Consider the following 144,179-nt stretch of genomic DNA (forward strand, 5'->3'; position numbering starts at 1 on the left):
CAGTTTTGGATTTGAGTATATAAATAAGTCAAATTAGGTTACAGTTCCTGTCCATAACTGTCTGTAGGATTAAGAAAATGACTTTTTCATATAACAGGTATTTCACATTGTTTGTTATTACAGAAACACAAAATCTCAATCATAATATTTAGGCATCAATTAAGTGTTAGGATCTTTTTCACAATATAGTCTAAAAAGAAGTTCTATCAATTTCACTGGCTTCTGTGTGGTCAGGTAGTTCCCGACTTACGACCAGAACTGAGGTCAAAATTTCTGTTGCAAAGCAAGATAGTTCAGTCTTGTCCAATTTTATGATCTTTGCCATAGTTGTTAAGTGAATCGCTGAAGTTGCTAAATTAGTAACACAGTTGTTAAGTGAATCTTGCTTCCCTATTGACTTTGCTTGACATTAGATCGCAAAATGTGATCAAATGACTCCAAGACACTGCAACCGTCATAAATGCATATCTGTTGCCACGCGTCCAAATTTTTATCATGTGACTGTGCAAATGCTGCAACAGTCATGTGAAAAATGGTCATAAATTATTTTTTTAGTGCCACTGTAACTTTGAACAGTCAGTAAACATATAGTTGTAAGTTGAGGACTACCTGTATTGTAGTTTCAGACCTGAAATGTTTTGTTGAACATTTTTTTAAAAAAAATTGATTTATATGCTGCCCTTCTCTGGAGACTCAGGGCGGCTTACAAAGCATTAAGCAATAGCCTTCATACTTTTGTATATTTATACAAAGTCAGCTTATTGCCCCCACAAACTGGGTCCTCATTTAACCTACCTTAGAAAGGATGGAAGGCTGAGTCAACCTTGAGCCTGGTGAGATTCGAACTTACAGTAATTGCAGACAGCTGGTGTTAATCACAATGCTTTTAGTCTGCTGAACCACAAGGCCCTTTCTACCCAAGATTGACTTTTATAGCATTATTTTTTCAAGTATTAAATTCTCCTTTGATAGTTACTTCAGAGAGTTGTGCTTTTGTATAGATTTAAAAATTCCTTTGCTGTATGAATTGGCTGACCAAGGTATTACTCCCTTTTCCGTTGCAATGGCACCAACATTTTGGCTGCCCAAGAGGTAAATAAGGTTATTAGAACTTAGTAATTCTAAAATGCTTTTTCAAACTGAATGAGGGCGGTGGTGTGGTTTTCTTCCTATTTCTGGATAAAAAGAGGATCAGTGTAAAGGAATTTAAGAATGGTAAGATAAAGAAAGAACAATGGTCATGAAAGAGACAGTTGGTTGGTTGGTTGAATGTCTGAAATGAAGCAGTTGAATAAAACGTGAAGGGCAGAAGATTGTTTTAATAAAATAGTGCTACTTGTGCAATGTCTAAGGAAAACTATCTGGAAGAAAATGACGATGCTGCTTTCAACATAGATGACTCTATAGCAAGTTCTTGACTGAAATCTGAAGTGATCCTCTTACAGACTGCTGGAATTGAAAGACAGCAAACCTAGCTAAGACGGTCTGGGAATTGCACTACATATGTATTGCACATAGCAAAGATATAATTGTATGAGGATTGCAAGAATATATAATAAACTGTCCTTTAGGAAGCAACCTTTTTAAGCAAATAAGCAAGAATTTGTATATTTTTTGAATGTTATAACAAATGAAATGTATTTTTCAGTAAATGATATTATAAACAACCTCTCAGTATTCTGCCTGGATTATTTAAAAATATTGAATTAGAAATTTATTAATTTGTAATGCAGGGAAAAAATTATAACAAAGATTGTTATGTAAAATAAAGAACAGACTCATATACAAATCAATTAAGATTCACCATCTCTTTGCCAAGGGGAACTAAAAAGACACTAACATTATTCCCCATTTCTTAAAATATTGACTTTGTTAACCCAATGCCATCCTCTAGGTTTTATACTGCCACACCCTTAATGAACGCAGAATGGATAAAGAAAGCACAAAAGTGAGAAATGAGTGCCAAGGAATGATTATGAATTGTGTAATTATGAACTGTAATTTACTCTGTTTTCTGAAAAGAACACATAGTTGTTGCTTGTGCTATCTTTCCAAAGGGCAGTTGCACTAGCCTGGTGAGGTTCTCTTGAATCTCCAAAGGTCTTAAGATCTTTTACAGGTCATTGAAAGGTATATGTTGCAATAATACAGGTGGCCACGTAGCTTATGGATAAACAAAGATTTGCAGGTGAACAGAAAACTAGCTGCAAAAATTGAATACTTGCCTCAAATTTAGAACAGGCTCCTTTTGAGCATCTTGGAAATACTTTGAGCTCAAAAAAGATGATCAAATGTAACTCTTCCACACACTTAAAAATGCCCCACAGCTATTTTGCATTTACAAGAAATATTTTTCATATTAAACGGGCATTTCACACTCAAAACTGGAGTTGTCAAATTCAGTTTCTGTATCGCTAAGCAATGTATTAGCCACAAAGTTTTCTTTCTTTCTTTTTAAGTGCTAGATAGTTAGGGCAGCTCTTGCCTCTGATTTCCAGATTGTCCTTTCCTAGTATACTTACTGAAAAATAAACACAACATAAAAAAAAACCTGCACAAAATAATGAGAAACAGAAGGGTAACATTTTTCCTATTTATTTCATAGGTCCCAAATGAATAGAATACCTTGAAACAGATATCAAAAAGCATAAAATCATCAGCCTGTTGAACTGACCTTTAGGCATGGTTAATGCCAATGCCCAAATTTAACAGCTCCATGCAGGCCTGTGTTACCAGTAGCATTAAGCCATCCATTGAGTGGTTTCATTTATTTCATTGCTTTATATTCAAGGAAATGCAGTAAAGCACAACATGAAATGAAGACCAACATTATTTTGATGCCTCTAAAATCACAGTAATATTTAGATGATCAATCAAGAGATAATGTGTTGCTCATGTAACCAATAAAAAGTTTATACATAATACTATTGCTCTAACTTCTATGGTCCTTATCATCATAAGAACTCTGTAATGTTATTGTATATTACTTAGTGAACTTCGTCACTATGTGGAGATTAAACCCATCTCACTGATCAAGTCCAGTACTTTTATTTTTAAATAATCTGAAATCTTGTGGCCAACATATATAGCAAATATAAATAATGTAAATTAAATCACACTTACTAAATAAAAGCTTCAGTATTTTGGATGGATCAGATATATATTTATTATTATTACACAGTAGCAATAAAAACATTTAGTCACTTCTGAATAATTTGGCCAGTGGAGTGTTTGATAATTATCTGGGAAGAAAATATCTAAGTTTGCTAAGAACAAATTATAAGCTTTGCTAATGCCTAGGTAGGAACTTTCAAAACCCTTATGTGAGAAATTTGTTTTCAAGAAGGTAAGATATAAGATGCAATCCTACAACCTTAACTAAATCCACCAAATGCATATGTAAACAGAGTGTAGATCTGCTTCTATTATTTCAATATTCTTTATTTACTATTTACCAAATAGGTAAACACAGCACCTGCAGAGAAGAGGCTATATACTGTATCGTTAACAAATATTTTTTCTAGAATCTTTCCAATAACTACAACACTGATCATATGGTTTTAATGGCTAAAATGGAACAGACCTAATTGGAAGAAATGGCCAGATATTTTGGTAAGGTATGCCAACTAAAAGGTAAAATGTCCCTTCGCACATATGTGCTAGTCACATATGTGCGACTCTAGGGAGTGGTGCTCATCTCCATTTCAAAGCCCAAAAGCCAGCGCTGTCCGAAGACGTCTCCATGGTCATGTGGCTGGCATGACTAAACGCCAAACGCACACGGAATGATGTTACCTTCCCACCAAAGGTGGTCCCTATTTTTCTACTTGCATTTTTATGTGCTTTCAAGCTGCTAGGTTGGCAGAAGTTGAGACAAGTAACAGGAGCTCACGGCCCTAGGGATTTGAACCGCTGAACTGCCAATCTTTTATCAACAAGCTCAGTGTCTTAGCTACTGAACCACCACATCCCTCTTTAGGTATGCCAACTACAGGCATGCAAAAATACTCAGTAGAACAGAAATGCTTAATAGTGGCTATGACTGTGTCTTACTGTCTATGCCACTACATATGTGGAAGGCCATTTCCCATGCCCTTTCCCAGCATCGACTTAAACTGACCTTCATAGCAGTACAGGGTTTTAAAACATGGTAGGATGAAGCAATGTATGGTCTACAACCTGTTCATAACACTAAACCATTCTTTTCTGAGCACCTAAACTCTTTGAGATGAAAATTTGGCAGTTTCCAACTGAAACTAGCATAATTCTGTGTATAGGTATGAAACAGACTAAAATTACTGCTTACAGTTTGAGACTTTTATTATGTGGTAAAGTCTACAATAGTAAAAATTCTATCCTTTCTCCCCTCTTAAAAATCTACCAGTAGCCTTAATGCTTTACATGATGTTCTCTGCTCATTGTAGTCCTATCTATCAAAATCTCTCCTTTGCTACCCATGAAAGTTTGATTGCACCTGTTATAATGGGCAGTTTATAGGCTGGATTCGCTCAGCATGCTAATTTAGACTAAAAAGGGGTGATAGTTCGTAGGTCTACATGTTATAAGAAACTCATCAGCGACTTAACATTTGTATGAGCTGGACCATCATATTAAGCCATAATATGATTTAATTTGGAGAGGCATTATATAAACTGTTCTTTTGTTAATCTAGATCTAGAACATAGCTTGTTGTATGAACTCAGTTACAAAGCTTCGAAACCATTCAAGACTTTGGCAGAAAAACAGTAACAGCACTGATTCACATATTTTTTTTAGTTATAAACAAACCAAAATAGTAAAACAGAAAATCTGTACTAAGACAATATATACACTGTATGGTCTCAGATGAGAGCATTGTTAGTGGGACCTAGTCATCCCTGAATGTCTAAGCAGTCCTCAATTCAGAGGCTCTCTTTTTTTTACTCATTATGCTATCAGTTTTGAAATGAGTATTTGAGGGCAATTCCACATAAGGTACTTTTATTAGAAAATGGGTGGGGGAAGGAAGCCACAACAATTTTTCCATTACATAGATGGATTAATTTAAAGCTAATTAAATTTTGTACTTCTCAAACGAGGGAGGGAATATTTTCCAGTCAAGTCAAAAAATTACAAGTCCTTACATCATACAGTGGTATAGGCATCAATTTCCAACCTAGCATATGGAAAAGATTACTATAAAGCCATAATAAACTGAGAAAGAGGGAAAAGAAACATTCTGTTTTTGATCTCTGATTTTCTCCTGGCTTCTGTTCCAGTTTTGTGATGAATGACCATCACATTGTTACTTGCAGCATATAAGATATTGACAAAGCACCATCTTGGACTACGTTTGTTTACACTAAAATCAGGTTTTGTCTTCCGATCTTCTTTTCAAATAGAACTAACATATGCATATAAAAGTTAAAATAAAGATAAATTATGAACACGAGTTGTTAACTTAAAACTTAGCTGCAATCTTAAAATGCATTTACTAATGAGCAAGATTAGATGAATACTTCTGAAAAATTATACACGATAATTATTCTTTAACAGGTAATAGTATCTAAAACATATTCTAGTTAAAAAAATATCTGGTGAAACCATTAAGATGAAACATATCTACACACTGTATTAAGAACACATCTTCATTGGATTGTGCTAATGATTCTTCAAGCAATTTTAGCAAAGATGATTTTTATATAGATTTTTTTATCAGCAGCCACATTTTAATGGTTCCATTAAAGTTATGATTTCTCAACACTGAATGTGAAATAGCTGAGAAGGGCAACCTTAATATATGTTTAAATAGTGTTTGTTTTATTGAGTAATTTTCAAGAACTCTCATAATGAACATAGATTTTGTGTGGTTTAAGAAACAATACATGTTTGCTGTGTTTTGACTTGTAACACCAAATGATATTAATCCTTAAAGAAAATAAATACGAGAAAAGGAAACGTCTGACTGGATTTATTGCAGCTTTTTTCTTTTGTTGTTTAAATATTTCAAATTTCAGTTTCCTTCTCATTATAAAAATTTGATAGCATTTTTTTCAGTTTCTGTTGTTATCAAAGTTGATAGTTATTTTTAAAATTTTACACTAAAATTTTCATTTTAATTCGTATGTATTTACAATGAAATGTAGTGCACATTTCCCTGGACATAATTTCCCTAGCATGGAAAATTAGAAAAATTTGCAGTCAAGAATTATATAAGCTCCGCAGTGAACCCTGTGACCCTAAGAGAAAATATACTAGCAGCTCTAAAATTACTGCTGTTAAGTCACTGAAATGGCTGTTGAAATCACAGAGAGGTAAAACAAGACATACAGTATTAGGGGTTTTTTTCTGTCCAAGGCTAACAATTTTGAATGGGGTGTAAGGAGTGATTTTAAATTACAGAAGACAGTGAGGAACTGATTAAAACTTCAGTTCCATCAAGTATCTCACCAGCAGGTTATTTTTCCTCTTAAACAACAGAAAATGTTCTTAAGAGATTCAAGCAGAATTATGTCCTATCACCTCTAATGGTCTTCAATGAACATCTGGATTTGAAATAACTTGTATTCCTAACATGTTACAAACAAAACCCAAAATAAATCTTTTAAATATATGTAAATATGTAAACACAGTGCACAAGACTCAATCCTGGGCCTCTTAAAGTTCGATACAACAAAGTTCTCACAGACTTGTAAATTACAGGTTTAGGCCCTAAACGAAGGTAGCAGAACTGTGAAGCCAGAATCAGCTAGGTTTTTGGTGAAATGCAAGATCAGGTGCCTATTTCAAAACCAAGTTTCAGAAAAATCGTCTTGGTTATTGAAGACTTCCCTGCACATGTGGGAATTTTCTTGGTGAAGGGGATATTCAGAACCTGCCACCAAGCTCACTTTTTTTTTCCGAGAGATGTACGGCTTTCCAGAAGGAAGACTTTCATATTTTGTTAGATATTGCCTACAAAAAAAAAAATAGTAGTGATATGATTATATTGTATTACTTGAGCAACAGCATGTTATAATCCTAGGAATAATTCTTAATGACATACACAATTGAAAGGGTTTTAAGTTTTCCTTATCCATAATTTTCCAGAGCAAAGTTGAATAAAAATGAAACACTTCTTAAGGCTTTGAGACTCAATAATCTGGGCCCTGGTCTAATGTATAGATATACACATTTGAGGTCAATGGTACTTTTCCTTGAACACAATGTCAGATGCTGTTGCAAGCCAATCTTTGGGAAAACTTGATTACTGATAACTTCAGGAGGATGTCAGGAGGAATAGAAACAGTATTACTGGTGAAGGTGAGATTTTTAAAAATAACCCATGCTTGCATTCAAGCGATTGTATATCTATAGTGGTATTTTCCATATGAATGCATGAGGGCTGGAGAGTGATGTGTACATTTTGACTACTAGCTCAGAAGAATGCACCCTTTAACTAAAAAATAAATCCTCAAAAACTTTCCTCACAACAGAGAGTGGCAATATGGTTCCTACAGAAGGCAGGTATTATTTAATCTTATAAGATTATGCAAACTATGTGCAAACTATGAAATCTCTTCTGTGAAGAAAACTCTCTTCTATAAAATATCAGATGCCTCTCAAAATAAGTCTATAAACACGTGAGTTCATGAGATTTAGTGTCCTTTTGGAAGCAGTCTTTAAGGATACTTAGACCATTACAATGGTATCTGAATAATTTGCTGATCCGTGCTCTACAGATATAGATACTTCTCATTTAATGGTCACTTGTTCAGCAATAGTTCAAACTTGCAATGATGTTGAATGAGTGGTTCTTATGACAATGGGGAAGCCATTCAATTCTCCTGAAATTAATTCCTTAAGTGGAATTTACTACTATTTCCTTTTTTCCTTCCTTACAAGTTAAAGTTTACCATTAGCTTCTGCCAGAAAATGGATGGTTCTAGTATAAACTGCATTATTCATCTTCTTGATATGTATTTGTCACATATCTTTGAAGTTCAATTGATCTTTAGCATCATACAGTACAGTGATAGCATTTAAATAGATATACTGTACAGTATGCTATATCCGTTTATATAAAGTTCCAGTTGTTTATTTATTTATTTATTTATTTATCATATTTAAGAACTCCCCATCTCCCTTAGAGAGGGACTCTGGGTGGTATACAATGAAATATCACTGAAGTATTCTGTGGAAATACTTCCACAGAAAAAGTAGCTCAAATGATTTGGATCTATAGGAAGGAGTTAATGTGTTGTAGGAATTATAATTATAAATTAAAAAGGAATTACAAAAAAGAAAACATTTGATTCAGTCAACTAATTCCAGGGTAGTCAGATTTAGTCTTAAACAGATTCCATTTTGCATAGAGTTAAACCAATTTCCTCAATCAATCTGTCTTTTCATGAAACTGATGACTTTGATTAACTAATCTATGCCTCTCGGAGATCAAAAATCCCTCTAGAGCAGGGGTGTCAAACTCGATTTTATTGAGGACCACATCAGTGTTGTGTTTGATCTCAGGGGGCTGAAGTGGGTGTGGCCAGGGTGGTTGTGGCCAGCTCAACGTCACTTGTGTCGGGGGGGGCTGTCATGGCCCGAGCACTCTGCCAGCAAAAATGGGCTCCTGAGCTCCGTTTTCAGCTGCCAAGGCCTCCTGCAACCCTCTGTCAGTGAAAATGGAGTTGAGGGGGCTGTGCCTTTCCAGGGCAGCCCAGCAGACCAGATCTAAGTACCCTGTGGGCCAGATAGGGCCCCTGGGCCTTGCGTTTGACACCCCTGCTCTAGACTATACCTCTAGGGATTCCCAGAAGTCACACCAAGGGTGGTGGTGAACTTTGGTGGAAGATTGAGATCTTTCTCTAAACTTGCCTCTCGCGTCACCAATCTTGATCATACCGTATTTGCTTTTTCCCTCACTTTGACTTGGAGAAAAAAAATTGCAATCTCCTTTGCAATGCTGAAGGGGTTGTAAAAATTGCCACTGTGATATAGAGTAGCTATCCTGATCATACACTGCTAGAATACAGTGATAGGTCTATTACACAGAAAGTTGGAACCTGGATTGGTAATGAAATTAGGACAATCAACAACTATTGATTAGGGACTAATTTAAGGGCCATCCAACCTCCTATACAAATTGCACTCTAATATCTTATTTACTTAACACATAATGATCTTCTCCAGAATCAGAAAGTAGAAAGCTGCATTAAAATGCTAGGCAGATCCATAAACATTTCTAGTTGCTTCCTACCTAAATGGACTTTCGGTTTTATCCATCTGCATGCAGACCAAAAATGGGTATTGTGAAAATTTCACTGTGGTAACAAAATCCAACATTGCTTCGATTTCAGAAGTCGTTTCCAGGCCAGCCTTTACAAACATAGCATCCACAATGAAGTTACCAATCATAGCCCCAGCTCCCCTGAAATAAAACAGGAGTGAAAAAAACCAAGTTGTCAAAAATTGAATATTATATTGAAATAATATCTCCTCCAACTGATAACTTTTAGACAAACTGTTCTGTATAAAAATCTCATTTCACATTGGCTTTCCCGTCTCCACCTGTACATTACTGACTCTTCCTAGTAGTCAAACATTGATGTGGCTAAGGATAGGAGGAGAAAAAGAAAAGTGGCTATACAATTCAAACATTAATTCCTGATGTTTCAGGAATTCAAACCTTGGACAGGACAGGAATGATAAATCTGATTCCCTACATTTTGCTGAATGACAAATTGCAACATTCCTCACCCTAGCCTTCTGGTTGTGATCACTGAACACAGTAATCTGACAACTGGAAAAATATGGGCTCACCCCAAAAGTTCTCAAGTATTGTTCCACTAATTATTTTACTCAAAGCTGATAAGGGCAATACCCAAGTTTTATTCAACACCCGATAAAGGCAATACACAAGCTTTGAGCTACCAAAGATATAAGTAACAGTTTTTACTATTTTGTGGTTCAACTGATCCATGGAGAGCAAATGATGAAATATTGCCATACAAACCATATAAACATCAGTTGCGAGTTGACAATTGTATAGAGGACATGTTCACTTCACTTTCACATGACTATCAGCTTGCAACTGATGTTGGGATGCAAGTATGCAATGCAGGATTTGTATCGTGTTTTTGCAATAGACACTTCATGTTTTCACTATCAGTTTGTACCAGATGTTTCGACTGTGGTTTTCAGAATCAGGTAGAAAAAGACTCTTCTGCAGAAATAGTAAAGTTATATTTTCTCTATTTTCCACATGTTTTCATATAACTATTCTTTCAACTAAGTAAGTTTTAAAAATGTTTTAAAATTGTATACACTAACTAAATTTAAAATCCCTCATGTTGATGATGAAATTTAATATCTCCATCAAGAACTAACTGAGATGTCTCACCGATTTTTAACTTTTGTTTTGGATTCTCTGTACCAAAGGCTGAACTCCATTCCTCCGGATGCATCGATAGTCATACCTCCCTTGAATTCGGCATTGCAAATCAGCCCAGATTGCAGCTGGATAACCTAAATAAATAAATAAAAAAGAACACATATAATATTTCTTGCTTATCTAGTATATGTTCAGATTAGTAATGTTTTAGGAGGACAGAAATACTTCCTGTCTCTACTTCTCAGTCTCCCTTTTTGAGTTTTCCATTTGGTGCAAAGAAAAATCTCTCCACTCCATGCAACTGGGCTACATAACCAGCTGAGAACAGAAGATCCATGGGTGAAGCTTACAGTATAGGGCAGCTACACAGAGAGACACTTCAAAGTATATTTTTTAATAACAAAAATTGTTCTTGAGTTGTTTCATGTTGAACAGAAACAAAACATCTATCCCTCAGCACTATTCTTTTTGATAGTTTTGGTCTAGACCAGTGGTTCTCAAAGTGTCTTCAGGAGGTCCACTAAGTCAAATAAATATTTCCAATAATAAATATTTTAAATTTTTACAGACTTATGTTGTAATGCAGTAAATATCAGTATAGATCATCCACATAAACCAAAGCTCTTTAGGATTCTCAATCATTTTTAAGATTGTTAAAAGGTCCTGTGACCAAAATGTTTGAGAAGTCCTGGTCTAGACAATACCTATGAAAAAAACAACATAATATTTAAAATTAGGATAACTAAGCTCATTTCATATGTGATCTCCAAACGACTAAACTGGCTAGTAATAAAAAGCCTTAAAGGTAAAGGTTCCCCTCGCACATATGTGCTAGTTGTTCCCAACTCTAGGGGGCGGTGCTCATCTCCGTTTCAAAGCCGAAGAGCCAGCGCTGTCCGAAGACGTCTCTGTGGTCATGTGGCTGGTATAACTAAATGCTAAAGGCGCATGGAACGCTGTTACCTTCCCACCAAAGGTGGTCCCTATTTTTTCTACTTGCATTTTTTACGGGCTTTCGAACTGCTAGGTTGGCAGAAGCTGGGACAAGTAACGGGAGCTCACCCCGTTACACGGCACTAGGGATTCAAACCGCTGAACTGCCGACCTTTCGATCGACAAGCTCAGCGTCTTAGCCACTGAGCTAAGACTTACATTACTATAAAAAAAGACTTAGATTAGATTAGATTAGATTAGATTAGATTAGATTAGATTAGATTAGATTAGATTAGATTACATAGCAATTGTATAATAAAGCTGTTGAACAAAGGGGCAAATGGTTTTCCATATAATTCAGCGAGAGACATAGCTGTTTGGATAAAGTAGCTTTCTGCCAAGGCTGGCCCTCTCAGCTGTCAAAAACTTATAGCTGGATTGGGACTCCATTGCATAGAGTTCATTTGGGAACAGTCAAAACAGAAAGCAATTCAGAGTCACAGCAAGTCATTTCAGTTGCATGCTGACCGACAGTCAACATTTTAAGGTTCACATGGCTTGGAACATATTAAATATGTTTATACTCTTCCTACAGTGTATAAAACAAAGTATGATGCAGCTTCTGGTAGGTGCATATTTATTCAGAAGTCTGTCCTGCTGAACTCAAAATAGTTTACTCTCCAGAAATTGTGCGGAGGGATTCAGCTGGTACATAGTTATTAATAATCCCCCCCCTATTTTCAATCCACTTAAGCAATATATGAAAGTCCATTGTTTTTTTCTGGCTATGCCCAAGAAAAACATAGAAAAAATGGGGAAATTGGAAACAACAAACCTGCAACATTCTTTTTTGAAAGAAATATCCATAGGCACTATCTGCCATTATAACTCAGCCTGGCTTCCTATGTCAAAATAGCTAGGTTCTACTGAGATCAAGAACTCTGAAGAACCTGACAACAGGTGTTGTTTCACAAAAATTAAGTCCTTGCTATAATCTTCTGAAAATTGTGATGATTATATATGACCATGCATTTTATGGCTAGAAACAAACATGACATATGGATATCCTACCAAACTGTGTTGGTCAACATTCAAATGTACTTGGAAGAAAGTAAGAATTTAACTTAAGTATGAGGTGGGCTGTGATAATTATTTAACAACCCTATTCCTGTCTTGTCACTTACACTTGGTAGGTGCCATTTAAAAAAATAATAATCTTGTAATAGGCTATTTAGTTCAAAGACTCAGATTTATTCTTCTTGCTCGGATATTATTTATGTTATTATGATTTTGTCTTGACTTCATCCAAAGGACTCACTTTGTGGCAAATAGGATCCACCTTTGATCTGATTTTCACAGGGTTTTGTAAAAAAGGTTAATCTGGGGAAAAGCTAATAGATTTGACTCAACACTACTGAATAACCTTCAAGGCTGAAAGGAGGTGTGAGTATCTGTAATGCTGCAATATTTATCTGACAATAGGCAAACCTTCAGATTTTGGATTATGATGCCAATAATCTTTTGCCACTGGCCATCCTGTTTTGGAGTTATACGAGATGAAGCCCAAAACATTGAAGGGCAACAGACTGCAGTTCCTCACAACACAAATTTATGAGTTGTGTTCCAATTTTTACATAATAACATAAATAACCTAAATATTATTTTAAAAAATATAATAAGTTTGTTTCCTGGTCCATCTAATTGTAAATAGGTTATTTGTGGACAAGTTGTCAACACTGAAAAAAACAAAGATTAGAAGATCGTTTGCCATGCATTCAGTTGGTATGCTACAGCAGGCATCCACCATATAGCTCCCTCCAAATATGTTGGGACTATAAAATCTGGAATTCCCAGCCAGTAGAGCTTTGTGTTGCTGAAACTGTCTACAACCGGAGTCTCCAACCTTGGCAACTTTAAGCCTGGTGGACTTCAACTCAAAGCAAAGCTGGCTGGGGAATTCTGGGAGTTGAAGTCCGCCAGGCTTAAAGTTGCCAAGGTTGGAGACCCTAGTCTACAACATCCCTTAACTAAGAGAGCAATTGGCCAAAAGTCATCTAGAAATTTCACAGCTAATGAACAGGAACCTCTCAATTCAAGTTTCCTCTTTGGTCAATCTATTCCATTAGTATGCAACTCTTTTTCAAATTCCACCCATAAACTTGGGAAAGGTATTGAGGGACAAAAGTGAAAATGGACACAATAAAAGTAAAAAATTGAGTTTCCAAAGAGGGGGAAAAGCATTTTCAAAAAATTAAAAATCCATTAAACACTTCACCCAGTCAATATGTTAATGTTATTTTTTTACCATTCATTTATTTGTATAATTTATGAGTTCCATGCATAATACTTACAGTACATAAAATATATAATTGCATGTGTGAATAAATACTATGCAACCATCCAGCTAATCATCTATTTATTACTGAACTATAGCTTCTTCTTACAATAAGGTTATGCAAACTGGCATTATCAGCCTCCATGCTTCAAAAACATTATTACTAAAAGCATAAATTTGGAGTAAAAATGTCACATACAACTAGAATATTAGGTTTCCAGTACATACATTTCACAGTACATACCTGTGAGAAATCCAACAGAAGGATGAGCCCTTTTACTACATTAATGGGGTCTCCAGTGGCTGAGAACATTTTAGACATTAAATCACTATATCCTTGGAAAAAGGTAACTGGCCGGAGTTGAACATCAAGCATGATTGCTGACAAACCAGCAAAAGAGTCAAGATTTTCTTCTCCTTCATCTGCAGATGCAGCTATAATAGATTCCAGACCTTGAGCTTCAATTACCACCTAAAAGAATGCAACAACACATAGCACACGGGAAAATGAATGTGTGCATGCAAGGACATTTTGTTCTAAATTCAACAAGATTGTTATATTATTCAACTCTTATCCACACCTTCTTACAAATGAGAAGCAGCATAAGGCTCTTCTAGATAACTATTACATTGAAAAGGAAAAGAGACATGACAACTACCATCAAAGGGCAGAACTGGGGATGTGGAGTGGGGAGAATAGGTGAAAGCTCCAGAAGGGCAGATTTTGATCAATGTAGAGAAATTTTATGGAAGCTCTTGTTTGACAAGGAAGTAGACTTTCTTAGATGTCCTATAAATCCATTGGAAGGATTTATGCACATTATTTTAGTCATGCATCAAGTACTACAGAGTCTTTAATGACAAGGGTTGAGAGTAAATGATCTCCAGAATCCAGATCCTTTCTCATTCTAGGATTCTATCAAAGTTTGATAGACTTAGTCGGGCATTTCAGGTAGTAAAAACTGCAGCTACTCAACTTCTCATAATTATGAAAGATGCGGAAACATTTTTTTTTTCATCTGGCCAATTAACGGTATTTTAAATTTTAAAAGTAGGGAATAGAAAATGATGGAGTTGCTGTTACAATAAACTCTAAGCCATGCCATCAAAGGAAATTTAGAGCACACAGATTCAGGTTCAATCTGAAACATCACCACTCAAACATCTGGATGATGAGCAGGACCTTTATCACGTAATGAATTAAGAGGACAACAGTAAGCTGTTCATCTTCCAAACTGCTTTCATGACAATTATGCTTGTGCGTGCATAAGGTTTAAAGCAATTCTGAACCATATGCACAAAAAGCATGGTCCTAAACAATAGTTTGATCTGATTTAACTTGATTCCATGATCAAGTTGTAATGACTCAAGCTGCATGCTAGGCTCTTTTCTGATGTTTTTATTTTAATAGTGCATGACACATACCTGGCTGGCATGAAGTTGAGCAAATTTACTGAAAAGAAAGATATTCATGTTGCTTCTTCTTAAGATACCGGAACCAGAATACAGTATATCAAGGCTATATGTAGATGATAGAACTTGGCCACCTTAATTAAACAGAGTTATGTGTTGTAGTTACAATTTTGGCAAAACAATTAAGAAATGCAAATATAATCTGATATTAATTTTGATCATCACGTACGTGTTAGGTAACCAGAGAAGGCCGAAGAAGAACCCATTTTTGAAAATCGGTCATAATTATGAATCAATATATCCTTCAGGACTTTACGGATCATTTTGCTGAAAAACAAACATTTTATTTCTATTGGAGAAGAAAACATTTTCCCTCTACAATAAAATACCAAAAAGATCGATTGTAGTAATAGCATTTCATACATTATGATCTGACCTGAAATCCATACTAAGAACCTTCCTTGGAGATAAAGATACTAATTTATTTAAGAAAATCTGATTAAAGGGGTATGGTTATTTGCTGAAAGGTACAGTAAAATAATCTCATTCTTACAAACTCCTACTTTTCTATGTACATCACTATGTCACCAATTGCTGGTTCAAATTCTATAGTTCAGCCTATACGAGAATTGTATTTACATTTTATTTATTTGTTTGTTTGTTTGTTTGTTTGTTTGTTTGTTTGTTTGTTCAGCTTGTATGCCACCTTCCTCTGAAGACTCAAGGCGGCTTACAATGCATTTAAAAATCATATATAAAAACATTAAAAATTAAAACATTAAAAACAATCAAAACCCATTCACACCATTCATGGCCGGATCTCGCTAGATCGCAACAGCGAGATCAACGGCCCCAGGCCTGCCAGAAAAGCCAGGTCTTCTCTGCTTTTCAGAAGGCCAATAGGGTGGGGATGGTCCAGATCTCAGGAGGTAACTGGTTCCAGAGAACTGGAGCAGCCACAGAGAAGGCCCTCCCCCGCGGGCCCGCCAGCCGGCATTGTTTAGCTGACGGGACCCGGAGGAGACCAACTCTGTGGGATCTTACCGGTCGCTGGGAGCTATGCGGTAGAAGGCGGTCACGAAGATAATCTGGCCCTGAATAATTCAGGGTTATATTGAGTAATTCTTCTGTTGCGTAAATCTGTTTTCTCTGTTACCACAAATGTATACAGCCTGTGTTCACAATGAAACACAAACTTGCCAAACACATTTAGACGAATGTATTGTCAAATGTATCCTATTTTGTTACTATCATGTAAAACACTGGAAATTTTCAAGATGTTGGATAACTATTTGTCTGAAGTGGTGTAGGGTTTCCTGCCTAAGCATGGGGTTGGACTAGAAGACCTCCAAGGTCCCTTCCAACTCTTTTATTCTATTCTATTCTAACCCCCCCCCCCAAATTGGTTAATTTTTAAAACCCATCATAGTAAGCATACGGTGCTAACACAATCATTCTATCAGAGAACTGAGTTAGCATTCTGCTGGCCTTAACGTGGATGTCCTGATTTTAAAAAAATTCTGATGAGTAAAGCTATCTTAACTTTTGTATACCGTAGTTATATTCCTCCCACTACTACTACTACTACTACTACTACTACTACTACTACTACTACTACTACGGTACTACTACTACTATATCAAAACAATTTTTAAAGTGTTAAATCATTCCAAAATAAGATAAAAATCTCCTGCTTGAGCAGGGAACTGCTAGCGAGTGCAGTTTTAAGCTCTCACTGTGATCTTTAAAAAAAAACTATGCTTTTTATCCCAATATAAATGTAGTGAAGGTGGTGTGAATCCCATTGTACAAGAGTAATATTTGTGGAGCAGTTCTATCGCAGCATGGTTACACAAATAACAATGATACTTGATATACCTGGCAGGCATTTCAAAACGTAGTATGTCCTGGACTAGTGAAAGCATGTACTTATTCATTTCCAGTGGCAGCTCTCCAATAGAGAGGAGGAGGTTTTTAACTTCCATGAAGGAAGGGTTGCTGTTGAAGATAATAGCAGCAGCTGTGGTTCGTACAGTCTTCTCATGAACTTTATAATTCTGGTGGTAAATCCTGTTCATGGTTTTTTTCACCTGGTGGAAATATAATCTGATTCAATTCCACTGAACAGTTGATAGAAGAAGAGAAGAAAAGTAAGAAAGTCTATCACCAATAAATGAGACCAGATAGATTTCTTTTAACTGCAGGCTATACCTTGTGTACTGAGATGGTATCAAAATTCAAATGATTGTGTCAGGATTAATAACTACCAAGGAATTTGACCTATTTGTCCCAGTTCTCTCAAATTGGAGAATAAATAGTGAATTTTGGTTAACATGTAACTTACTAGGTGGTGGTAGAAAATATCAAGATATTAGGTCATGCATCAAACTTAAAAATTATAAGATTAATTGCCATACAACATAGCAAAATGAATCCCAAATCTCATTTCTTTTTCACCTTTCTACATATTGAATTTCACCTTGGATCATACAATATGTTCATATTTGTTGTGAGATACATGGAAAGACCAAAACATGATTCTTATCCCAAAATATTAAATATATTTCTGCCCATATCCAGAGCAATCTATGAGACACTCTTTTCTAATCTTAAAGCAGTGATGAAATCCAAGTTTTTTTACTACCAGTTCTGTGGGTGTGGCTTGGTGGGCGTGGTGTGGCTTGGTGGGCGTGGCTTGGTGGGCGTGGCAGGGGAAGGATACTGCAAAATCCCCATTCCCTCCCCACTCCTGGGGGAAGGATATCGCAAAATCTCCATTCCCACCCCACTCTAGGGCCAACCAGAAGTGGTATTTGCAGGTTCTCCAAACTACTCAAAATTTCCGCTACCGGTTCTCCAAAACATGTCAGAGCCTACTGGATTTCACCCCTGCCTTAAAGATATATTGGACAACAACTCCCACTATGTTCTAGCTAATGGAATTTGTAGCTCAACACATCTAGAATGTAAATGAGAGTTACTTCCCACCCTGATAAAAGTGATTTCAGTTATAAAAACAGTGAATATATAGAAACTACTCCTTTGTCCCAAAAGAGGAAGGCATCCATACCTTTTCAGAGAAAATGCGGAAATGGACAAGAATTGAATAATTTAAATTTGCCTATATATAGATTTAAAATCTATATATAGATTTTTCATAATCATTACTGGAATTCTATTTTTCTCCTTCTGATAAATGCTTCTTTTACCTTCTGTTTAATAAATGTTTACCTTCCTTCTAATAGGGAGAATTATCAGAGATTTTTGATTTTTAGTCTTTGGATAAAATGTTTCCATCAAGATGAAAATCTGAAAGTAAGGAGGCTGTCCAAGGATTACCTTGCCTGCAGCTTTTCCAAATTTAGATTTAGAAAATTTTAAAACAAGAGTTGGCAATATGGGACTTGCAATAAACCAGACAGCATATGTAAATTGCTCAAGTTCCATTAAAATTACATTTTTAATTGTAAGAATTTTTAACTCTCACATGAGATCACCAAAATTCCATAAGGTTTCATAGCTCAAGAATTTAACATTTTTAAGATTTGATGATCTAGCCAAATTTTCTGGAAGGGCAGAATGACAGCTGGTGCTTAAAATGGTTGCTGATGTAAAAAAAAACCATCAAGGTATACTCATCAGTCTCTTGATTTTTGCATGAGAACTCAATAATCTTTGTGGCTTCTTCGGTAAAATACATATATGCATTTACAACTTCTCTCTCTAAATGAAGGACCATCATTATCCAACACTCCCATCTTATCGTTCCTATCACCCATCTCCTCCCACTTATGACTGCATGACGGTAACCTTGTTGCTTGTATCTTTATGATTTATATTGATTGTTTCCTAGTATGATTTGATTACTTATTTGTACCCTATGACTATCATTAAGTGTTGTACCTTATGATTCTTGACGAATGTATCTTGTCTTTTTATGTACACTGAGAACATATGCACCAAAGACAAATTCCTTGTGTTTCCAATCACACTTGGCCAATAAAGAATTCTATTCTATTCTATTCTATTCTATTCTATTCTATTCTATTCTATTCTATCCTATCCTATCCTATCCTATCCTATCCTATCCTAACCTAACCTAACCTAACCTAACCTAACCTAACCTAACCTAACCTACTGTGTGTACTTTTTATTTACCTCAGCAGTTATGGATGAATGATCATATCGCTGTAGAGCAGTAACAGCAATGTTGCTGATAGGTCCTTCTCCTGACTCAGCGAATTTCAGCAGCACAGGAACAGCTTCTGGCAAAAGGGCATTTTTCAGTGCCAAAAGGAACATCTTCACATCATCAGCTTTATCTGCTCTGTTCAAGCCTTGGAATATCAGTTTCTTGGCTTCTACAACAGCCTGGAAAGAATCCACCCCACTATATTAATAGTGCACCAAAGAGAATTTAGGGGACCCTACTGTAGTAAAATGAAGAGAAATTTTTAAAGAAAACTATGAATCAAGAACAATATACAGGTAGTCCTTGACTTATGATCACAATTGAGCCCAAAATTTCTGTTGCTAAGCAAGACCCTTGTTAAGTGACTTTTAAGGCTTTTCTTGCCACAATTGTTAAGTGAATTGGGCTTCCCCATTGACTTTGCTTGTCAGAAGGTCGCAAAGGGGGATCGTGTGACCGTGGGGACACTGCAACAGCTGCAAGTGTGAAAAACAGTTACGTCACTTTTTTCAGTGTCAGTTTCATTTTGAATGGTCACTGAAGGAACGGTCGTAAGTCAAGGACTACCTATATTACACTTTATTACAAGTCATCCATTGGGCTTTCTTCTTGGATTTGATGAATCTAATACAGCAGAGGTGTTAAACTCGCATCAGGGTTGTGCTTGACCTTGGGGGCCCAGGGTGTGCGTGACATGGCTGGGCGTGTCCATGGTGGGCGTGTCCAGCTTGATGTCACTCTGCCAGATGAGGCCTCCCCAGGCTCTGTTTTTGCTGGCAGAGGGTTGCAGAAGGCCTGGGCTGGCCATATGCGGACTCCCTGAGCTATGTATGTATGTATGTATGTATGTATGTATGTATGTATGTATGTATGTATGTATTTATTTATTTATTTATTTATTTATTTATTTATTTATTTATTTATTTATTTATTTATTTATTTATTAAATTTTTATACCGCCCCCTCTCCCGAAGGACTCGGGGCGTGAAAAGCCAAAATTAAAAACACACAATACAAATATTAAAATACATTAAAACGAAATTAAATTATCTTTGGCTTCTCCAATTTAAAACCCCTTGCCCATAAAATTCCCCAATTAAAAGATTTTTAACCCAGCCCGGCTTGCTGAAATACAAAAGTCTTCAGGGCCCGGCGGAAGGTCCGGAGGTCCGGGATCAGTCGTATCCCTGGGGGTAGCTCATTCCAGAGGGCGGGTGCTGGCAGAGGCACCGTGGGCCAGTCCTTTGCTGTTTCCAGGGCGGCCCCACGGGCCAGATCTAAGCACCCCGCAGGTCAGATTTGGCCCGTGGGCCTTGAGTTTGACATTCCTGTAATAAAGTATTCAATCAAAATATTATGTATATGAAATTAATTATGATTTAAGCCTTTGGGCAGGAGTTCACTGAAAAGTATCGTATTGGTCTATTCTTCAGGGCTTTATGGGCAAATCTGTTCATGTTAAGGACTGTATTTCCTCAGGAGTCTTTGGTAAGGACCTACATAATGGGGAGAGAGGTGTAATAATATGTGGAAATGCCATTAGGAGAAAGGGGAAGAGCTTCATCTCTTATTCTCTTTCTAACAATCCCTTCTCTTTCCCAAGTAGCAACCAATGGGAAAAGGGCAAAAATCTCTTTTTTTGAAGTGATTTTGTGCAGTGGGTTTTGGAAATTAGTACAAGAGCCACATGTGGCTTGCAGATTGTCTAGATCTAATTTGGGATGGGAGTAGGGGAGGTGAAGCAAGCATCTGTGAGCTATTTTAAGAGCAAAATACTATTGTGGCTGCTACTATGGGCCTTTTATATATAGCCTAGATAGTATACCATTGTACTCTGCAGTATATGGAAGTGACACACTCCCTCACCCCCCAGTGACCATGCTATCCTTTCCTGGCTGGATAACATTACAGCAGTAGCCAAGCAAAGAAAACAGAAAGCAGAAAGAGGCTGATACAAGTAGAAGAGAATAAGGATGAGAGATAATAAAGGAGTGGGGAAAACAACGTAAGAATTATTTGGAAGGTAGTCCTTAAGGGGCAGAAATTGAATAAAGGAAAGGGAAATTGTCAGAGGCACAGAGAAGGGAAGGTTTTTTTTCAAGCAAATGGGAACTTAATAATTGGAGTCAGTAATAGTCAGAGAAACTTAAATGAAGTTTCATATTTGCATTAAGTGCATACAGGTAGTCTTCAACTTACACCCATAATGGAACCTGCTCATTCTCAGTTATAAGTCGTGACAGTCATAAAATTTTATTATCTTTTTTGTGGCAGTCTTTAAACAAACCAATGGTCTGCTATGAGCATATTTCTGCCAAAAACTGGAAGTAAATGCTGGTTTTTAGCAAAACCGTTGTAAAATAGTTGTGATCGCAGGATGCCTAAACCAGCCATAAAGGAGGTTGTCCATCAGAACTTTGAACCTGGATTGTAAGCAGCCTCCAGGAAGGTCCATTGTAACCTCTAACAGTTGCTAAGTATTGCATTATTTTGTCCCGAATTCTTGTAGGAAACTAGAAAACACTTACAGGCAGTTTGCAGCCTCCCACGTTGCACAGTTTTCTGATGAGTGCGCCGGCAATAATAATAACCATTTCTCTGATTTCATTATTACCAATTGGACTCCTGTATTTATTCTGTTGTATTAAAAAAAAAAGTCAACAATGTCAGCCTTGGCCCCTTAAATCTAACATTTAAAAATATCTACTATGATCCCTTTGGGTGATTTGGCACAAACATTTTTCTGAAATTTGGCTTACACAAAGCTAGCATGACCTAACCCTACTGGTTTTCTCTAAAGCTTTAAAGATTTGATTGTGCCAAATCTGCCAAACTTGGGACCTGAGTATGTGGTTGAACCCATATCAAGGCTGATTACGCTGTTTGCTTGGTTTTATCTAAGTTGCTATATTATTTCTTATTTGTTATCTTTTGATTTTGTTTTGATTTTTTAAAAAAAAAAATGATTTATATGCCGCCCTTCTCCGGAGACTCAGGGCGGCTTACAATGCGTTAAGCAATAGCCTTCATACTTTTGTATATTTGTACAAAGTCAGCTTATTGCCCCCACAAACTGGGTCCTCAATTTACCCACCCTAGAAAGGATGGAAGGCTGAGTCGACCTTGAGCCTGATGAGAATTGAACTCCAGTAATTGCAGGCAGCTGGATGTTAAATGCTGCCTTAAGAGGCATTAGCCTCCTACGCCACTCAGGCTCTTCCAGATTTCCTGGAAGCCACCAAGAGACATATCTGGGATGGGTGTTCATATAAATTGAATAAATTAATAAAATAAATAAATGACCCCAATCCTCTCAAGGAACTGTTCTGTTTTATGACTGGAGGGAATAATGCTCCTTATTCAAGAAGGACCAGCCTACCTACCAACGTGCTGTGCAACAGACAATATTTTATAAAATATAAAATAGCCAGTGATTTGGAAAAAAAATATTCTCATGAAGAATTGGAGCAGTTCTGCTGAATGGGAAAGGATCAACGACGGACTGATATTCATCTCATCACGAGGAAACTACAGATCTGCTGCTCTATAGAGCAGCTTCTGGCTATCAGTTTTAAAATGAGGTTTTTAATTAAGAATCAGGAGAGAAAAAAACAATCCGTATTGCAGTATGAAAGGTGGGGAAATTTAAACTTACCCTTCCCATTCATAACTTCGAATAAGCATCTCTTTTCTCTCCACATTAAAATTAGCAGGGGAGAGGAGAAAAGTCCCATTAAGTAGCACCCCCAAATATTTTTCTTAGCGATAATTGCATGCCAGGAAGAAGAGGAATTTTAACCACATTTTTATGTGCATTTTCCTTAATAGTACTGATTTTTTTGAATTCCAAGCACTTATTTAGCTTTAGTCATAAGGCCTTTGTTTTTACTTTATTATTTTTACCATGTTGCTAATGGCACTACTGTAAGTGCAACCCAAACCAAAGGCTGTATCAAAAGCTAATCTCATTTGATTCAAAGAAGCTCATTTCCAGGTGACTTTCAAAAGCTCATGTTCAACTCTCCAGAAAAGGGTGTTTCTCAAGGAAAAAAAAAATATGTTCTTAAATTCTGTGCTATAGTCACATTTCCTTGACTGCCACGGGTTAACTTACAATTAAAGATCTGAGTAATAACTCATTGGGATGAGAAGTGAAACCCGAAGCATAGAGGAACCGTTCCTGAAGGAGAGATCCACTCTTGTTCTTGAAATCCAGAAAATCCAACATCGCTTCCAGAGAGGCTGAAGTATGTGTGGACGCCACCACATCAACTAGTTGGGGACTGTTTGGAGGCCAAGCAGAGAAAATAAAAAGTTGATAATTATTTATTTTAAAACACATTACTGTTGCTGTGTCTTCCTGCATTTTTAATAAATGTATTGGATTACAGGTAGTCCTTGCTTACTGACTATAGTTACAACAGCATTAAATAAGGAGATTGGTCCTTGTGGTTGTGCCTGTTGCAGCCCCTTCCCCATCCCTACACACCATTATGGGATCCCAGTTTAGCTGCTCGGCAACTATCTGGTAATTACAATGGTTGCTGTGTTCTACTGTCACAATTGTCATTTTCCACCTTCCTGCCGGTTTCTGTCAAACAAATTCAATGGGAAAACTGGCAGGAGTTGCAAACGTTGATTGTGTGGCATCCACATGATGGACTGATAGAGTTGCCAGTCCCAATTGCCCTTTTTATGCCAGGACTACCTGCAGAATGTTTTATGTTACTACTGTTCAGTTTGAACAGCTACACAACAGGTTTGGGCAACGCTAGCTTCCATAACAAAAATTCCAGACAACGATGGCTGGCAGCAAAAGGTTATTGTTGTTCTATGTCTCTTTTCTGCCATCTACTGATTTTGGATAATTTTTGCAATTCAAAACTACTTGAGGCTAAAGTTAGATCTGAAAGCAGGATAATAAGGCCTGAGTAACAAGGAAATTGTTTGATGATGATGATGATAATAATAATAATAATAATAATAATAATAATAATAATAATAATAATAATAATAATAATAATATTAGCTGACTTGCTAGTGATTGGCTTATGGCTTACACAGGAAAAAACATAGGGACCTCTGATCTAGTTCATAGTGGCTTGAAAACAGTGCATATTGAGCTAACAAGCAAGAACCACAACACTGCTTTGGTATTAAATTCATATTGACCCTAATAATCTTATATAAGATATATAAGATAGGAGCCTTGATGGAGCAGCGGACTAAAGTGCTGTTAAATAGCATTTAGCTGCCAGCTGCCTGCAATTACTGCGAGTTCAAATCTCACCAGGCTCGAGTTTGACTCAGCCTTCCATCCTTCCAAGGTAGGTAAAATGAGGACCCGGATTATGGAGGCAATAAGATGACTTTGTATAAAAAAGAACACCGCTTAGGGGGGGCCGAAAGCCCTACTAAGCAGGTATATACAAAAGTATGAAGGCTATTGCTTAACGCATTGTAAGCCGCCCTGGGTCTCCGGAGAAGGGCAGCATATAAATCGAACCAATAAATAAATAAATAAATAAATAAATAAATAAATAAATAAATAAATAAATAAATAATCTAATCTTATATAATTTTACAAAATACAATAAATCTTTCTCCAACGCTTACTGAAATTTAAAATGGGGATGTTACTCCAGAAAGCGTAAAACCCATTCCCAGTAACTCACAGTATTTCTGTATTATTTTCATTTCTCAGTAGCTGTAAGATTTCTTCTTTTGTTGCTTTCTTCAGGCTCTCGATAAATGACAAAAATCCTTTTGCGGCATCGGCTTTTGAAAGATTATCTGGTTCAAGCTGTTTTCGGATGACCATCCACTGCTGAAACAGCTGCCAGAAAAATACACAGTTTGAACCTTTGCACCTTAAAAAGTTTGTCCTCTGTGTGTTGCTTGTAACTGGTCTGGTGTATTACCTACTCTCTTCTGATAAGAGCTGAAAGGCCAAAGCTTCTCCAGCTTTAGCCTGGTTTTCTAAAGAGGGCCTGAGCTTTTGATCCCATCAGGCTTTTTCATTTTTTTCAGAGAAATCAGAAAGAGGGAATGAGAAAGTAAACCTGAGGTGATCAGAAAAACATTTGTGAGGAAGAGGAAATACAGTATGTTGACCAACAGATTTTATAAAATAGCTAACCTAGTTCATACCTTTACAGAATTTTAAATGTAATAATTAATACTTGATATGTCATCCAAAAAGAAACTGAGACCCAGTGCCATTAAAAACCACAGAATTGGCTCTGCAAATGCCAAGGTTGTTAACCAAATTAACAGCCAATTAAGTTCAGGAAGACCAGGTAAGAAGCTTAACGTTGACTTGCCTTGACTTTCTTTGGTTTAGGAACAAATGAAAGGGAAATACAGTGTTTGAAGACTGAGTTATTATAGCCGATATAAACAAAGTAGAGTTTTAATATTTCGTATGAAGTCTGAATTGGTTTTCCTCAAGGGCTGACAATAATGTTAGTAGCAGAGGCGTCATTGATTCTGGATTCTGAATTCTAGGTTGTATATTAGCCAAAGCTAGTAAAAGACCTGGCTGTTTACCGTAGGGTAATCAATCACGTAAGATCCAGAATCACTCCCAAACTTTCAAGTATGGCACTCTTCTGCCCACTCCACAAATACACCTGAATCATCTGGATTCAGCTTTAATTTACTGTACTTCATTCAACCCAATATTGACTTAAGGAAAGCAACACCTTCACATATAAGAATTCCAGTAGCGTACTGCTCAAAATCCTCTAATGAACTGCCCCATCTATTTCATATGGGTACTGAATGCATATATCCAGTGGTGGGATTCAGCCAGTTTGCACCACTTCGGGAGAACCGGTTGTTAACTTTCTGGGCAGTTTGGCAAACTGGTTGTTGAAAGAAATCATTAGGGCAGAGAACCAGTTGTTAAATTACTTAAATTCCACCACTGCATATATCCATACTGAAGATAGAATGGAACCGTAAAATAACTCTTGATTTGAGGAACTATTTTTCCACTTGACACCATTTGATTATCAAGCATATTACATATTCACACTCTTCTGGATAAAAAAACAAATGCTATACTCTTCACTAAGAATAAATCCCATAACATTCCATAAAATCTTATTTTGAATAGATATACATAAACCCACAATATTGGTGCCAGACCGGTATTATTTTAAATCTTCAGATGCCTCATTTCAAAAGTCTGATTTTTATGTTGAAATGTCTTGTGAAGTTTTGTCATGTGAAAAAAAATATGTTTGAATGTTCAAACAACTTCCAGTACAGAGCTGAGTGAATATTTTGACCACTGCTACCATATACAGTCACTTCTGTTATCCAGTATTATCTCTGGCATTCTTTAGAGCAAGCTCAGCTGTTTCTTCCAGCAATGTTTATTACATTGCTCCTAACTAGGAAATTAGGAGCTCAGTTCAGCCTTTGCTAAAATACCTTATCTCTTATTGGGCCAGAGTTATTAAGCAATAGTAGCAGATGCTAATTCCAAATAGCACTACTATAATTTCAGCAGTACAAGTTCACCTTACCTGAATTGTAATTAAACATACAGAAGCAATGATGAGTGAGATAGAAGCTATTTCTGGAGCCTTAATGAATGGGAAGGGAGTACTAATAGCTCAGACACAGCTGGAGATTATAAACTTCAACTGAGCATCCCTATATATCCTATGCTAAATATTGCTTTATAGCCAAGAATGTATGACCCAAGGCCTTGGGATTGTATGTGGCCCACATTTTCAAAATCTTGTGGGTGATGCTTACAGTTCCTCTGAAAGTTGTGTTGAATGAAATATTTGGCAAGGAAAAATATTGTAAATATATGAGGCGTGATTGGGACATGGTGGCTCAGTGGCTAAGACGCTGAGCTTGTTGATCGAAAGGCAGTTCAGCAGTTCGAATCCCGAGCGCTGCGTAACAGGGTGAGCTCCTGTTACTTGTCCCAGCTTCTGCCAACCTAGCAGTTCGAAAACACATAAAAAATGCAAGTAGAAAAATAGGGACCACCTTTGGTGGGAAGGTAACAGTGTTCTGTGTGCCTTTGGCATTTAGTCATGCCAGCCACATGACCACGGAGATGTCTTCAGACAGTGCTGGTTCTTCGGCTTTGAAATGGAGATGAGCACCGCCCCCTAGTGTCGAGAACGACTAGCACATATGTGCGAGGGGAACTTTTACCGTTACCTTATGAGGTGTGAGTATGTTAATTATTAAATATATTTTCATTTTAAAATTTAAAAGTAAAGTTAAAATGTTTGTGTTAAACCCCCAATTTTTGGAGTCTGTCCCCAATATGCCATTTAAAAGTAAAGTGTAACTTTAACCCCAAAAGTTGCCTCCTCCTCCTCATTTATGGACATTTAGTCTCTACAATTATACTGAGGAAGGATGGATGAATAATAAATAAACTTTCTATCGGTGAGGTTTCCCTGAGATGGTCCAAGCAATGTTGCATGATAGAATTCTCAGTTGTACAATTACTGGAGAAGAATAGGGCACTATGGGATAAGGCCTTCAAAACTATTCACATACAGTTCAAAATCTTGGAATTAGGCTCAGAAGCATAACTACAGTAGCAGTGAATATATTTCCCAGATAAAATAATCTCAAATTCTTTAATTCCTTCCAGTACCTCTTCAGCTATGGCCATTTCAATAGTACATAACTGTTATATTTCTTTTCATGTATTTCTTTATGACTTACTGATGGACAACTTTTGCATTCATCAGAGACAGGATCTGCCATCAAAGAAATTGCCACATAATTTGAATCCAGAGCCTTTATAATGCTGGCAACTTGCTTCCCAGCCTTCATTCTTGGACCAGCTTCAGTTGACTTCAGTTCCAGTTTCTGCCTGTATGTATACATAAGCAAGCAGTTCAACAAGCCTGCCTCCTCTAACACAAACAGTTTAAAATGGCTACATGTGTTGGCAAAGACCACAAGACATATATATTCTGAGATATATATAGCTGAGTAATGGTTATAAGCAAAGGTATATCTATTTGTTGCAAAATTCATGCAAATGAGGAATCAGATATTGTGTAGAGCTGCAGCATTTTTAAAAAAGAAAAGATTTGTTTAGATTTGACAGATCATCTGTAGACTGGTATTCCTGAGAACAACAGGAAAAAGTCAGGCTCTGTGAAGCATTTGGATGAAGAGCCTCTCTTCGGATTATTAAAGCAGTTGTATCATTTGCAGAATTTGTTTGGCTGTTTTGAAAGCCATCCTTGGCTGTTTAGATGAGTGGTTGGGGCTAAAGAATATATCTATATGCATTCACCCCAATTAGGGAGAAATTTCCAGGTAGCTATTCAAGATTTTTAATGATGCATCTGTTTTAATGTGTTGAGGAGATATGCTTTGCTTATATGTTTGCAAAGCACTTCTTCCAAGCCTAATTAATGCAAAACAACGATAGTAATAATAAACACGTTAAGCTTCTTGAATTATATATACAAAAATATTGTTTTCAAAATGTTTTCTCATTGCTTTTAAATTATAGTATTTGGGATATCAATAAAGGTAAAGGTTAAAAGCTTTATTAATTGGATTTGACCATTGAAAATTTTCTGAAAAATAGACAAAGAAACCACCTTACTTTGAACTAACTTTTGCATCAATAAGTTGCAGAGATTTCAAATTAAAAATATGATTTTCTTCAGCCCGCACAGATTTAATGAAGCTGTCCTCCAGTACATAAATTACAGCGGAAGTGGATTTTTTCTTCACCTCGAAGAGCTGAAAAATGATTTTATATAAATAAAAATACATAAATAAATAAAATTAGAAACTAATTCTCCAAATTACATCAACCTTTTTTTCTAATACTGTTTGCCAGATATAAACTTACTTGAATTTATCTTGTTCTAAATTATAATATGGAATCATCAATTAATAGTGGTAAACAAAAGAAAGCAAATCAAGTAGAATCAATTGCCACAATTTAGGATGATATATCCCGATTTTTAAAAAATCAATAAAAGATTAAGAAATTTGAAAAAAGTACTTATTGAACCATACTAGCTTTCATTGTCCCCAAACCATGTTTTCTTTACTCAGTATTATTCGAACCTTTGGGGATTTTTTGTCTGATGCAAAAAAAAAGTAATTTTAATTGTCATAGTTCTGAAAGTATCTAAGTGACTAAAGTTTTACTGAAGAAAGTAATTCAGGATGGGGACCACAAGATTAAAAGCCAAGAATTAGCCAAGTTGTAGAAAAGTTGTGTACCCTACTGTACCTGATTGCGGTTGGTTACACTTGGCTGTTCTAACTGGCAAGAGTTCAGGGCTTTCACTTTAGTGATCTGATTCTGCCGAGCTTGATAAGTCACATTGCATTTTCCACAGATATCGATCTAGAGAACAGATGAAATAAACATGTTGGTGTATCAAAGACTTGCTGACCAACTTTTTTTTTTTTTTTACAAAATAGTCTTTGCTTTTCATTATAAATATTGTCAAAGTACTAGCACAACTAATAAAATCATGTAACTGCAGCAATAAAGCAACTCGGTTTCTACCCAAGGCAAATTTTACCTCAGTAAAAGAATTTTCTTTTTTTTCTTTTTTTTCAAGTTTTTTTATTAATAATTCAAATTTAAAAAACAATGGACATGGTTTGACATCTTCGGTTTCTAACATTTCCGTATAATTCAGATTAATAAATAATATATTCCTTTATCTATACACAAATTTATATATATCTTACTTCATTACATGCCAAGCATACTACATAGTTCCTCCTAAACAACTATATCCATATCCAATCAACTTATATTACACACACAAGTTCAGTATACATTGACATATATATTTCTAGATGTTCACTACACCTTCTTCTTGGCATTCTTTCTCTTGTCTAACCATTCATAAAATTTAGTCCAGATTTCATAATATGTTTTATTTTTATTAACATTCATAATATGTTCACTTTTATTTTTGAGTTCCAATGTGAGTCTGTCCATTTTTGCACAATTGAAGATTTTACATAACACTTCTTCTAATGAAGGAACTTTCTTTAAGACTATAGCTGGTGAAGGAAAGATTTGTAGCCCCAATAGTTCTAACTCCCACTAGAGCAGTGTTTCTCAACCTTGGCCGCTGGACGATGTGTGGGCTTCAACTCCCAGAATTCCCCAGCCAGCTCTGCTAGGCTCCACACATCGTCCAGCGGCCAAGGTTGAAAAACACTGCACTAGAGTGATAATTTTTAAAATCCATAGGATAATTACAAAGAAGTGTTTAATATTAATTAAAACCTAGTTCATGTATTACATTAAGGCATTATTTGCTTAACTACGTTCTGTTGATTAAGCCACAACTTGATGTGTGTTCATATACTACACTATGCCACGAAGCATGGCTCAGAAACCAGACAGAGTGGATCCACTTGTTCACAAGAAACAAAACTGACTAATTTGTGTCAACATTCTTCACGCTAACATTACAACTCTAAATATTTGCTCAGGATTTGACTATTCATTTTTCTTTCTGACATCAAAGAGGAGACAAGAAGAGGTCCAAATTTTCTCTATAAGTCTTTTATTGTTATACTGTCTTAATCTAACCTTTACTCTGGATTTCCAAATAAATTGATGTCTGCACAAAGAGGAGAGGCAGGGCAAATGATGTCACATGTACCATAATGGCATTGGACACAATGACATCAGAACACATAAGTTGACATTGGAGCCTTAGAGGTAATTGGCCATCAAGAGGCCTTATTCAAACACTCAAGTGAATCAGATAGTTCTGTTTAATTTACAACTGATATTTGTGTAGAAACTCTACAAACCAAGCACCAAATATTAGATGTATTTGTATCCCAACGAGTCATGGTTTGTCAACTATGGTTTCATCAAATAAATTATAGTTGAGTAGAACCAAACAAAACTATATTCCTATCTTAGATTCCCCAGTTTTCTTCAGGTGAATTTACAATAGGCTGAGATGAGAAATGGTGGCAAACATGTTGAAACAAAGGGCTTAGCGAAAGGGAATGAGCACTTCACAGATTCACTGAATGGTTTTCAACATAGGATACATGTGCAGCAAATACATTCATTTTTTGTAACAATCATTTTTATTTATCTATTAAATTTATTTTCTGCCAATCTTGCTGTGGGGCTACTCTGGGCAGCTTACAATAATAAAAAGGAAGAAAATGAAAGAAGTATAAATAGAAGTAAAATATTAGAACAATAGAATAAACAATGAAAAAGAACACAATGAGAATGCATCACTGTAACAAAAAAGACGAATGGGTGGAGAGCACAGCGTAAGGTGGGAGGTGGAGTCTGCCATCAATCTAGCTGCTACCTACAGCATCAAAGTCCACCATTTGGTTCCCAAGCCAACTTTCAAAACCAGGTCTTTAGGCTCTTATATTTATACATATATATATAGATAGATAGATGTAATGTAATAGAATGTAACGTAATATATTTACATTTATACTGTTAATATAGCACTTCATGGTTGTGACTTCATTTGGTCTTGCTCTTAACCCTTACTTTGAGGGCAATAATACTTCAGCAGATTTATCAATGTCATTACTGGTGGTGTTTTAATTAAATTACAAGCTTCTTATATAACATGCATAAGACATACTCATTTATGTTTTGCTCTTTAAAACTTTGTCCTCAACGTTGTAAGAGGGTGGCACTCACTGCAGTAATTTCTGCCCAAATGTGAACATATACCTAAAAAAGGCTTGTATAATTTTTACAAAAATCTATATCCCCTTTTCTCTTCTTTTTTAATGATGTATCTCGTCTTCAAGAGTAATATCCTATCTGTTCCTGTTCTTTATTCTTTATTCTCTTTATTCCTTTGTTTTTATAATTTTATTGTATCTTTCTATGCTGTTTGGTTATAGTATACACCATCCAGAGTCAATTTGGAAGTGCATGGTGCTAAATTAAATAAATTTAATATGTTAAGTATTCTCCTATTAAAATCACAAAGAAACACATTTAGCATGCATGACAGAATAGAGTACCTCGCTTGTAGTTCCAGAGTTTAGCTGTATTTGAAACAAGCTAGCCAGGCCTCTCTTAAGATTTTTGATAATAGAAGGTTCATCTTCATAACCGTAGAAATTTTTAACCTAGAAAGTGTGGTGGAGAGAGAAAGAGAGAATTTGTAATAAGAATACATTTTAATTTAAAAACTATCCTCCAAAATTCCAGTCATTATTTATTATTAATTTATTTTCAGTTATTAATATTAGAAGATGAGTCAGTATTCTATTCTACACACATATGTCCCAAAGCAGATCCAGGCTGTCATCTTTCCAGCTGACAAGCTCAGCATCTTTAATCACTGAGCTATTGCACCCTTTTTCCAGGTCTGATATAGAACACTGATTTTTAATGAGAAAATTAGAAGGTTTTATCCAGCTTTTCACAATCTGGCAACCTCCAAATTATTGTAAATCAATTTCCAGAATTTCTCATGTCTACATATCCTAAAGTGAGTTCCTGGCATCTTCAATTTTAAAAAAGATCAGAAGGTGAAACCCTAGCTACTCAAAACCCTGGAGAACCACTACCAGACTAGATTACTGGTAGCTAAAAGTTACATTCTATCCCATTTTTTAAAAAAATAGCTGTAGTCCATCCCTTACTGAAATTGGGCAACAATACAGTAAAATATTGGGAGAGATGGAGAGATGTCTATGGTGATTCTCAAGCATCCAGATCATGGCTATTCCAAAAGTGCTTTTTCCAAAAGGCAACTGGACTATGATGCTTTTTTTTCCTTGAAAACATTTTGCTTCTCACCAAGAACTGAAAAAGCCTTTTGGAAAAGCACCTTTGGGAGAGATGGAGAAGATATTAAATTTTGAGACACATCAGAAATCTTCTAGATGACATGAATGCCTCCAGAGGGTGCATGTTGTATTTTTCTGGGAACTCATAATCTAAACAATATATGGTTTTTTTTCATATTCCTCAAAGCATAAATATTTTTGCACTCATCCTACAGAGCACAGACAATGGCTAAAATGATGATGATTATGACAACGACGACGTTCTCATGATGTTTTCTTTATCATCCCCAGCCCATAACAGTATTAAAATTGTATTTACTGTTTCTCTTATGGAGATTCTCAGTTATCCAGGTCATGGTTGTCCCAAAGGTGCTTTTTCAAGAGACAACTGGACTTTCTTGCTTTTTTTTTTGAAGACATTTCACTTCTCATCCAAGAAGCTTCTCCAGTTCTTAATACGATTTCTCTTAATACAATTTTTACCATAGAGATTGCACAAGATGCTTGTGTTGGTATCATGGCCTGGGACCAATCTTCATACCACCATGTATTCTCAGAAACTGAGCAAAAGTGTCCCAAAATGATTGCCTCCCCTAATTAAGTGAAAATAAATGAATCTCTCTCTCTCTCTAGGATGGCAGGAGGAAACTACTAATGTTAGTTCTATTTGACAATAGTCATGTACACCGATTTAACGTCAAGATATGATAAGAAATTTACTTAATACGCTCACCTTTCATAGTAACCCCTTTTTTGCCACCCCAGCAGAAATTTTGAGATAACATATATCTTGGCCCTTATTCGAAGCTATGTAATCAGTCAAAAATGAACTATAGCGAAATTAATAATACAAGGACGTGTCAGACGCAGAGTGATCTTTGCACTGGCTGCTGCATCTGAATTTAAACCACAAGACTTTGTCCTTTCAGCTAGCACTCGAGCAGTTATAACTTGCTGAGCTCCTGCCCATTCTGCATACATTTATAAGAGTTACATAATAAATATGTTATCTCTTAATGGCACTCCATTGATACATTTCGGCATTCCTTTGAGAGCAGTATTCTATTTCCATGATAAAGGCAAAACATTTTCAAGCCACGTAGGTGAATCTTATTTGAAGTCCTTCTCATTCACCCTCGAAATGCCATTTTTCCATCTTCAGATCATAAAGCTTTCACCAGTGGGATCATAGCATGGGATCAGATATAGAGTGGGCTCGCCAGCCTTTTTATCCTGTGCTCTTTGTTAAATGCAAAAAAGGCCCAGGAGGTTTAGTGTAGCCCACACAATTCAAATTGCTTTTCTATGATGCATTCTGACTCTCCCTGGCATTAAACTGGAATGGAGAATCCAAGACATGAATGGATGTGTGGGGATGGATTACCCACAAGTTAACCCACTCATGAATCCCTTTCATCATGTGATCTAACACAGCTTCTCCACCCAAAAACACTGTCCACCCTCAACATTTTATTTTGATTGCTTTGGAAGAGAGTGAAGGCAAAAAGCCAATCTGTCCACTCCACAACTAGCACAATATGCTCAAAGCAGTCATGATGATGTAGGTGTGTGTGTGTTTTTTTTTTAATGCTGGGATTTAGTACATTGGCCATGTAGATTCTATCAGGACTGTGCTGAGATCTGGATTTCAAGTGATTCAGAGAACATGTGGGTGTGCATGTAATACTTGTTGGGATCACCTTAAAGCAGCTGCAGCTGACACACAATCCTGGAAAAGACACATTGGTTGTATAGTGTTCCTCACAGTTGCTACATGCGTGCCTCCAAGGGCAACCACTGGTGGGGAAGGGCTCAAAAAGTAAGGATGGCAGCCATTAATGCCCAAGTGAAGCCCCACCCATTTCTACGTGTGTCGTGGCATGCAGAAAGAAAGAACTGAACTTTTGATTGTGCAAATTTTTGTGCTCTTTGCCCTCCCCTGACACTCAATGCCATTGCAAGTTCTTAATCGCAGTGTATGCTTTGAATGTGGATCTTTGCCCAGCCATATTAGCTATCAGAGATTTACTAAATCTTCTCCTGCTATTGATTTCATGGAACTGACAAGACAGCTTCTGAGGATGTGCTGGCCATATAATACATGGTGACTGGGTTACATATCATTTAGCCACAGATAGATAGATAGATAGATAGATAGATAGATAGATAGATAGATAGATAGGTAGATAGGTAGAAATCTCAGATGAGTAAAACCTTTAAAATGAACCTTTCTGCTTATTCTCTTACCTTTCCACGAATCCAGTGCAGAAATACAGGCCTTTTTAAAGCAGCAAGATGCTCTTCTTCATATAGTTTATTGGTGTTTTTCTGCTGAAAAATGTCTTTTGCTACAGGACGCTCATTCACATTTTCAAGTGATACATCTGTAATCTAGAAAGGCAAAAAACCCCAATAAAATAAAATGGGACAAAATCAACTAATTTTCAGTGGGAGTTTATTTCCTCAGAATTAATTTCCCCTTTCTTCAATTGTTTTTTAAAATGTATTTTGTATTTTATCTGTATACTGGTTGTATACTTCGAAGTGGCTTTTCAAAAACCAATGTGTAACCTGCGATTTCTATTGTGATTATTGCAAAGCAATCAGTCTTATACAGATTGGCCAAAGACAATAAATTCACATAGCACACTAACGCATAATGTGATTTGTTTTTGATTTACTATAATGTGATTTTACAAATCTGGCCTTTGTTCTATTAAATGAGAGTTTACATAAGCATCCTGAAATGATTAAACTCTATATAATTGATAGGTCTTCCCCAATGAGCCTTAAATATTGGAAAATTCTAAGTAGAATCTCTATATTTCTCATTTGGCTTCAATTCACTAACTTGCTAACTTTGAGCCTGATAGCTCCTTATGTTGAAACCTGCATCTCACCATTTAACATTGAACATCGTGGGCTATACTTTCTAAGTAAACAGTGCAATATTAAATGCCTTCAATTTCAAAATACATTCTATATTTTCTATAAATAGAATTTAATCACATTTTACATCTTGATTTACATTAACTAAACTTGCATTACCCAAATTATCAGAAAATGTTTTTATAACATCATGTTACAATAATTGCCTACCACAATTTTGATCAACTGGTCATCGTCATTGTTGGGATTTCTCCATATTAAGTTGACATCCACTCCAGAGGAAATTCGATAGCCCACACTCTCATGGGGTAAACCTCTCACTCTGTCGATAAGAACTTGGGTGGAATAGGCAAATTTATATAATTTGTCATTGTTTATTCGAGGACCAGTATTGTGGCCTATATGAAGAAAAAAATAATTGCAGAAAGTGTTGCATCAGCGATAAGCTAAAGTACAAAGACCACCATATTATATTCCTATCTCTAAAGCATATGACAGATTCAAGACAACTCTTAAACTTACCTCTGATCAGATTCACCACCAAGGTTCCTCATATTGAACCTTAAGAGTCTTTCTAGAATGATGCTTTTTAATAAACTTTTGTGAATCATATTTGCACTAAAACTCTATTTAAAACTAGTAACTTTTAATGAAAGAATAATGGAGTAGCATAACCAAAGCATCATTCTAGGATTAAAAACAGGAACAGTCTTGTATAGGAAAGCCCTTAGCAAATATAGAAAAATATATAAATAAAAATAAATGTATATCTATATATCTATATATATGTTTGTGTGTGTGTGTGTGTATGTATGTATATATGTATGTATATATACACTATGTGTGTGTATATGTGTGTGTGTGTGTGTGTGTGTGTGTGTGTGTGTGTATACACACACATACACAAAATCTTTCCTACTAGTAGCATTCTATAATAACCTACTGTGCTGTAAATAATTTTTCAATGCTATTATTTCAACAAAATTTTCAACAGGTGACTGGCAGGGTCAGGGTTTATAAGGAAAGTAATGGGTCCCTGTATCATATCCATCCATTTCAAGACCATCCCTACTATTAGATGTAGTAAGGCTGTTGGCTGAGGTTGCAGCTATTGGGATGAATGGTAGCAGCAAAGTACTGAACTGCACTCCCGAACTGGGTATATCATTTAATTTGACCTTCAACTTTTCACTCATTTATTAGAAACTTTGCATTAAGATGTCTTCTTGTAATTGCTTCCCAGCCTTTGGCTAAGATCAAATGTATTTCATTTGTTAAAAATATATGCATATATCTATTTTCTTCTCTGCTTCCCATGCTTTTTTATTTTCATATGCATGTATTAAATTATATGTCAGTATTCTACATTTGAAACTATCTTGGGTATTTTTGCAGAAGCAGCGCATAAAGACCACAGAAATAATAAATAAAACACAGACTTTAAAAAATTCTTAATACATCCTGGGTTAGAAAAAAATTAATATGTTTAGCCTGTTAATTTATTTTTAAATTTGATTTATCTTTTTTAGAATTTCCTGTTTGCTATGTCTGATCTATTGGCTTAGAGTACCTTACAATAATTTGATATATTTTACCTGATGATAAACTGTGACAAATAATAGTTTTAAATGCTAATGCACAATTAAACGTGATTGTTTAATTAATAAGTATCTATTTGCATCTGTAGCACTTTAATGTACATTTTAATGTACATTGCTTTCCATTGAATATTATTCTCCTTCTGATACATTTGCAGAGTTTATTCATGTAAATGTAGATTTCCCTAAATAGTACTAGATATACGTTTTAATGCAGTATGTTGAGATTCTCACGTAAGGCAGGAGGGCCTCTGTTATCTACACATGTTGCAGAGAGAAACGAGTACATGCAACTTGAATAACTATTTTAGTGGCTGTCATTACAACTTTCTATAATTAACTCCTGGTGCTGTATAATAGAGAAAGCTATGCTGCCTGAGCTGAGACAGCTGTCAGGGACAGTACCTTTTATTAGTACTCCTGGCATAGACAACACATGCAGTTTTAACCATTAGCTGGCTCTAAGTTTACACTTGCTGTGTCTTACAGCATTAGTTCACTATTTATACCCAAAAACAGCAAGCAGTTTGGAGAAAATATTAAGCTATAGCATTACACATGTATTTTCTGCTGTAATCTGACTGAATCCCTCTGAAAAGTATTATATATTTATATAGAAATATACTTTTAATATAGAAATATTTTACATATATAAACAATCAAAATATGATAATTAAAGTCTATTTTATTACAAAAGCATCTGTGTTGTTTCAATTGTGATTCTAGGCAGTTGCAACAAAATATCAATACTATCAAAATAAATTTAACACAACTCCAATGTTGTCACAGAAAGCATCCCATCTTATAACACCAAGTGGTCATGATAAATTTGGGTTTACTTTTGCCCAATTATCTGATCATTCTAATGCACAAACATATTCTTTTATAATAAATTACTAAAATGGAGTGAAGGCAATATTACCAGTAGATATCTATATACTCAGGCTAATTTAATGTTCTACATTTATCGTTATCGGATCACAGAGCCTTTAAAAAAATCTTCCATGAAGACAGACTTTAAGTCCTGCTATAGTCCAAAGGTCGCAATTGTACAATGGATTTTATAATTGCAGAGATAACACAAATATAATTAAGGGAATACCGTTCAATGCAGATTAATAGAAAAAAAATGGAGACTTTTCCATGCTTCCATATAATTGCATATTGCTGAATTAAACATTATGTTTATGACATTTTTGAAAATGCTTAACGCTGTTACTGTTCTTTAAAAAGAAAAGCGGCTGTTTAGAACCCCAATCTGCTGCTGTAATCCAGATTTGGATCAGAGCCCACATCAGTTTGCCACTCAAAATCCACTTTCCCACCTGCTATTTGCCCTTTAGCTTTTCTGCACTTCCCCTTGGCTAATGTACAAATTATCCTAAATAGCAAGGATAGGATATTAGTAATTTCTGTGATATATATATATATACACCAAATTTATATTTCGCTGATATAATTTGGTATAAAATTTGGTATAAAATGGTTTGTCATGAATGCGACTGTTTGAGGGCTTCTGGATTGGAGTTCAAAGGCGAAAGGGATGCAGTATGCTCCCTCCCACATGCTGAGGTAGACCAGGTGCCTCGATAGATATATATTAATGTATATGTATATGCATATGCATATGCGTATGCGTATGCGTATGCGTATGCGTATGCATATGTATATGTATATGTATATATGCATATGCATATGCATATACATATACATATACATATACATATACATATACATATACATATACACACACATGCACACATACAGGACATTATAGACATGTACAGAAAAGTATGTCAGAAATACATGTGTGCGTATATCTCACATATTTTTCTATCCACTTTTGGTCAAAAACTAAGGAAAGTAGATGTAATAAAATATTAAAAATAAGAAATGGTGTACGGTCTCTTGCTTGGGTGGGGGGTTGGACTAGATGACCTACAAGGTCCCTTCCAACTCTGTTATGCTGTTATTTCAATGGAACAGAAAACACTTTATTTTGCTTAAAAGCAGAAAAGCGCCCACCCCCAATTAAAAACCTCGTATCTCAACTAATTCTACTCAGTGAACACATTATTTTTCCCAAAGTTGTCCATCCTAGATATACAGCACAATAGTAGCTTTTCGTCACTATGGGCTTCTCTCTGTGACTAGACGATCTGTTCTCCAGACACTGGCTTCTATTCTAGCATCACTGCTTGTCCTGTATTTGTTTAAATTGGGCTGCCTCCAACTGAAGAAAAACACACTGACAAGAGAAGTACTTCTTGGAAAAGCAAAAGGCCACCCTACACTTCTCATCTGGGTCAGGAAATTAAGGAATACGTTGCTTAGAATGTGATAGCTTATGTTTTTCCTCTCACTATAAGCAACGAATGGCTCCAACAGAAACTCAAAAAAAAAAAAAATGTGGGAGTGTTTTCAGTGTATTATTCATAATTCTTTTTTTTTTTTTACTAGCATGAATGAAATGCAACACATTTTCAAAACTGCCTTCAATAGGAATTTAGTTTATGGTATATGTGTGTGTGTGTGTGTGTGTGTGTGTGTGTGTGTGTGTGTGTGTGTGAACAGGCTAAACAGAATTCATTTCCAGGGGGACATGGCCATTATGAGGGCACGAATAAATCCCTAACCTTTTTAATGTGCAAAAAATAGCTCAGAGCTTCAGCCATGGACACATTTTTTTTTTATTTGCCACCCCCCAAGTAGCCACTATCCATTCATTACTTTAGTTATATAAATTGCATTTCCTTCCTAATTTTTTAAATTATTCAGATTTCTAACTACCCGCTAAAATACGTTCGCCCAGAAATATGTAGGCTAGAATAAAAAAAAAAAAAAAACCCACGGATTTCAATGAAAGGACATTAAAATGCAACTACACCTAACAATATATATATAACCATATGTCAAAATAAAAATTACAGAAGACAAATAAAGAGAGAAGCAACCACATTTAAAAACAGAGACAACTAGGCATGCCGTTGAAGCAAGGTCCAAGATAAATTGGCTTTAGGAAAATTTTTTTTAAAAACGATTAGGATGTTTTTGGAGAGGACGTCCACAGCGAGGAGCCCCTCACCTTGCTGTCACTCAGCAGGGACACTCAGAAAAGGTCAATGGAAGATTATGCCAGCATTTGAGTAGGCACATGTATCTAGAAGCAATTCTTCAGTAAATCCTCACACTATGAAAGGTTTTGAAAGGACTGAACTTTAAGACTTAGGAAGAAAGCTCAGTTGTCACTCAGCTGAGTGAAAAGGATGGATACCACACACAGGCAGGGTTTGTTGATCACATCTTAAAGCAAGTAAGCTAAGCATATTGTAATTTAAAGGTGGGGCACTGAACTTCCCAAATATATTGCCCATGTTTCCATTTGTTCCCTGAAATCATACTATGCAACAGTGATGAAATCCAATTTTTTTTTTACTACTGATTCTGTGGGCATGGCTTGGTGGGCGTAGTGTGGTATGGTGTAGCTTGGTGGGCATGGCTTGGTGGGTGTGGCAGGGAAAGGATATTGCAAAAACTCCATTCCCTCCCCACTCCTGGGGGAAGGATATTGCAAAATCCCCATTCCCACCCCACTCTGGGGCCAGCCAGAGGTGGTATTTGCTGGTTCTCCGAACTACTCAAAATTTCCACTACCGGTTCTCCAGAATCTGTCAGAACCTGCTGGATTTCACCCCTGCTATGCAAGCAATTGGATCTAAAAGTTGCTTAAAAGACAATGAGGGTGTCAAGGTACTCTCTCATATCTCTCTCCTTGCAGGTTTCCCTGCAAGCAGGTGCCAAACTCCATTCAAAAATGATCTAGAAAATGCATTTCACCTGAGAGTACCCGCACTTGGTTAGCAGCCAAGTTACCTGACCGCCTTGCTCAGAACATAGTTCAATATGCCTTCCTTATCACCTCTTTTAATGAACTGATAAATCTTTATCAATGAGGACCAGACCATCTGCAAGACTCCACCTATCATTCCTTGCTGGGTGTAGTAAGTAAGGAGCCATTGTGCTTAATGACACATCTTCTTGTTCACATCCACCCTTACTCCTAAAATTTGATCAGTTACATGACAATGTGATTAAATAAAATATAAAAATAAAAAATATAGATATTAAAAAACATATAGATTTTTAAAATTGACTAATCTACTTTCATTATAATACCCAGTCATTATGAGAAGCCTTGTGCTTAAAACCTTTTGCAAATGTGGCTCAGTGTGCTGCAAGATATTCCACTATATTTTTGTTAAGCAACTTTGGAAAAAACCATGGAAAAACTCTGCCAAATGAAACTGTAAGTATATAGTCCCTTACTACAATCCCTGCACAGGGTAAGCTAGATAATTCCTTGCTTGTGGTTTCTTCTGTATTTGCATCTCAATGGAATATAACCATCACATCTTGTCACAGATTGTAATAAAGTAATTGGAATGAAACATTCAATCATTTCTTCTATTCTGCTATTTAAATTATCAGCCAAGGTCATTTTCGATCTGATCACTGAACAGAGGCAGGCAGTTCTATAAATTGGCTTTCCATACTAGCATATATTTTTAAATCTCTTGGAAATGTTGTAGTTAATGTCTGCTAAATATCCTAGTTCCAAAGTCAAAGGAACATAGTTCTGTTTATAAAGACATACATCTTGAAACCTAGAAATTCTATCTTGATCTCTTGCATTATGCAGCTGTTTCTCTTATACTCATGTAGACTGATGGGCTTGACTACCCCTTCCTTCCAAATACAGCTAGCTACCTTTCTTTCTCATTGATAGACCCAGTATTTAAATAGTTTATGGTTTACCATTAAGATTTTACAAGCAGGTTATCTGTCATTGTTTTAACAGGACATTCCAAGATATTTAAGAGCATGGAGAGTTAAAGAAGATAGTGCACTGCACTTTGCTAAACAACTATGTTGCTATAAATACTTGTCATACCTTAGATCAAACAGATCGCTATTGAAAAGCTGCCCTGGTATTATATTCTAAATCTGAATCATTTCAGTCCAATATGAAAAAATATAAGAAGACGATTGAAAAAAATTGCTGGATAGCAGGTGAAGTCTTTGATGAAATATATTATATTTACTGGTACATTGTTTAAATGTACACATGCAAATGTACATATAGTTAATTCACACAAAACCTATCCTAGCGGGAAGAAAGTTCTCTTCTTTATTCAGATAACGGCACCCTCAACCAATTTTTGCAAAACCAACAAATATTTGATGCCCTGAAAAACAAATATGTGTCAACTATTGGTCATGACTACACGAGACCTTAATAAATGGCAGCGAAAACTGTTCAGAAATCATTCCCATTGGTTTAAAAGATCTGGTCTATATTAGAACAACTATTTTCTTAAACCTTTTTAAAGTAGATTTCTGTGAATAGTTTCAGTGTTAAAGCAGAAATCCAGATTCCATAAGAAGAAAGACCAAACTTGCTCCAAACTATTGATGGCTCACAAAGCAATCCATTTAACACAATCTCCCCCACCTCAACCCCTACCTCCCAATTAATTCAAAGTGATCTAGATTTAAGAGATCCACATAAGTAAAATCTACAATATACCTTCACCTCTCTCGTTAAAAGGCAGATACACATCTATTAATGCAAGTCAAAAGATTAAAGCAACTTACCTTTGACTGATGCTGAATATGTGGAAATGATGCATGGGAAAAGCACAGTAAGAAGAACCATGGCTGGCTCACAAATTATCATATTGGGAATAATGTATGGAAATTGTAAAGTGAACTGCTCTGATTGAAATGAAATCTACAAAGAAGTCTTCTATCTGCCACAATGGTGTTTATCTAGATGTAGTAAGAGTCAGATTCCAAATTCCACACTTGGGTTCTAAGTTCATTAAAGGGCTTTCTAGTTAATTATTGAAAACTGAGGTAATTTGTGTTTAAGTATTTTATTCTTTTCTTAAGCTTTCATTACTACATGCTAAAAGATGTATAAAATGTTAGCCAGTGTATTATATGTATGTTTGCCCAATTTCCTTTAAACTTTGTAAATGCAATGGGAATTACTGCAGAAGACATATAATGGATAAATCTCATGAAAAATTAGTCTTTTAAATATTTGCACTGTGTGGTATTATCTATTTAAGAACTTTAAAACATACTTTGTCCTTCCTATGTTTTTGCCCTAAATGCTTTTATCATGCCACTGTCTTACTCCTAATTTTTAACAGAAAACAGACATTGAAAAACTGTTTTCACATGCTTGCAGCATTCATGGAACAAATTATAGTCAGAGTGCACTCTATTTAATTCTAACAACTGCACAGAGTTGCTATGAGTCAGGAAGCATAAACATTTTATCATTATGGTCAGCCAGATGTTTAGGCCAGATTTGGCATTTTTATCCATCTGTTAAGTCTTTCCCAAGGACCTGGGATTGGCACACATTATTGATTGGTGGCATTAAAGGTATTGCAGCAGGATGTAAGCTGTTCCAAGTAAAACTGCCTTATTATTATTTGTTCACAACAATGTGAAGTTGCAGCTGCCATTTTTTTAGTTGGTGTTGGCACTGAGTTCTTCCCAAGAATTTAGAATTACAGGTAGTCCTTGATTTAAGATCACAATTGAACCATATTTTTTTATTGCTAAGCAAGACAGTTGTTAAGTGGGTTTTGCCCCATTTTAAACAGTTCTTGCCACAGTTGTTAAGTGAATCACTGCAGTTGTTAAGTTAGTATTGCAGATGTAAAGCGAAACTGGTGTCCCCCATGACTTTGCTTGTCAGAAGGTCGCAAAAGGTGATCATGTGACCCCAGGACACTGCAACCATCATAAATATAAGTTGTCAATCATCCTAATTTTAATCACACAATCATAGGGATGCTACAATGATCGTAAGTATGAAAAACATTCATAAGTCACATTTGTAACTTTGTTGTTACTACGATCACTAAACAAATAGTTGCAAGTCGAGGACTATCTGTATTATGGTTCATCATCGCACAGTCAGCCGGATATTCAGACTGGATCTGACATTTTTATCCATCTATCGAGTCCTTCCCAAGGACCTGGGATAGGCATATGTTCATGTATTATTGTGTTGGGTGTATTGTCACAAAATGTGTTAAGTTGGGTGAATGAGGACGCAGCAAGCCAGGCAGTGAGTGACAACAGCTCTTTATTGTAGGGCGAGAACCCAGCGACTGACCAGGGAGAACAGCTCCCTTTATATACCTTGCAGCTGTGGTGGTCAGCCAATCAGCTGACGGTCAGTTAATTCAAACTGCCCGCCCAAAATCTACATACATAACGGAATGTAATTTCTTCCAAGTAAAGCTGCCTACTGAAGTAGAAAAGCCTCTGGTTTGGTCCAGCATTACTCAAGCCAAACCCCTTTCTAGTCCACAATCAGGTTTTTCACATTGATCAATAGCTAGAAGAAAATTCAAAATATGATATTGGGGGGGAGGGGTTGGGAGAACCGTTTTCCCATCCGATTGTTTATAACAACTCATATCCGGAGGCATAATAAATGCCATTTTTAGATTTTCCAGGACATTTCTAATTTAGTTCTGAGTTGGAAGATATTGTAGCTTCTATTAATTCAAAGGTAAATTAGAATGCATTATTCCAGGGAACATCAAAGTGCCTTTTGAGAACAAACAGATTCCTATTTCCAGGATTGCTATTCATACAAATGGTACTGTTCTCTTTGACCTAAACAAGCATTTCCTTTCAATACATTTTATTTTAGTCTTGCTGTCCACCGTTCCAGGGTTAAAGTCCCATCGCCGTCATAAATTTCCAGAGTCCAGGCCATAAAACTTCTTCCATTATCATGTAATGAAGATAATTACGATTTCTTTGACCAAACTGTTTTTTTTTTAAAAAAACCCAAGTCTTATTCTGCTCTTTTCACAAGCCCCATTTGAATGCTTAGTGGGGGAAATGTCATTTATAAACTTGTCCTGTAAAAAGTACCATCAATACAAAACAGTTTGGCAATTACTTTCCAGCCAAACAAGAAAAAAGCTAGTGCCGAAAATTACTATGCATTACAGTAATAAAAGTGTGGGTAATATTTCTTGCCAGGAACATATCACTATGGACATGCCAACAGGCATGGACCTTTTCAAACATACACTCACACATTTCTCTTCTTTGCCCTTTTGCTTCTGTCCCAATGACCCTGTGCCAATCATTGCTGTCCATTGGCAGAAACCACGTTGTTTAATTTCCTGCTATAAATAGCATTAGCATTCTCATCAGTCACCCACTAAAAGTCAGAGCTCACATGTTTTGTGACAGAGGCCTCTGCATGGCCACAGGCCATTGATTAATTCAATTTAAGATGTAATCTTTTTGATTGCAACTATCAGTAAACTGTCATGACCATTTATAGTAATCCGGCAATTGCAATGTATTTTTTTACAATATATCCATTAGTCCCCAAAGATCCGATGATTAAAAATGTGATGTGTCATGCTGAGTTCTATAAGAAACCTATCCAAATATCAGCTCGCTATGTAGCAATATTTTCTATGAAGGTGTATTTTATATTATTAATTTTCATCTTCAATCTGCTTCTGTAGCCTGTGAAATAAGCTAAATCCTCTTCGTTGAGAATATTTGAATGGGACAGATATCTTGTGGCTTTCTAGTCAGACATTAATGCTGCAGATTCAAAAGCCAGAGGGCATTTTTGAAATCCGCTGAAGTTGAACTATCTATTGTCCATTTAGTGTCTTATCAACTATGTACGTCAAAAGCACGTGCACTAAATCACATCTGGATTATTGAACCAGATGTGAAATACTTCTTCAGCTCCCGCGGACAAACGTTTGTAGGTCAATAATTTAAAAGGCACTATGGTCTTTTTTTAAAATAAAAATAAAAATGATTTAACACCCTCCCAAAAGACAAATCACAGTATTAAAAAACGCAAAAGCGAGTCAGGGAGGAGTTTTTCCACCACAACCCCGCCTATTAAGTCACGAGAGTGAGACATTGCGTCATTAGTCCGCGTCGAAAGGTGCCACTGCGGTCTTGGGCGTCAGCAGCGCATGCGGAGGGAAGGGCTAGTCCGGCTTCCTGATCCCTTCGGCGGTGGCCGTTGCTCCTGGTTCGTGCACTGGGCTGCGAGGTAAGATAGATAGAGAGAAACCCTTCCTCCTAGCTCGGTCGGTGGGGAAGTCACGTTTCTCCCCAGCCTTCCTCTCCCAACGGTTTTAACAGTCGAGCCCGATTTTGCCCAGCTTAGCGGTACCTGGCAGCCATGTTGGCTGGGGCACGACGGGAGTTGTAGTCCCGCCCTGCTTCCAAAGACTCCGTGCAGGACCAGGTTGACTCTTTTAGCACAGTGACAGGGGTCCTCAAACTCGGCAGCTTTAAGACTTATGGACTTCAACTCCCAGAATTCTCCAGCTATGCTATGGTGGCTGGCTGGCTGGCTGGAGCTATGCTGGCTGGAGCATTCTGGGAGTTGAAGTCCACAAGTCTTAAAGCTGCCAAGTTTGGGGACCTCTATCTTAGCATCTTCTCCTCCTCAAGGCCCATCCGCTTCGGAGCAAGTCTGTTAGAAATGCATTAAGCCTGTTACGAAGGTCCGAAAAGAAGGAAAAAGCCGCTCAAGTTAATTGAGGCGCCTTCTGGCACCTCAGGCATGGGCCTTTCTGTCGTGTGAGGAGGCTCTCTGGGCAAAATGTGCGCCCTCAGATCTGTAAAACCTTGAACTGAAAGGAGTGAAAGGAGCCTATACTCTCCCAGCAAACTGCGGGGCCCGGAAATCCGAATTAAGAGCATTGAGAAAGTGGTGGAAAGCAAAAAAAATAGCTCGCAAAAGAAATGACGTGGCTGAAAAGTCCTTTTTTTCCAAGTCGGTGCCTTCCAAATTTGTTGGACCGACACTTCTGACTGAAAATTCTGGATCTTTTATTCCAACAAATGCATCTCTAAATTATTCGGTTCTCTCCTCATCCATGCAATTCTCCCTCTTTATGCCAGTGTGATTTATACCACTTTATGAATTATTACTGTGATTTGTTTTTCAGAATAATATTCAGGATGTAATAACATGAAAGCACATTTTGAAACCAATATTTAAAATAATAGAACCAGGGCATCTTGTTTCATTTCTGTCTCTCTGATTATTTTAGTCTTTTGAGGATTCCATCCCTTTCTTCGGGTCTAATTCAATAATAACCCACATAGCTGAGCCTGGCATGTCTTTTGGCATTCACAACTCAGATTAATTTCTATGGATCTTTCGAGGCATAAAACATCCTGCCTTTAACCATTAAAAACTTTTGAAACTTTCAGAGTTCAATGGGTAACGCTCATCATTTGAAATGGAAACAAAGGGACTTAAAGCATCTCTCCTTCCAACTTCATCTCTTAAATATATGTTAGAATTAGAAGACCCAGGATTCCTAAGTAAAAAAAGGATAAAATTGTGAGCATCCTTAGGCTGCTGTTGCTTTTGTTAAAATGACATAGTATTTTACCACATTTTACCATTCTTTCCCTTTCCCTGCCCCCCTCTCCCAATGTAGAAGGGTGGGGCTTGATGCTTCTGTTAGACCTACAAGATTGACTCCCAGACACTGCAGGGGGAAAATTGAAAGTCATGGTTTCTTGCAATTTAAATTATTTCAAGAAAATATATTCCCTTAAGGCAATGGAATAAACTATGGATTTATATCCTATTATTGCCAGTTTGACGCAAAGCATTTGAAAGAGGTTCTTACATTTGCACACCATCTTTGAAAGCTACCCCGGTTGACTGCATGCTTGTGTAGCCATCCAGGAGAGGTAATTCTTTTGCATTTTTCAATATTGCCAAGTACCTTTTTCTAAGGCTTTCAACAGATTTTTTAAAAAAAAAAAATTTGGGGATTTTTCCATTTCATTGAGTTTATTATAAAATGTCAAGGCTATATTTTGCAACCGTATAGCTCTTCACTATTATTTTCTTTACTGATATTTAATCAAATGGTTTGTGATTTTTCTAGTAAATGTAATAAAATGGAGACATAATCCAGATAATTTTTAAACTGAAAATGAAATAATGACTATTATATTGTTGCAAAATAGAATGTATGATATATCAGAGTAACTAACATCTGTGACTTTCTTGTTTTATTACATCCCTCAAAATACTGTATCAGCCTTGGGCCATATGCTTATTTCAATCACAAATGTCTTGAATTTGTACTAGTTCTTGTTTATTGGCATTTTATATGTTTATGTATGCATTTTAAATTATGAAATAAGGATTTTTTTCCTTCATAATTTGTATCTTAGGCAGAGAATCATTATATTCAACTGCTTTAGACAAGAGTTTTAAAAATACATTTTAGGCACAATTTTTAAATAATATTCTATTTGACTTGAGGTTTCTAATAATCAAATTGGTGTTTTTTTTCTTTGAAGCTCATGTCTTCAAGAATGCCACCAGAAAACATTAAAACAACCAATGTTACTGATACAGAGGAAAAGGTGAAGTGCAACATTGATAAGGTAGAAATTAAAGACTTGCCACTGGAAAAGATGGAGAATATTGAAACGATGTCAAAAAGACAAAGAAAGAAACTAATAAAGCAGAAACAATGGGAAGAACAAAGAGTCTTGCGCAAGTATGCTTTGTTTCTTATAAAAAGAATGGATTTTGTGATTAGGCACTTCTGGGCTTATTGCTCCCCAGTTTCTTCCATGAAAAAGTTCAGAACTAAGCCTGAGGATTATATGAGCTCATCCTGTACTTTTCTCTGCTTCCTTTATACTGGAGAGGAGTGAACAAATGTGTAATCTCTCTCATCCTGTGTGATGAAAGACTTCTAGGAAACTCTTATGACCTATCTGATTTCACACTGTATAAGTGGTCTCTTATTGGACAAATGAAATAATAGGTTATATATAAATACCTACAAATCTTTTTGTTTTCTTCTGGCCTTCCTTTCCACATTTCAAACATGCTTTTTCTCTTCATGACTCATTCGTCATTATCCTTGAAGCTTGTTTTCTGCTTGAGAATCATACGCCAGCATCCAACATTTAAAACAACAATATGGAAGAATATAATAATCAGCAGATAATAGTTTATGATATACCACTGAGTAATATAGTAATGTTTTATTTCCATTTCAGGCAAAAACGTAAAGAAAAACGCTTGAAAAGAAAAATGGAGCGCCAGTCTCAGCTGGAATCAAACAGTGAAGGAAGTGTCAGGAAACGTATGCGTAGGGATATTGTTCCTAGTGCACTTCGGCTTATAATAGACTGCAGTTTTGACAATTTAATGGAATTAAAGGTAAATGGAAATGTTATTTAAGAAGCAATTCCAAAATTGATGGGTGGATTGATTGATTGATTGATTGATTGATTGATTGATTGAAAGATTATATCAAGTTGTTGCAATCATTTACATTTTGTAGTTATTCTCCAAAATTCCCAAGATGTAGATAATCTGCAGTTAATGACTGCAGACTGTGACTGTTTGAAATTACAGTGATGTTTTAAGCTGGCAGGGAAGCTTGTAAATTATTCCCACCAATTTTTTCCCCTGAGGAATTCTGCTACAGAGCTCATGCTCTGTTAGAGTGAGGTCAGGCCTCACCCCTTCTCCCACCCAACCATACATGCACCTTGCAGCAGCACCCTTTCTCCACCCCCAGGCACTTGGACCTTGCACCAGCATCTCCTCCTCTCTCCAGCTCACAGGCATTTGTGCTTTGCATCACCAATCTCTCTTCAGCTCCCCCACATTCGCACCTTCCAACAGCACACTCTTCCCAACCTGCATGCAATCACAGCAGCTCTCCTCCCCACCCAACATGCACCCACATCTACAGACCCTATCCCAAGCCTATGCACACTCATGCCTAACAGCAGCACCCCATCCCCAGCTGGCTTGCACTTCACAGCATCATCTCATCCCCATCCCATAAGCACTTATTGCAGTACCCTTCCATCTTGCCTCACTCTGTATTACTCGCCCTCCTTCCTCCTGGGGACTTGAGACTTCCTGCCGGCTGCTACACTGACTTTGGGGGAAGCTCGTTGCAGCCATGAGAATGTGAGAATGAGAATGAGATGTTCTCATTTAATGACCCATGACCCTCGCTTAACAAAGGTAATAAGGACTGCTAGGATTGCTGTCGCTAAGAGATGCAGACATGTGACATTGCACTTTGGGACCACGTTAGCGATGGAAATTAACATCTAAACTGAATTCGTTCAAAAGAATTTTTGGAAAATGTTAACAACTTGAGAAATTAATGTAGAATTAATGAATGAATAGGACCAAAGAAGTAAAAGTTTAACCTAGTACAAAATGTATGGTAGCATTGAGTCAGCATTAACTCTTCACAACTGCCTGGACTAGTCCCTGCAGTTGCCTTAACAAGATTTTTGGAAATGTCTTGCCCAACCGTGGTCTTCTGTTTTCTAGCCTGATTCCTTAACCATGTGACCAGACTGGCTCTCATATGTTAGTGTTACTTGACAAACATTACCAATATTCCCAATAGGTTTAGAAAAATTGGTTTCACGCTTTTGTAAATTGCTTGTATAGTTTAATTTTAGGAATACTAATTTTCATTTTAATTGCATAATTTTATTACATTTTACTAATATTTTACTAATAAATTGAATTTAAAATTAGACAAGTCCCAGAAAGAATTATGCATCACTATTATCATTTCGAAGCCATAACACACTTGGCTATGTATACAGCATTGCTGCCCAGATATCTTTAATCAGGTTGTGGGCTTCATCTGGATGATTTTTAGAGTGATGAGCTAGTAAAAAGAAAGAGTGAGAGCTCAGAAAACCTCTATACTTTTAGTATGCTTTCTTCAGGTACATGTTTTAGAAGTAATTTCTGTTGGTTAAAAGCTTCCTTTCTTTCTCTTTAGCGTCTCTGAATCTCTTGGTTAAAGCATTTTGTGGTGCTTTCTCTGAAGAACAGTATAAAAACAAATTGTATTATATACAGGATGTCAAGAAACTTCACAAGCAAATTCAGAGGTGTTATGCAGAAAATCGTAAAGCACTTCATCCTGTTCAGGTATGTCAGTCCAAGTAACCTCCAAATATCCTTCTTTGATGACTTTCTTAGTGCTATGCAATACATATGAAAGATATTTTTTAACATAACATAATGATTATTATACTTGCATTTTTAGCATACATAAAAATAATTTAAAGATTTTTAGATACTGGTCTAGAAATGTGACAATACAAATGTCCACATGTGTCTAAATATAGTTGCCATACCTATAGTGAGTTTACACATGCTGTGGATAATTTAAAGTACTGATTGCCATGGGGTTTTTTTTCTGCTACAAAATGTCCTGGATAACAATGCACACATACATAGAAAAGGAGCAAGAAGTGGTAAGGAAAAGATGTGAATGCATTGAGATAAGAAAAAGAATATGAAGTGTGGCTAAAGATAGTTTATAGCAGTCCATTCAATATATCTCTCCATATCTTTCTACTGCTTGCAAGTCATCCTTGTAAGCCATCCACCACATCCTTACACCAATTCAGACATTGCCTTTTGCTCTTTAAACATCTCTCGGAGGTCTTTGTCAGCTCCATCCAGCCACAACTTTGTCTTCTCCTTTCTATCAGGCCATTCATTCTTCCTTCATATATTTTGAGATTCCATCTTCATTCATTCCCTCTTTGTGACAAAACATCTTCATGTATACACTAAATAAGGCCAACACCATATTTAATCACTATATTAACTTTAATATAAAACACAGCAACTGCTCAACAAAGCACAGACCCTATCTAGGCACCTAAATGACGTGACACCTCATACAGATACACTGCAGGTTTCATGGAAAAGGAATTTCACTGAGAAGCTTGGGGTTTTTTTTTCACAAGTTGTACCTGACAAACTGTTTTGCACATGACATTAGTGAATGCCATAATGGTTATAAAAACTTTATAAACAATTGGTAGGGATGTGTCATGACAGAACCCAGGATACATATCTGTTGTCACAAGGAGCATTGCATGTATGCTATGTTTAACAGAGTAATAATGTTTAATGAAGTTTGTACTATTTACACTGGCTTTCAGCTCCTCCTTCTTGGGGATCCCTTACAGATATAGCATATTTAGTGTAGCATCAATTTTTCATTTCTCTTTTCCCTGTTGACAAAATGTTTATTATGGTCCCATACTTTTTATTTCATCTATAATTTACCTACCTTTCTCCTCACATTATTTGGGTTTTTATGTAACACCACAGAATCACCTAAAGTGTGTACAAAAAGCATCCCTTTAGACTTCCAGCTCTTAAGTTATTATCCTGATTGAGGTGAAACTAAAATGTGTAAAATTTGAAATGGTGGAAAAGAGTATTTGGTTGTATAATCTTAAAAATTATCAATGAGTGTTGCATGCATTTTTATTCTTTAGTTTTACTTGACCAGTCACGGAGGCCAGCTGAAGGACAACATGAATGAAACAGACAAGGGATGGATAAATTGGAAGGTGCTAGCAATTTAAATATATAATTTTAATTAACTATTACAATAAAAAATTTTGGATCAATTTCTTACAAATGCATGAATTTGATAGGGCCTGTCTCAACATTATCAATTGTCAGATTGCTGGACGATGAACTTTGCCTTCAGTAAAATGAAACTACCAATACAGGTAGCCCAATAGTTCATTTAGTGAACATTTGAAGTTACAACAGCATTGAAAATAGTGACTTATGACTGTTCTTCACATTTACGATTATTTCCAACTTCCCTATGATCATATGATCAAAATTCAAATGCTTAGCAACTGGCATGTATTTATGAGGTTGCAGTGTCCCCAAGGTCAAATTATCATGCTTTGAGACCTTCTGACAGACAGAGTTAATGGGGAAATCGGATTCATTTAACAACCATGTTACTAACTTAACAACTGCAGTGATTCACAACAGGGTGGCAAGAAAGGTCATATAATGGGGCAAAATGTACTTCATCGTCTTGCTTAGCCACAGAAATTTTGGGCTCAATTATGGTCATAAGTCAAAGATTGCCTATATTTTATGATGACTGAATGACTTACAAATAAGTGCCTTCTTCATGTAGCTATAATCTTTCCAATATTCTCTATATAGCATAGATATTAATGTTTCCAGATAAATGATAATACTTTCATTGCATTGTTAACCCTTTCCTGATAGTTACATAGTTTTTTTAGTGCAGGGATAGAATGTATACTCAAACGAGTGAAAAATCTGTGAAAAATTTAAAATATATTTTATTTGGATTTGTGTTTGTGTCTTGAAGGATATTCAAATTAAATCAACTCATTATAGTGAGTTGGTGAAAAGGGAAGATCTTGTTTACCTTACCTCAGATTCTCCAGATGTCTTGAGTGAATTAGATGAATCAAAAGCCTATGTTATTGGAGGCTTGGTTGATCACAATCATCACAAGGTAGATGATTAATTATAATGTGCATGCATACTTGAAAAAAAATCACATTGAACTATTATATTGTATTATATGTTGGACGCTAGTCAGTAAACATAAATGTTTTTGAAACTGATCTAAGGGCTGACCATTCATTAGAATTAAACTACTTTAACTTATTCACAATATGCCAGCAGAGGTGGGGCAATTAGTGCTTCTGGGGAAGAGGAAACTTGGGGTTACCATTGAGGAGGCCTGTTGTCTAGAACACGTCCTATGCACGTAATAAGTGGTAGGCCCTCTTTTAATTACAGGCAAAATAGATGGACTCAGTTTTTTTACATGCCTGATACAGTATATCTGGAGCTGCTTTAATAATTGTAAAGAGATTTAAAAGCATTTTGAATTGGGCCCGAAAACCTACAAATAACCACTATGCGTTCAAAATGGATGCTATCCAAACCTGTTAGGAGCCACTACATTATGTACTAGCTGTAGTTTCTTGGATCATTTTCAAAGACGACCTAATATGAGGCGCATTGCAGTAGGTGACCAAATCAGAGCATGAGTTCCTATCATCAAGGGCATTTTGGTTCAAGTAGGATTACACTGGCACGTCAGATGGAGCTGGGTGAAAGGCTTTCTGGCCATGGTTTCCACCCTTTTTGTCCTGGAAGTAAAGCCTGAAGTCACAGCAAACTCCTTCAGGGAATATAGTCCCTTCCACTGTGCCTACCAGAATTATTGACAAACCAGCAGTTCCAGCTTGTTGGGATTTAAACTGAGATCGTTTTTCCCCATCTAGATTCTCACAACTGCCAGGCATCAGAATTTAGGAGTTCTATGGCATCTCTAGTTAAAGCTGGGGAGGGGATGTTAGGAGCATATTAGTGATATCTCAGCCCAAACTTCTGAACGATCTCCCTAGGGTTTTCATGCACCTTTAAATAATATGGAGACCACTGAGCCCAGAGCCACCTGCACTAACTTCTCAGGGACTCATCTCTCTAAAATCACCAGCAGGAACTATTCACTCAAATAAGAGGATCCATACTATTCCATAAGTAAATGAAAATTCTGTAGATACTGTCACGGTACAAATCTTTATTATGGTCATAGGACAGCATATTGTCACAACACATCCATGCTCTGTAACACAAATACAGCATATCAGCAATGCATTTGTGCGGTTAGTATTTCATCCAGTACTCATTCTGTTATTTTAATCATGTTTATTGTATTACTAGCATTAAAAATAAATGCCAAAGGAATTTAGTGTCTAATAAAAGTGTCTAATAAAACTGTTTATAGCATATATAGGCATTAGTTTACAGGAAAATCTGTAGAACGTGTAAATACGGCAAGCTGCTGAATGGTTGGTATGTCTATTATCATTGGTCATCATCGTACTGTTTCTTTAAAAAGCTTGTATAATTTTTATGGGTTTCTGATGATCTGCCTTCATGTCACAGTCTAGGGATAATATTTTTTTTAGCTTCACCAGCTGTTATTTGTTAATATGGATAGCTTTGGGACATTATTGAAAATATGAGTCCATATTTGGGGAAATGAGGTTATAGCATAGAGTGGATTTGACAAACACAACAAATTTGTGCACAATTTAAGAAAAAAAGCCAGTATTGTAATTAAATTTTTGAGCTGTTTCTCTCCATATCAGCTCTGATAACTGATTCAGTTCATTAAAAAACTGTTTATTTTGGTGAATACATAATCAGTTAATTGGTTAACTTTGTATACAAGCCAGTCATTTCTCAGCATTTTAGGTTATATATAATAGTTTAATAATTGGTATCTTTTATAAATCAATGTTCTATAATATGAAACATCTGTAAAACATGCTGTAAGGCTGTGTGATGCATATGTTTTATTATGCAAAAATAAGGTGAATTCAGTACAAATAAATTACCTTATAATCTCAGGCAATATAAATTAATAACAAATAGTCATTTTCTTTATTTTGCTTACAGGGAATTACATACAAAAGAGCAAAAGAACAAGGTATAAGCCATGCACAGCTCCCCCTAGGAAACTTTGTGAAAATGAATAGCAGGAAAGTTCTGGCAGTCAATCATGGTAAGAATACATTTTATTTTTTTCCCTTTATTTTTGATTCTACCTTTTGTAAATGAACTATTTATGTTTTATAATGTCAGAAGCAATTACCATTTCTAGTAGTGATTTCTGATAAATACTGAATATTTTGAAAAGCGCTTAATTTCTACAGCAGACAGTTGTCTAGTTCTCAAAATCCTGGAGAACAGTTATCTACCTTTGTGTATTATCAATGTAATAGATTAAATAGCCACTGTGTATCAGTTAATTACTTAATGAATGAATAAATGAATTTTATTCACAATACACACCTGTTTAACATATTTTCCTAGTTGTTCCATCACATTTTTCTGTTAGTAAACAGTTCAAATCACAGTAACGATAACAGGAACAGGGAAGCTACAGAACTACTCCCAAACCAGGAAAAAATGCAGTACAACATACCAGAAGAAAGTTTTGATGCTACAGATATTTTGCTGACAGAGTAGAAATCAGGAAAATGCTTGGGTATACATGAAGCAGTTATTTTTATTTACATACTCACAGAAATAATGCAGTGCGTTTCCACCCTGCCCTCAGTTATCCATTAGCTATAGTGATCATATCGCAAACAGATCTCCAGAGTAATCTGTTTTCTCAATTCCCTATAACACACAGGCTACAAGTTCAGTTAGACATTAAAAAATGGAATTGATTTTGATGAGTCTATTTTTCTTATTTGCAGCCTAGATTAATTGAAATATATCCCTTTTAGAACTATGTTTTCATCTGCTTTTAAACATCATTATAGATGTGTGATTTAAAATGTTTGTCATATAGAATTTAGGGAGAAAAACATTAAAAAATAGTTACTTCTCCCACAGGAACAATTGCAAGTTGACTTCTTTTCTATTTAATAATTATTAGTAACAATATATAAGTCAAATTATATGTGCAAAATAAGACTGTTTTGTGGTTACTGCAGAAGCTTCAAATAATGTTTTAATACCTTTATTATCTAATTTTCTTGCCTTATCAAATATTTCCTTTTTAAGTGGTTTTCTTTTTCTCATAGTATTTGAAATCATCTTGGCATATCTGGAAAAGAAGAACTGGGAAGAAGCCTTTTTTACTATTTTGCCACAACGAAAAGGGGCCAAACTGCTGCATGAGGCAACCGAGGTGACCATTGCCTCCCCTTGCAAGCAGCAAGAGACAGGAATTATTCAAGATGAAGTCTCTGAAAGGAGCTAAATGTCAGTGAAAACGCTACTCATGAAACGAGACAGAAAGCTTCCAACTTTGGAATTTATGAGATGATGCTATACCTCCTCTCTTGGTTTCAAGCACTAGATTTTTATTATCAAGTTTAAGCTGTAAAATTAAACTCAAAAAATATTTAATAGCATTTAAATATGCAAAAAAAATGTTGAAGGAGCTTAGATTTCCAAGGATGCCAATATTTATTTTTCTTCTTAATCTTTTATTTAATATTTCCTGAAGACTATTTGTTTTTTATTCTGAACCTCAGCAGAATTTTAATTGTAATACAGTAAACATTCACTTGGCTGAAATATGTATTGAAACTCAAGTATAACATTTTCTTGTTTATAATGTTCTTTGCTTCATGTTTGTAATATTTGAGATTTTTCCTTAGTAAAGGCAAGACATGACAAGATCCAACTGCAACTAGAATTGTAGATTAGGAAGGTGAAGAGTAATTTTGCATTTTATTAAGGCTTTTTGTTTTAATCTAAATCCTCTTGATTCCTGTGCTTGTAGAAACAGGACAGAAATTTATTTTACATTTCAGTTTTGCTGATGCAACCCAACTACAAGTTTTCATCGTGGGCATGCTTAGTAATTTCTGCAGTAAGAATGAAAATGAAGGCGTATCGTCAGAAACATAACCTATACAGCAGCTTTTCATTACACTACCGACATCGTCTAAAACAGTATAAGGAGTTAACATTGTATATGTTTCTCCCCCAACCAAGGCTCAGGTACAAAGAAGCTAGGCTTTCACAACTCCTGTGTTGCAAATGAAAACAAGAAGAGGTGCCACTCCAGGTTCACTGAAAGATTTTTTTTTAATAGTTACAGTTCTTCAGTGACAATATTAAAATTGTTGAATGTCCAGAAAGGCATATTTCCTATGTGCTATAATGTTACATGACATGATGAAAAAATCTGCTTCAAAGTTACTTAGTTTTCAGAAGTTTGAAATGTTTTAGACAAAGTAAGGAACTTTCATATGATTGAAGAAGTTAAACAAATATCAAAATTAGAAGCTAATTAGAATTAAGTTTTGTTGTGTGGGATCATTTCAAAAAGCTGATCAAATAAATTGTGTGAATGGTGTAACATGCTTTTAAACTTGAATTCTTTTTTGCTCATCTTATTCAATGTTATGTGAAATTTAAAATAACAAATGTTATCTATCTATCTATACACACACACACATACACACACACAAAGAGAGATTGCCAGTAAATAGTATTCAAAGTTGATCAAAGTTGTTTAATCTGTTGAATTAATTGTCCCATGTAGTTGAACTGTTTCTACATATTTTAGTCTTTTTTTAAGTTCTTTCACTGAAGCGAAATGACTGGAGGTTTATAAAATTAAATGTGCTGTTTGAATAATAGATTTTAGCAGAAAAATGTTACATGTTATACTGGATTCCTTCAGTGTTTTTATTTTATTTGTTGTTCATTTAACTCAAATGCAGCTTGGTATATATAAGCAAATCTAGATTCTAAAACCAAATGGCTTTCCTCTAGAAGCAATAAGAAGGAAAGAAAATGGAATGGAAATACGGTATGCAAAACCTGTGTTTGGATGTACTATTTAAACCTCGAAGAAGCTATTTAAATCTAAATTGACTATCAGAAGGTTACCACTATTTTTCCTATCATACAGGAAGGGTTCCAATCTCAAAAACTAGAAACTGGAAAACCATGAGTTATAGTCCTGTCTTAGGCATGAAAGGCAACTGCGATGTGGCGTTCCCATGTAACACCTCTCCTGCGCGAGCTGCACTGGCTCCCGGTGGTCTTCTGGGTGCGCTTCAAGGTTTTGGTTATCACCTTTAGAGCGCTCCATGGCTTAGGACTTGGTTATTTACGGGACCGCCTGCTACCACCAATAGCCTCCCACCGGCCGGTACGCTCTCATAGAGAGGGGCTCCTCCGGGTGCCATCGGCCAAACAATGTTGACTGGCGGCCCCCAGGGGGAGAGCCTTCTCTGTGGGGGCACCTACTATCTGGAATGAGCTCCCCCCGGAGATACGGAGGATCCCGGATCTGCACACCTTCCATCGCGCTCTCAAGACTTTCTTATTCCATCAAGCCGGCCTGGCCTAAATCTTTCCCCTTTAAAATGTAAATTTTAATTTGTTTTTAAAATTATTGGGTGTTTTAAATTTGTCTCGGCCAAATTGTTTAATTCAGTTTTATTCTGTTTTTAAATTTTGTATTTATGTGTTTTATTCTGTGGCTGTTCACCGCCCTGAGTCCTTCAGGAGTAAGGCGGTATACAAATCCAATAAATGAAATGAAGAATGAAATGAAACTGGGTGATTTTGGGCCAGCCACTTTTTCTCAAACTATGTCACAGGACTGCTGTGGGAAGATAGGAGGAGGAAGAAATATTAGATATGTTCACTGCCTTGAGTTATTTATAAAACTAATAAAGTGGGAAATAGAAAATATCAGACATTTTGGATAGCATAAACAATGTTTTCTGGAAGAACAAGAATGAACATCTTCCTGTCTTAAAAAAAATGGTGCTGAAAGTTTATTACCAATAAATTTATTTTGGTGCTCCAACGAATTGGCAAAATGAGCCATTTTCCAATTTTGTCTCTCTCAGGTGTCATGTTTTCTGTAGTTTTCTGTTTTAAATTTACCTTTATTAGAGGTAGTCATTAATGGTTATTAGATCAAAATACTATATATCGAAACGCTTTCCGTTTCTATTTTGTGAATAATTGTTTTTTTCAGCAACAATTTTATCATGTATTTCTCTCATCATACTGTGAAAGTTTGCTATCTTTTGCAGCGACTAATCTCCAGTAACATTTTTAGTAGTTCCCTAGAATAAATTGTATAAATACATGCCTGGGAATATTTGGTAGCTGTTTGAAGACTTTTATGAAGTGTTTGACATGGATATATGACTGTTTAAAGTAGCCTATTTGACTTTTTTCAGTAGACCGAGACATACAGGATCCTGAAGACTGCAGACTCAGCTGTTAATGTCTGGGGAAAATTTGGAGGAGGCCTATAACACTTTATTATAGTACAGTGAAACATAACCACCACACTAGAATAGACATGGGTATAGCTCTCATTTCTATCTCACAGCTTGTTTCGGTTCTGCTACTTTTGGTGGAGAACTAAAGTAAGCGAAGGAGCAGGTGTCCATGCATATTGGATGGAAGGGGAACTGGAGGACACGGGCATTAATTTTCTTCATACAGCGTTAGGCTGGAATGAATAAATCACTGCTCATTACTTGGGACAGAGGTCTTTGATATTAACTGGGAGTAATTTTTTCCATTCCTCCATGCAGATTTATTTTCCAGTTGTATGATGCTTTGACTTGTCCATTCCAGAATTACCTTTTTTCTCCTTTAGCTATTTCTTGTGAATATACTGGAACATTTAGGGTGTCAGGGTTCTGAAGCTGAAGGTCCAAGATGGCTTTGGCCAGGTCAGCTTCAGGGTTGACATAGGGTCAATGTCATGTTGTAAGATCCACCTTTAATTGAGCATCAGCCTTTTCACATGGTCTCATACTATCTTCAAGTACTCTCTGGTACAATGAAGAATTCATAGGGCATTTTATAATAGTGGGCTGCCGGGTCCTTATGCAGCAAAGCAATCCCAAACCATTCATTTCTTTATTTGTATCCTGCCTTTGTTATTTTTTACAAATAAGGCAACAAACATATCCAACACACCTCCTATTTTCTCCAGAACAACAACCCTGTGAGATGTGCTGGGCTGCGAGTGAGTGATTGGCTCCAAGGTCACCCAGTTGGCTTTCATGGCTAAGGCGGGACTAGAACTTGAGGTCTCCCACTTTAGACTTAACTTTATTGTCACTTTGAATGTACAGTAATCGGCTACATTAAAATGAAATTTTGTTGCATACAGCTCTCAAAGGGTCCCCACCTCTTAATATACACTACATAAACATGACTAAATAAATACAAAATTATGCATGTCTATATATGCACATGCACACATTCTTCATTACTGCCAAGCAAGCTATATGGATGAGTCCCTGAAGACTGTCAAAATCAGTTTGAAGATTTTAGTAAAGGTAAAAGTCAAGGTTCCCCTCGCATGTATTTGCTAGTCTTTCCCAAATCTAGGGGGGTTTCAGAAACACTCTTTCAAAGCTGAAGAGCCAGCGCTGTCCGAAGATGTCTCCATGGTCATGTGGCCAGCATGACTAAACGCCAAAGGCGCACGGAATGCTGTTACCTTCCCACCAAAGGTGGTCCCTATTTTTCTACTTGCATTTTTTATGTGCTTTCGAACTGCTAGGTTGGCAGAAGCTGGGACAAGTAACGGGAGCTCACCCCGTTACGCAGCACTAGGGATTTGAACCGCTGAACTGCTGACCTTTTGATCGACAAGCTCAGCATCTTTGCCACTGAGCCACCGTGTCCCTTTAAGATTTATTATTGACTGCCTAAAGCTCATTTTATATTCCAGTATTGCACTGATACTCCTCTTACACAAATAAGGATTCATAATGATGCTTTGGGATACGAGGAGCTTAACTAGAATTTGAAAGTAACAATTATTCTCCCTATCCCATGATATGCTTTTTCAGAAACCATAATCCCTTTGAGTATGAAATTTCTGCAGTGTTGATTTGCATTTCTCCACAGATACTTATACAATCTGATTTAGTAAGAAGACTCTTAAAATTCTCTCTCCTAAGCTACCTTTCATCCCCTAAAGATGTGTGCAGCATACAACCCTTGAGATCCACCCAGCCCCTCCAGAAAAAAGCTAGAGATGTTCATGCCACATCTGTATATTCCATTTTGGGGTGGTTGATATGCTATTATGGGCATATTGAAACCTATCATTTATTAAAATAGCTTTAAGCCAGCACCAATATTCTTCCAGAGAATTCTGGAAAGGAGAACGAATAAGCATGCAATTGTTGACTTACTATTGTTGAAATCTAAGAGTTAAAATCTAAAAGTTAAAACGACATTATCTTTAGATGAAGAAAAATGTTTCTTGGATTAGTAGAAAACAATTTTAAATGATCAAAACAGAAGATAATTTAAGTTGTTAAATCCAGACTAGTTTCTTTCTTGGAGTTAATCCTCAATGAAAAGCACATTTCAAATTCTGAAAGTTATAAGTAAGTGAATTACTTCTGACATAATGGAAATGTTAGTTATGTCTTCTACAAACTTCAAACATCAGTTGTGAACTCTTACAAAGACGAATAAAATGTATTTAGCATTTTCATTACTGGTTCACTGTATTAATGTTCAAGATTTGGGCTTAGATCAGGAGGTCACTGTCAGAGGTTTACTACACGCTACCTTCCAAGAAAATACCGTGCTCGTTTTCAAAGACTCTCGGGACAGGAACAGGTGTGAAGAATTCCTCCTGAATTAAATTTTTCTAAGGCGAGACTTGCGGTATAACAAATGAGTGCTGTTTTGGGTCGAGAAAGAAGACTGAGGGCCACTTAAGTGTTTTGTGGAGCTGTTGGGAAGATCCTCCTCATTTCCATCAATTTTCCCTCTCTTTGCAAATAAATTACTTTTTTCTGAATCTGAAAGAAATTTTCAGAAAACACTGGTTTAAGAACTGGGATTTTCTTGTCTACACATCTAATGAAAAAGCTGCCTTAATTAATGCACTGCATAAGCAGTTATACATATGTCATTATGCAGACTCCAGATAGCAGCCTGCCCTTGTTTTCTTCAGTATTCAAAATTTAAAATATGTATGAGTTAATTTTTTAGGACCAAAATATATACCTACCTGGTCTTGATACTTTACTGGCTAGCGATCCTTGGCTTGAAGTCCTAAGTGGAAGTAAGATTGTTTAACCATTCTGTACAAATCTAATATTAAATTTAGTGTGACTTTAATTTAAAAAAAGGATTCTAGGAAAAAATTAATATAAATAAATATTAATATTAATTAATATAAATAAATTGGAGTTGAGTAGAAAGATCTGTATTCTTTTAATGTGTAGTCTTCTCTTAGATATTCACTGATGAGAGATTGTCCTCTTGTTATTTGCTATTTGATTTCAGAAACTGAAATCAAATTACCAGCAGACTGAATTTTGGTGCCTTTTAATCCATTTCACCATGCCTACAGAAATTTCCCAAATGGTATTTTCTACTAATATAAATAAGGTGCCCCTTCGCATTGAACCGTATCACCAAACTAATTGCAATGCTGTATTTAAAATATATAGAGAAGCCACAGTCACTTGAAAGCAGTTGTAGGTACATAGGGTTAATAACTAAATGATGAATTGACCCACTCACTATAAATTATATAACTCTCATCCTGAAAAGTAGTTGTTGTGTTAAACTTGATTAAGCACATACTAAATAAAAACACTACTACACTGCTAACAAAATATTATTTACATTTTCATGGACAATCCAACTCCAGCTGCTTTTTGAATACAAAAATGACAAAAACAGCATCACTTTGCAAACTCATTCCCTTTGAGACATACATGTGACATCATGATAGATTATCAAAGGGGGCAGAACATGGAATGAAGCAAGGTGGCATTATACACATTCAGAAAGTCACAATATATTTTCCTTTTGCTTGTGCACACTTCTTGGAGAAGGAATCATGAGTTTACCCATAGTAGGTAATTAATGTAAGATTGCAGTAAAACCACTGATGGTGTCAAAATTACTTGCTTTGAAATACAACTGCTCAAAAAATAAAGGGAACACAAGCAGAAGACATCCGAGATCTGAATGAATGAAATAGCCTTATTAAATACTTTGTTCGTTACATACAGTAGTTTTGTGTTCCCTTTAGTTGTTTGAGCAGTGTATAAACTACTGTATGTAACGAACAAAGTATTTAATAAGGCTATTTCCTTCATTCAGATCTCGGATGTCTTCTGCTTGTGTTCCCTTTATTTTTTTGAGCAGTATATTATCAACCCAAATCAATCCATTGTAGGATGAAGGCATTTTCATTGAAGGTTAAGGTCTATGATCTAGCACAGGGGTCTCCAACCATGGCAGTTTTAAGCCTGGAGGAGTTCAACTCCCAGAATTCCCCAGCTTGCAGAGCTCTGCTGGCTGGGGAATTCTGGGAGTTGAAGTCCTCCAGGCTTAAAGTTGCCAAAATTGGAAACCCCTGATCTAGCACACTCAGCCAATGCAGGCTAACAGATAGATGTTTTTTGACTTTCCAGTCTAGGGAAAAGACTTGAAACTCTCAAGTCATTCTTGAGAGAGAATCATTGGCCCAAAGTCACCCAGCCAGGTTCAGCCTAAGGCAAGATTGGGACTTAGACCTTCCCATTCCACTCGCTATTGTCTTTCTCTTAAAATCAAAAAAACTATTAAGATGGTCAGCTGTTAAATTTTATTTGCAGGAGTCCAGAGAAGCTTCAGATAAACAGTCCCAAAGGTGCTTTTTCAAGAGGCAACTGAACTTTCTGGTTTTACTTTGAAGACGTTTTGCTTCTCATCCAAGAAGCTTCTTCAGCTTTGAATGTCTTCAAAGAAAAAACAGAAAGTCCATTTGCCTCTTGAAAAAGCGGCAAACCATAACCTGGATGACAGAATCTCCACAGACATTCAGATGAACAGGTTACAATAGGTGCTTCCATGTGCAAACTCCATTCCTTGTGCACTTTTTGCGAGTTTACCTGATACGGCTACCTTCATTAGGTGTTCCTTTTTGCCCCCTCAGCAAAGCCTGAATGTTTGGAACGTCATTTTCAATCCGGGCCGCTGGCCTATAATACAACAGATCGCGGCTTGTCATATCGGAGCGTATGAAATTGGATACAAACTCTTTCTCTGAAATACAAAAGATATAGGGGCACTTTAAAAGGTAAGCTTTGAAACTTACTTTTTTGGCTCAGCAGTGAGCAATCTGCTCATGTTTACATTTCACTCATGTACGCTTTTGTGACTGAGAGTGTGGTGGGTACATGAAAAGGGCTGGTTAAGAGCCACAGCCAGTGTGGCAAATTCTGTTTCCTTCTCTTTGTAGCTCAAGGACGCTTCTTTCATTCTCTTTCAAAATTAGGGAGTATTCCAGACACATGTAATCTAGAGAATTTTCTTAGAAATAATATTTCAGGCTCTTCCTCTGCCTGCACATAATTGTGCTTCAATATGTAGTTTGTCTATTACAGGGGTGTCAAACTCAAGGCCCAGGGGCTGGATCCGGCCTGTGGGGTGCTTAGATCAGGCCTGCAGAGCTGCCATGGAAACAGCGAAGGACTGGCCTGCAGTGCCTCTGCCAGCAAAAACGGAGCTCGGGAGGACTGGGTGTGTCCCTCCGAAGCTCTGTTTTCGCTGGCAGAGGGTTGCAGGAAGCCGTCCCAGCCGAAACAGAGCTCAGGAGCCCATTTTCAATGGCAGAGTGCTCAGGCCACAACAGGTGCACCCAACACAAGTGATGTTGAGCTGGCCACTCTGCCCACCCTGGCCCCCCAAGGTCAAACACAACCCTGATGCGGCCCTCAATGAAATTGAGTTTGATACCCCTGGTCTATTACATCACATCTGTTTCTATATCTAGTTAATATGACTTAAAAGGATGTAAGACTGATAATCATCCTGTCTAAATGAAATAAGTATGCTGATTCTTCTCATTTAGTAGACTGAAAATAAAAGAAACGGCTGCTTTAACAGTCACATTAACTTTAATGAGCCAGCTCATTCAAGCAGCAGTTAGCAGTAAACAACATATTTAGGTTCATGTAAAAGCCTGAAAACTGGTGTGTGTCTTTAAGGAATAGCAAAGCCTTCAAAAGCACTTCTTCCAAATACTTTTCAAAGTGTACTGTGCACTTAAAAGAAGTGTGATAATTGATACAACAAGCAAAACAAAACACATTGTGTGCAACTATAGCGTGCATTCTCTTACCTTTCACACTTGCCTTGGATAACCAACTTTGAATCCCCCCAATGGTATCTGTCTGTAAAATGTCACAGAGTTTTTCTAGGACCTAGAATCAAGATGGTCATATTAGGTAGTAGTTTTGATTGTCTTGTGTATAACGCTACTTATCTTTTTAATCTTCCAGCTCAATGACTGATTTTTAAAAAATCAGACAGTATTGCGAAAAAGATATCAATGTTTTTCTTTTTAGAACTCTATTGATTTTTCCCCCTGACTCAGTTTCTACTGAGCCAGCCAAACATTAGTTGAAATTATATACAAATGCTGTATGTAAAATTTAAAATAATTTAACCTTCATAATGTGTAACACATAACACCACGCTTGCAATATTTCAATTTTCTAAGATTTCCAGATTTCTAAATTGGTAGAAAAAGGCAGGTATTTTGGAGAAGGACATAACAGTAAAAATACAATTTATTTTTACATAGAACCTTAAACAAACTTTAATGTTATCACTGAGAATAGGGAAGACAATGCCTTTGAATTTGGCAAAGATAATACAACATTTTCCTGCACCTAGGCAAAATTGCAAAAGGCAGTTTCTAGTGGATTCTGAATTTTTAAAAACTTATGTGGAGTCTGATGGAAAGAATAGGGACACCCAGCCTGAAAAGATCTAGCTAATCATTTTTTTAAAAATGTGTGTGTGTGTGTGTGTGTGTGTGTGTGTGTGTGTGTGTGTGTGTGCCTTTGAGCCATTTTTTTACTCCTGCAAATTGCCCAGACTAGACCTTGTAGTTTCTTGGCAAAATTTCAGAAGTAGTTTGCCATTGCCTGCTTCCTAAGGCTGAGAGAGAGAGTGACTGATTTTGTATCTAAGGAAGGATTAGATCTCACAAAACTGAAGAAGCTTCTTGAATGAGAAGCGAAACGTCTTCAAGGAAAAACCAGGAAGTCCAGTTGCCTCTTGAAAAAGCACCTTTGGGACAACCATGACCCGGATGACTGCGAATCTCCATAAACATTAGATCTCACAGTTCCTGTTTCTAGCTGGTGTAATCTTTATTCTTTATTGCCATTTAGTAATCATCCACATTTTTGCTACTGAAATATAGTAGCCTCAGAAGGAAAATCCCAACAGTATTGGGTGCTATTGACTAAGTAATACAATATTAATACAGGTGGTTCTTGTTTAACAACCATTCTTTCAATGACTATTTGAACTTGTGACACGGCTCAACAAGTGATACAGATAACAGGTTGACAGGTTTAATAGAGTTGGAAGGGACCTTGCAGGTCATTGAGTCCAACCCCCAGCCCAAGCAGGAGACCGTACATCTGCGTCTACTTAGGATCGAACTCATAACCTCCTGATTGTGAGGCAAGAGCTCCACCTCTAGGCTTGCAACTGGTCCTTGAGGTTTCAGCCATCACAATGCCCTGGTAATTACATGATCGTAATCTAGGCGCTCTACAACTGCCCCAGATTTCTGACTGTAGGAATGTCCCCTCAATCACAGGATTGCCATTTATCCTTGCTGTCTTCCCACAATCAAAGTCAATGGGGAAGGCAGCAGGAAATCAGCAGTCTTCATGTGAAGTTCTCACTTAATGACTTGCATAGATTCACTTAATGAAGACAGTGACTGGGGACTGCCAGAACTGACATCATACTCTATGATCACATCACTTAGTGATGAAATTCCAGACCCAATTCCAGTTGTTAAGCAAAATTACCTGTAACGTTTATGTTTTAATACATATATATGTTTATTTTCTATGATTGTAAAAACTGCCCAGAGTTACCCTGAGGTAAGATGGGCAGCTAATAAAATAAACAAGCAAACAAATCTTAGTTGGATTTTGTGTACCCCTTTGGTTCCATCAGCAAAATTTCTCTGTTTCAGTCTCCCTTGGGATGGGTATCCTTCATTCATGTGGAGTTAAAATTCTTCCAGCATGGCCACTGGTGAGTTTTGGCAGTTTAAATCTATGTAAATGAAGGACACCATGGCTGGGGAAAACTGTCCTGAGAAATGTATGGGTTTTAAAGAAGTTTAAACATTTATCTACATTCAATACCCAATAATTTCATCAACCATCTGCATGTTTTTACTATTAGTTTCAATTAAGTAGCGACAACGCAATCCAAAGAAAAATAAGGTTACTGCAAAATACATCTTGGTATGTTAAGAGGGAAATTACTATATAATCCAGTGTTTCACAGGAATATTCCTTCAATCTTATCTTTTAAACATCATTCTCCTTTGGCCAACATGTTTTAACTTATCTTAACTTATAATATATAGAAGAACCACTTACTGATCGTATCTTACTTTTATTTCTTGATCCAGATAGCTTGGGGTATAATTCATATTTTCCCTGAAGTTTTCTTTATGATGCACTCTCTGAAGAGGGAAAAGATGGAGGTCCTGAGAAGTCCTAGTTTGTGGACGGTCTCCTAAGTATTTTGTCAGAGGTTCATCCTGATGATCAAGCATTATACAAAGAGAGACAGCAAATATAGATGAAAGAAAAAAGAAATGCATCTGCGAATTTGCTATATGTTTGTTCTGGTGTAGTATTGTATGGGGAAAGAGGAATATCTGAGGGGAGATCTTACCAGATTTCAAGCCTATCAGTCAAGCTAGAGAATTTTTCCCTCTTGTTCCATTCTTCCATCCTGGGAAGATGTGGCCTCAACTTCAGAACTACCTGACAGAAATTTGTCTTGGAGACCAAGAAATTACCTCTATGCTCCTTGGTGAAATTAGTCTACTAAACACACCAATTACTAGAGAAGTCTATAAGTACACCCTCATTTCTATGATTATACAATCTCCATAGATACTGGTGTTTGTGTGTGTGTGTATGTACACGCACATTTCTGTGCTTTTGAGTTAGTGTGAACACTTGGTGACTGCTTGGACAAGTCCCTTCAGTTTTCTAAGAAAGATTTCAGAAGTGATTTGCCATTGTTTATTTTCTATACAGTAGGGGCCAAAATTGTGGAAACCTTTTGGGAAAAGTATATTTTCTAAAACTAGCTAATAACACCACATTTTTTTGGAATAATACCATAAAATTATATATCAATCAAAAGATAATTTAATCAAGAATGTAATGCAATAACTTTTATGAAGGATTTGCTATTAGAATAACAGTTACACTATAAAGAAGAAAAATGAAACATGTAGAAAAAACAAGATATACAAAATTATCACCATAGAAAAAACAAGATAATCAAAAATTATCACGTCAGTTATACAAAAAGATATACAAAAATTATCACGTTAGTTGGGTAACCTTTAGCATGAATTATGGCCTTCCAATGTCTTCCCATGGAGTGAACCAAGTCTTTTAGTTCTGCAGCTGTTATAATGTGAAACTAAGATTGACATCTATTAACTGGGATTTATTGCTGGGTCGCTTCTGACTAACAAGTTTCTTTAGTCGGCTCCATAGATTTTCAATTTCCAATTCAATGGGTTAAGGTGTGGGCTATTCCCAGGCCATTCCAGTAGTGGAATATGATAATCTTGAAACTCCAAAAAAAAAAGTGGTGTTATTAACCATCAAACCTCAAAAATACATTTTTCCCAAAAGATTTCCACAATTTTGGCCGCTACTGTAGCTGAGAGACTAACTACCCAAAGGTTACCCAGCTGGTTTCATCCCTAAAGTGGGATTAGAACTCATGTTGTCTGAGTTTCTAGCCCAGGGGTGTCAAACTCAAGGCCCATGGGCCGAATCCGGCCCATGGAGTGCTTAGATCTTGCCCGCGGGGCCACCCTGGAAACAGCGAAAGACTGGCCCGCGATGCCAGCGAAAATGGAGCTCATATATGATATGCCTCCTGTAGCCCTCTGCCAGTGAAAACAGAGCTCGGGCCACCACAGGCGCCCCCGACACAAGTTACACACCCACCCAGCCCCCCAAGGTCAAACACAACCCTGATGCGGCCCTCAGTGAAATCGAGTTTAATACCCCTGTTCTAGCCTAATCAACCATTATACCAAACTGGGCCTCCCACAGTTATTACATCAATGTAATTTTTTAAAAAATCATCTCTTTCCCCAATCATTTCTATAGCATAGAAGCATTGCTGAAATTAGACAATTTGGGTGGGCGGATCATCAGGCACTAATAATTATATTCAACCCAAGACAAGAAGTCCTGATTAGTTTAATTATACAGGTAAACAGTTTCCTGGTAAGCCATTATAATGGAGGCAGAGGACTCTTCACCTTTTTCCTTAAGAGAGGAGTGTTTCTTGCTTGATTTCCCAGCTCTGCACATTCATCTTTAGCAAGATCTGGAATATAATGAAAGTTCCTAAAACACTGGAGTTTAAAAGGATGAACTGCTAATTATTCTCCTATTGAAAAATTCAACAATGTGTTATATTTTTATTAATTTGGGGATTGGGAAATAGATATCCAAATTCAAATGTGCAATATTGTAGTGATAGTAACACATATATGGTAGTGAATACACCTTTTTTGCAAACCATTCACAGTCCTCTGCTATCATTCACCACAACACAAACTAGTTGAAACACAAAGGAAAAGGTGGTAGGCAGGTCCTGTTTTTAAGCTGGCCTTTTAGTTATTATTATTATTTATTTATTTGTCAAGTACGTATTAGATAATATATATATATAAGTATAAGCATGAATTGAATACATAAAATGAATACAAATAAAGGGGACATTAGGACAGGGATGATAGGCATGCTGGTGCTCTTATGCACGCCCCTTACAGACCTCTTAGGAATGGGGTGAGGTCAACAGTAGACCGTCTTAGGTTAAAATTTGGGGGGTTTGGGGAAGAAACAGTCAGGTAGTGCATTCCAGGCATTGACCACTCTGTTGCTGAAGTCATATTTTTTGCAATTGAGTTTGGAGCGGTTCACTTTAAGTTTGTGCCTATTGTGTGCTCGTGTATTGTTGTGGTTGAAGCTGAAATAGTCATTGACAGGCAAGACATTGTAGCAGATAATTTTATGAGCTATGCTTAGGTCATACTGAAGTTGGCATAGTTCTAAATTTTCTAAGCCCAGAATTTCAAGTCTGGTGGCATAAAGTATTTTGTTGCGAGCAGAGGAGTGGAGGACTCTTCTTGTAAAATATTTCTGGACACACTCAATTGTATTAATGTCCGATATGCAGTGCAGGTTCCAGACAGATGAGCTGTATTCAAGAATTGGTCTAGCAAATGTTTTGTATGCTCTGGTTACTAGTATAATATTATCGGAGAAGAAGCTACGCAAGATTAGGTTTACAACTCTTAATGCCTTTTTGGCGAAATTGTTACAGTGGGCTTTGGCACTTAGATCATTAGATATGAGTACTCCAAGGTCCTTGACAGAGTGAGGGTTCTTTGTCTCTTATATATCCTTAGGATCTCCAGTTATAAACCACCAAGGAGTAATAGAGACCTCATTCCACCTAGATCTGATCTAGATACTGGTCAGCCATTCATTTCTCCTGAAAGCATGCAAAAAATTAATACAGATGTCAAAATCTAAGATGAAATAGGAAAAATTCAGATTTTAGCTCAACGACTTTGCAGTCATGCACATTACTTACGTGGAAGAGTTGTTCCGACTACCTCTGGTATCAATGCTGGCAAAGTATTATTGGGAAAATTCTTATCTGCTGCGGTTCCAAGATGCCTGTAAGGCGGGCCGTATGCTGGGCCTGGCATGATGAAATGTCCGTCATTATACTCTCGGTCCCGAACGAAGCAGACAGGCGCATCATTTAATCCTGAGTAAGAAAACGAGCCTTTAATATTTTCTCAGGCAAATAATTGAGTTTGGTACAATGGACAGGCAATCCTTTGGGGCCACTGAGCATATTAGGAATTTTAAGAATATGCTGTGGTTGCTGTCATGTTTGCCTGGAGAGGATGGGCCAACTCACCACAGCCAACTTGCCATGGGACGATTCAACAATTCAATTTAATTATTTACAATAATTTCAAAATGTTTTAATTTTTGTCATTCACATTTCATTTTGTCCCTCTTTTTGCATCCTTTCTTTAAGAGTTCTATTCCACCATTTCTTCTATATTAGTATAACTGTTGACCTGCGATGAGTTGTTCCACCACAAATTGACCACAGTGAGTTGGCCACAATGAGTTGCCTATGGCACGTTATCCTAAACCCTTCATGGATGCTAAATAGTCACGATGCAAACAATAAATTTGTTAAGGATATTGTTGAGTTACACCCGAAGTTGTGGTTTATAAAGCAGAGTACCGTTAGAGTTTTACGCATGGAAACGTTTTGAGAGTAATTGTGAATAACATACAGACAAACTGGGTTTTATAGTATTTTACTTTTAAGGAAAAGCAAAATCATAGTCCTTTAACAATCCAAGTCTTAGCCATATAAAGTGCAATATAAGATCAATCCAGGGATATAAAATCTTCTTACCAGTTTGTAGAAAAATACAAGGAACAATCAGGAACAATATAAAAACAGTTCAATAAATATCAGAAAGCAGTAAATAAATAATCATGATCAAACCATTGACCATAGAGAGATCAAAAAGAGTTACAGCGTAGCAGCCGGTAAAAATGGTGTAGTGTCCACACTCACCATAATTTAGCTCTCCTTAAATACATTGGCTACAGAGCTCAGCCAATCAGGATGTAGAATGACTCAGCACAGTTCTTAAAGCTACATAATACATTCTCATAATACAAACATACAATGTTGGCTTATATATTTCCTGGCCAACCAATTAGGCAATAACCATTTCCTAACAAAATTATTAGAATGCAAACTAGTGAGGTTGCCCCCTGCCACCCCTTCCCATCTCTACTCTTCTAACCTGACTACCATTTTCCTGGAGAATAACAGAAAAACAAACAAACGAAAAAGCTACGAAAAAAGCTACAGAAAAACAAGGCAAGAGAGCTATTATCCATTTTTATTTTCTTACAATGCCTCTGAGAGATATAGGCGGTTCAGAGGTGTCAACAAAGGCAAATTTGGAAAGTTGCATCTTGTTTTGCAAATCTGTAATTACAGTAAAGACCATTTTCAATTCATTTTTTTTTAAAATGTAACTTAAGTAGGGTAAGAGCAGTGGTGAAATCCGAACTGGTTTGCTGGATTTCCTGCTTTCTAGCAAAGCTAAACTGCGCTGCACAGCTGATCGCCCCTGCTGTTCTACTTACCTTCCCAAGCCTCCTTTTGGTACATGCTGCACGCACGCACATGTGGAGTACGCACCAAAAGGAGGCTTGGGAAGGTAAGTAGAACAATGAGGGGGGGATCAGCTGTGACGCACGGTTTAGCTTTGCTAGAAAGCAGGATTTCCTACTTTCTAGCAAAGCTAAACCACACTGCACAGCTGATCTTCGGACATACCGGTTCACAGGAACCGGTAGCATTTCACCCCTGGGTAAGAGGTCTGCCAGTTGCCATGGGCTTTGTGTTGTTGACAAAAAAGTGTAAACACAATGGGAACCTTGTCTTGAATTTTGATTTTAAACAGGCACGTACATATAGTTATGCAACACACGGAGCTGGTTCATACCTAAGTGTTCTTTGCATGACTGTACAATCATATAATTTTGCATGGATAAATCAGCCAGCATAGGTTAATCATCTCAGAGGAATACTTTCTATATTAAATGCTGTTGTTCCAGATGTAAACTCACCCAAACGTATCATTAACTCTGTTGAAGAGTTTCATGTTTGACTTCAGTCAGTGGGAAAACACTGATATCAATCACTTCAGGGACTAATTGTGATCATGATGTAATGCAGGAGTGTCACATTCATGTTGTCATGACGTCGTCATGTGACATATCGGGACTTTTTTCCCCTTCACTAAGCCAGGCGTGGGAGTGGCCAGCACGTGATGCATCTGGCCCGCGGGCCGCGAGTTTGACAGCCCTGATATAAATGCTTCAGCGGCCAACATACTTTTCCATTTATGAATATACACTTATGACAAAATCTCATAAAAGGACAAAGGGTCAGTTTAGTGAACTCCAGTTTGCTGAAATACCCATTTATTGATCCATTAACTGACTAATAGTGATTTGCTGCATCAAACTTAATTTTCATTTCAGAGTTCATGAGTTACTTATTGCTAATGAACCTGGAATGTCAAATATTTCCCAAGTTATGGATCAAAACCAATTATATAAACCCCATGTTATGATTTGTAAATCACAGCTTATGATTGGAGTGAAGATGATCTCAGAGCAGCTAGTAAAAAAAAAAGCATGCTTAAAACAAACCATAGTTTAACAATATCTAGCTTCATTGTTATTAACATCTGCTGTGCTTTCTTAGGCATGTGAATTTTTTTAAAAAATAATTGTCTTTTACATAATTGATTTTTACCATATTGTTATATGCTGCACCATCGGTTTAGTATGAGATGTGTAATAGAAGAGAATAGATTTTTTATTGGCTAAGTGTGATTGGACACACAAGGAATTTGTCTTGGTGCATATGCTCTCAGTGTACATAAAAGAAAAGATACATTCATCAAGAATCATAAGATACAACACTTAATGATAGTCATAGGGTACAAATAAGCAATCAAATCATATTAGGAAACAGTCAATATAAATTGTAAGGATACAAGCAACTAAGTTACAGTCATATAGTCATAAGCAGGAGAAGATGGGTGATGGCAACGATGAGAAGATTAATAGTAGTGCAGACTTAGTAAATAATTTGACAGTGTTGAGGGAATTATTTGTTTAGCAGAGTGATGGCATTTGAGAAAAAACTGTTCTTGTGTCTAGTTGTTCTGGTATGCAGTGCTCTATAGCGTCATTTTGAGGATAGGAGTTGAAACAATTTATGTCCAGGATGTGAGGGGTCTGTAAATATTTTCACAGTCCTCTTTTTGACCCGTGCAGTATACAAGTTCTCAGTGGAAGGCAGGTTGGTAGTAATTGTTTTTTCCATATAACCATATAAAATTAACAAATCCAGTGGTTGAATAAATTCAGACAATTCAAGAAAACATAAATGGGAATGGAGTTATGATACAATTAGCCACACGGGATGTGGGGCACAAAGGAGCCTTACCTTTAATGTGACATACATTTTTGGGATGTGGGGAGTGTCGACAAACAAAATAAGTTCCTCCTCTTTGAAAGGGCTCATTTGAACTTTGCCTGGCGGTTCCTTTGTAGCTCAGTTGAAGCTCAGGCTGTTGTCGGAAATTGATATTCATCTTAAGGCTGGGCTTTTGTCCATGCAGTTATTCATGGGGCAAGGAGTAGCTACAGCATCTTCTCGATGGAACTTTCATGCTGGACACAGAGAGCAATAAAGAATCATATATATCAAACTAATAAACATTCATATGCCTCAAGGTATCATAATAGTATGGGATGGAGGTTGATAAAACCAACTAACCAAAACCAAAACATCCTAAGCAAACCAAAAGACTCAGCAACCCCAGAAGCAAAAACAGGAGTCATCTCCAACATACAATGTAAGGACTGTAACAACCAGTGGTGGGTTGCCCCCGGTTCAGACCAGTTCGCAAGAACCGATAGTAAAACTGGCGGGAGGCCCCACCCACCGCCCTGGATGTTGTCATCAGCGATCTGCACATGCGCAGAAGCAAGGTGCACGCGCGAGTGAAGCGAGCACGCTCATGCAATCCCATTGCGAACTGGTAGTAAAGTTAAGTAGAACCCACCCCTGGTAACAACCACTATGTAGGACAAACAGGCAGAAGACTGAAAGAACACATCCATGAAGACTAACTAGCAGTCAGAAGATATGAAGAAAATTCTTTAATTTCACAACATCTAGAGAAATTTAACCATAGTTTCAATGGGGAAAATGTGAGAATCCTAGACCAGGCTAAGTCCAAAAATGCCAGGGAATTCACGACTTTTTTCCCCCTTCGCTAAACCGGGTGTGGCCGTGGCCAATGCGTGGCAGCCCTGCTCTACAGCTTTGCATACCAGAGGGATCCACCGTGTCTAAATCCACCCCCATAGCTATCTTCACTGTACTTAAACGTCAAGCTGAAACAATATTGGAAATCAGCAGTCCTTACCAAACTATATAATATAAGCAAAATACCTTTCATATATCTACGGAATGTGGGGCTTAGGAAGTCTCTCTTACTCTACTGCTTCTTGCACTTCTTCAGTCGAGTCAAATGGTTTTCTTTTCTGATTTTGAACTGTTCTTCTCCGAAGAGGCAAAGCAATTTTTGCAATACATTTACGCCCTTGTCTCAAGCAATTGGATAAGCTTTTCAACCTATATTTTGCTTTCTTTGTTCTTGACTTCCCTTAACAACAGTAGAGACACAATAGCTTTGGACTGGAACCCAAGAATTTTTTTAACCCCAGCATTCTGTGCACATCACTTCTTTTATGACATCTTGCTACCATATACAGACATAAGTAATCCCATGGTTTCTTGTACACTGTACTGTAAGCAGAAAATGTGGTAAAATGCAGGGCTTACTCCTGGAAGCATAAATTATTTATTCAGTTCATCAGCTTCACTTAACAATAAAATAGATGCCAAAAATAAAGCTGCCAGAACCCTTTTCCAAATAAGGAGTGAAGTTGATGATAGGATGATCATCAAGTGAAAATCCCGACTTGCTAAATTATGAGTATTCATAATTTTATATAGCCTTGTACTAAGAATTATTCAAACTCACTTCCATGGATCTCATATGGAACTTGGGACTCCCCAGGAAGTTGTCAGCAAGTTAGATAGAGATCACAATTTCCTTTTAACCTTGTCCAGATTAGCAGAGAGAAAACTGGAAGGCCCTCATAATTTACTCTGGGCTTTGTTCCTCATTCTGCTTTTCCAAACAGAACCCTGCCACTTTTCTTAGGTCTGATACACCTGGGGTTAGAGATCATATAAATTCATTAATCACCTTGGGGTCATGGCACTGCAATGTTTGAGGACCCATCCATCTTTGATCTTTACATGTTCTTCCTTATCTGAGAATTCCCAGAAGATGTCACAAATCTCTTCTTGCCTCATCTAAAATTCAAAGAAAAATTCATTTAGCATCTCTTTGCAGGGGTAAAGAAAATTCCATTGCTTGGTGTAGGAAACCCATGGCGATGCTGTAAGCCAGTCTACCACTAGATGGTGCAATTTCATATTTTGCAAATATTCCAGAGATGACCTGGTCATCATTTTTGAATCAGTGACAGTGCATTTTTCATCAAACGCTGCAATCAATTCTCTGCCAATTCTCCACAGTTTTCGCTGTAAAAACTTACTTGGTCCCAGCTGATGTAGGAGGATACATTAGTGCTATATATTATCATATAAAATCAGAGACATCACCCTGCCAACAAAAGTGTGTGTCGTCAAGGCTATGGTTTTCCCAGTTGCAATGTATGGCTGCGAACGTTGGACCATAAGAAAGGATGAGCACCAAAAAATTGAGATCTTTGAACTATGGTGCTGGAGAAGACTCCTGCGAGTCCCTTGGACTGCAAGGCATTCAAACTAGTCAGTCCTAAAGGAGATCAACCCGGACTGCTCTTTAGAAGGCCAGATCCTGAAGATGAAACTCAAATACTTTGGCCACCTAATGAGAAGGAAAGACTCACTGGAGAAGAGCCTAATGCTGAGAAAGATTGAGGGCAAAAGAAGAAGGGGACGACAGAGAATGAGGTGGCTGGATGGAGTCACTGAAGCAGTAGGCGTGAGCTTAAATGGTTTCCAGAGGATGGTAGAGGACAGGAAGGCCTGGAGAAACATTGTCCATGGGATGGTGATGGGTCAGACACGACTTTGCAACTAACAACAACAAATTCCAGTAGAATCTTAATCTCATAGCAAAGTCCTCATATGCAAAACTGATTTAACTTGCCCATGGATTTCCTTTTATCTACCCAGCAAGTTTGTTTTTCAGCTAATACTGTGTGCCCAATAAACAAACACATACACTCTATATATTCAACACTCACAAAGACCTTATTATTACAAGATCAGAGTTCCGCAATATTCTATATCCTGCATGAAAGATCCCAATGTATTGCCATGGATATGCTTGCTTCTAACTGGACTGATAACCGTGTATTAAACATGAAGCCTGCCCAGATCAGGTTATTCAAGAATGCACCCTGGTAACACTGGATATATTTCAAGATAAAGGTGTGTTGAGTTGTTAATCTATTAACAATTCTACCTAGGTTTTGGTTGGGAGAAACTTTTGAAAAGCTTCTTTCATATGGACAGATGTGCGAGAGGTTCTTGCATAGCAAAATAGATTTTGTTTCCTTGACTTTTGAATGCAACATTCTCAGCTCATTAGCCTTTTACCATTGACCAGGTGGGCTGCAATATACCCGTAGTTGGTTTTGCTGCTGTCATGAATTAATGCTACCTAAGCTGTGTCAATGAGTTCTTTTATACCTAAATTGTTTTTTCAATGCTATTCTTTCCCAATCTTGTTTTGGAGGAATAGCTGGACTAAATCAGGCAATGGCTGGGTTTGGATATTCTACAATACGTTGTGGCTACCTAAGCACTCCTCTGGGTAACCACTAAACGCATATCAGTGATGCTTCAGCAAATGGATTTAGAGGAGATGAATGGATAGTGTTGCATTTAGCCAATCTTTTCCCAAGGAGGCAACCTTTAATCTTACATTCTTGCTTTACTTATTTGCCATGAGGTTTGACTAGGACTCCTTGTACTTAGGAAAGTTTAGGAATGGGGACTTGCCCTGCTCTTGGATGCTGCGGGCATGCCTTCTCCTCATCACTGGTCACTGATCTTCAGGGCTGTCACCTTTTGGCAGGGAGGAATCCAGGCAAGCAGTTGTCTCTTTCATTTCTTGCCAAACCTCCCAAATCCTGGCATACGATTCCTAGGCAGGCAGGCAGGCCTTGGAAGAACGATAAGAAAAGTATCTTTAACCATCAGTTTTCCTATGCCACAGAGAGATATATTTTGGCTTTGGAGTGTTCTCGGGAGAAGGGATGATATCTGTATCTGCTACTCCCAATATCTCTGCCCTCCACATGGTCCTAGAAGGCCAAGCACAGCAGAACATGATCAGCAAGCTAAGTGGACACATTTTCCAGGGCATAATTAACCACCACCTACTACCAGGTGCTAAAGATATTAAAACACTGGAGGGGAAGGCCGCCATTTTGCTGAGTGGGACTAGTGGTTGGAGATTACTTTCTACCTATCAATGCCTGGAATGCACTGTGGTTTCATCCCCAAACCCCCACAACTTTAACCTTAGACTGTCTACTGTTGACCTCACCCCATTCCTAAGAGGTCTGTAAGGAATATGCATAAGCACACCAACGTGCCTACTGTCCCTATCCTACTGTCCCCATTTATTAGTATCCATTTCCTGTATTCATAATCATGTCATGTTTATACTTATATCTTATACATGCTTGACAAATAAAATAAATAAATAAAATAAATAAATAAATACCTTCCTTCTGGTAGAAGAAAGGAAGCAAAGAAAGAGGTTCGTCAGCTGCTACCCTCTGCAGACAGAGGAGTGAACAACCATTACTCCTTAAAGAAGAAAAAGAGGGATCAGGTCAGAGGTGGTATTCAGCAGGTTCAGACTGGTTCACCCGAACCGATAGTGGAAATCGTCCCAGCTCTATGCCATCCTATTTAGGCACATTTTTTAGGCCAGGTGCATGCGCGGAAGGTGTACACACCAGCAAAGCACATGCGCGGAAGCCCGGGTGTGTGCGTGGAAAGGGCCCGTGCAAGTGAAGCGATCAATCACATTTGTGAACCGGTAGGGAAAGTAAGTGAATACCACCCCTGGATCAGGTCTTTTGCTTCCAGGAGGAAGAAATGGGAGCGAAAGCTTCTCTTGCGCCAGTTTTCCAAGGCCATAAAGTGACCACTCTGTGAGACTGGAGAACTGACAGCAAGAGACAGCAAGTGAGTCTTTTGATGGGACTTTTGGAAGATTCCCCACCTACTTTTCTCCCTCCCACCCACCTTGGCCTCTTTTCTGCTTCACTGTCGAGGAAGAACAGGGCGTGAAAGAGTGGTTAGCAAGTCCTTAAACCAGCATATTTTTCTGCTAGTTCCTGTACTGGGTAACATTAGTTGAGTGTTGACTGCAATGAGCACTGAATTGAATCAGTTTAATCCAATACAACGATGGATTTACCTTGAGCTAAATCTAACCTCTTAGATTAGGCTGAATGGTTGAGTGTCGATTGCCCTTGGTATTTCTTCAATCCCCTGTAGCTGCAACTGATCTAATCAATCATGTTGCAACTGGTCAGAACAAGAATCTTTCATGTTTTTCTTCCTGCTTGTCCTTTACATTTCATTATAGAGATATAGATATTTTCATTTATTAAGCATTATGTAAGCAACAAGGACTGTGTCAATATTGCAGGCTGCTGCAAGTTACAAAAGCATTTACACAAGGAAAAAAAAAACAAATAGAAACTATTGCATAAGCAGATCAGGAGAAAAATTGCTATTACTAAGTGCTGGGGACTGTAGTTTAAGAAATAGAAGTAACATTTACCTATAGTTCTGTGAACTACAGCAGGGGTCTCCAACCTTGGCAACTTTAGATAGAATTCTGGGAGTTGAAGTCCGCCAGGCTTAAAGTTGCCAAGGTTGGAGACCTCTGAACTACAGTGCAAAAGAAAAGAAACATTTTATTTACAAGTTGATTTACTGCATAATTTATTGCTTAATCAGTACCTATCATTTCTGAAAGTGACATACAGAGGTCAGGATTTCAGATTTTCAGAAAGAAAGAAAGAAAGAAGAAAGAAAGAAAGAAAGAAAGAAAGAAAGAAAGAAAGAAAGAAAGAAAGAAAGAAAGAAAGAAAGAAAGAAAGAAAGTTAAGAAGATGCTCCCCAAATAGAAGTCTTTTAGATGTATTAGGATGAAGGATAAGAAATCAAACACTTTCTGTTTTCCTCCCTTGACTCAGGGGATTCATAAAAAGGAAGGTTGGTAGAATCATCCTATATATATTTGTGTTTCTGGGTGTGTACATACAAATACCCAGTTTTATCTGTATTTCTCTAAAGTTTGCAACTTTGTCTAATAGACATATTTTTGCAGATTCTTTCCTCCCTCCCTCCTTTCTTTTTTGTATTTAAAATTTGAACTGACATCCAGCAGTTTACAGTGTATCCATAAAAGAATATAAATACCCATGGTATTTGGTAAAAATCAACAAATAAAAAGATCTAAATAATCTACACATAAATTCAGGTAATAACTGATGGCATTAATTCTCATCCCTAAATTTTGCTGAAATAGCTCAATGTTTGATAACTTAAAGCCCAAAGTATGGGAGTTGGTAGACCTGGAAAGCAGGGGTGAGTTCCAAATCCCGTCACTACCGGTTTGCTCACACACACACACAGCGCTTCTACGCATGCACAGAAGCGTCCAGGGATGGGTGGGCGGAGACTCCCCCACCTCCGCCACTACCGGTTCGCCCCGATCTGGTGCGAACCAGTAGCAACCCATCCCTGCTGGAAAGTCTACTAGGGCAGGTCTCCCAACACTTACAGTCTTCCAACCCCATCACTACAAAAAAGTGAAGAACTAGAAGTAGAGTCTCAGACACACATGGATTGAGCTGGTCAAAACTGGTAGGACAATAAAGCCCTGCATTTTTTTTCTGAATGCATGCATTTTTTTTTTTTTACAGACTCTACTTTAACCACATGTTCTTTTTAAAATGAGTGCTTTGTGTTTGGCTATTAGTTCAAAAAAATGTTTCTGTATTGGTTCTAGTATTCACACATTCAAAATAAATTAAATAAAATGGTTTCCAGATGTAGTTAGGAGAATCTAGGCAAATCCCAGATTATTCCAAGCAGAAGGCTGCAAATTCCAAGAACTGAAATCCCAACATTTAAGGAGTAGGATTCTGCTTTGGATTTGATTCCCCAAAAGTATTTTTGCACCATGTAGGAGGGGGAATATAGCTCATCTTTAAAGGAGCTGTCTTTTCCAGGATTGCACAACAGATGCATAACTCTAACCTTAAAAACACCATATTAAATAAGCTGTTATAGAATAGACTGGATAATTCAAGACATTTTATATGCACACAGATGGAAAGATTCGATGTTGTTCACTATTAAAGAATGGTTGGTGAAACTGACAGTTCTTGCTGAGATGGATAAATTAAAATACCGGTAAATTCTTTGATTAAAGTAAGCACTATTTACATTTATTAATGATCGGAATCCTCTTCTGAACTTTTTTCTATTAAAGAAAAAGGGACTTGTGATTTATGGCTTTAATAGTCAGATAGGAGAAGATTGTAGAAAGAAGAGTGTTATGATGCAATTTTGCAGAGAATGATTAAAATGTAATTGTATTTATAATTATGTGAAGAATATTGGAAGCCACTTCTTTCTATATATTTTCTTTCTCCTTTCTCTTCTATGATACAATTTTTCTTGCATTTCTTGCATTTTCTTTCCTTTCTTCCTATTTTTAAAGGAAACTTTTAAAGGAAGAACTTTTTTTAAAAAAGTTTCAACAAGAATTATTTAAAAAAAGAGAACTCAATACATTTTAAGACATAAAAGTAGGCCAGCAGTCAATGCCAGTTCCTTTCCAATAAGGAAAAGGTGAATGATCTTTGCAAAAGTCTACTGCAATATCTAAATAGTGATATTGGTATATGGCTGCCAAAGTCCTATTTACTGAGGAAGGGAGATATTTCAAGTTTAATCATTTATTTGGTTATACTTTGATACCATATAGTAAAGAGGCATTTGCTGAACAAGTGGATACACCATCAGTGTTATTTTCAATGTCATGTTAATATTAGCTTATTTAGCTGTAATCTCTCTGATATTTCATAACTTCATGTACCGTATTTTTTGGAGTATAAGACCTTCCGGACTATAAGCCACATCTACCTTTTTTAGGGAAGAAAACAAGAAAAAAAAATCTGCCTCTGCCTCCCAGCAATTTGCCTCCTTGCAGCAAACAGCCTGTTTCAGTTTCAGTTTCAGTTCCAGTTTCAGTTTCAGCACAGTCTGGTTAGCACAAGAAAAAAAAATCTGCCTCTGCCTCCCAGCAATTTGCCTCCTTGCAGCAAACAGCCCGTTTCAGTTTCAGCTTCAGCTTCAGCACAGCCTGATTAGCACAAGCAGTTGATTGATCGACCTTCCGATGCGGAGGACGCGGAGGCAGCAATAGGCAATGGAATCCCTGCAGTCTGAAACAGCTGATGGTTGGGAAGCCGATCTAACCAACAATCAGCTGCTTGTGCTAATCAGGCTGTGCTGAAGCTGAAACTGAAACAGGCTGTTTGCTGCAAGAAGGCAAATTGCTGGGCGGCAGAGGCAAAAGGGTGGGGACTGGTGGGTGGGCGGAGCTACATTCAGTGAATAAGACGCACCCAAATTTTCACCCTCTTTTAGGGGGGGGAAGTGCATCTTATACTCTGAGAAATACGGTAAATACTCTACTAGAGAATTAGAGGCATATTTCAGTTTATTGCAGGGGTTGACTTAACCGTTCCTACCCATCCCAATATAGGGCCTTGATTGTGTTTTGTCAGATTCACTCCAACAGCACTATCCCATCATCCAGAACTTCTCAGAAAACCATTTTAATGCCTGCCCCTCAACCTCATTTGATCAATGACTCAAGAGGTCACATAGTGTGCAGGATGGTGACTATGGAAGAGAGGTGGCATAAAATGGGTTTCTGTTTTTCACCATTGGAATTTGACTTGAATAAAGGTTTCTTTGCTTTAATGTTAAATTCAACCACATAGGGGAAAACACAATCAAACAGGTGACACAAAATAGAGCTGTGGAAAGATTCATTATCTTGATTGTGTATCAGGTAGGACTTGACCCCAGCATAGTCTTCTAGGGAAAACCTTCAACTCAATAACATTTACAGTATATCTAAGCATCAGTACTTAATACTACATGGAGCTTTGCTCCCGATATTCAGACAAAAATTAAGATTAGAAAGACATGTGTCTCTAAAATTCTTCTGCCTGTCTGCTTCATGGTGAGATTTCAGGTCTTGGAGGCTAGAAGCAGTGGTGGGTTTCAAAAATTTATACTACCAGTTCTGTGGGTGTGGCTTGGTGGGCGTGGCATGGCTTGGTGGGCGTGGCAGGGGAAGGATACTGTAAAATCTCCATTCCCTCCCCAATCCAGGGGAAGGTTACTGCAAAATCCCCATTTCCTCCCAATCAGTTGGGATTTGGGAGGCAGAGAATAGATGAGGACGAGGCCAGTCAGAATTTTTACTACCGGTTCTCCGAACTACTCAAAATGTCTGCTACTGATTCTCCAGAACTGGTCAGAACCTGCTGAAACCCACCTCTGGCTAGAAGCAATAAGTATTAAGAAGCATGATGAAGATGGCAAAGCTGAGACTTGAGATCTCATCTTTTTGAGGAAGAGCTGTTACTACCCTTTCTCTATTAAATTGAAGTTCTAATTTCAAATGCTTGTCAAACAATAGATTGCATGATGTCCAAGACAAAATTATTTTACTTTACCCTTGCTAGATCCATGTGAGTTTGGCAATGAAATAAGAAAACATTCGAAGAGACAGGTCATTAGGCAATTTTTGATGTATCTTTTCTCGCAAGAGAATAATCACCTGTCTGAAAGCATCATTTGATCACCTGGTCTGAAGGTCAAAAAGCTGCTGTCTTTTCAGGTCATTTGATTATAAACTTGCCCATTATGATGAAAATGTAAAGCGCTTCTTTTTAAATGACAGCAATTGTCAAAATGCTCTGTATGTGCAGGTTAACAAATCATAGGCATCTCTCCTATATAAGAAACATCTATAAGAACCCACCTTACTCTTAGGAGAAGCAGAATACAGTATATTTTTCATGGGTCTGTTCCTATAGATATTAACTGTTAACCTATTATATCTGCATGAAAAGATGCCTCTGCAAAGTTCAAATAAATACCTCTAATATACCTGGATTTAATTACAGTTTGCAATGTTGATGCCCTTTCAAGACAATATTATAACTTTTCACCTTCTTTCATTCTCTGGTCTCTTTTGTTTCCTGAACTACAGGAACCCACATGAAAAACAGTTTTGATGGCTTCTAAAGTTTATCTCTCTCAGGTTAAACATTTCTCTCATCTTTCAGCTCCTTCACCTACTTCTTCCTTTCCTTTCGGCACATTCTTATTCCATTAGTGTGGAAAGAAATATGTAAGAAGTAAACCAACCAGAGAGTCCTCAGGGCTTACAGGTGGAGTATACTCTAAATCAGATGAATCAAAATAACATGTTTATTTTTTAATGAGACATCTTAACTTTGATCTCCTTCCCACGATGGAGGCAAATGATCGTTATGTTTTATAAAGTTGTACAGCTGTATTAATTGAGATTTCTGGGATTTACAGTCTCAACTAAGACATATGAAGAATGGTTGCTGGAATTGGATATGTCCAGCTTAATGAAAAGAAGGACTAGGGGAGACATGATAGCAGTGTTCCAATATCTCAGGGCTGCCACAAAGAAGAGGGAGTCAAGCTATTCTCCAAAGCACCAGAGGGTAGGACAAGAAGCAATGGATGGAAACTAATCAAGGAGAGAAGCAACTTAGAACTAAGGAGAAATTTCCTGACAGTTAGAACGATTAATCAGTGGAACAACTTGCCTCCAGAAGCTGTGAATGCTCCAACACTGGAAGTTTTTAAGAAGAGATTGGATAACTATTTGTCTGAAGTGGTGTAGAGTTTCCTGCCTAAACAGGGGGTTGGACTAGAAGACCTCTAAGGTCCCTTCCAACTCTGTTATTCTATTCTATTCTAACTCATTGAAATGGTTTAGGTCAGCAAAAGTTGCATTATTTCATGCTTCTCCTTTTTTAGCATAAACAGTATCAAGTTTCAGATTGATTGATTGATTCATTCATTCATTCCCTCCCTCATTCATTCATTCATTCATTCATTCATTCATTCATTCAATAATTTATACATACATACATTCTCTCTCTCATTTGCGTATGTCTGTCTGTCTATTTATCTATCTATCTAGCTATCATCTAGCTATCTATTGCATAACTATCACAATCTGAGAGAAGAGGAATAAATTCCTGTAACTTAGAGGGTTATCTATGCTATCCATAAAAGATGAGAAACTCTCATTTTACAACCTGCACAGTAATGTAAAACATGAAATATATTTTAAAAAACCCTACCCATCTCCACCAAACTTGTTGATCATGATGATGAAAATGACAATTAATCTGTGCAGTGTCACTATTAGTAATTGAAGGATTGAACTAAGAAGATCCAGATTGTAACTGTACGTGAGAAAGATCTCAAAAAAAAAAAAAAAAAACGGAGCAAAGAGATGCTGCCTAGGGAACAATCCGGCAAGAGAGGAAGACACAGTCTGCAACTGCATAACAGGTGGAGAAAGCGATTCAGAAGGGACCTGAATTTCTCAGGTAATGAGGACAGGAAAGGATCTCTACTTTCAGAATTGCAAGATTCTGTTCAGGTGGCCTTATAATAAGAAGCATTAGCCCATTTGATCTTGATTTCTGTCTGCTCTACCAGGGAAGGCTGACAGATAAAAGCAGGGGTGGGCTTCAAAAATTTTAGCAAGGGGTTCTCTGCCCGGTTGCTGGGTGGGCGTGGCCATGGTGAGTGTGGCCTAGTCGGTTTCCTGCACCACGATGGGGGGGAGCGTTTTTGCCCTTCCCGGGGTCCGGAGGCTTTCTTCAAGTTTCCATGAGAGCGAAAACGGCCTCCCCAGGTTCTGGAGCAGTGGTGGGTCCTCCCGGTTCGGGCCGGTTCCACTGAGCCGGTAGCGGTGACGATATGACGTCACGAACCGGTTCTGCCTGCCCCCCCCACTTTATTCTTACCTTTTATTTGGCCCCAGCCCCAATCTATTGCTGCCTCCTGAGTCCCAGCTGATGGGCTGTAAGGAAAAAACCTGTTTAAATTCTTGCCGCGGGGCTTCAAAGTGTCGCCCTACAGCTGATCATTGGTAAAAGGCAGTTTGGTGGTAGACCGGTGCCTCCAAAAACAAATGAGTAGATGGTGCCTGCAAAAATAAATGGGTAGACCAGTGCCTGCAAAAATACATGAGTAGACCGGTGCCTGCAAAAATACATGAGTAGATCGGTACAGCTCTGCAAGTAATTAAAAGCCTGGTAGACCAGTACCTCTGCTAAATCCTAAAGAATTGTCACATGACCATCAAGCCACGCCCACAAAATAAGCCATGCCCACAGAACTGGTAGTAAAAAAATTTAGAACCCATCCCTGCCTGGGAAGGTGTGTGTGTGTGTGTGTGTGTGTGTGTGTGTGTGTGTGTGTGTGATAAATTGTAAGAGTTAGCCAGAACATCTGAAAGAAAGGCAGATATGAATCTAACAAAATCAAGAAGTGACTTAGTAGCAATTTCAAATAGTTGTAAATTTGGGTATTTACAAAGCTGTCAAATATTTTCAGGCAACTCAGCTTCTGAGTTGGCACAGAGACCAAGAGAAGGAACGTTGAACTGTATTTCCTTTTTTAGCTCATGGGTGGACCTTGGGAATTAGTGAGCTTGATTGAAAACCTACACCCTCTATGCAGCCGAAGCTTACAATATAAGTGAAAGGCAAGCTCTCCAACACTCCCTGATCAGTTCAGAGACTGCGTGCATTCTTGATCTTTTACAGCCAGAAGACAGAGAACCAGCTACAACTACAAAACTTGGGGAAAAAGCATCATGAGTACCGCAGGCAAAGTAAGTGGACATGTTTATGTTGATTCCGTCACAGTACAAGTTTTTCATTAGGGTGAAAGACACAATTTTATTTGTTGTACTATATTTTGTTAGCTTTTGTTGTCTCTTCAACTGCAATTATACATGTGGTTTATAAAATACGTGAAAATAAATACGTAAAGTATCCACATGCGCCTAGTCATAACTTTTGTATTAAAACCAAAATAATAGATTGAAATGGAATTCTGGAAAAGAGCTAACTGAATGTAAAATGTGATCATTAGAAGAACAATACACGTTTTGCATATTGCAAGAGATAGAAAAAGCTTGAATTGTGAAATTTAAATTAAATGCAGTCCTGCAACAAAAAGTTTATCTGCAGAAGAATATAACGTTTAACATTTTGATTTTGTTCTAATAAAACCAAACCCTTTCAGGATGAAAGTTCAAAAGTAATAGGCAGTGATCCAGCTAACATTTGCAATGATTTTACTGCTGTGGTAAACTTTTCCTAATGGGATTTGTGGTGAAAGGAATCCATCTCGGAATGCTAACTTTTGTTTCCCATAATTTGTGTTTTAAAAGTCTAATTATTGTAGAGCTACTGGTTACACACAGCTGCAAAATATTTTTTGCAGAGATGACTGTATGTTGAGACTTGCTAAATGCATAAACTGAGAAGTGACATATTAAAATAATATCATAGGGCCTTTTGAGAACCATTTATGTGTAGTAGTTAAAGTATCAGGCTAGAAATCAGGAGACCACGAGTTCTTGTCCCACCTTAGGCACAAAACCATCTTGGTGACCGTGGGCCAGACAGTCACTCTCAGCCCTAGGAAGAAGGCAATGGCAAACCATTTCTGAAAAACCTTGGCAAGAAAACTGCAGGACTTAGACTAGAATAGAATAACAGAGTTGGAAGGGACCTTGGAGGTCTTCTAGTCCAACCCCCTGCCCAGGCAGGAAACCCTACACCACTTCAGACAAATTGTTATCCAACATCTTAAAAATGTCCACTGTTGGAGCATTCACAACTTCTGGAGGCAAGTTGTTCCACTGATTAATTGTTCTAACTGTCAGGAATTTTCTCCTTAGTTCTAAATTGCTTCTCTCGTTGATTAGTTTCCACCCATTGCTTCTTGTTCTACCCTCAGGTGCTTTGGAGAATAGTTTGACTCCCTCTTCTTTGTGGCAACCCCTGAGATATTGAAACACTGCTCTCATGTCTCCCCTAGTCCTTCTTTTCATTAAACTTAACCATGTATTCACCAGGAATCAAGGCTGACTTGAAGATAGACACACACACGCACACAAAAAACACAGACACAAACATGTCTTTCAAAGCAGCATGTTTAAACAATTACAAATGCTCAAATGAAAATGAAATCCATAGTCATCATAGCTGAACTTTACAGTATGAAAATATTAATACCAAACCAAAAAGACTGCGTACAATCAAGAATGGATAAATACAAGTTAAATTTAGAAGTGGGCTTCTAGTCTAAGAAATTGGATGACAACAGGAAAAGCTTGGGTGTTAATTTATCTCAATGGCCATTTTTGGCTAGAAATGATAAGCGGCAGGCGTTGTGATTCTGATATCAGTGATTAATGCAATGAAGGAAATCCAAAAGCTTGGTCAAATGTTACAGTGCCATTCCTCTAATACCTCTGAGTATATGTTTTACAGGTAATAAAATGCAAAGCAGCTATTGCTTGGGAGCTGAAGAAACCCCTGAGCATTGAAGAGATTGAAGTAGCACCTCCAAAAGCACATGAAGTCCGCATTAAGGTAAATCAAAAGAATAGCACTATGGATGATAATCTCATTTTTTAGCCTCACAGTCTCCTCCACCACCACCACCACAACCACCACCACCTCCTCCTCCTCCTCCATTTAACATATATCCAAATGATATTATTACAATAGGAAAAATAAGGATGCCACTAATGAGCAGTACCACACATCATTTTCTAACTGATCTTGTGATGGTCAGCTTAGATCAACCATGAGTTCAACCAAGATAAACAAGTTCTTGAATTCTGTTTTATTTTTTTAGTATTTGCAGTCATTCCATTTTTGACATTTTTCTACATTTAGGATATTTTAATATGGCAAAAAATGCAAAAAATTGTCTTCCAATCCACCAGAATTGTAATTAGGACAACGGTGTTTTTGCTGAAATACAGAACAGTCAATTAAGAAATTCGCTTTATGTGATTGCAATATGAACTGAATTGGCATGAATTTGTGAGACTAAAACGTAAACTAAAACTTTGTTATCTATCAGTTCTCCTATTACCTTAATGTTTCAACACAGCTCCAATATGAAAATTTGGGGATTATGAGAAAGCCTACATTTCAGAATATGTATTTTTTAAAGAATATAAACTTACCTTATGCTGATTTTATTTAATTGGCTTCTAATTGGCTTTTTTTTTTTCAGATGAATATTTTCAAATGTAGAAATAGTGCCAAGCAAAGTTTTATTGGTCATTTCAATATTTATAATCTCTTTTCATATCTTCATTTCACAATTCCCTTATTCTATTAAGCACACTGTGTTCTGCAAGAAGAAATAAAATATTTGGATTAAACAATTCTAACAAGCTAAATTGAAAAACTTCTACAAAATAATGAGCATCACAATGAGTCATAATATCTTGGCTTTTCAGTATGTGGTATGAGCTAAAAGTGCAAACAAGGATATTTCCCTACTATCTAGAACATGGGTGCTTAAATCTGGCCCATAGGGCCACTCTGAAAATAGCAAATGACCGGCCTATGATGCCTCTGGCAGCCAAAACGGGGCATAGGGGGCCTTGCATGCCCCCCCCCCCGTTTTGGCCAGCAGAGTACAACAGGCCAAAAACAGGGTGTGGGGGGCTTCACATGGCCCCCCTGCACCCCGTTTTGGGCAGCAGGGTGCTGCAGGAGGCATTCATCCTATCTCCCCCCCCCCCACCCCGGCCGGCCCTCGGAGGAAAACTACAATGCTGATCCGGCCCTCAGAGAAATCCAGTTTGACACCCCTGACCTAAAAACTTGAATTCATGGCTTTTTGTTTTGTTTTTTGTTTCGTTTTGTAGATTTTGGCCACAGGGATCTGCCGCTCTGATGAACACGTGATCAGTGGCGCTTTTGCGATGCCTTTGCCAATAGTGCTCGGACACGAAGCCGCTGGGGTTGTGGAGAGTGTTGGAGAAGGAGTGACTTGTGTGAAACCGGGTATGAGAAAAATTGGGGCCCAAGAAGGGATGAGTTACACAAGGACACTAAAATCTGGCCCAGACCACACACTTGGCATGTTCTCACTATCTTCTTAGTAGAACACTCTGTTCTGTTATTTTATGTTCTGAAAAATTAATATAGTATCCAGAATTGTTATATAAATCTGTTTTATGAGACAAAAGAGCTTCATAAATGTTTTGCCCTAAAGTGGACATATGATTAGCTTTCCTTTTAGTCTCTGTATCAAATAAGATGCATTTGCACTGACTGTGCATTCCTTTTGTTTGATTTCTATATGATGATAGTTATCGCCTTCCAATCTAGTTTTTAATTCCGGTCTATGTTTATTTTTATTTATTTCTTACGTTTGTTTACCACCCATCTCGCCATGAGGCGTTTTTGGGCACCTTACAACATTAAAAGCAGTAAAACTACACACACACACACACATACACACACAATAAAAATACAAATTATGATTAAAAGATGGAGGGGAGGGAACAGGATATGCAGGGGGAGATGGGATCTGCTACTGGTCCATTAACACCACAAGTGTGATACTTCTCTATTGAGGCCTCAGGCCAACTGGCAGAGTCAGGTCTTCAGGCCTTTATAGAAGGTTAGAAGGGTGGGAGCAGATTTCACCCGGGGGGATGGGGGAGAAGATCTTCCAAAGCAGAGGTCCCCAAACTTGGCAGCTTTAAGAATTGTGGACTTCAACTCCCAGAATTCTCCAGCCAGCTATGCCAAGGATCTCCAACCTTGGCAACTTTAAGACTTGTGGACTTCAACTCCCAGAGTTCCTCAGCCAGCTTTGCTTTGCTGGCTGAGAAACTCTGGGAGTTTTGCTAGCTAAGGAACTCTGGGAGTTGAAGTCCACAAGTCTTAAAGTTGCCAAGGTTGGAGACCCCTGAGCTATGCTATGCTATGCTATGCTATGCTATGCTGTCTGGAGAATTCTGGGAGTTGAAGTCCACAAGTCTTAAAGCTGCCAAGTTTGGGACGGTGGAGCCATGGTAGAGAAGGCTCTTTTCCTGAACCCAGTCAGCCACAATTCCTTGAGCGACAGGATTTGCAGCATGCTACACGGGTGGTCCTTAACTTATGGCCACAATTGAGCCCAAAATTTGTGTTGCTAAATGAGACAGTTGTCAAGTGAATTTTGCTCTGTTTTACGACCTTTCTTGCCACGGTTGTTAGGTGAATTACTGCAATTGTAAAATTAAGTGAAGCTGACTTTGCTTGTCCGAAGGTCGCGAAAGGTGATCACATGACCCCGGGACACTGCAACCGTCATAAATATGAACCAGTTGTCAAGCGTCCAAATTTTGATTATGTGACCACGGGGGTGCTGTAATGGTCATTAAGTATGAAAAACTACCATAAATCACTTTTTTCAGTGTTGTTGTAATTTCAAACGGTCACTAAATGAATGGTTTTAAGTCAAGGGCTACCTGTATTTACTGAGCCTGAAGTAATGCAAGGACTAACACAATGTGAAAGGACTGTATCTGTAATAAATTTAGAAAGTAATCTGGTTTATAATGTCATGAGGAATGCCACAGCTGTAGGCTAAACTTGGGGAAAATATACTGGACCAAGACAAATGCAAACTATTATGTGCTATTGTCAAGAAAACTTACGTGTTTTATGAAGTCATTAGCAATGAAGTTTGATTCAAAGGAGGTACATTCTTGGGATCAACAAATGGAAGATCCTAAATATAAGACATTTTGTACTTTAAATCAGGATCAGGCCTCTTAGTTCCAGGAATGACAAACTTCATTTCAATTTAAAAAGCAGTGGATCTGAATATAAGACATGGTAAGGATCCTAAAGTTTTTATCACACTAATCCTAACATTTTTTCTAAATAAATGAGCATTTCATTTATCTCCTAATTCTTGGTATCCATCTCTAACTAGTACTGTACTTAGAAATGTTTAAAAGCGTAACCACAGAATATAGACAATCAAAATCAAACATCTTATTTTCAAAGTATTTTATATCTGGATCCCAAATCAACTGAAAACACCACCACCATTCAGGAGTATTCATTTCATTTCATTTATATAGCTCTGTGCTTGCTTGCAATGGGTTTGAAACATACTAATTCTAACTATTTGTTTTTGTTTTAGGAGATAAGGTAATTCCACTTTTTGTTCCACAATGTGGAAAATGCAGAGCTTGCCTGAGTTCCAAAGGCAACTTGTGTATTTCAAATGAGTGAGCCTCAATTTCTTTTCTTTTTCTTTCTCTATCAAAATCAGTATTTTAATATATTCTTTTTATTATTATTATGATTGAAATTACATTAAAGGGTCCAGTTCAGAATAACTTTAAATGGAATCAATATTTTGTCTCTGGGTTGGCTCCAGAGCAAATTTCTTGGAATATAAGGATCCAGATGGGATGAAGCATGCTAGATTGAATCCCAGTTACTCAGACCTTTGTTACCTCCAGATTGGATTATAACAATGCATTGAGGCCATATTTGAAGAAAAACCTAAAAACTACAGTTGATACAGAGTCCATAGTTTGAGCCAGTTAAGTAAAACAGCATTGTATATTGTGGGCACTGCAATGGCTGTCAGTAGATATCCAAGTACATGGATTTAACCTGTAAATGCCAATGTGCTTAGAGTATCTTCAGAAACATTTCTTAAAAGCTGATTCTGGCTTGTTAGACTTCTCACAGAAGATACACTGGGTATCCCCACACTGTGGGAGGTAAAGGCAACATAGAAGTTTCTCATTTGTTGCCCTAACTCTGAAATCCAGATGGACTCTACTTTAGCCATCTTTTGGTAAAACTTAGCTGTTCCCACAAATTTTTGGAAATCAATCCCTTTTTTTGTTTGTGAGCCACATAAGCAATTGTGATAGTGTACAAGTAATGGAAAACAAGCGAGCAAACAATACTGAACTTCAACTAGGACTGTGTGTTTATAGATATGCTCAATCATCAAGATCATTGTCTCAAAGATGCTTTTCCAAAAGGCCATTGGACTGTTTTCCCCTCTTTTTTTCCTTTCCCTTGAGGAAGATGTTTTGCTTCTCATCCAAGAAGCTTCATCAGTTCTGGCTGGGTGGGGTATGAAAGGATTAGTTTTGACATGTATGTTGTGGGTGGTGCTGGAAGGATTATATTTCTTTGCAGTCATCTGCTTGTTATCACTCTCTTCGAGAGAGTACTTAGAGAGTTCCTTCCCCCCCCCAACCATCCAGCCGAACTGATGAAGCTTCTTGGATGAGAAGTGAAACATCTTCTTCCTCAAGAGAAAAGAAAAAAAAAATAACAACCTTTTTAAAAAGCACCTGTGATTCAGCTAGGACTCAATTTGGACAGGTGTGCATGTGAAAATATACATGATTGTAAAGCCTGGGCAGAGACAATTAGAAAACTTTCTCCCTGAAGTTTATATTTGGACTAGAAAAACATTCCCCTCTTTATGCTGTTCCCAAATATTTTTTCCAATAAAAAAGACAGTCTATTGGCAGATTTTCCTCAGCAAAGGAGAAAGGAGTTTAATTTTCTCCCTGCTGCTGATCTGGTTGAGTTTTACCTCAGACCCAGATTATTAAAATATAGTTGCTGTTTTTCTGTAATGTGCAACTTGTGATCAGTCCCAAGGACTAAATTACACAACATACTAAGGCTGCAGTTTGGTTCCTTCCTCACATTACACAAGACCATAAATTATTTAATTTGGCTTTAGCCTAGTATGTTCAGCAGAGCCACTCATGCTCTCCCTCCCTCATCAACATGCACCTAGAAAACCCCAAATGCGAAATGCAAAGAACATTTAATAGCTCGCAGACTTTGACCTTCAGTCTCAGCAAAGTTCCTCTTTATCAGCTGTAACCTTTTCTCTGTATATATGTGTGGTTGTTTTTTTTTTTTTACAGCCTTAATTCAGGCAGTGGCTTAATGCCTGATGGCACCAGCCGATTCACATGCAAAGGAAAGACTATCCACCACTTCATTAGCACCAGCACCTTCACTGAATACACTGTGGTGCATGAAAACTCTGTGGTCAAAATTGATCCTTCAGCCCCTCTAGAAAAAGTTTGTCTGATTGGCTGTGGGTTTTCAACCGGTTATGGGGCAGCCATACAGACAGCTAAGGTAAGATTCAGATGCTGTGGCCTAGAGGTGGAACTTTTGCCTCACAATCAGGAGGTTGTTAGTTTGATCCTAGGTAGAGTCAGATATAGGTTGGACTAGATGACCTGCAAGGTCCCTTCCAAGTCTGTTAATCTGTTAAATCATAGAGCGTTGATTTCAAGAACATATACTTTATTTAAATCCAGCTGCAATTCTGTGTGTTTCAGTGGACAACATATCTGCGTGTCACTCATTTTTGGGATTTGATTCAGGAGGCCTTTGTCCTGTACATCAACCAGCATTTTTTGTGCCATGTTAAATTCCCAGGATGAAAATGATGTTAAATTGCCAAGAATCATTGATATTTGCTATAACGCTTCCATGTAGTCCAATGTCAACAGCATCTAGGCTGCTCTTTCCAGGATCACTGATCCAGTTTGTCAATGAATGGGTCCATTGTAACCATGGATTGCTGACAAACACATCTGCTTGCTAGCCAACATAAGAACACGAAAAACCGCCTCCTAACAGTAACTCACTCATTCCCCTAATCTTATTTCCCTTTGCTGTGTTTGTTTTCACTGTGAACAAACAAAAAAACAAACAAAAAACCAAGGTGGCTGGCAGACTGGCTGTCCTAAAACCCAATACAAGGGCACTTATGCAGCTTGCCTGCAGGAGAAATGAGTACAAGTAGTCCTTGACTTGCGGCCAAAATTGGGACCAGAATTTCCATTGCTATGCAAGATGGTTGTTAAGTGAGGTCATGCCCAATTTCACAACCTTTTTGTGCCACGTTTGTTAAGTGAATCACTGCAGCTGTTTTAAATAAATCACACACTTCTTACGTGAAGTGTTAATACCACTTTATAATGCCTTGGTAAGGCCACACTTGGAATATTGGCTGCCATGATGTAAAATGGACATTTAGACTCTAGAAAAAGTGCAGAGAAGAGCAACAAAGAAGATTAGGGGACTGGAGGCTAAAACATATGAGGAACAGTTGCAGGAACTGGGTATGTCTAGTTTAATGAAAAGAAGAACTAGGGGTGACATGATAGTAGTGTTCCAATATCTCAGGGGTTGCCACAAAGAAGAGGGAGTCAAGCTATTTTCCAAAGCACCTGAAGGCAAGGCAAGGAGTAATGGATGGAAACTACTCAAGGACGGGAGCAACTCAGAACTAGGGAGAAATTTCTTGACAGTGAGAACAATTAATCAGAGGAACAATTTGCCTCAAGAAGTTGTGGATGCAATACTGGAGATGTTTAAGAAGAGACTGGACAACTATTTGTCTGCTTGAGAAGGGGGGTTGGACTAGAAGACCTCCAAGGTCCCTTCCAACTCTGTTATTCCGTTATTCTGAATCCAGCTTTCCCCTTTACTTCGCTGATTGGAAGTTGGCTGGAAAGGTTTCAAATGGCGATCACATGAACCCTGGTTGCTGCAACCATTTTCAATACATCCCAGTTACCAAGGGCTTGAATTTTGATCACAAGACAGTGGGGATAACAGAGGTGGGATTCAGCAGTTTCTGACTAGTTCTGGAGAACCAACAGCAGAAATTTTGAGTAGTTTGGAGAACCAGTAAATACCACCTCTGACTGGCCCCGCCTCCATCTATTCTCTGCCTCCTGAGTCCCTGCTGATCGGGAGGAAATGGGGATTTTGCAGTAACCTTCCCCTGGAGTGGGATGGGAATGGAGATTTTACAGTATCGTTCCCCTGCCACACCCATCAGGCCACGCCCACCAAGCCATACCACACCCACCAAGCCACATTCACAGAACTGCTAGTAAAACTATTTACTTTAACCAGCACATAAGTCTTGTTAAGATAATCAATAAACTGTCCAATGTGTATTGACCTTATGATTTTCTAGGTAGAGCCTGGTTCTGTCTGTGCTGTCTTTGGCTTGGGTGGAGTTGGCCTCTCTGTGGTCATGGGCTGTAAAGCAGCCGGAGCTTCCCGAATCATTGGAGTTGACATCAACAAGGATAAATTTGCTAAGGCTAAAGAAATGGGAGCCACAGAATGTATCAACCCCCTGGATTTCAAGAAGCCCATCAATGAAGTGCTCTTTGACTTGACTGGGGGTGAAGGAGTAGACTATTCTTTTGAAGTGATTGGACGCACCGAAACCATGGTATGTGAAAATTATCATAACAAATAATGCCGATAACACAAAAGTAAAATAGCCCATTGTGTAGTCATATTGGGTGTGACCTCTTATGACAGAGGTTGGGTGTAGCAATCTAAAGCTTCATATGTGTAATGCTTTCTGTAAATTGTGGTAGAGCATTTTTTCCTAACGTTGCATAATGATTACAAGATCAGGTAAATGAACTTGGACCAATCCCAATAAATTATCAAGGGATATTGTAAAGTTAATGTTAGATTGAAGGTTGTGGGGGACAATCATATGTATTTACCTTGAATTTTCTGAAGGAAGACACTGTCAAAATTCAGAAAGGTATATCCAGAGGTGGGATTCACTTACCTTCCCTACCGGTTTGCAAATGTGAGCGTGCGTGTTTGCTTCACTCGCATGTGCCACCTCTGCGCATGCACATGACCTTCTGCTCATGTGTAGTAGTCATGCATTACATCTGGGTGGGTGGGCGGAGCCTTCTGCAGTCCCCATTACCGGTTCGTGCGATCCGGAGAGAACCAGCTGAATCCCACCACTGGATATATCGCTGCATTCCAATTATAATAAACCACATATAGCAACAATCAATTGTTAGTTCTGGCATCCTATAACTAATATTGTCTATGTGTTCCAGCCAGAACCTGGCCAAAGCAACCAGTATGGCACTGGATACTAGATGGAATACATTACATATTGAATTACGTGTTGTATAGTAAAAGTTATCTTTGCCTATCCTGATTTTTATCAGATTCAATTTCCTAGGATGTTCTCTGGTTTTAATGTTTTGGGAAAGAGCAAATAGTTCCTTCTTGTCCATTTTGTACATGCCATGGATAATTTTGTACACCGCAATCATGTCCCCTGTCATTCACCTTTTCTGTGAGCTAAAAATCCCCAAACATCACAACTTTTCCTCATAAAGAAGCTGCTCCAGTTCTTTCACCATTTTAGTTGAAACTAAACATTTTAGTTCTTTCATCATTTTAATCTTCTGAACCTTCTCTAGCTCTACTGTATAGATAGTCCTCGACTTACGATCACAATTGAGCCCAAAATTTATGTTTCTAAGTAAGACAGACATTAAGTGAACTTTGTCCCATTTTATGACCTTTCCTGCCATCATTGTTAAGTGAATCATTGCAGTTGTTAAGTTAATAACGTGATTGTTAAGTGAATCTGGTTTCCCCATTAACTTTGCTTGTCAGAAGGTCGCAAATGGGGATAACATGACCCTGGACATTGCAGCCTTCATAAAAATGAGATTTGTCAAGCATCTGAATTTTGATCACATGAACATGGGAATGTGGCACAGGTCATAAGAGTGAAAAATGGTCATAAGTCACTATTTTCCATGCCAATGTAACTTCAAATGGTCACTAAATGAACTGCTGTAACTCTAGGACTAGTGTATCCCTTTTGAGTGGTGACAGAATTGCACACAGTATTCCTAATTGGTCACGCTATTATATATCTATTTTCAATATTGTTTCTTATTATCCCTGGGAATGCTGTAACAGAACAGGGAGAAAAAGGAGTAGAAATATCTGATGGAGCAGGAATGTTCTTCCAGAGCAGGGATCAGCAACCTGTGGCTCCAGAGCCCTCTGCTCTGGCTCCCTGTCAGGTGATCCCACCTCTGGCTGGCCCCGCCCCTTACCCTCCCCTCCCAGTCACTCCTTCCCTGGCCTGAGAAGGTAAGGTCGATGGCAGGGGATGGAGAAGCGGCCAGGGCAGAGACAGGGAGATACAGAGAGAGGGGGAGAAGAGAGATACAGAGAGATACAGAGAGAGGGGGAGATGAGGGGGGAGAGAGAGAGGGAGGAAGGGAGGGGAGAGAGAGGGAGGGAGGGAGGGGAGAGAGATATATGTCAAAAGGATTTTGTGGATCCTGGTGCTTTTTAACAACTGGTTCTCTGCCCTAATGACCGGCTGGGTAGGCGTGGCTAAGGGGTCATGTGACTGGTAGAAGTGAGTGACATCGAGTTGGCCACGCCCACCCAGGTTTTGTGGCTCCCAGTGTTTTCTTTTCTGTGGGAAATGGGTCCAAATGGCTTTAAGGTTGCAGACCCCTGTTCCAGAGTATCTAGTCAGTGGACTAAGGATGCTTAAGTTGAGACTGTCTGTTGGACTCATGTATCTCACTTAGAAACTTTAGAAGCCAGTTCATCCCTGAGAACATTGCATTAGAAACCCCTGAAAAGATCTTATAGGCTGGGCTCACACAGCAAACTAAATCTAGAGGATCAAAACATAATTCCCCTGTTGACATAAAACGCTGGGCCTCCCCAAATCAATCATAATGTGATGGAGATTTTGTAATTAATAAAACAGAAAACATTCTATGCTTTGAATCTGTATTACAAAGAATTCTCTCTTCTGACATAAGGGTCTCAAGGAAGACAAGTGTCCAAACATTAATGCAAGCATGCAATTTCACAGCAGAAGTATGAAAAAGCAGGCCTTGCATTATGAAGTCACAATGCCCATTTTCCTCATTTTGGTGTCCCTGTAATGAAGGATGGAAAGTTATGATTGTCACTTAGTTGCATGCAGAAATTAAGCAATTCCTCCTCAAGGATTTTGACAACCATTTAAAAACTGATATGAAAATGTTGATTTCCTTGCATCCATGAAGTCCCACCAATATATATTTTAATAGTCATTTTCATTCTGCGTTCATTCTGGTTTTAATTATCATTGTGGACTGTGTGGGATCCTTAGTGCTCTCTGAGCTTGCTTGTTTTCCTGCAGACATTTCATTACCCAAAATAGGGCTAGCACTGAAGATATTACCTAGTTTGGGTAATGAAACATCTGCAAGAAAGCAAGAAAGCTAAGAGAGCACCATGGACACCTCATGTCAACCCTGAGCTACAAATATTCTTCTTTGCTGTAGACTGTTTCAAGGTTTTTAAAACAATCAGATAAATGATTTTAATAAATAAAAATAAAGACAAATTCCTTGTGTTCATCTCATCAAAGAGTGAAGATCTGAGATACCCCTCACCATGGAGAAGATCACAGGATCGAACCATTGTTGATGCGAACTTTCTGCTTACTATGTAGTTTAGATTGAGAACAATTACCTCCCCAGTACGCAGAACAGTGGTGGGTTGCTAATGGTTCTCCCCAGTTCTTGCGAACCGGTAGTGGAAATTTTGAGTAGTTCGGAGAACGGTAAATACCACCTCTGTCTGGCCCTGCCCCCAATCTATTCGCTGTCTCCTGAGTCCCAGCAGATCGAGTAGAAGGAAAAAATCAGGGCTCACTTGACAAAGAAGAGGGGAAAAAAACAAGACACGGTAGCTTTAAACTGAGAAGCCAAGAAGCCTCCCAACTGATCAGCTAGAACCGATCTGCTCCTTGTAAACCGTTCAGTAGTGGTAGATTGGCAATTGAGGCCAAGCTGCCTGAAAGTGGTTTCCGATGCTCTGGATGGTGGCAGAGCGGCAAAAAATTGTTTAAACTCTTGCCGCGGTGCTTCAAAGGGCTGCCCTACAGCTGTTCAGCGGTAAAAGGCAGTGTGGTGGTAGACCAGTGGGCTTCAAAAACAAATGGGTAGACCAGTATGCTCCGAGAACAAATGGGTAGACCGGTACAGCTCTGCAAGCAGTTAAAAGCCTGGTAGACCAGTACCTCTGCTAAATCCTAAAGAATTGTTTGTCACATGACCATCAAACCATGCCCACAAAATAAACCACACTCACAGAACCAGTAGTACAAAATTTTAGAACCCACCCCTGCAGCAGAAGTATCAATAGGAGTTTGAGGGGAAAGGATTGCTCACACCAGTATCTCCAATAGCATGTCAAGTGTTCTTAGAAGACTGATTCAGTCTGCACTTTCTCTGTGAAAGTGCCTATCCTCTGGGAAGCATCAACCATGGTATCTTTTAGGTCAGGGGTCTCCAACCTTGGCAACTTTAAGCCTGGTGGACTTCAACTCTGGGAGTTAAAGTTCACCAGGCTTAAAGTTGCCAAGGTTGGAAACCCCTGTTTTAGGTGCACTGTAAAGGGTTGTCCTTATGCTTAGATTCTCCCATCTGAGAATTTGTGTCTGATTGGGGATTTAAATACTTAAATGTATCTACTTATCTCTGGACTATGATTAGTTTTTTATTTTGAATCATTGCTTTAAGCAATGCATGTACAATTTCTTTCCTTCCATTCAATTGTGTCTGATTCTTGGAGATTGCGTGGACAAGTCCCTGCAGTTTTCATGACAAGTTTTTCAGAAGTGATTTGCCAGTGCCTGCTTCCTAGGGATGAGAGAGAGTGACTGGCCCAAGGTCACCCAGCTGGCTTTGTGCCTAGGACAGAACTAGAAGTCAGAGTCTCCTGGTTTCCAGTCTAAAGTCTTGACCACTACACTAAATTGGCTCTCACATATAAAGTACCACAAATGAAAAGGAAGTAATGAGAGTGTCTACAAGTAATTTCTCTATCCTTCATTTGGTTGTAACCTGTATAAAAAGTGGCGGATGTTGAAGAACAATATATAAAAATGAATAGATAAAGTGTGTATCTTTGCTTTGTTTGTTTGCTCTCAGATATCTGCCTTCGCTTCCTGCCATCAGAATTTGGGCACCAGCGTTCTTGTGGGGGTGCCCCCAAATGCATCTAAGATCACTTATGATCCACTGATGCTTTTCACTGGCCGCACCTGGAAAGGATGTGTCTTTGGAGGTACGGTAAAAAGTGTAAAGAATGAGCGTAAAAAAAAATTATTTTCCATTACGCAATTTATTATATGAGGACATTCCCCATGATCATTCAAGCCGTAATTATTTTCATTTTGTATTTGGGGATATGAATAATTTCTGTGGATATATTTCCAGACAATAATACATAACCCAAATTCAGGGAACTATATATATTTATTTTTACTTTGATGTTACTGAATTCCAAACCAAATGTGAGCAGACTGGCATGTAAAAAGTAACACAAAGCAGAAACAAGATGGAACAAAAACATACAAAAGATTATCAAATATCAAAGCTATAAAAATAATCCATCTCACTACTGATTCAAGGTTTTTTTAATGGTTTAGCATATGGGCCGAAGAATAGAATAGAATAGAATAGAATAGAATAGAATAGAATAGAATAGAATAGAATAGAATAGAATAGAATAGAATAGAATAGAATTTTTTATTGGCCAAGTGTGATTGGACACACAAGGAATTTGTCTTGGTGCATATGCTCTCAGTGTACATAAAAGAAAAGATACATTCGTCAAGAATCATAAGGTACAACACTTAATGATAGTCATAGGTTACAAATAAGCAATCAGGAAATAATATCAATATAAATCTTAAGGATACTAGCAACAAGGTTACAACAAAGTTAAGCAAGGTATGGCTTAAACCAATTGGCATTTGCAGAGGTAGACTACATGACGACCAAGGGTGGGTTCTACTCAGTGATGGGAATCAGCCAGTTCGCACCACTTCAGGAGAACCGGTTGTTAACTTTCTGTGCAGTTTGGCAAACTGGTTGTTGGAAAAAATCATTAGGGCAGAGAACCGGTTGTCAAATTACTTGAATCTCACCACTGGTTCTACTTACCTTTACTACCAGTTCACAGCGGGGTCATGCGGGCATGCTCGCTTCGCTCGCTTGTGCGCACACTCTTCTGCACATGCACAGAAGCCTTTTGATGATGTCAGGGTTGATGGGCGGAACCCCCTGCCAGTTTTACTACAGATTCTATAGAACCCGTGCAAACCGGGGGCAACCCACCACTGATACCGACACCAAAACTGATGGTTTCAGCTTCCCAGATCCACAAAGATAATACATAGTAAAGGTTTTCTACCATTTAGAAACTAGACATACAAACAAAAATTATTATACAATAAGACATTAGGGAGTTAAAACAGCTATTGAATAACTTCTGAGAGGGCTTAATATAACTACAATTAACCAAGGAAAGTCTTACCAAGGTGGGGAGCAGTGGGGGGAGAAAATCCCAGCCCCAACTAGGTTTATGAGATATTCCACCTACTTTGAATCATCACTCCGGCCACAGTGCAGCTCCTGGCTGTAAAAAGTTGTCAGTCTCTCACTCAGTGTGATGTCTAAGCCCAATGACATTATTGAAATGTAAAGCAAAGTTTTATTCTAATTTTCTCCCTCCAGTTACTACCGGTATCTTCCCTTCCAAAGTAGAAGCCTCTTTCCATGAGAACAAAAACTACAACCTAAGAAGTCGTCTTAAGATGGATTCCATTTTGCATTACTTTATAAATCTTCAGAAAGACTGAACTCTCATCCATCTTTTCAGAATTTTTACTGGGCTTCTTTCAATAATGCATTCTGATCGATCTTTTTTTCAGGGTGGAAGAGCAAAGATTCTGTCCCCAAGTTGGTTTCAGATTTCATGCAGAAGAAATTTGTTTTGGATCCATTGATCACTCATACATTACCTTTCGAGAAAATCAATGAAGGGCTGGATCTGCTCCAGAAAGGGAAAAGGTGAGAGCATTATTACCTTTTTCCTTTTACCTTGTCCTATTTTTGCTATTTATTACTAACAACCCTTCAAGCTAGACCAGATTAGAAAATCAAAGTCATGAAGAAGAATACTGACAGAATCTTGCAAGTCTTAGCGTGCTTCCTTCCTTTTATTTTCATATGAATCAGGAATTCACTTGCCTAAAACATTTATGTGGGTTACATTCCTGGCCTGGATTCTGGTTTCTTTTATCTGACAGTTCCCTTGGCAACAGCTCTTCCTCCAGGTCATTCTCTGTCATCTACAATTACTCATACTTGCTGTAGGATGGATACTAAAGAACAAGGAGAGAATAACAGAGTTGGAAGGGACTTTAAAGGTCTTCTAGTCCAACCCCCTACTCGAGCAGAAAACCCTATACCATTTCAGTCAAATGATTGTCCAATCTCTTCTTTAAAAACTCCTGTGTTACAGCACCCACAACTTCTGGAGACAAGTCATTCCACTGATTAATTGTTCTAACCATCAGGAAATTTCTCCTTAAATCTAGATTGCTCCTCTCCTTGATTAATTTCCATCCATTGCTTCTTTTCCTGCGTTCAGGTGCTTTGGAGAATAGGTTGACCCCCTCTTCTTTGTGGAAGTCTCTTGGGTATAGAATCACTGCTATCATGTCACCTCTAGCCAGGACTGAAGGATCCAATTTGAGTTGGAGACTGAGACCAGAGGTTTATTCTTCCAAGGTTTCAGGCTTGTGGTGGAGCCCATCTTCAGGGAACTTCTCTCTCTACAATGTATGCACCGGGCTGTTCTAAACATTGTATTTATATGGTGCCTGGCTTTTAATTGTTAATTGGGGTGTTGATAGCCTGCTATTAAGTCATTAATTGTTGATTCCTTGTGCTGCTGCACCCTTGACTCCTAAATACATGATAAGCTGGTGTAACTCAGCACTCCTGTTGACTGACAAGGGGTCCTGTTTCCCAGGCTTCAGTCAGATGCCAGGATTGTAATAAATCTTGAAAAAGGTTTGATTAAGAAATTGTCCCTGAACAGGCAGCATCAGAAGGATACAACCCCAAACAGCCAATGGCAAGGGAAGATTCCAGAAGATGAGGAAAAGGGATAAAAACCTCCTTTCCAGGGGTGAAATGCTACCGGTTCGCTCTGGTTCGGATAAAAGTGATAAAAACTACAGGTTTGGGTGAACCAGTAGTAATAAAAATGCTTTAAAAAGGTTTTTTAAAAAAGGTTCCAACGATCACATGGCACAGCTGCGATCGTCGGAACCTGTTTTTTTACTTTTTTAAAGCATTTTTTTATTACTGGTTCGAGTGAATAAGTAGTAAAAAATGATTTTAAAAGTTTTGTTTTAAAGTTGGCCATGCCCACCCAGTCACATGACCACCCACCAAGCCACGCCCAGAGAACCGGTAGGAAAATATTTTGCATTTCACCACTGTCCCTTTCGCCACTTCTCCAACCTTTGTATTTCTCACCTTGGTTTGAGAATAACTAGCAAGGTATTTGAGGAACTAGCAAAGGGTTTGAAAGGAAATTAGGAAATTAGAAACCACCAACAGGCTATTACAAACACACAGAATCAGCTTAGCACAAAAACTAACCAAAGTCCTTCAAAACATCCTAAGCAAACCAACTGATGGGGACAACTAGCTGCCGGCTTCCCCATCGACTTTTGTTATTGGAAGCTGGCAGGAAATCCCAAGGAGGTTCTCACTTAATGACCTGAAAATCTTGTTTAATGACAGCAATGGAGATTACGGAGATTGATATCGCTAAGTGATGCAGTCAAGTGATGTTGTACTTTATGATCACATTGCTTAGTAATGGAAATTCCAGTCTCAGTTGCCCTCCAACCTGTCCACATTGAAAGGAATGCCTTGGCAAAAGAAAGACTTTAGGGTGAAATTAATTAGGGTCTTGCCAGTTTCTGACAACAGGGCAAAGTTGCTGGAGGATGTCTCAAAGGTACTCTTTTGGACTATGTTTTTTCCTTGAGGAAGAATAGGATAGGATAGGATAGGATAGGATAGGATAGGATAGGATAGGATAGGATAGGATAGACTAGACTAGACTAGACTAGAATAGAATAGAATAGAATAGAATAGAATAGAATAGAATAGAATAGAATAGAATAGAATAGAATAGAATAGAATAGAATAGAATAATAGAGTTGGAAGGGACCTTGGAGGTCTTCTAGTCCAACACCCTGCTTAGGCAGGAAACCCTACACCACTTCAGACAAATGGTTATCCAACCTCTTCTTAAAAACTTCCAGTGTTGGAGCATTCACAACTTCTGGAGGCAAGTTGTTCCACTGATTCATTGTTCTAACTGTCAGGAAATTTTTCCATAGTTCTAAATTGCTTCTCTCTTTGATTAGCTTCCACCCATTGCTTCTTGTCCTGCCTTCAGGTGCTTTGGAGAATAGTTTAAGACTCCCTCTTCTTTGTGGCAATCACTGAGATATTGGAACATTGCTATCATGTCTCCCCTAGTCCTTCTTTTCATCAGACTAGACATATCCAGTTCCAGCAACCGTTCTTCATATGTTTTAGCCTCCAGTCCCTTAATCATCTTTCTTGCTCTTCTCTGCACTCTTTCTAGAGTCTCCACATCTTTTTTACATCATGGCGACCAAAACTGAACGCAGTATGCCAAGTGTAGCCTTACCAAGGCATTATAAAGTGGTAGTAACACTTCACGAAGAAGAAGAAGACATTTCACCTCTCATCCAGGAAGCTTCATTAGTTCTGACTGGATGGTGGGGGACGGCGATGAAAAAATTAGTTTTGAGGGACAGAAGTAACCTTTCCATCTCCACCACCATCCAGTCAGAAATGATGGAGCTTCTTGGATGAGAAGTGAAACTTCTTCAAAGAAAAAGAAGTTGCCTTTTGGAAAAAAAAAAAACATATTTGAGATAACCATGACCTGGATGACTGAGAATCTCCATAGACATTTGCTGGAAGATGCTAATTAACTAATTAAGGTCACAGCGCTGAGCTTGTTAATTTGGTTTAGCTCCTTTTAGGGGAAGCATTGACCTGCAAAGAAAAACAATTTAGGAATAGATCGTTTGTTTAAGCAATCTCTCCCCTTTGCAAGAAAGGAAGTTCTGAGGTAAAAAGGAAACAATTAGGTAATTAGTCACTGGACACACCTAAATTCAGGGATGAAATTTGCACATAGAATCTTAGACTTAATCTTGACATCAAAAATATATGTTTGGGAAGGAAATGATAAGAAACACAAACCCCGTGAATAAGATCTATCAAGGAAGGATGAACAAAGCCTAGGTGAATAAATTGTGTAATCTGGTAAAAAGTAGTAACCTGTGATTACTAAAAACAGAAAATACTTGAAGATATCTGGAAATTTCCATGGAACCTAAGGACCTACCCATGTCATTCCCAGAATGTTTGCATACAGTTACTGTTAAGTACACAAATGAAACATCTCTAGAACAGGTTGGATCATCACAGGCAGAGGTGGTATTCAGCAGGTTCTGAACAGATCTGGAGAAATGGTAGCGGAAATTTTGAGTAGTTCGGAGAACTGGTAAATACCATCTCTGACTGGCCCCTCCCCCATCTATTCTCTGCCTCCTGAGTCTCAGCTGATCGGGAGGAAATGGGGATTTTGCAATATCCTTTCCCTGGAGTGGGGTGGGAATGGAGATTTTACAGTACCCTTCCCCTGCCACACTCACCATTCCATGCCCACCAAGCCAGGCCCACAGAACCGGTAGTAAATTTGAATCCTACCACTATTCACAGGAAATCGTGAAACGCTAGTAATAGTCTTTAATGTTAAGAACAAAACTCATATTTATCTTATTTCTCTGTTTCAGCATCCGGACAGTCTTAATATTTTAAGTTGCTGAGGCGAGGAAAACCCATTACAGAATATTTTCTTAAATTGCTGATGTACCTTTTCTACAGTTTTTATAATAACAACATGTGATGGTATTTTGTCCTTCTACTTTATCTTCGTGGACCAAATGGATGTGAAGGAAACTCATTTTAGGAGGGGAAAAGTGTGATGAGCACAATGTTTAAAACATATATTCATATTTGGCTAATTAGATTACTGTCTCCAGGTGTAGGAATACTGCCTCTTATTTTCTAATCATGGATCTCTCTGTCCTCTAAATAAATAATTGCCACAAACATGGTTTTAGATCTTTAAAATTTTCTTTGTTATGTAGGCACTTTTTCAAATAAAGAAATTTTGAATTATATATTGGGTATAGATTTATTCATCTGCTGTTCATCTTGTATTTCAATTAATTATTTTGGTCCCCAAAATTGCAAATAAAGAGCCCTGAGATGCTCAAGAGTATCTGTTATCTAACAAAATGAAATTCAATGTAGAGAAAAGTAAAGTCTTACACTTAGACTGTATGAAATCAGGCTTAATAGCAGTAACTGTGAGAGGGATCTTGGAGTCTTAGTGGACAATCAATTAAATATGAATTAATAGTGTGTTGCGGCAGCCAAAAAAGCCAATGCTTTTTGCATTAACGAAGGGTTACAATCAAGATCCGGTGAGGTACTAATACCAATCTATAAAGCCTTAGTAAGACCACACCTAGAATATTGCATCCAGTTTTCGTCACCATACTATAAAAAGATCTTGAGACGCTAGAAAGAGTGCAGAGAAGAGCAACCAAGAAGATTTGGGGACTGGAGACTAAAACATACAGTGAATGGTTGCAAGTACTCAGCATGGCTAGTCTAGTGAAGAGAAAAACCAGGGGAGACATGATAGCAGTGTTCCAATATTGGAGGGGCTGCCACAGAAAAGAGGAGGTCAACCTGTTTTCGAAAGCATCTGAAGGCCAGACAAGGAATAATGGATGGAAACTGATCAAGGAGAGATTCAACCTAGAAATAAGGAGAAATTTTCTGACAGTGAGAACCATCAATCAATGGAACACTTGCCTTCAGGAATTGTGGGACCTTCATTACTGGAAGCCTTCAAAAAGAGACTGGACTGCCACTTGTCAGAATTGGTGTAGGATCTGCTTGGACAGGGGGTTGGACTAGAAGACCTATAAGCTCCCTTCCAACTCTGTTAACCTGTTTCCTGTCATTATCTCTAGATAAACTGTGCATGTATACCCATGGATAGATGTGCAATTATCTTATATAAATAAGACCACCAGCAGCTAGCTATAGTAGATAGCTTTGTGTGAATTTAATTGGAACAACTGTTGTATTCAAGTTCTTTTAGTAACTTTAATCAGTTCAGAGCTTGCATAAATTAATTGAGCTACATCTAGAACTATATGAAGGCTTCATTTATAAGATTTAGGTATGTTTTCCAAGCATTCAGTGTAACTGAGTTAAGATAAAACAATTTTATAGTAAATTTATAAGATGCTCTGAAGCCACTTTGAATGTTCAAAGAGGAATGGAAGGCACATTAGAATTATTAGTTAGATAAGTTCTCTGAAATATATTCCTAACCATCAAAATATAATAAACTACCAAAAAAAAAAAAAAAAGCCCAAAACCCAAACAGCCTACACTTGTAGGCTATTAAATTTGAAATTTCCATTAATATTGGTTATAAGTCTTCTGGATAACTATCAACATAAATTAGGTTAGAGACAAATGGAATTAAGTGCTATATAGGTATCCTCAACTTTCAACCGTTTGTTTAGTGGCTGTTCAAAGTGACAAAAAAGGGACATGATCAGTTTTCACACTTACAGCCATAGCAGGATCCCCACAGTCATGTAATCCAAATTCAGGCACTTGGGAACTAGCATTTATTTATGACAGCTGCATTGTCCCAAAGTCATGTGAGTACCATTTGTAACCTTCCCAGCTGGCTTCGGACAAGCAAAGTCAATGGGGGAAGCCAGATTTGCTTAAAGATCATATGAATCAATTAACAATTGTAATATTCACTTAAGAGCTATGGCAACAAAGATCATAAAATGGAGCAAAACTCACTTAACCACTGCCCTGCTTAGCAATGGAAATTTTGGGGATCAATTGGGGTCGTAACTCAAGGACTACCTGTGTTAACTAGTGTGTGTTATCAGTTCATAAGAGATGATAATGGATGGATGGGTTGGTGGATGGATGGATGGACAGATGGATCTTCCTGGTAAAACTGAAACAAATTTATAAAACCAATAAAGGCACAAAGCGAATCAGATATCCATATTTTTCGGAGTATAAGACGCACCTATCTTTTTTGGTGAGGAAAAGAAGAAAAAGAAATCTCCCTCTGCCTCTGAGCAATTTTGCCTCGTTGCAGCAAACAGCAAATAGCTTTCGTTTTCAGCATAGCTTGATTAGCACAAGGAAAAAAAAATCTGCTCCAGCAATTTACCTCTTTGCAGCAAGCAGCAGAACCCTGCGCAAAACAGCTGAGAGCAAATGAGCTGAGAGTCGGGAGGTCAATCCAATCAACTTGTGCTAATTAGGTTGTGCTGAAGCTGAAAGGAGCTGTTTTTTCTTGCTGTTTGCTTGCAAGGAGGTAACTGCTGTGAGGCAGAGGCCAAAGGGTGGGGCTACATTCGGTGTATAAGACGCACCTAAATTTTCATCCCCTTTTAAGGGGGAAAAAGGTGCATCCTATACTCCAAAAAATATGGTATATTGATGGCCTATTCTAAGCTGTAAATTCTCTACTAAGGAGCTCAGTTTTTAAAATTTCCCTAAATAAAATCTAATTTCCTCTGGAAGACTGTCTGGAAAGCTAATGCTGATCCTTTTATTTCCTGGAAGTGATGGACTATTAACTGTTTCTTCTCACATGCCCTTATTGGTTGGTCTGAATTCTGTTAAAGTGTGCAATCCAGGTCTTGGCAAAATGTCAAACCATAAAAGGCATTGTAAGTAAAAACTAGTACTTTAGATTCCAGCCAGAAGACTTTAGAGTCTTCTCTAAACTCCAATGCAGAGTTTAAAGCACAGCTGTTGCTTTCAAAAGCAGGCACCATTTAGCACACAGATCACTGCCTTCTGGATCAGATCTTCAAATCATCCCCATTGTAGAGTATATTGCAGTAGCCCAACCAAGTAATAACAACAGCATGAGTACCGTAAGTGTTGCTAGGTTTTCCTGCATTAGGAAAGTATATTGCAATAGCTCAACCAAGTAATAACAACATCCATGAGTAATTGTTGTTAGGTTTTCCTGCACTAAGAAGTAGGGTGAGCTAAGAGTTCCCATCAATGGTAAACAGCCTGCCAACAAAGTCTGCAGAGCTTCAAAAAAACCACTTGTCTCATGTCTCAAATAAATTAGTGCAAAACCAGAAGAGATCAAACTTCTTGGCAGACCTTGGTAAGCAAAGATGGAGGCCTCTCTGGTCCAGAATTGTGAATAATGTTGAATGGGAATGGAAAAGGATACATGTATCAGATAAACAAAGAATCAAGATAACTTCACCTCCATCTACTGAAGGACTGTCCCAAAGGTGCTTTTTTCAAGAGGCAACTGGACTTTCTGCTTTTCCTTTGAAGACATTTCCCTTCTCATCCAGGAAGCTTCTTCAGCTTCTTGGATGAGAAGTGAAACGTTGTCAAAGAAAAACCAGAAAGTCCAGTTGTCTCTTGAAAAAAGCACCTTTGGGACAACCATGACCTAGATGACTGACAGGCCTGAGGAGAGCGGGTTCAGCTGGTACAATGTCCTGGGGCCCATGGAGCTCAAAGGGGGCCCATAAAGGGGAATTAAAAAAAAAAATTTACAAAACCAAATTTTTTAAAAGAAACACAATATTGGATATATACTTCATACTCTATACTTTATGTGTATAGCAAAACCACCTTGCAGCCTTGTTTGATATAACCTTTATTAATCTGAAATGCAGTGAACAAGTTATTTATGTAATTTGTTGAATTTTGACCCGCATGCGTGGGTCTCTGCGGCACATATGCAGGGGGCAAGTGTTGTGGCCTGTACGTGGCCTGTGCAGCTGGTGGCTGATTCGGACAGCGAGGAGGCTGGTGTGGTGCTGCGCCAGCAGCCTGTACTGGCACTCGAGTCGGACAAAGCAGCTGGCACTCGAGTCGGACAATGAGGCTGGAGAAGATGTGGTGCCAGAGGCGGGGATTCAGCCAGGGCCTTCAGAAGCTCCAGAAGCTCCCTTAAGTGAAAAGGATGAAGAGGAGGAACCTCTTCTCGATGCACGGGCGCGCAGAACTGCCAAAAGGCAGGGGTGGCTCCTCAGGAGGAGATCTCCTCGAGAGTAAGGCTTGGGGCTAATTGGCCACTGCCTATTTAAGGAGGAACGCCGACTGAAGCAATTTGCAGGGAACAATCGTTCACTCTCCTTCATGCCTTGATCTTAATCCTTTGCAAATTGCTTCTGGGCTTTCTGCCAACCATAGTAAGATTAAGATTATTCATTCTTTGGATTCTTGGATTCTTTGGATTATTTCTTCTTTGGATTAAGAAAGTTAATTAATAGTCTTTGTTTGAAAAAAAAAATACTGATTTTATTTTAGTAAACTAAGGTTTGTACAGACTTTGTGTGTGCTGCGTTCTTTGGGGTCCGTAGCTGGGGCAGAACAGCAGGTGGCATGCAGTGGGACCATGCACGCATGCACAGGAAGCATGTGGGGGAGGGCGCTTGTGCATACAGTGGGTGAGTGGGGGCCCCATATTAGTCTTGTTCCAGCACTTAATAATCCTCTCATTGGCAGTGATGACCGAGACTCTCCATAGACATTTACTGAAGGGCTGGCAAGATCCCATGAATATTTCAACATAATCTGGATTTGCACAACAGTTTAGATAAAGAAGTAAATATATATCATATGTAATACAGCCTTCTGAAAGCATTGTGCAAGATGTTCTTCTATAAATCTATGATATAATAGGATTTAAAAGGTTTCTTTTTTAAAAAAGTGTTTCCAATGTTGCTCTCGTTCCTCAGAAACAGACTTTTACTCGGCTACAGATTTCTTTCTTCCCTTCAAATCCTCAAAAGCCATTTTTTTAACCACTTGACATTCTTACAACGCTCAACATTTCCAATGCAAAGTCAAGTTAACAGTTGTGGCTCAAATGAATAAATTGCCTTGTTTGATTAGAGAAAAGATATTGCCCTACATTTATTGGTGACTGGAAGTCTCTTACGGGCTTTTTGCATAAAAATGAAAAACAAAATGGACTTGTGATTTATGGTTTTGATTGTTAGACAGGATAGATTATAGAAAGAACAGTGGTCTAACTTTAGAAGGGGGAAAATATTTGTACTTAACACTGGTGTGAAGAATATCATAACCCATTTCTTTATATTCATTTTGTTTCCTTTCCTTCTGTTTTTCTTAACTTTTTTCTTTTCATGTACTTTTAGCTTTTTCTTTGATTTCTTTTTTTCTTCCTTCCTTTATATTAGTTTGGGGTTAGTTTTCATCTTCTGGTTTAATTTCTTTTTTAAATAAAAATTATGTACAAAAAAAACCAGTGCTCAGAATTCCCCATGAACCAACAAGGACTTCTTTCAGCTGACTACTGTAATGGCAGAGAGCAAAATTGGTTCTAGACCAGGGGTCTCCAACCTTGGCAACCTTAAGACTTGTGGACTTCAACTCTCAGAGTTCCTCAGCCAGCTTTCATTCATCTCTAGCTATGCTCACATGTTCTTAGGAACTCCTTCATGCTTCTTCTCCCAACACATCCTATTTCCTTTCTGAATTCTTTTCCTTTTAGTAACGCTATGTATGGGGTTCACCACAAGAAATAATTAAAGATTCTAATAAGTCACAAATGCTTCTTGGCTGCCTTTTTAAAAAAAACTTAGATTCTGTTTCAAACTGTTGCAGATATTCCTTCCCACACCCAATCCATATTACTTGTGAGGCAAGTCTTTAGGGGACTTCATCTTTGTTTTAAAGAAGTGACACCCCTAAGAACTCACACGAGATGAAAAATGTGGTACATTGGCAGTGGATCATTTTCAAATAGCATTATACTATCAAAGTCTTCTGAATAGATTCTCCTTACTTAATGAGTAGTGAAGACAAATGTATAATTATATACCAACTGCACATGGAATTTGGATAGACCATTCATAAGTAACTTACTAACAATGTCAGCTCGCCTGGCTTAATCATCAATTTTAATCTAAAGTCAATATGTTATACAACGTGGCCAAAGGTCTTCAGTTAATAATGTTTGTCTAATTTCCAGAAACGTTGATATATTATCAGGATGACACAACATTTATTCGGCTTCTTGCTTCTTAGTCATTATTTCTCAATGGGCTCTCTGTGGAGACTCAAAAATAGCTGAGCTTCTTTCTATCCATGTCTTCTATTTAAACCAGAGTGAAGACAAAGTAGTAATATGAACAATGTATTAAAGATTCTTCCCTCCGTTGTCTCAGTCATCCAGCAAATCTTTTGCTGTCTATAGAATACCAGAGAACAAAAAAGCTAATTAAAATTAAAACATTTCCGCCACTTTCACAAGATGAATCAACATATCAAAAGACCATTCCCATCACCTTAAAGCAGTGATGACGAACCTTTTCAGCACTGAATGCCGAAAAGGGAGTGCATACATGCGCACTCATCTGGGTTGCAACCTGGAAGAAGAGCTGCCCAGGGTACATGCACACCCCTGAAAATGAACTTCCGGTTTCCGGTGCGCATATGCGCCCTGGCCAGCTAGTCTTCCAGGTTTCTGATGTGCGTGCACGTGTGATGATCAGCTGGCCAGTGCGCATGATCACGCAGGAAAATGAAAGACTAGTTTCTGGCACTGCCGCATGTACAAAGGCCAGCTGATCATCGCACAGGCATGAGCACCAGAAACCCGGAAGAGGAATGGATGACGATGTGCATGCCAGACAACATGGCTCCACGTGCCACTTTGGGCATAAGTTTGCCATGACGAAAATATGGAAAAATAAAATAAAACAACAAAACTGGCAGAAGGAACATTGCATTTTATGGCCTCTTTACAGATTTCACTTACCCTGCAACCATATATGCCATTTCAATATGATTGATGTGTTGTATATTTATTTATTTATTTATTTATTGGTTCGATTTATATGCCGCCCTTCTCCGGAGACTCAGGGCGGCTTACAATGCGTTAAGCAATAGCCTTCATACTTTTGTATATACCTGCTTAGTAGGGCTTTCGGCCCCCCCAGGCGGTGTTCTTTTTTATACAAAGTCAGCTTTTGCCCCCATAATCCAGGTCCTCATTTTACCTACCTCGAAAGGATGGAAGGCTGAGTCAACCTTGAGCCTGGGGAATTTGAACTTGCAGTAATTGCAGACAGCTGGTGCTACTTTAACAGCACTTAGTTGCGCCACCAAAGGCTCTTGGATGCAACCTTTGGATAATATTGGATACAAACTTTGCTTTTAAGCACCTCTTTCCAATCCTACCTTTTATCCTATTATTTAAGAGCAAAAGTTCAAAGGTATAACCTTTGATCTCTACAGTGGCCAACCAAAGATACCCTCTGAAATTCACAAGGGCAATTGTACTCTGTGGTCTCTGTCTATCAGCAACTGTCATTCAAAAAGAAATATGAGAATAGTGTTCTGCTCTATAAAACAATAATGCAAAGTCTAAATTTTCTTTGTAGGTCCATAAACCATAAATATTGCTTTCAGGTCTTCCATTTTATGGCCATCGCTATTTATGGAGTCATTCCAGAGTGTAATTATGCATGAAGGGAGATTTTTTATCCCTCTTTGCTTTGTATCCTCTCAGTCACTGTCACTCCACACCAGGAGTGTCAAACTCAAGGCTCGTGGGCCAGATCCGGCCTGCAGTGTGCTTAGATCTGGTCCATAGGGCCACCCTGGAAACAGCGAAGGACTGGCCCACAGTGCCTCTGCCAGAAAAATGGAGCTCGGAAGGGCCATGCTTGGCCCTCCTGAGCTCTGTTTCTGTCTACGGTTCCGTTTTCGCTGGCAGAGCACTGCAGGATGCCGTCGCAGCTAAAAACAGAGCCTGAGAGGGGTGTCCCTGACACGAGTGATGTTGAGCTAGCCATGCTCAGCCTGGCTCCGCCCACCCATCTCCGGAGGTCAAGCACCACCCTGATGTGGCCCTTAATGAAATCGAGTTTGACATCCCTGCTCCATACCATGCATAATAATCAATAATCACCATTTCTTCTAATCTGAAAATCTCATTGTCATATTCTCAAAGTAAAGTCGCTAGAGCTCTCCAATCACCATCTTTTACAATTCTACAATATTTTTTTAAAAAGTCAAGAACCAGAAAGTACATTATTTCATCTGTAACCATACCAGACTGGTAGTTCATTTTCTCTGCTTTTTCTTGAGCTTGCCAATGTATTTGTATTTTTCACAAGCGCCCATGAAAATTGCTGTTTCTTGGTCTTACGCAACACAACTCTTGATGCATTACTTGTCCGGTTAATAATATCTATACTGAAGCTAAAAGCTCCAGGTAATCTATGAACTTAATTGACTAACTGTTTGATATTACAAAACACTCTGATTAAATTAGTCAAAGTAAAGGAGTGGTTAAGTTTGTTGGGTGGAGCTGGGAAAGTACTACAATTATCTAAAAGAGAAGTAAGCTTTTTGCAATCCATATTTTGAAGGCAAACTGTTTTGCACCAAGTAGAATAGCCTAGAAGAAGTGAAGTGTGTATTACAAAGTCAAGGACCATGAGCGCTGCAGGGAAAGTAAGTAAACTATTATTTCTTTTAATAGTGATTATTCATTTCTGTGATATACCACAGTATAGAATTGTTTCCACTGTGGTTGGCAAATTGCCTGAGACTGATCCTAAAGCTTTCCTCACCCTTGGCACTTTTTTTGTCAGTATCACTCTGAAAAATTCTTTTTTTTTTTATTAAAAAGTTTTACAAAGAAAATTTCCCCCCCAATATTCCCCCCACCCTTTTTCCCTCCCCACCACCCCCACACCCTTTCCCCCTTTCCCATCCCACCCTCCCCCCCCCAGACTTCCCAGAGCAAAATACAGGGTATTTCAATTAACAATCATAAGCTAAATTAACCTAACTATTCTTAAACTACCAAATCCCCCCCTGAAACCTTAACTCCACTATAGATAACATAATACTTCTAAAGTTTAACATTCATTCATAAGCTATTTGATATTTTCTTGTCTGATACTTATTTTGAATATAATCAATCCATCTTCTCCATTCCGATATATATCTTTCTTGTGTATAGTCCTTCAAATACGCTGAAATTTTCGCCATTTCCGTTAAATTCGCTACTTTCAATGTCCATTCTTCAATAGTAGGCAAAGTCCTTCTTCCAGTATTGCGCTACCAACAGCCTAGCTGCTGATATTAAGTTTAAAATCAGTTTAGTCTCTAATGCTGTACAATCCGTAGTTATACCCAATAAAAACAAATGAAGAGTACATTTCAACCTTTTTTTCAGGATGTTCTGTATCACTCACCAAATTTTTAACCAAAATGCCTTGATTTTCTTACAAGTCCACCATATATGATAATAAGTTGCATGAAAAATTCTTACTGCATTTAAAACCATTCATCATCCTGGTTGCTCTTCTCTGCACTTTTTCTAGAGTCTCAACATCTTTTTTTGGTCACCACACTAGAAAAAAGATGCTGAGACTCTAGAAAAAGTGCAGAGAAGAGCAACCAGGATGATTAGGGGACTGGAGGCTAGAACATATGATGAACGGTTACAGGAACTGGGCATGGCTAGTCTAGTGAAGAGAAGGACCAGGGGAGATATGATAGCAGTCTTCCAATATTTGAGGGGCTACCACAGAGAGGAGAGGGTCAAGCTAATTTCCAAAGCATCCAAAGGCCAGACAAGGAATAATGGATGGAAACTGAACAAGGAAAGATTCAACCTGGAAATAAGGAGAAATTTTCTGACGGTGAGAACAATCAACCAATGGAACAGCTTGCCTTTGGAAGTTGTGGGAGGTTCATCACTGGAGGCTTTCAAGAAGAGACTGGACTGCCATTTGTCAGAAATGGTGGAGGGTCTCCTGCTTGGGTGGGAGATTGGAGTTGATGACCTACAAGGTCTCTTCCAACTCTGTTAATCTGTAAATCTGTAATTCCAAAAGTTCAATCCGTCCACAGCACAGAGATAGCATTGGAGGTGAGAGTCTGTTCAACAAATAAAAATTTCATGTGCCCATTTACATTTGGTGGACTTAAGCTCAGTCCTTTGGTTCCTGGCTTTTCTTTTTAAAGTAAATCAATCCCATTCTAATTAATTAAACAAGAAACATTTCAATGGCTTGCCAACACATGGAACAGAAAAGAAGTTCTGGAACTACAAAATGTTAACATGGATTATTCCGTAGCATATCTGATTGTACGAAAAGGGGTTGTCAGAGAAAGGACTTGGTTGGTCAAAACTGAGCTCAACAGTCAGCTACGAAGGAATGGATTTTGGATGCCAGAAGAGTAGGCTTTCCTATAAATGCCTGATTAATCCATGAATTAATGAGTGTCTTCTCTTAGAATAAACCGTCTCTTGCTTCCATTTTCTTAGGTAATCAAATGCAAGGCAGCAGTAATCTGGAAACCTAAAGAACCATTTAGTATTGTGGAAATAGAAGTAGCTCCACCAAAAGCACATGAAGTTCGCATCAAGGTAAAGGAAATAAACCAAAATCCATGTTAATGCAAGTTACTCTTATCTATGTGCAACCATCTCAAATGGGATATGTTGAGGCGTACCATCTAGAATGGTTTCTTCTTTCATGGGAATGAGGGACAAGACCTGAAAGCAAAATGAGACAGATTGTTGTGGTCCGCCAGCGGCCTGTGCGGATCATGGCCGATCCCGACGATGAGGAAGCTGGTGTGGTGTCACGCCAGCAACCTATGCAGCCGGCGCTCGCTTCGGACAGCGAGGAGGAGGATGTGGTGCCAGAGGCAGAGACTCAGCCAGGACCTTCAGAACCTCCAGAGGCTCCTTCAAGTGGAGAGAGTGAAGTGGAGGAGCCTCTCCTCAATGCTCGAGCACGCAGGGCTGCCAAAACGCAGGAGTGGCTACTCAGGAGGAGAAGGTCTCCTTGAGAGTAAGGCTTGAGGCTAATTGGCCACTCCCTTAGCCTATTTAAGTCACACGCCTTTAGTAAGTTTCTTGCTAGAAACAACTTGTAATTACCATCAGAGCATTTTTTGGAAAAGTCTTATCGTATTTTGTTTTCTGGGCTGGTTGCCAACCTTTGCCGGACTTTGGTTTATTCTTGCTACTTAATAAACTTGATAAGGACCGTTGGTGTGTATCAATATCCTCGGGAATCCAGAGCTGGGGCAGAACACAGATACAATCCCTTAAGAGCTATGGTGGTGCAGTAGTTAGAATGCAGTACTGCAGGCTACTTCTGCTAACTGTCTGTTGCCAGCAGTTCGGCAGTTCAAATCTCACCAGCTCCAGGTTGACTCAGCCTTCCATCCTTCTGAGGTCAGTAAAATGAGGACCCAGATTGTTGGGGGCAATATGCTGACTCTGTAAATTGCTTAGAGAAGGCTGCAAAGCACAATGAAGCAGTATATAAATCTAAGTGCTATTGCTATTGCTTAATCCTGCTTTCTAGTGAAACTAAATCACACGCCACAGCTGATTCCCCCCCTCGCTTCTACTTACCTTCCCAAGCCTCCTTTTGGTATGCATGCACGCGTGCAGAGTGCACATTTGGTGTGCACTGTGCATGCCCATAAAGCATGCACACAGTGTGCATGCACAGCCAGCGAACTGGTGGCAAACCTGTTCGGATTTCACCACTGAGTGCAGGCTCCCCTTTTTTTTGAGATCAATCAAATATTGATCTGTTAGTTTTAAAAGAAATTGACTGACCGGCTCATCAACTAAACCTGACATTATAAACTGACATAACTGGCCCAAAGTCACGCAGCCAGCTGTCACGCCTGAGGCGGGAATATTACCTACAGTTTTCTGGTCTTCAGCCTGGAGCTTTAACCACTAGACCAAATTCTCTCTCTATTTTTGTTATCTCGCTTTTTAAAATGAATGAGGTTTTAGAAGGGATTCTTGTAATCTTTAAATAATTCTAATACTTTTTTTTTTAATTAACTGCATTTTTCTATGGGAAGTTACCAATTTTAATCATTGTACTTTTAGCTCTTCCTGAAAATTGAGGTTGAAGGCAGTGGTGAAATGTAAAATTTCTTACTACCGGTTCTGTGGGTGTGGCTTGGTGGGGGGTAATGTGATTGGGTGGGCGTGGCCAATATTTTTTTATATATACTTTTAAAAGTATTTTTTCTACAACCTCTTGGGCTGAAGAGGTTGTTAAAAAAATGCTTTTAAAAGGCTCTGACTATCCCAGCTGAGTTGCCTGATTGTCAGAGGCTTTTTTTTCTTTTAAAAACATTTTTTTTAACTTTTACAAGCATTTGTAGAAAAAATGCTTTTAAAAGTAAAAAAAAAAGCCTCTGATGATTGTGGGGCTCAGCTGGGCATGGGGGGGGGCAGGGATTTCTGCTACCGATTCTCCAAACCACCTACCGCCATCACTACTGGATCGGGCGATCCAGTCCGAACCGGCAGCATTTCACCCCTGGTTGAAGGGTTTAACAGAGAAATCACATTACTGTAAATTAAGCCTAAAATAATGTACTCCAATAAGTTATCTTCTGCCTTTGTTCTAGATTTTGGCTAGTGGAATCTGTGGCTCAGATTCCCACATTCTAAGGGGTGTTACAAAGGCAAAGTTTCCTATTATTCTTGGACATGAAGCAGTTGGCTTGGTTGAGAGTGTGGGGGAAGGTATTACCAGTATGAAACCAGGTATGGAAATTGAGTGCAAAACCTTTCCCAGTAAGAATAAAATCAATAAGGTAATTAACCACTAGAAATTAAAAATTACATACAGGGAGGCCTCGACTTAAAACCATTTGTTCAGCGACCAAACAAATGACTGTGTTTCACACTTACGACTGTTACAGCATCCCCATGATCTAATTATCTTGATGACAAATTGTAATTCATGGATAGATCTATAAACAATGTTATGACTTCACATGATCAAAATTCAGATGTTTGGCAACTGCAATGTATTTATGATAATTGCAATGTTTCAGAATCATGTAATCACCTTTTGTGATCTTCTGACAACCAAAGTCAATGGGGAAGCCAGATTCGCTTAACCGTGTTACTAACTTAACAACCATAGTGATTGACTTCTGTGCCATGAAAGGTCATAAAATGTGGCAAAACTCACTTAACAACTGTCTTGCTTAGCAGGAGAAATTTTGGGCTCCATTGTGGTTATAAGTTAGGAGTCCTATTGGAATTCTGAATGAAAATACTAGCAGTAGGTTAGTAGTATCTCCTCAACTATATCCTACAATAAACCACAAGCATTATTGTTTTTTCCAGAACTAACAAAATTAGTTTAATAATAATAATAAATAACATTTTGCTATTAGTTCAGTTTCAATGAGGAGCAGCTAAAGTTTAACACCATGTCGATGACATGTTCATAATCTGCATTATTTAAATCAGCGGCCCCCAAACTTTTGGGCGCCAAGGAACAGTTCAGTGGTGGGATTCAAATTTTTTTACTACCGGTTCTTGGGTGTGGCTTGGTGGGCATGGCGTGGCTTGGTGTGCATGGCTTGGTGGGAAGGATACTGCAAAATCTCCATTCCCACCCCACTCCAGGGGAAGGATACTGCAAAATCCCCATTTCCTCCCGATCAACTGGGATTTGGGAGGCAGATAATAGATGGGGGTGGGGCCAGTCAGAGGTGGTATTTACCAGTTCCCCGAACTACTCAAAATTTCCGCTACTGTTTCTCCAGAACTGGTTAGAAACTGCTGAATACCACCTCTGGAGCAGTTCCATGGAGAGTGGTGAACCAGGGAGCATGGTTTCACACACTGCCTGCACATGTGCAGATAGGGCATCGCTCACTTGTGCAGACCGGATCCCTATGGGTCGTGACCAGTATCGGCCCGTAGACTGGTACCAATAAGCAAGACCAGGGATTAAGGACCTTTGGTTTAAGTAACAGAATTCTAAAATCCTATTGTAGCAATATTGAATTAGAGTGGAATTGACTGATTTGCTAGTAAAATACTGCCACTAAGTTGTCTGGAAGTTTCAAGCCCATTGATAATGATCTTTTTCTCATTCTCAGGAGACCAAGTCATTCCGATTTTTCTCCCCCAATGTGGCAAATGCAGTACTTGTCTGCATCCTTCAGGCAACTTCTGCAAGATTGATCGGTGAGTTTCTGTTCTGAATTGTGGCACTACTGAACTTTCTTGTCCTGTCTGATAACCCCATGACGGATAATTCTGATTTCCCCTGCCATGTTTTTGAACCTTCACAGTGGGTCTGGATTAATGGAGGATGGCACCAGTAGATTCACTTACAAAGGAACACCACTGCACAATTTTGTTGGTACCAGCACTTTCACAGAATATACTGTGGTACACGAGGATTCGGTTGTCAAAATCGATGCTGCTGCACCTCCTGAAAAAGTGTGTCTTATTAGCTGTGGGTTTACTACTGGCTATGGTGCTGCCATAAATGCTGCAAAGGTAAGTTTCTGATATCTCCATATTCTAGATCAGGATAGTGGTTCTGAACCTTTTCTTCACCACTGACCCACTGTAAATACCTTTTGTGGGCACGGACCATGGTCATGGACCTCCAAGGCTTAACTCTAGATTTAAATCATAACATTTCTTCAAGCCTTCGCATACGCCCTGTGATGGCATCACACCCCCACACAGGTCTGCGGACCACAGGTGGAGAACCATTGTTCTATGACATGCCACATGCAGCTATAGTGCCATATATCTGCTCTTAATGGTTTGACTTCATTTTAATTCTATGATGGAATTAGACATTTCTATAAGTAAAAATGTGGGGGCTGCAGGCCAATGTACACTTTGTTTGTTTGTTTGTTTCGTTTGTTCGTTTGTCAAAGATGTACAAGATAACAGGAATAAGTATAAGCATGGATATTAATACAGGAAATGGGAACAAATAAATGGGGATAGTAGGAGAGGGACAGAAGGCACACTGGTGGCTTATGCACGCTTCTTACAAACCTCTTAGGAATGGGGTGAGGTCAACAGTAGACAGATTAAGGTTAAAGTTATGTGGGGGGTTGAGGATATAACGACAGAGTCAGGTAGTGCATTCCAAGCATTGACCACTCTGTTGCTGAAGTCATATTTTCTGCAATCTAGTTTAGAGCGGTTTACCTTGAGTTTGTATCTATTGTGTGCTCATGTATTATTGCGGTTGAAGCTGAAGTAGTCATGACAGGCAGTACATTGTAGTTTTGTGTAATTTTGTGTACTACGCTTAGGTCAGACCGTAGGCAGCCTAGTTCTAGGTTGTCCAAGCCTAAGATTTCAAGCATGGTGGCATAAGATATTTTGTTGCAAGCAGAGGAGTGGAGTACTCTTCTCATGAAATATCTTTGGACTCGTTCAATTATATTAACGTCCGATGGGGATTGAGAGATATTGATGGAAAACAATTTGTCTAGTTAGCCTTGTAGAAAATAGATATTTGTGACTGGTCACATTTTATAGCAGACATTCAAAGAATGTGCAATTCTTTCCATGGTATCCATTTTGTGATCATACACATGAGATGCTCTCAAAATTCCATATAGGCTCGTATCTTTGGACCAAAAGAGATTCATTAACCCTGTTAGTACATAACCATAATGCTCCTTTTTTTTTTATGCTAACAAAGGTGCGGCCTGGTTCTACCTGTGCCGTTTTTGGACTCGGAGGAGTTGGTCTCTCAGCAGTCATGGGCTGCAAGGAGGCTGGAGCTTCCCGAATCATTGGAGTCGATATCAACAAGGATAAATTCCCCAAGGCTAAAGAAATTGGTGTCACAGACTGTGTCAATCCCAAGGATTACCAGAAACCTATCAATGAAGTGATCTTTGACTTGACTGGGGGTGACGGAGTAGAATATTCCTTTGAAGCCATTGGAAAACCTGAAACCATGGTATGTGCATTAAGGTAGTACCACAATGGAAGAACTAAAAGGGACATGGGAAAGAAGTTATCTTTTACTAAAAGCCAACATTTCTGTGGGCTTTATTGAAATAATCATTGCAGCAATTGTAGAGTGCTAAGTAACAAAATGCAGCAGGAATTTTATCTGGGGAAACGAGAAATAGGGCCTAGTTACTCTAATTTTACCTCAACAGGGATGGCTGAAGGCAAAGAAACAGCTTACTGTATTTTTTCCGCATCTATTACATGTAGTCACAGCACATATTGCACCTTTCAATTTGATAAAGGAGTCATGTGATTAGGAGAGCCAGTTTCAGTGGTGTGATTCAACCGGTTCACACCGGTTCAGGAGAACTGTTTGTTAACTCTTTATGAAGTTCTGCGAACCGGCTCAATAGTCAAGGTGTGCCTGCCTGTCTGCCGATTCCAATAGCTCACACACATCTCAGGCATTCCTGCTCATTTGTAATTAACCAAAGGAAGCAAAAAGAAAAAGAAGAAATAACCACATAGCCATTTCCTCAGCAGAAAAATTCTAGCCCCTTTAAAACTCAAGCTTAATGTGCAAGAGAGTTTTTTTCCCACTTCTCTCTCTCTTCAGTTAATAGCTCTGGCCTGGGGAAGACAACCAAGAACCATTTAACAGGTAAATACTTAGTTGCGATAACAAAACTGCAGGAATGCAGTCAGCATGGAAATTTACAGATCATACAGATTAACAGAGTTGGAAGGGACCTTGAAGGTCAACTAGTCCAATCCCCTGCTCAAGCAGGAAACCCTGCACCATTTCTGGCAAATGGCAGTCCAATTGCTTCGTGAAAGCTTCCAGCAATGAAGCTCCCACAGCTTCTGAAGGAAAGCTGTTTCATTGGTTAATTGGTTTCACCCTTAGGAAATTTCTTCTTAGTCCTAGATTGTTTCTCTCTTTGGTTAGTTTCCATCCATTCTTTCGTGTTATGCCTTTTGGTGATCTGGAAAATTGTTTGACCCCCTCATTTTTGTAGGAGCCCCTCAAATTTCCTGACAGAACAGTGGAACAACTTATCTTCAGAAATTGTGAATATTCCAACACTGGAAGTTTTAAAGAAGAAATAACCATTTGTCTGAAGTGGTGTGGGGTTTCCTGCCTAAGCAGGGGGTTGGACTAGAAAACCTCCAAGGTCCCTACCAACTCTGTTATTCTATTCTATTCTATTCTATTCTATTCTATTCTATTCTATTCTATTCTATTCTATTCTATTCTATTCTATTCTATTCTACTCTATTCTAAATATTGGAATGGTGCTATTTTATTGTGCTATTTTATTGTGAGTTGAACTAAGGAGAAATTTCCTAAGGGTGAGACCAATCAAGTTGGCCATGCCCACCCAGCCACACCCACCCAACTGGGCATTAGTGCAGAGAACCGGTTGTTAAATTATTTGAATCCCATCCCTGGCCAGTTTGGTCTAGTGGTTAAGGCACCATAGTAGTTACAGGAGACCATGCAAAAGAGAAATTGAAAACTTTCTTTCTGCAAATTACTTTAGGGTAGCTTATCATAGGAAGGCATTGCCACAACAGACCATTTGAGGAGATGTTATTTTTGATACATTTGGAGCAATAAAATCCTATGTGAAAGGTCAATGGAAGAATTGTGGTTGGAGTGGTAAACATTGACTTTGGCTTGATTCAAGTATATGTCTTTGGATTGACTTTAGCTGGCTGCCTTGAATTCCTGCCAAATGAATTATGGAAAGTGCATCATTGTGGGAGTACCACCTACGGATTCTAAGATTACCTTGTCTCCAGGAATTCTCTTCACAGGCCGCACTTGGAAAGGAACTCTATTTGGAGGTAGGGCCCCTATTTGGCTATTAATACAGTCTCTCTCTCTCTCTTTTGTACCCTATACTATGGGAAGCTCAATATTACCATATAATATAACAATATCACTTAGACTTATATATCGCTTTACAGTGCTTTATAGCCCTAAGTAGTTTACCAAGTCAGCATATTGCCCCCAACAACCTAGGTCCTCATTGGAAGGAAGCCTGAGTCAACCTTGAACCTGGTCAGTAGTGGGATGCTGCTGGTTTAACAACGAGTTTAGTGATTGCACACTTTGCACGTGAGCATCCACTTTGCGCTGTGCGCTCATGCACATTTTTACAAATACTAACCTTCTGTGAGTAGCAGGGAGGCGGGCTTACCTGATCGTCAGAGCAAACTGATTCGCTCCCAGCTGATTGTCGGAGCTATTGGTTCACCCGAACCGGTAGAATCCCATCCCTGAGCCTGGTTAGGTTTGAGCTGCCGAATTGCAGGCAGCGAGCAGGAACAGAAGTAGCCGGCAGTACTGCATTCTAACCACTGCACCACCATGACTCATTATATAATAGATAGGTGATGGGGATCAAGACCAACTTAGCTTACAGACTTACAGACTGTCAGTCATCTCAATGCCTAAACAGCTGAAATGCTGTGCATCATCTTTTCCCAATCACTTAGTCTTCAATTTTTTTCATTCCCAGGTGATATTGCCTATGGTTTCATTTGCAGCAACGGTAGTTATATTTCAAAATAGTTGGAAAGCACCAGATAAGAAAGATGCTCATTGCATCTAATGTTCTGTCATCAGTATATTGGATCTAGATACTGTGATTTGTTCTTAACATTTTGCTTGCAGTTACTGGAATCTTGACAGACCACTCTTGCTTAAAAATAATGATATGGTTTCCTATTACTTTGAGGCAAGAGATACACAAAAACTGTTAATGTTAAGAAATAAATACAATTATTGACCTCCACCCTGAAATGAATGTGGAAGGGAAAAAAATGAAAATCCCATCTTTGTCAACCTACATTAAACATCCCATCCATCCATTATGCATCATTGACCCATCACAGCAATCCTCATCCCATGTCCATTAGATGTAGCCTCCTGCCACCAAAAGGTTGTCCCACACTTTACCTGATCTTCTGTCACCAAATCATAGAATCAGATGTAATTCTGCTATTATTTACAAGCAGGGGTGAAATCCAGCAGGTTCTGACAGCTTCTGGAGAACCGGTAGCAGAAATTTTGAGTAGTTCGGAGAATTGGCAAATACCACCTGTGGCTGGTCCTAGAGTGGGGTGGGAATGGAGATTTTGCAGTATCCTTCCCCTGCCACGCCCACCAAGCTATGCCCACAGAACCGGTAGTAAAAAATTTGGATTTCACCACTGCTCACAAGTCCAATTGCCCTTTATCATTTCTCTTACACGGTTGGCTGAACAACTGGAGGTCATCCAACAACCAGCAGACAGTTGCTTCTCCTGAAACTAGTTACTAAAAGGACCACCATACTATTGTGTTTGAAAGTCCTTTCAAACACAATAGTAAATTTCATAAATGATTACGTTTAAGTAAAACAGGATCCAGAAACTCTACCAGAATTTCAATATGTCTTGATATAAATTGGAATATCTGATTGCTTCGAGGGATATTTTTAAAAACTTAAAAGCAGGAGTAGCAGGGAGAAGAACCTATTAAATCAAGTAGCAGAGTTTCTGGAAAAAGAGTTTAAACATTTTGCAGTAGAATTTTTTTGGTTCCCTAAAATTGCTATCTTTTAGGATATTATTGTTGCAGGCAAAAAAAACTAATATTAGTTGCAGAGGAAGTGAATATTGAGTCTGAGGAATATCCCAATTGCCCCTTTCACAGCTCTAATTATTTGTTTTAAAAGATTCAGAGCACCAATGATTCATCTCCTGCACTATATAAATGCAAATTGTACTGATAGGCAGAGAAAAATCCATAAGAAACGCCTTATGGTTGTTCTAGTGGTGCTACTGTTTACTTATTCATATTGACCTTTCTCAATTTAATATTCAGTAATCCAGTAATCTTTACAAAGGACAGACATGATAATATTATAGATTCCCTAATACAAATATTGAAGCAAGAACTTTAGAACGGGTTGGTTCCTACTCCTTGCCCTCTGAGAACCAGGATTTCAAGAATGAGGAATAGATGGGATTATAGAAATTTGAACAGAGTCCATAGGTTATCCAATACAGGAAAAAGTCTGTAATTTATACTGTAAATTCCTCAATTGATAGCAAACTCCTCAGCTCTGGGATCAGCAGATCGTCTAATATTACATGACACCTAGTCCAATCTTATTAAGAGTTTCTGCCTCAAAGAAAAGCTGTAGAAGTGTATTTCAAATGACCTTGTAAAATTAATGCAGTATCTTTATATCCTTTTTTTACTTTCAGACTGGAAAAGTAAAGATACAGTTCCTAAGTTGGTTTCGGATTTCATGAACAAAAGATTTAGCCTAGATCCATTAATTACTCACACTTTACCGTTTGATAAAATCAATGAAGGTTTTGAGTTGTTTCACTCAGGAAAATGGTAAGACTTCCTTAAAAAAAAAAGTCCCCCCCATCTTAAAATGAATAAATATGGTCCAAAAGATGTATTAAGTACTCACATAATTAAAAGTCAAAATTCATATTGAGGAATTGTTTGTTTTGCCAACAGAAACTTTGAAAAATAGCTACATGCTTTTAGTTTCAGGCAAGGTGCCTAAATCCTAGAAAGAAGAAAATTGTATTAAGAGAATTTGGAGAAAATATTACTGACTTTGCTTAGTTGTACAGTTGGGATGATGTAATAGAGGTGATCACATTGTGGCTGCATGTTGAATTTTTAATTCCACTCCAGAGACACCCCACCCCCATTTCTTAAACAAACTAGATTTAGGTAGGGGTGGGGTGCTGGGGGTTCACAGGGATTCAGGAGAACCGCTAGCTAAGATTCTGTGCAGTTCGGAGAACCCCCAAATCCCAGTTCTGGCTGGCCCCATCCACCCCGCCCCTCCCAGGAGTCCCCACGTGGCCCATTTTAGATGAAGGTAAGTGCAGGGCGTGCGCAGAGACTCAGGGAGGGCGAAAAACGGGCCTACCAGAAGTTTGGGAAGGCCAGAAATGGGCCCGTTTCCGGCCGCCAGAGGGCCTCCAGAGCCTGGGGAGGCCATTTTTGCCCTCCTGGAGACTCGAGAAAAGCCTCCGGAGCCCAGGGAAGGCAAAAAGCCCCCCTCCTCGCCATGGTGCAGGAAGCCAACTAGGCCACACCCACCATGTCCACACCCACCCAGCAACCGGGCAGAGAACCCCTTGCTAAAATTTTTGAAGCCCACCCCTGGATTTAGGCTAAAGTTTTCAAATAATTGCCATTTTATACTGAGAAATTGATTTTGCCTCCATTTTAATTATATTAGCTATTCTGAAAATTTTGACTAAAGATGACAAATCAATGAATACTATGTATTTCAGTTCATTATTAATGAATAAAGGCACCCATAAGGTGGTAATCAATTGAAATCAATGCTGATAATTATCTAAAAGATTAAGAAATGTCACAGGAGAGATAACAGGGAAATGTCACAGGGGAGATAACAGGGACAGCCCTGTTATCAGGGCTGTCTTTTATACTGTACAAAAAAGCTGAGTAGCGGAGTGCCTCATTTGCAAAAGAGAATTCAGATTTCTCTGTGTTATTAATTCCTCCACAGAAATAATGGCATGTTACAAAGGTTTAATTTTGGCAGAATCCATCCATTTTCCTGTTTTTTTCACCCTCTCTTTAATCTGCCTTGAAAGTTCTTACAATATTAATCTATTGATAAAAATAGTCATGAATGTTATTATCAATGGCCTTACTTAAAGTCTAAATAAAATTTCTTGACTTTGCTAAGAAAAGAAATAACCACATTTAAATATAAACTGTTTTCTGATGTTTCAGCATCCGCTGCGTCCTGACCTTTTAAAGACTCTGGTGCAGAAGAAAAATAGAAAACTACCATTTCTGTCTCTGAAATCCACCAGAAATGCATTATGCAGCATATATACTTCAATAAGCTAGTCAACAGAAGCAGAATTATTTCTTTTCTTTCTATCTCTTTTCTCCCCATTCTGGTTCATGTGTTATTATTACTGCTGAATTTACCTGCAAGGACGACAACCCTGGAATTAAGGCACTCCCACGTGAAAGTAAAAATTAGGAAAAATATAGTTATAAATATGCTTAACATTCCTATGTTTTGTACACTTTCCCTATTTCATCATCTTCCTCCCCCCCTCTCTCTCATGATTGGTTAATTATGTGCACCTAAAAGACAGGGGATTTCTAAAATTGTGTGCATGTGTGCTCATGACCTTTTTTCTCACAAATTATTTTCACAACATAGACAAATAGATAAATGCAAGGCCAATGCATAAGATTCAGTGGCTCTTATGGGTAGGGAAACAGGTGTTGTTTGGTGCTTTGCTGAAGTTGTAACTCATCCTATTCTCCCTAAACTGGGGTAAAAATTAGGGAGGGGATTATCAGAGTATTAAGCTATATTTTTCAGTCTGTTTGCAAAGATGAATTAAGTTCAGAGAGATGTTTCTTTTGGGCTTCAAGTCCAAGGAAACCCATGCACATTTAGACTTCAGTAAGTCTCATTAATAGGTCCCATTTAAATATACTCAGGGCTTCTAGTTATATTGTCTATCTGCTCATTGTCCTCGCGTTTCCCTCCTACCCCTGCCATTTATAGATAAATGTGTTTGGGGAAATACTCATCATCTTGATTAAATGCAAGAACTAAGCAAACAAATATATTAAATATACCAAAAGGTAGATAATCCAACAGCAGTAATGATCTGCAACAAGTTTAACTACTTCCAGTTTTAGAAACAGATTTATTTTATCACCATTTCTGTGCTTTTAATTCCCACACACACACACACTTTTTTTTAAGTGGCAGGATGGAATTTATATTTTTACAAATTCAAGATGGAAAATGATACACGGCTTTTTATTTGGTACAAACAAATAACAGCTTGTCATTTTTAAATGTTGTGGGATTGGAATATTTTTTCTATGCTGGGAGTTGAAGTCCACAAGTCTTAAAGTTGCCAAGTTTGAAGACCTCTGATTTACAGTTAGATTGGCTATTCACTTACACTTAAAAGATCACCAGCATCAATAACGGGTTCACAGCTTTGTCCTTCTCCTTTAACATAGAAGAATGGATGAAAGGTCAAGAGAGAGACTTTATCACTCATAATTCTTTTATAATTGTTTGGCACTTTTTATCACTTAAGACTGCCAAAGAGTAGGAGCCAAAATATTTTGGAAGAGACTTCACTTACAGATGGGACAACTTAACAGAACATAAGCTAGAGATTCACTATCCCCAAGGGATTTGAGATACTATTGCGTTAGTAATTTTGGGCATTCCCATATTATGTTATTGTAAAATAATAAACCTCTTGGATCAGATTACTTGTTTATTTTCTTCCTCAATTTCTTCCCGTGGTGCAGGAGGCTGACTAGGCCACGCCCACCATGCCCCTGCCCACCCAGCAACTGGGCAGAGAACCCCTTGCTAAAATTTTTGAAGCCCACCCCTCAATGAAGGCAATATCTACTGACATAATATTACTCTTCAAAACATTTATTTTCACTACCATAGTTGTTCAAAGAAAAATCCCATCTCAGGCACTGAAAGAATCAAAAAGAAATTTAGATCTATCTATCAAGGTATATTGGCAAAGACATCAGAAAACTCTGAAAATCGAATTCCGAGGAACCAAACAAGAGAAGTCAAAGGGTCTGGCTCCATTTTCATTTCTTTGTCTTTGTTCATATCGTATTTCTTTCTCTGGAACTGGCTGAAACCCATGTCAGAAAAGACATCCTAACCAACCCATAATGATCTAGTTTAGAGATTCAGGAATTATGAGCAATACAGAAAATATAGAAAATAGTGAAAGTCAGCTGCAGGTTAGAATTTTATTTTCAGGGATCATGATCTCAAATTGTGTGGCTTCTGTGTGTTGGAGGAAAGAGATTCATGGATGAAATAGTAGCAACTAAAATCATCTGAGTTTTTTCCTTTACCATATTCTGTCTTTTCTCCTTTTTTTTTTGAACCTTGATATCATAATAAAGATTTGAATTCTATGTTTTTTAAAAACCATAACCCAGCTTCTGGCAGCAAACATTAAAAAAAAACACCCCAGTTTGATTTACCAGGGATATTTATGCTGGTGCATTTTTAATCAACAACTAAGCTGAATTTGGAATGATTTGAAATATATTTGCTTTTTATAAAAAATGATGTTTTTATGAACTGTCACACTTATTTCTTTTGAGTATTTAGCTGCAGTCAGTCATGTTAACTAGAAAATTATAATACTGACTCATAGTACAGATGTTATAATACAAACATTTATTTTCAGAATATGAACAGGGTTTTTTTTTTTTTGAGTAATCAAATCAGACCATATAGAAATTTGAAAAACAGATGTTTCAGGCAAAACTTCTCAATTACTTGAACACTAACAATTTATGATAAAAAAAAAGTCACTGGAAGCTCCTAATAAATAACCACATAAATTCCTCTATGGGTGAGGTCATTCTCTACTATGGATCACAGCCACAAGAATATATTGGATGGATCACTATTCTGGCAAGTTCTTTTCCAAAGTAAAATATCCAATAATTCCAAGCCAGAATGGTAGAGAGCATTAGGCCAGGAGAGACATATTTAAAACCATGTCAGATCCCCCCCCCCAACCCGGCTTTTATGACATGCATTTTAATATCTTTAAAATGCAATGTGAATTTAGTGTAACTGGATGATGTGCCATTATACTGAATAAAGAGAGGCAGTTTGGAGAGAGATAGCGGTAAGGGCACATGAATTTTAGTCTCACTGTAGTCTTAAAATCAGCGTTTACACTGATTTTACATTGCATTTACATTCAGTGAGGGACAGTCATTCTCTTCTCTCTTAGGAAGGAAACAATGGCAAATCCTTTCTTTGCCAAGAAAACGGCAGGGATTAGCCCAGTTGGTTATACCTTTAACCCAACTCACATGTTCATTTAAACAGGAATGCAGGGTATAAATTCAATAATATAAGTGGTAATAACCAGCTGCCAGTTGGATTACACATTACTGAAGAATTGAAGATAATCCCCCATTTCCCAGGGGAAAGTATCACACTGTAATCATAATCATAATCAAAAGTTTATTTGTCAAGCATATATAAGATAACAGGTAAAAGTATAAACATAATTTGCATACATGAACTTTGGTTGCTGGTTTCTCTGCTCCCAGTCCAACATGAAAAACTATTTTCAAAGTCTTTTGAGGACGAACGTGCTTCTGCTTCTCTCCAAATCACCTATAACAAAAAAAGGAAAAAGGATTATTGTCCTATACTGCATACACAGTATTTCAGAGTTGTAATCTTCTTCCCCAAATTCTGGTAAAAACAAATAATGTCCTTTCACACCACCTTTGCATACGAAAAAGTCAATGTACAGATGGAAACGAATTTACACAGTCCCTTTATTCAAACTGTCAGGTGAGGAGTATTCTTGTGACGGTTACAGACAGCATATTATCACATGCGGATGCCTTGAGATAACAGGCAAGCTAGCGCTTCTATGAATGGTGAAGTAGGCAATATTGTAGGCAGATTTGACTGCATTCCCCAGAGTCCTCCGCGGCGCGTCTACGGCAAGCGAAGAGTTCTAACTGAAAAAAGAGTTGCCTTTGGACCACTCTTTGACCCTAAACTAAAAGAATTTCGATGTGGGAAGCTAAGTGCCTATCGCCGTGTTACTCTAGTGGTCGCTTCTATCTCTCCCCCCCACCTCCCAAATTTTCCAAAGCAATAGACCAGGGTTCTCCGAAAGCGAAGTGAAAAGATCTTCGTTGCAGTGGGTAATTTGCAGACATGGACACTTCTGGGAAAGTAAGAAATGGTTTATTCTTCTTAGGGAGAAAGTAAACTAATCTAAGCTGTAAACTCGTTTAAACGGGAAATGCATCTGCTAATTTGTGGTTAATCTTTGGTGCGAGCCCCGCTTTTAAGATATGTAAAGGATAGCCGGTGCTTCCCTCTTTTGTGTAGAACTAATAGAAGAACATATAGCTTCTACAGTAAACCACAGTTTATTGTAATAATAAATAATAATATTATTTATTTATTTATTTATTTATTTATTTATTTCTAATAAAGTTGAAAAAAGGTGAACAACATTTTTACAGAACTATAGATACGTTGAGGCTGTGTGTGACAAGGAATGGCTGGGAGGGGAGGGGCCAGGCGAGAGCCCCCTGACATGAGTGACATTGAGTTAGCCACGTCACATAACCATGAAGCCACTCCTACCATCACATGACCAAGCCACGCACACAAAATAAGCCACACCCACAGAAGCGATACTAAAAAAATTTAGAACCCATCCCTGGGTTGTAACCTGTATAAAAAGTGGTGGATGTTGAAGAACAATATAAAAATATGAATAGATAAAGTGTGTATCTTTGCTTTGTTTGTTTGCTCTCAGATATCTGCCTTCACTTCCTGCCATCAGAATTTGGGCACCAGCGTTGTTGTGCGGGTGCCCCCAAATGTATCTAAGATCACTTATGATCCACTGATGCTTTTCACTGGCCGCACCTGGAAAGGATGTGTCTTTGGAGGTACGGTAAAAAGTGTAAAGAATGAGCGTAAAAAAAATTATCTTCCATTACGCAATTTATTATATGAGGACATTCCCCCATGATCATTCAAGACGTAATTATTTTCATTTTGTATTTGGGGATATGAATAATTTCTATTGATATATTTCCAGACAATAATACATAACCCAAATTCAGGGAACTATAGATATTTATTTATTTCTACTTTGATGTTACTGAATTCCAAACCAAACGTGAGCAGACTGGCATGTAAAAAGTAACACAAAGCAGAAACAAGATGGAACAAAAACATACAAAAGATTGTCAGATATCAAAGCTATGAATATAATCCATCTCACTACTGATTCAAGGTTTTTTTAATAGTTTAGCATATGGGCCGAATAATAGAATAGAACAGAATAGAATTTTTTATTGGCCAAGTGTGATTGGACACACAAGGAATTTGTCTTGGTGCATATTCTCTCCGTGTGCATAAAAGAAAAGATATGTTCATCAAGAATCATAAGGTACAACACTTAATCATAGTCATAGGTTACAAATAAGCAATCAGGAAATAATATAAATATAAATCTTAAGGATACCAGCAACAAGGTTACAACAAGGTTAAGCAAGGTATGGCTTAAACAAATTCGCATTTGCAGAGGTAGACTACATGCTGACCAAGGGTGGATTCTACTCAGTGATGGGAATCAGCCAGTTCGCACCACTTCAGGAGAACCGGTTGTTAACTTTCTGTGCAGTTTGGCAAACTGGTTGTTGGAAAAAAATCATTAGGGCAGAGAACCGGTTGTCAAATGACTTGAATCTCATCACTGGTTCTACTTACCTTTACTACCAGTTCACAGCGGGGTCATGCGGGCATGCTCGCTTCGCTCGCTTGTGCGCACACTCTTCTGCACATGCACAGAAGCATTTTGATGATGTCAGGGTTGATGGGCGGAACCTCCTGCCAGTTTTACTACAGATTCTATAGAACCCGTGCGAACCGGGGGCAACCCACCACTGATACCGACACCAAAAATGATGGTTTCAGCTTCCCAGGTCCACAAAGATAATACATAGTAAAGGTTTTATACCATTTAGAAACTAGACATATAAACAAAAATTATTATACAATAAGACATTAGGGAGTTAAAACAGCTATTGAATAACTTCTGAGAGGGCTTAATATAATTACAATTAACCAAGGAAAGTCTTACCAAGGTGGGGAGCAGTGGGGGGAGAAAATCCCAGTCCCAACTATGTTTATGAGATATTCCACCTACTTTGAATCATCACTCCGGCCACAGTGCAGCTCCTGGCTGTAAAAAGTTGTCAGTCTCTCACTCAGTGTGATGTCTAAGCCCAATGACATTATTGAAATGTAAAGCAAAGTTTTATTCTAATTTTCTCCCTCCAATTACTACCGGTATCTTCCCTTCCAAAGTAGAAGCCTCTTTCCATGAGAACAAAAACTACAACCTAAGAAGTCGTCTTAGGATGGATTCCATTTTGCATTACTTTATAAATCTTCAGAAAGACTGAACTCTCATCCATCTTTTCAGAATTTTTACTGGGCTTCTTTCAATAATGCATTCTGATCGATCTTTTTTTCAGGGTGGAAGAGCAAAGATTCTGTCCCCAAGTTGGTTTCAGATTTCATGCAGAAGAAATTTGTTTTGGATCCATTGATCACTCATACATTACCTTTCGAGAAAATCAATGAAGGGCTGGATCTGCTCCAAAAAGGAAAAGTAATAATGCTCTTCTGTTTCTTTCTCTTTCTTTTGTCCTATTTTTGCTATTTATTACTATCAACCCTTCAAGATAGACCAGATTAGAAAATCAAAGTCATGAAGCAGAATACTGACAGAATCTTCCAAGTCTTAGCGTGCTTCCTTCCTTTTATTTTCATGTGAATCAGGAATTCACTTGCCTAAAACATTTATGTGTGTTACATTCCTGGCCTGGATATTGGTTTCTTTTATCTGACAGTTCCCTTGGCAACAGCTCTTCCTCCAGGTCATTCTCTGTCATCTACAATTACTCATACTTGCTGTAGGATGGATACTAAAGAACAAGGAGAGAATAACAGAGTTGGAAGGGACCTTGAAGGTCTTCTAGTTCAACCACCTACTCAAGCAGGAAACCCTATACCATTTCAGTCAAATGATTGTCCAATCTCTTCTTTAAAAACTCCCGTGTTACAGCACCCACAACTTCTGGAGACAAGTCATTCCACTAATTAATTGTTCTAACCATCAGGAAATTTCTCCTTAATTCTAAGTTTCTCCTCTCCTTGATTAATTTCCATCCATTGCTTCTTTTCCTGCATTCAGGTGCTTTGGAGAATAGATTGGCCCCACACCACCCCCTCTTCTTTGTGAAGGTCTCTTGGGTATAGAATCACTGCTATGAGTTGGAGACTGAGACCAGAGGTTTATTCTTCCAAGGTTTCAGGCTTGTGGCGGAGCCCATCTTCAGGGAACTTCTCTCTCTACAATGTATGCACCGGGCTGTTCTAAACATTGTATTTATATGGTGCCTGGCTGCGTGTGGCTTTTAATTGTTAATTGGGGTGTTGATAGCCTGCTATTAAGTCATTAATTGTTGATTCCTTGTGCTGCTGCACCCTTGGCTCCTAAATACATGATAAGCTGGTATAACTCAGCACTCCTGTTGACTGACAAGGGGCCTGTTTCCCAGGCTTCAGTCAGATGCCAGGATTGTAATAAATCTTGAAAAAGGTTGATTAAGAAATTGTCCCTGAACAGGCAGCATCAGAAGAATACAATCCCAAACAGCCAATGGCTGTTCTGCCCAGCTCCGGATTTCCGAGGATATTGACACACACACCAACGTTCCTTATCAAATTTATTAAGTAGCAAGAATAAACCAAAGTCCGGCAAAGGTTGGCAACCAGCCCAGAAAACAAAATACGATAAGACTTTTCCAAAAATGCTCTGATGTTAATTACAAGTTGTTTCCAGCAAGAAATTACTCACTGCGTGCGACTTAAATAGGCTAAGGATGTGACCAATTATCCTCAATCCTTACTCTTGAGGAGACCTCCTCCTCCTGAGTAGCCACTCCTGCCTTTTGGCAGCCCTGCATGCTCAAGCATTGAGCTCTCTCCAATTGAAGGAGCCTCTGGAGGTTCTGAAGGCTCAGGCTGAGTCTCTGCCTCTGGCACCACATCCTCTTCAGCCTCCTCGCTGTCCGATGCAAGCGCCGGCTGTTCAGGTTGCTGGCGCGACCCCACACCAGCCTCCTCCTCATTGGGATCAGCCATGATCCGCGCAGGCCGCTGGTGGGCCACAACAATGGCAGGGGAAGATTCCAGAAGCTGAAGAAAAAGGATAAAAGCCTTCTTATCAGGGGTGAAATGCTTCTGGCTCACTCCACTTCGGGCGAACCAGTAGTGATATAAATTACTGGTTTGGACAAACCGGTAATAAAAAAAATGCTTTAAAAAAGAAAAAAAAAGGTTCCAATGATCGCGTGGCACAGCTGTGATTGTCGGAACCTTTTTAAAAGTTTTTTTAAAGCATTTTTTTACTACTGGTTTGGGCGAATAGATAGTAAAAAATGATTTTAAAAGTTTTTTTAAAGTTGGCCATGCCCACCATCACATGACCACCCACTAAGCCACACCCACAGAACTGGTAGGAAAATATTTTGCATTTCACCACTGATCCTTTCCCCACTTCTCCAACCTTTGAATTTCTCATCTTGGTTTGAGAATAACTAGCAAGGTATTTGAGGAACTAGCAAAGGGTTTGAAAGGAAATTAGGAAATCAGAAACCACCAACAGGCTATTACAAACACATAGAATCAGTTTAGCACAAAAACTAACTAAAATCCTTCAAAACATCCTAAGCAAACCAACTGATGGGGACAACTAGCTGCCGGCTTCCCCATCGACTTTTGTTATTGGAAGCTGGCAGGAAATGGCAAGGAGGTTCCCACTTAATGACCTGAAAATCTTGCTTAATGACAGCAGTGGCGGCTGCGGAGATTGATATCGCTAAGTGATACAGTCAAGTGATGTTGTACTTTATGATCACATTGCTTAGTAATGGGGATTCCAGTCTCAGTTGCCCTCTATCCTGTCCACGTTGAAAGGAATGCCTTGGCAAAAGAAAGACTTTAGGGTGAAATTAATTAGTGTCTTGCCAGTTTTAGACAGCAGGGCAAGTTGCTGGAGGATGTCTCAAAGGTACTCTTTTGGACTATGTTTTTGAGGAAAAATAGAATAGAATAGAATAGAATAGAATAGAATAGAATAGAATAGAATAGAATAGAATAGAATAGAATAGAATAGAATAGAATAGAATAGAATAGAATAGAATAGAATAGAATAGAATAGAATAACAGAGTTGGAAGGGACCTTGGAGGTCTTCTAGTCCAACCCCCTGCTTAAGCAGGAAACCCTACACCATTTTTAAGAAATGGCAGTCCAATCTCTTCCAGTGTTGGAGCATTCAGAACTTCTGGAGGAAAGTTGTTCCACTGATTAATTATTCAAATTAATTAAGGAAATGTTTCCTTAGTTCTAAGTTGCTTCTCTCTTTGATTAGCTTCCACCCATTGCTTCTTGTCCTGCCTTCAAGTGCTTTGGAGTATAGCTTAAGACTCCCTCTTCTTTGTGGCAGCCCCTGAGATATTGGAACATTTCTATTATGTCTCCCCTAGTCCTTCTTTTCATCAGACTAGACATATCCAGTTCCAGGAACCGTTCTTCATATGTTTTAGTCTCCAATCCCTTAATCATCTTTCTTGCTCTTCTCTGCACTCTTTTTAGAGTCTCCACATCTTTTTTACATCATGGCGACCAAAACTGAATGCAGTGTTCCTTTTTTTTTTTTTTGAGTTTTAAAACAAACCTTATTAAACATAAAAAGATAAAATATCAAATCAAGTACATACAAAATACATTTATATTCACCCCATAAAATAGAAAAACAATACAAAACAAAATAAACTCTGTGTGTGTGTGTGTGTGTGTGTGTGAGTGTGTGAGTGTGTGAGTGTGAGTGTGTGTGTATGTATTCCAAGTGTAGCCTTCCCAAGGCATTATAAAGTGGTAGTAACACTTCACGAAGAAGAAGAGGACATTTCACCTCTCATCCAGGAAGCTTCATCAGTTCTGACTGGATGGTGGGGGACAGCGATGAAAAAATTAGTTTTGATCTCCACCACCATCCAGTCAGAAATGATGGAGCTTCTTCGATGAGAAGCGAAACTTCTTCTTCAAAGAAAAGACATTAGTCCAGTTGCCTTTTGGGAAAAAAAAAACCATATTTCAGACAACCATGACCTGGATGACTGAGAATCTCCATAGACATTTGCTGGAAGATGCTAATTAACTAATTAAGGTCACAGCGCTGAGCTTGTTAATTTGGTTTAGCTCCTTTTAGGGGAAGCATTGACCTGCAAAGAAAAACAATTTAGGAATAGATCGTTTGTTTAAGCAATCTCTCCCCTTTGCAAGAAAGGAAGTTCTGAGGTAAAAAGGAAACAATTAGGTAATTAGTCACTGGACACACCTAAATTCAGGGATGAGATTTGCACATAGAATCTTAGATTTAATCTTGACATTTAATCTTGACACCAACCCCGTGAATAATATCTGTCATATCTGTCATATCTGTCAAGGAAGGATGAACAAAGCCTAGGTGAATAAATTGTGTAATCTGGTAAAAGGTGTTACCTGTAATTACTAAAAACAGAAAATACTTGGAGATATCTGGAGAAATTTCCATGGAACCTAAGGACCTGCCCATGTCATTCCCAGAATGTTTGCATACAGTTACTGTTAAGTACACAAATGAAACATCTCTAGAACAGGTTGGATCATCACAGGCAGAGGTGGTATTCAGCAGGTTCTGACCAGATCTGGAGAAACGGTAGTGGAAATTTTGAATAGTTCGGAGAATCGGTAAATACCACCTCTGACTGGCCACGCCCCCATCTATTCTCTGCCTCCCGAGTCTCAGCTGATCGGGAGGAAATGGGGATTTTGTAGTAACCTTCCCCTGGAGTGGGAAGGGAATGGAGATTTTACAGTATCCTTTCCTTGGAGTGGGGTGGGAATGGGGATTTTACAGTATCCTTCCCCTGCCACACTCACCAAGCCATGCCCACCAAGCCATGCCACGCCCACGAGGCCAGGCCCACAGAACTGGTAGTAAAAAAATTTGAATCCTACCACTGATCACAGGAGATCGTGAAATGCTAGTAGTACTCTATAATGTTAACAAAACTCATATTTATCTTATTTCTCTGTTTCAACATCCGGACAGTCTTAATATTTTAAGTTGCTGAGGCGAGGAAAACCAATTACAGAATATTTTCTTAAATTGCTGATGTACCCTTTCTACAGTTTTTATAACAACAACATGGTATTTTGTCCTTGGTATTTGGTCCTTTATCTTCGTGGACCAAATGGATGTGAAAGAAACTCATTTTAGGAGGGGAAAAGTGTGATGAGCACAACGTTTAAAACATATATTCATATTTGGCTAACTAGATTACTGTTTCCAGGTGTAGGAATACTGCCCTCTTATTTTCTAATCATGGATCTCTCTGGCCTCTAAATAAACAAATGCTACAAAAATGGTTTTAGATCTTTAAAGTTTTCTTTGTTATGTAGGCGCTGTAGGAAGTTAGCACCCACCCCTTTCCTAGAAGAATGAAATATTTTAGGAAATATTAAAAAGGCAGAATATTATGTTTCCCTGATTAAGAAATGGAGAAACATGTTTTAAAGACAAAGCAACTCCCCCCTTCCTGCCTCCCCCCTTTGTTAATGGGCCAGAGGCAGAAATTCAATCTTTGACAATAGGACCCATCTGCAACACAATAGCAACAGAAACTCACCACATGACACCAGGGAAGATTACATCAGCCAGCAAGGCTAGCTAAGACCCCCACCCCCTGGGAGTCTGACAACCAATCAGGATACTCTTTCAGGGCCCCAGGAAGTTCAAAGACAGAGAGAGCATAAAACCTGGGGACTCGTTGTATCATGTCCCTTTTTCTGTTCAGGAACTCAAGCCATGTGATCCTGTCCACCATTAAACCATCTTTGGTTTAGAAAAAGTGTCTTTTTCCCCACTTGGAGCTGAACCCAGAAGGATATTTCTTCCTACAGCGCTTTTTCAAATAAAGAAATTTTGAATTATATATTCGGTATAGATTTATTCATCTGCTGTTCATCTTGTATTTCAATTAATTATTTTGATCCCCAAAATTGCAAATAAAGAGCCCTGAGATGCTCAAGAGTATCTGTTATGTAACAAAATGAAATTCAATGTAGAGAAAAGTAAAGTCTTACACTTAGACTGGATGAAATCACTGCTTAATAGCAGTAACTGTGAGAGGGATCTTGAAATCTTAGTGGACAATCAATTAAATATGAATTAATAGTGTGCTGCGGCAGCCAAAAAAGCCAATGCAATCCTAAATTGCATTAACAAAGGGTTACAATCAAGATCAGGTGAGGGACTAATACCACTCTATAAAGCCTTAGTAAGACCACACCTAGAATACTGCATCCAGTTTTCATCACCATACTGTAAAAAGGTGTTGAGACTCTAGAAAGAGTGCAGAGAAGAGCAACCAAGAAGATTAGGGGACTTGAGACTAAAACATACAATGAACGGTTGCAAATGCTCAGCATGGCTAGTCTAGTGAAGAGAAGAACCAGGGGAGACATGATAGCAGTGTTCCAATATTTGAAGGGCTGCCACAGAAAAGGGGGGGGGTCAACCTGTTTCCCAAAGTATCTGAAGGCCAGGCAAGGAATAATGGATGGAAACTGATCAAGGAGCGATTCAACCTAGAAATAAGGAGAAATTTTCTTATAGAACAATCAACCAATGGAACACTTACCTTCAGGAATTGTGGGACCTTCATCACTGGAAGTTTTCAAGAAGAAACTGGACTGCTATTTGTAGGATCTCCTGCTTGGACAGAGGGTTGGACTAGAAGACCTACAAGGTCCCTTCCATCTCTGTTAACCTGTTCCCTGTCATTATCTCTAGATAATGTGCATGAATACCCATGGACAGATGTGCAAATATCTTATATACAGTAAATAAGACCAGCAGCAGCTAGCTATAGTAGATAGCTTTGTGTGAATTTAATCGGAACAACTGTTGTATTCAAGTTCTTTTAGTAACTGTACTCAGTTCAGAGCTTGCATAAATTAATTGAGCTACATCTAGAACTATATGAAGGCTTCATTTATAAGATTTAGGTATGTTTTCCAAGCATTCAGTGTAACTGAGTTAAGATAAAACAATTTTATAGTAAATTTATAAGATGCTCTGAAGCCACTTTGAATGTTCAAAGAGGAATGGAAGGCACATTAGAATTATTAGTTAGATAAGTTCTCTGAAATATATTTCTAACCATCAAAATATAATAAACTACCAAAAAAAAAAAAGCCCAAAACCAAAATAGCCTACACTTGTAGGCTATTAAATTTGAAATTTCCATTAATATTGGTTATAAGTCTTCTGGATAACTATCATCATAAATTAGGTTAGAGACAAATGGAATTAAGTGCTATATGGGAGTCCTCAACTTTCAACCGTTTGTTTAGTGGTTTAAGCATTAATTTGCTTAATGATCATATGAATCAATTAACAATTGTAATATTCACTTAACAGCTTCTGGCAACAAAGATCATAAAATGGAGCAAAACTCACTTAACCACTGCCCTGCTTAGCAATGGAAATTTTGGGGATCAATTGTGGTTGTAAGTCAAGGATTACCTGTGTTAAATTTATTTATTTATTTATTTTTAAATTTGTATACCATCCTTCTCCCTGAGGACTCAGGGCGGTGAACAGCCAAGTAAAAGCATAAACTACAAACATTAAAATACAATTAAAAAGATATATATAAATTTGGCCCCATGATTAAAAACAATAACAAACAATTAAAAACATTTTAAAAAGTGTTAGGCCAGCCCAGCTTGCTGGAAAAAGAAGGTTTTAACGGCACGGTGGAAGGCACTGAGGTCTTGGATTCTCCTTATCTTTGGGGGCAGCTGATTCCAGAGGGTAGGTGCCCCCACAGAGAAGGCCCTCCCCCTGGGGGTCACCAGCCTACATTGTTTGGCTGATGGCACCCCGAGGAGGCCCTCTCTGTGGGAGCGCACGGGTCGATGGGAGGCCGTCGGTAGCAGCAGGCGGTCTCGAAGATAACTAGGTCCTATGCCATGGAGTGCTTTAAAGGTGATAACCAACACCTTGAAGCACACCCAGAAGACCACTGGGAGCCAGTGCAGCTCACACAGGAGAGGTGTTGTATGGGAGCGCCATGCGGCTGCCAAGACTACCCGCGCGGCCGTATTCTGGACCAGTTGGAGCCTCCAGGTGCTCTTCAAGGGGAGCCCCATGTAGAGAGTGTTGCAGTAGTCCAGGCGAGAGGTGACGAGGGCATGAGTGACTTGCACAGGGAATCCCGATCAAGAAAGGGCCGCAACTGGCGGATCAGGCGAACCTGACCAAAAGTCCCCTTGGCAACAGCCGTCAGATGTTCCTCCAAGGACAGCTGCGTATCCAGGAGGACTCCCAGATTGCGAGCCCTCTCCGAGGGGGCCAAAGACTCGCCCCCAATAGTCAGTGATGGAGTCAACTGACTATATCAGGATGCCGGGAACCACAGCCACTCAGTCTTGGAAGGGTTGAGCTTGAGCCTGTGTCTTCCCATCCAGATCCGCACAGCCTCCAGGCACCGGGACATCACTTCAAAGGCATCGTTGGGGTGGCCTGGGGTGGAGATGTACAGCTGGGTGTCATCAGCGTACTGATGGTACTTCATCCCAAAGCCACGGATGATCTCGCCCAGCGGCTTCACATAAATGTTGAACAGAAGGGGCGAGAGGACCGACCCCTGAGGCACTCTACATATAAGAGGCCAC

At 38.2% G+C, this 144,179-nt stretch overlaps 5 protein-coding genes across 6 annotated transcripts; 3 read left to right on the forward strand and 2 right to left on the reverse strand.

Annotated features, from left to right (window-relative positions):
- Positions 1-6,696: 6,696 nt before the first annotated feature.
- MTTP (microsomal triglyceride transfer protein) lies at positions 6,697-43,236 on the reverse strand. The gene is made up of 18 exons (XM_070948567.1): positions 43,155-43,236; positions 36,112-36,299; positions 35,260-35,403; positions 32,239-32,346; positions 29,477-29,593; positions 28,835-28,974; positions 27,934-28,084; positions 24,900-25,060; positions 23,339-23,507; positions 21,753-21,860; positions 19,191-19,403; positions 16,911-17,122; positions 15,262-15,359; positions 15,045-15,166; positions 13,864-14,091; positions 10,361-10,485; positions 9,218-9,388; positions 6,697-6,933 (listed from the first exon to the last, which is right to left on the reverse strand). Exons 1-18 carry the CDS (start codon positions 43,234-43,236, stop codon positions 6,765-6,767), a joined length of 2,706 nt encoding a protein of 901 aa, XP_070804668.1. The 3' UTR covers positions 6,697-6,764.
- A 3,307-nt stretch (positions 43,237-46,543) lies between these two features.
- Positions 46,544-58,336, forward strand: TRMT10A (tRNA methyltransferase 10A). The gene is made up of 8 exons (XM_070948558.1): positions 46,544-46,632; positions 48,921-49,123; positions 49,635-49,797; positions 51,484-51,555; positions 52,926-53,000; positions 53,795-53,944; positions 55,909-56,014; positions 57,048-58,336. The coding sequence occupies exons 2-8, from the start codon at positions 48,924-48,926 to the stop codon at positions 57,224-57,226; spliced, it is 945 nt and encodes a 314-aa protein (XP_070804659.1). The 5' UTR covers positions 46,544-46,632; positions 48,921-48,923; the 3' UTR covers positions 57,227-58,336.
- A 4,292-nt stretch (positions 58,337-62,628) lies between these two features.
- On the reverse strand, positions 62,629-75,310 carry CUNH4orf17 (chromosome unknown C4orf17 homolog). Its single transcript, XM_070948491.1, has 8 exons — positions 75,163-75,310; positions 71,683-71,862; positions 70,340-70,407; positions 68,429-68,578; positions 66,116-66,197; positions 64,884-65,037; positions 63,005-63,048; positions 62,629-62,792 (listed from the first exon to the last, which is right to left on the reverse strand). The coding sequence occupies exons 1-8, from the start codon at positions 75,308-75,310 to the stop codon at positions 62,629-62,631; spliced, it is 990 nt and encodes a 329-aa protein (XP_070804592.1).
- Positions 75,311-87,654: 12,344 nt separating this feature from the next.
- On the forward strand, positions 87,655-108,009 carry LOC139320021 (alcohol dehydrogenase 1). Of its 2 annotated transcripts, XM_070948113.1 has the most exons (9): positions 87,662-87,823; positions 89,496-89,597; positions 90,896-91,034; positions 93,175-93,262; positions 94,946-95,165; positions 97,027-97,290; positions 101,846-101,981; positions 103,633-103,771; positions 107,626-108,009. In XM_070948113.1, exons 1-9 carry the CDS (start codon positions 87,806-87,808, stop codon positions 107,648-107,650), a joined length of 1,131 nt encoding a protein of 376 aa, XP_070804214.1. In that variant the 5' UTR covers positions 87,662-87,805; the 3' UTR covers positions 107,651-108,009. The 2 variants fall into 2 exon arrangements, with proteins under 2 accessions (XP_070804215.1, XP_070804214.1); XM_070948114.1 differs by lacking the exons at positions 103,633-103,771; positions 107,626-108,009 and adding an exon at positions 103,436-103,583 and having other exon boundaries at positions 87,655-87,823.
- Positions 108,010-116,380: 8,371 nt separating this feature from the next.
- Positions 116,381-131,492, forward strand: LOC139320647 (alcohol dehydrogenase 1B-like). The gene is made up of 9 exons (XM_070949055.1): positions 116,381-116,431; positions 118,260-118,361; positions 120,389-120,527; positions 121,883-121,970; positions 122,078-122,288; positions 123,463-123,726; positions 125,438-125,573; positions 127,986-128,124; positions 129,517-131,492. The coding sequence occupies exons 1-9, from the start codon at positions 116,414-116,416 to the stop codon at positions 129,539-129,541; spliced, it is 1,122 nt and encodes a 373-aa protein (XP_070805156.1). The 5' UTR covers positions 116,381-116,413; the 3' UTR covers positions 129,542-131,492.
- The last annotated feature ends 12,687 nt before the right edge of the window (positions 131,493-144,179 follow it).

This window comes from Pituophis catenifer, unplaced genomic scaffold (genome assembly GCF_029215685.1).
Source record: "Pituophis catenifer annectens isolate HBS135680 unplaced genomic scaffold, rPitCat1.0.hap2 SCAF_8, whole genome shotgun sequence".
NCBI lineage: Eukaryota > Metazoa > Chordata > Lepidosauria > Squamata > Colubridae > Pituophis > Pituophis catenifer.

What these genes read in the sequence shown, in the direction of transcription:
- MTTP (XM_070948567.1), bottom strand. Translation starts at nt 43,236, where the DNA reads ATGATAATTTGTGAGCCAGCCATGGTTCTTCTTACTGTGCTTTTCCCA. An exon ending in ATATTCAGCATCAGTCAAAG is followed by an intron (nt 36,300 to 43,154) that starts GTAAGTTGCTTT and finishes TTCTTCATATAG; the next exon opens with GCCACAATACTGGTCCTCGA. An exon ending in GATGCAAAAGTTAGTTCAAA is followed by an intron (nt 28,085 to 28,834) that starts GTAAGGTGGTTT and finishes GTATACATACAG; the next exon opens with GCAGAAACTGGAACTGAAGT.
- LOC139320647 (XM_070949055.1), top strand. An exon ending in TATTACCAGTATGAAACCAG is followed by an intron (nt 120,528 to 121,882) that starts GTATGGAAATTG and finishes TCTCATTCTCAG; the next exon opens with GAGACCAAGTCATTCCGATT. An exon ending in TTGTTTCACTCAGGAAAATG is followed by an intron (nt 128,125 to 129,516) that starts GTAAGACTTCCT and finishes CTGATGTTTCAG; the next exon opens with CATCCGCTGCGTCCTGACCT.
- LOC139320021 (XM_070948113.1), top strand. An exon ending in AACTTGTGTATTTCAAATGA is followed by an intron (nt 93,263 to 94,945) that starts GTGAGCCTCAAT and finishes TTTTTTTTACAG; the next exon opens with CCTTAATTCAGGCAGTGGCT. An exon ending in GAAAGGATGTGTCTTTGGAG is followed by an intron (nt 101,982 to 103,632) that starts GTACGGTAAAAA and finishes TCTTTTTTTCAG; the next exon opens with GGTGGAAGAGCAAAGATTCT.
- TRMT10A (XM_070948558.1), top strand. Translation starts at nt 48,924, where the DNA reads ATGTCTTCAAGAATGCCACCAGAAAACATTAAAACAACCAATGTTACT. An exon ending in ACAATTTAATGGAATTAAAG is followed by an intron (nt 49,798 to 51,483) that starts GTAAATGGAAAT and finishes TATTATATACAG; the next exon opens with GATGTCAAGAAACTTCACAA. An exon ending in AAGCACTTCATCCTGTTCAG is followed by an intron (nt 51,556 to 52,925) that starts GTATGTCAGTCC and finishes TTTATTCTTTAG; the next exon opens with TTTTACTTGACCAGTCACGG.
- CUNH4orf17 (XM_070948491.1), bottom strand. Translation starts at nt 75,310, where the DNA reads ATGAATATCAATTTCCGACAACAGCCTGAGCTTCAACTGAGCTACAAA. An exon ending in AGTCGGAACAACTCTTCCAC is followed by an intron (nt 70,408 to 71,682) that starts GTAAGTAATGTG and finishes ATTATATTCCAG; the next exon opens with ATCTTGCTAAAGATGAATGT. An exon ending in CAGTAAAGTATCAAGACCAG is followed by an intron (nt 62,793 to 63,004) that starts GTAGGTATATAT and finishes AATTTCTTTCAG; the next exon opens with ATTCAGAAAAAAGTAATTTA.